This window comes from Cryptomeria japonica, chromosome 3 (assembly GCF_030272615.1).
Source record: "Cryptomeria japonica chromosome 3, Sugi_1.0, whole genome shotgun sequence".
NCBI lineage: Eukaryota > Viridiplantae > Streptophyta > Pinopsida > Cupressales > Cupressaceae > Cryptomeria > Cryptomeria japonica.
Genome location: NC_081407.1, coordinates 119,437,695 through 119,581,873, shown reverse-complemented (window position 1 = coordinate 119,581,873; position 144,179 = coordinate 119,437,695). Strand labels below are relative to the sequence as shown.

Below are 144,179 nucleotides of genomic sequence, written 5' to 3'. Positions count from 1 at the left end.
GCACCTCTGACTTCAAATGATTGTAGAATGCACCAACATCAAAAATAGGTGATGAAACCCACAAATCTAGAAATTAGACGAAACCAGCTTTCCAATAATATCTCATTTGCAAAAAAACGATATCATATGCCCAAGTTATGGCCAAAAGAAAAAAAAAACCCTCTTTTAGGGCACAAAGAGGGTCACAAGGGCCATGCAAGCTGTTTGTACCGCTAACATCAGCATGATTCCATGCTGACGTCAACACTGATGCAATGTATTTTTGCTGCAAAGGGTTGACTTCTTTTTTTTAAATTAAATTTATTTTTTTAACAACATGCACCAACTTGATTTTTTTTTATTTTTTTAAACAAAAAAAATTAAAAACCCAGCAATCAAAATTAATTTTTTTACCATCTAGTTGATTTTTTTTTTTGAAAATATTTCTGACGCATGTGTAGGTACGGTCGTACGGATTTTTGTGTCTTTAAAAATGTGCCAATAAAAAATCATGTCCCAGATGCCCCTGTCATCGAAAATAGACAAATTATATATCAAAATTAATGGAATCGACCTCCAGAAGCCAACCGTGAGGTCCTTTTGGACCCAAATTGATCCAAAAAATAAGTGTCTCCTAGATCACAAAAAAAAGCTAGATTTTCAAACCCTCATAGATCTGGTTGTTAGGGTTTCAAGCAGATCCGAAGCAAATATGAACTACCAATTATATGCAGATTTAAATACAAAAGATAAAGAAATAAAACAAGACACAGATAACACAAAGATTTAACGTGGTTCACCCAGAATGGGTTACGTCCACCATACACAGTCATCCAATCTTTCTTATTATCCAACAAAAACAGTACATCAACCTTACCATGCCTTAAGCATCCCAGCCGCTTATAACATGCATTTTTAGGGCAACAAACAAAGTCAGCCTTTTTAGGGTTTTATTACAATGTCGGTTTTCATCAACGAAAAAATGGCAAAAAAAAAAATTCTCGGGGGTTGCCGCCCCCAAACCCCTGCCCAAGACCCAGCCTGCCCCCGGACCCCGGCGAGGATACATGCTGAGTGTACAGTACTTTGCTGATCAGTCGCCACATTTCAATAATCTCCCACTTAGAGACTGATCAGGCTCCACATCGAACAATCTCCCACTTGGAGACTGATCAGGCTCCACATCGAACAATCTCCCACTTGGAGACTGATACTACACGACACCACTGTACATGCAACATCCGCTGGACAAAACACTAGGACTTGACTGGTATAAATTCCACAATTATCAATCAAGAAGACCAACTGAAACTGATGAAGAAATCAGCTTCTCCTGTGGAACTGCCTTTGTGAACATATCGGCAGGATTCTCACTTGTGTGAATCTTCTCAAGCAGTAACTGACCCTCCTCCAAAACAATCCAGATAAAGTGGTACTTGAGCTGAATGTGCTTTGTCCTTGAATGAAAAGCAGAGTTCTTTGCAAGATGAATGGCACTCTAGCTATCAGTATACAATGGGCGATCCTCCTGTGTCTGACCCAATTCCTCCTGAAAATATTATAACCAAATCATCTCCTTGCTGGCTTCTGTAGCAGCAACATACTCAGCTTCAGTGGTTGAAAGTGCAACAACCTTTTGCAGCCTAGAAACCCAACTGACTGCAATTCCCCCTATAGTAAAAACATACCCTGTAGTACTCCTCCGTGAATCAATATCACCCGCCAGATTAGAGTCAACAAATCCACTTAGAGTAGCATTAGATCCTTTGAAACATAATGCCTTCGTAGTAGTTCCTTTCAAATACCGAAGAATCCATTTCACAGCATTCCAATGTTTCATACCCGGATTACTCATAAACCTACTCACAACTCCCACTGCATGTGGAATATCTGGCCTTGTGCATACCATTGCATACATCAAACTGCCAACAGCTGATGAATATGGGATGTTAGACATTTTATTAACCTCTTCCTGTGCCTTTGGGCACCTCTCCTTAGTCAATTTGAAATGACTAGCCAAAAGTGTACTAACTGCTTTTGCATCCTGCATGTTAAATCTTTTCAACACCTTCTTTATATACTCACTTTGGGACAAATTCAAGGTTCTATTTTTCCTGTCCCGTGTAATCCTCATATCGAGAATTTGCTTAGCTGCACCCAAATCGTTCATAGCAAATGACCTGGCTAATTTTTGTTTAAGATCATTTATATGTTCCATGTTAGACCCAGCAACAAGCATGTAATCAATATAAAGCAACAGGATAATATAGCTGCTATTATCAAATCTCTTAAAACATACACAATGATCAGAATGACATCTATGATAACCGTGTTCAGCCATGAAACTATCAAATTTTAAATACCATTGTCGGGGTGCTTGCTTTAGGCCATAAAAACTTTTCTTCAACCTGCACACCAAGTTCTCCTTACCTTTGACCTCATATCCTTGTGGTTGCAACATGTAAATTTCCTCCTCCAAATCTCCATGGAGAAAAGTTATTTTGACATCTAATTGTTCAAGATGTAAATCATCTGCAGCCACAAGACTAAGTACAGTTCTAATTGAAGTCATTTTTACAACTGGAGAAAATATTTCATCATAATCTATACCCTTTTTCAGTGCAAAACCTTTTACCACAAGTCTGGCCTTATATCTTTTCTAACCTCCTTCCTCCTCCTTCAGCCGATAAACCCATTTTTTAGGCAAGGCTCTTTTTTCTGCAAGTAAAGAGACTAAGTCACAAGTCTTATTTTTCATCAAGAAGTCCATCTCCTCTTTCATGCCTAGCTGCCACTGTTGTTTGGCATCCACCTGCATTGCTTATTCATATTCTTCTGGTTCACCAGAATCCGTTAATAAAATAGAATACAAAGAAGGAGAAAATCTTTTAGGGGGTCTACTTGTCCTCGTAGAACGCCTAACACTTGCAGGAGTTTGTGGGACAATCTATTGTTGCTGAGCATCAGGTACCTATGGCATTTCATTTTCAGGAATCTCATCCAACACCACATATTCTTGTTTGTCCTGTTCATGCTTCTTTTCCTGCATTTGTTTTTTATACATAACCTTCTCATTGAATATAACATCTCTACTTCTAATTATTTTCTTATTTTCAAAATCCCATAACCGATAGCCATATTCATCTATCCCATATCCAATGAAGGTACATTTTTGAGATTTAGCATCAAGCTTGGTTCTGTTTTCTTTATCAACATGGACAAAAGCTTCGCAACCAAAAGTTTTTAGAAAATAATAATTTACTTTTTTACCAGTTCATGCCTCCTTTGGTATACCACCATCCAAAGGGGTTGAAAGTCCTCTATTTATCAAATAGACAACAGTATGTACAACATCTGCCCAAAAATGTAAGGGCAATCCAGCATGCAATCTCATGCTCCTTGCACGTTCCATGATGGTCCTATTCATTCTCTCTAACACACCATTTTCCTGTGGAGTTCCTAGATCTGTCTTCTTCTTTTGAATCCCATTTAAAGAATAGTAATCTTCAAATGCTTTTCTGCAATACTCACCTCCATTATCCGATCTGAGACACTTCAACTTTTTTCTTGTCTCATTCTCAACCAAAGCTTTCCATTTCTTAAAAGTTTCAAAAACATCTGATTTTTGTTTTAGGAAATATACCCATGTTTTTCTGGTTGAATCATCAATAAAAATAACATAATAACAAGAGCCACCAAGAGATGATACCTGAGCCGGTCCCCATACACCCGAATGTACAAGCTCTAACTTCTCACTCTTCTTCTCTTTCCCAACCTTGAGAAATCTGACTCTTTTTTGTTTACCATAAACACAGTTTTCACAAAACTCTAACTCAATCTTCTTTAGTCCTAACAATAGATTTTTGGAGTGAAGGATTTTCATCCTTTTCTCACTCATGTGCCCAAGCCTATGGTGCCACATTATCGAATCTGTTCTTGCAACATTTATTGTTGTTGTCCCTACAGTAACTTTATCTGTAGCAGCTAAGGTAGAGTAAGTGTTACCAGTACACAGATATAATGTGCCTACCTTTGCACCTTTAGCTACTACTAATGATCCTTTAGTGACCTTCCACATACTATCTGAGAAGGTAACTATGCAACCTTCACTACCTAGTTGCCTTGCAGAAATTAAATTTCTTCTTAAATTAGGAACATGTCTTACCTCCTATAGAAACCAGTCATTACCATTCCGCAACTTGATCTTATCTTTCCTTTTCCAACAATTTGACAAGGCTCATCATCACCCAAATATACCTGTCCAAAATCACCTTGAACATAATCTAGAAAATATTTTCTATGGGGTGTAGCATGAAATGAAGCCCCAGAATCTATTACCCAAGAATCATTAACATTATCCAAACATAAGATTAAAGCATCTTGTAAAGTATTACTTGCAATACTAGCTTCCTTACTGTCATTTTCATTTTTGTCTCCTTCTTTGTTTTTCCAAGACCAACAGTCTTTCTTTAGATGACCAGGCTTTCCGCAGTACCAGCAATCTTTCTTTCCTCTAGATTGAGAGTGTCCTTTCTTTGACTTCCCTCGTGACTTCTCATTCCAAGGGCCTTTTCCTCTTTCCTTTGATCTTCCTCTATTCTCCACATTCAAAACACTACCCGATGATGTTGGAGTCTCACTTGTGCTTTTCCTTCGCATTTCCTCGCTTAGGATAACACCAACAATATCATCAAATACCAAAGCATTTTTACCAAAGACAGAGTTACTTACAGCCATAACCAAGCTATTCTAGCTTTTTGGCAAAGAACATAAAATCAAGAGAGCCCTAACCTCTTCTGCAAAGGTAATTTTTACCGAAGACAATTGACTGGTAATTGTATTAAATTCATTTAAGTGCTCCGCTACAGATCCTCCCTTACTCATTTTCAAATTAAACAAACGCTTCATAAGAAATACCTTATTCGAAGTCGAGGGTTTCTCATACAACTTAGCCAATGTTGCCATCAAATCTACAGTCATTTTTGCTTCTGTTATATTGAATGCTACAGACGATGCAAGGCACAATCGAATGGATCCTAGTGCCTTTCTATCTAAAATGTCCCACTCTTCATCTGATATTTTGGTCGGTTTCTTTGCCTTTCCTTCCAATGGCCGCCACAAATCCTTTTGATACAGGTAATCCCCCATCTGCATTTTCCATAACTGATAATTCTGGCCGTTAAACTTTTCGACCTTGAATTTGGAATCCTCCATTGCTCCCACTCAAATCTGAAAGTCCTGCCAATTTACAGAAAACCTCGCTCTAATACCAATTATTAGGGTTTCAAGCAGATCCGAAGCAAATATGAACTAACAATTATATGCAGATTTAAATACAAAAGATAAAGAAATAAAACAAGACACAGATAACACAGAGATTTAACGTGGTTCACCCATAATGGGTTACGTCCACCATACACAGTCGTCCAATCTTTCTTATTATCCAGCAAAAATAGTACGTCAACCTTACCATGCCTTAAGCATCCCAACCGCTTATAACATGCGTTTTTAGGGCAACAAACAAAGTCGGCCTTTTTAGGGTTTTATTACAATGTCGGTTTTCATCAACGAAAAAACGGCAAAAAAAAAATTTCTCGGGGGCTGCCGCCCCCGAACCCCTACCCAAGGCCCAGCCCGACCCCGGACCCCGGCGAGGATACGTGCTGAGTGTACAATACTTTGCCGATCAGTTGCCACATTTCAATACTGGCCCCGTGAATAAAAAATTGACAAAAAGGTCAATCTTGACTATTTGACATGTACTGGATTCAATGGTGAGGTCCAAATCAACCCAAATTGCACAGAAGACCTTATTTAGTTAAAATCTCCCAATCTGAAGAATAAGAAAAGCTCAGGTTTGAAGTTCTAATACCATGTTAAAGTTATGAAATACAACCTCACAGAACACAGTGAACAACTGTATGCAAATAACCTGTCACAACAATGGAAGATTTACAAAACACAAATATTGCTTTGAAAACCTAGAGAAAAAGAATGCAATAATAATAATTAGCTAATGAATTACAAAAGGGATTAATACTTATAAAAGGAGATCAAACCTAAAAAAGGAAAACCCTAAAAGAAATTAATAATTAATAATAAATTAATTATTAATATTCCTAAGTTTATCTTCCTAAATTTAGCTTAAGTGAAATAGAGAAAAGGTGACTTAATTATTAAATCAATATGATTTAATTAATTAAGTAAACTAATACCTTTACTCTAACAAATTATAATATTTAATATATAAGTAAAAAAAAAAATCAAATTAAAATAAAATAGGTTGTGACATACTTTCCCCCTAAAAACATATATCATCCCAATGCATCCATCAAAAGCTTATCATCATAACATAACTCATACCAGGCATGCAAGTACTTTCATCAAAATGCATTCCAACTTGCATTTGCAAACACCCATGATAACGCAAGCACACCTACTCATTTATGCAAACATGATATTCATCAATAAATCACTTCAATGGAAATTTCTAGGTGAGTGTATGAATTCCATTACTACCATTCAATTACATAAAGCTAGGCTACCTCTCTTGGATAATGTTCTCTTCCTTTTGATGTATCGTCCCATCTATCACACTCATAAGAACAACACCAAAATATTAGTCCATGTTAGCACCATAATCAAAATCAAAATCAAAGATTCCTCAAAACATTTTTCCTTGTTCAAATAAATACTTAGCTCAATGCTTAAGAAAGAAAAATAATTTTTGCATATTTCCATAGTTTCATGTTTACATTAATGCACACATACATGTGCTTACCATACCTTGGTAGTTTGATTAGTTGGCCAGGTTGTTAGGTATTTCTCACCAACATTCCTAACATGTCCTTATACATACTCGCACTAATTTTAGCTCATTCAAAGATATTAATACCTCATGAAAAGATCATTTTAATGTTCAATGTTTCAAGACAAGATAATCATTTAAGAATTATAAATTCTCAATAGCATTAACTTTAAGCTAGATCATAACTTGATCATTGTATGAGGGAAAATGTGTGTATTAACCTAAAGGATAAAAACATAAATTAATTAACCAAACAAGTACAAGACATCATACACCTCAAGATTACAATGAAATTCAAATGAATTAGCAAATGCAAACCAAAATCCCGCTTAGATTTGATAGTTCCTTGATTGGATTTGTTCTCATGACGTCGATTCGGATGCTTGATTGTGTTCCATGATTTGATGAAGATGATAATGCAAACAATAATAGATTTGATGGATATGATAAAAGATAATTTCGACAAGGTGACGATATGGATATGAAAAGGTGGATGAAATTGGGCATTACGACGGTATGATTAAAAAAAGGTGGATCGGAGAGGGATTTGGTCTAAAAATGGAGGGATTAAATAGGCAAGATGAGGAAAGGAAAGGGAGGTGAAGAGGAGACACTTGTCCTTTAAAAAGAGACAAGTGTCTCAACTAGGAGAGAGAGGGATGACATGTGTCCAAAAGGACACATGTCCATTTTGGGCAAAGCCACCCAAAAATGCAGGGAGAGACATGTGTCCCAAACGACACGTGTCTATTTTGGGCAAGGTCACCCAAAATAGGATATAAGCCTCAAAATGGGGAAAATTGGTTAGAATGTGCACACATGTGTAGGAGGTTAGAAGGGATGGGATAAGGTTGGTTAGGATAGGATGACTAGGATAGGATAGGGTTGGAAGGATAGAGTTGGTTAGGATAGGATTGGGGGGAGGCTTGGAAGAAAGTGGTTAAAATGTAGGAGCCATGTGCTCAAATAGGATTTGAGTCTAATTAATTAATTAAATTAATTAATCCATGGGGGCTTTGGGAAAAGGGTCATTTAATTAATGAAAGGTAATTAATCAAATGATTTGGCAAAAAGGGGATTAATTAACTAGGTTAATTAATTAGGAGGAAATGGGTTGGGGAATCAATTAATTAGGAGGAGAGGAATAGGGAATTAATTAATTAGAAGAAAAGGATTTAAATTTGATAGAATTAATTAACCAAATTTAGGTGTCTACATTTTGCCCGTCTTCGCGGTGGCGCTAAAATAGCGTCGGTGTGAAGAAAAATAAAACACTTGAGAGCGAGGAAGTGAAAAATGTCTCAGACCCGACGAAGGAATGGTGAGGGATGCCCCATCGAGAGGGTGCATGGGGGAAAAGGAATCGGGCGGCGTCTCGAAAGAAGTGTTGCCCCAGTGGACATGATAGAAGGCAAGAAGCAGAACGAGAAGGGGAGAAAAAAGAAAATGGGTAAGTGCACCAAGATGGTGAACAAAAAGGGGGTATAAGTGGCCACATTTTTTTGAAAATAGGTAAACCTGAACTTCAAGGAGATATTTGAAGGTCATGCACTCAAAACTAGGAGTTGAGAAAAGAATAAGAATTGTAGTACTCTGAATCTAGTTTCTAAACTACCTAATCTTTTTAAAATTGGATAAGATTAAGATGGTCAAACCTTTCACACACGAAAACTGTTCTTGATTTTTTCAGAAAAACATAACATAGTTGTTTTCGTGCGCTGCACAAAATATATAGTTAGATTTAGTATTTTGCAAAACCTTTTGATAGGATGATAGGTAAGAGTGAGATCTAGAAGTTGTGTATTTTTTTGTAATTTTCCATTGAGTAGTTTTTTATGATTTTTTGAAGTGATCGCATCCAAAAAATTTGGTACCTATTCGTGTGTTGGGCATAACTTGCATCAAAATAATAAAAAATGCAAACTTTTTTTTTTTTAAATGTAAAGAATCCAGTGTAGAGCAATAATATGTAATTTATTTTGAATTTGGTCAAGTATATCAAAATTTATTAAAAAAATGGTAGACATATGTTTGTGATGACTGTCAAGGCACTGATAAAGGAAATTAAAGTTTACTATGCTAATGTTGTCCAAAAACAGAAAAAATTATATGGTTAGAAAACTGAGAAGATGTGTGAGATTATGGTGGTAATTTTAGAGATACTCACTTGATCATTTGTAAACCTGATGACGACGAAGTCGAGAAATAATGTTGGATGATGAAAAAAAGTGTAAAGGGACAAAAATGGGGGGAAAATGGGCTTGCAAGCCTTAGGCTCATTTTCCAACCCTCTTACCAAGCCAAAAACCGTGTCGGTTTTGAAAAACAAAAAGTACTATTCTCAATTCTAAATAACCTGTACGGGTTATGTAGAACTAAAACCATTATTTTGTGTTTCACAAAACCCGTACGGGTTATGAAGACATAATAATGTATGCTTGTAAACTTGGCATTTACTACACATATGTATAGACATACATATATAAAATGTGTTTATGTAATGTATATATGCATATCTATAGTTATATATACATATATTTATATAGATATATGTATATATGTTTGTATACATGCATGTATCTCTTCTTTTCCCCTCTCTCTCGTCTTCCTTCCCCCATCACCGTCTCTGTCTATTCTAAGCCCTAATTAACACATTACATATATCATTAGATGGATGAAAACATGGTTCATGATGTAGTTAAAGCATATAAAAAGTCTAATAAAAGTAGTAGTAATTAAGTAAAATGGTGACAATTATAGGACTCATCAATAGTCATTAATTATCATTGACTACAAGAGATCTTAAGTTGGAAATAAGTGATCTTATGTACTCAAGTTTCAAGATGATGTTGTAATTTTGCAGAGATAATGATCTTATTATAAATATGTCAATAAAAATTAATTTTGTTTTGTGAAATTGATCATTTGGTTCCAATGGGATTAATAGTAATATATGACGATGAATTCCAATCTTAAAGCTAGAATAAGTATAAAGTTCATCTCTAAAGTTGGAGTATCAATAATTAAGCTAAATGGTGAAAATCATAACTAAGCATTGAATGACTACCATCATAGGTAATTCAAGATTGCTAAAGGATGTATTTAGTCATTTATTGCAGAGCCAATGGATATAAAACAATGATACTTTTAATTTAATGAGTGAAATTTTTCACATTATTCCTATAGATGGATCATTATGTATGCACAGTTGACCTTATACCTATAGTGATCATGTGGGCTTACATGCTTGGAGGAATGTAATGCCCTAATTTTCAACATATATCCTTCACATCAATTATCAAGGTACTAATCTATAGATACATTGCAATATTTGATCTTTTTAATCCTTATAAATAATCTTAAGATTATTTATTCTTTTCAACAAAAATATATAAGTTTTATGTTCTTAAATACCTTGATGGTGAAATGGTTACAAGTACAAATAAAGTAAACAAAAATGGAGAAATACTCACCATAACCTATAACTCGTGACTTATGTCACTTATTGTAACTTAGGTTAGAAAATGAGCTTTATTTGCAGAAAAATAATGAAAATCCCAACCAAATAAGGTTTATTGTTTTTAGGAGTTCTTCACATAGTGTGTTGGTTAAGTGTTGTTGTTGTTGTTGTTGTTGTGACCATTAAAGTTCAAACCCTCATTAAGCCATTATGCAGATTGCAGGCTTGTGCCTTCGATGATCTAATGTGCTCATGGATTTGAGCCTCAACATTGTTATATGGGGATGAGGTCCCCTATTTGTAACCTCGCTGGTTTCTAGCTCCGAGTGAAAAATATTTCATGTGGTACTGAAGAACGTGTCCTACCAACATCACCGATCATGTTAAATTCTTTATCCAAAATTTTAAAAAAAGTTTATTATTTTGAAAAGTTTTATATTTCAAAAAGTTAGTTACGAGAGTTGTTATCAAGTTAGTTACGAGGTGGTTAGACAAGAAGCTTATTAATAAAAAGCTATTTGTAGTGTAAATGAGACTTTTACAAAGGGAAAAATATAAAAAAATTACAGAGAGAGACTTTTTTTATGACTTCTGGCTTTACAGGTTATACAAGAAGGGTTTCTATTGTAAGATTTCATAAAGATAATATAGGATAATTTTGGCTTTTATGTTCTAAATATATTTTTGAGTTGTTAGTTGGTTTTACATATGTTAAATTGGCATTCCCTTTATGTATTAGAAGATATCATCTATTATCTATTTAAATGCTTATTAATCCATGCAATTAATTTAATGAACCCCAAGCAGGCTTTAGTATCTTGGTTTGAATATGTTGGAGTTACTCATCTCTAAGTATGTTGAGTTTTGTTGCCCTTTTTTCTTTGTCATTGAATATCAAAATATACATTAAGGTGAAACCCCATTTCATTTTTATCAGTTTTGAAGTTTTATTTGGTATTTGTATGTCTATCACGTTTATATTATTTAGCTTTCTTTAGTTTTCTCTTCCCTCCTTTATGTACTTTTAGGTTAAAAGCACACAAAAACCTCAAAAGACCCCATCATACAAGGGAGTCGTCCCTCTCAAATGCAAAAGAAAATAATTATTCCATAGTGATTTTTTTAATTATTGAGACATTTCTCACTTCCAATTGGGTGAGTAACTTTAAGTTTTGCAATGACAAATTTGTTTGCCAACAAAGTTAAATGTATTTTTTGGACACAATTTTATCATAACTTTTATAGATGAAATCAAAATTTCAAATTTTAATAGATTTTGGAGAGTATTTGTAGTGTAGTACATAGTAAATTGTGTAGATTTTTTATTTCTTGCGCAAAATGTATTTTCTATTTGGGTGACTTTTATCTGGTAAACAACATGCTCATTCACAGGGACTGAGTCCACTAAATCAATGGGTGTTGTTTATAAGTAAACAAAGTTACATGGCCATGATTTTGAGTGTGAATGTGTAAGCATTTGGATGAGTCGAGAGGTGAAACCTTGAGGGAGTACATGCTTTTATGGGATATTTATGATAGTGTAATGGGTGAAAAATTAGGGTTTCACCCTTTAATGTAGTAAAACCACTAATTTTTGCTTAGGGACCATTACATTAGGGAAAGATGGAATTTGATAAATCTAGCCTTGATAGATTTAGATTCTCATCAGATTCCCATTTTTCTAGATTGAACTCTTATTTCCTTTTAAATTGAATTGAATTAATTAAAGATGTTGAAATTAGGGTAAATGTGTGAAAATTGAAGCAATTATGCATGAATAGTGAGCTACAGTTGTCAAATGGAGCCACAAACCTAGATCTAAGCAGTAGATGAAGGTTTGGATCTATTCCTAGAAATTCAACCTAGATTATCAAGATCGTGGTGGTGGTCGCCATGGTCCTCTGAAATTTTTACTGTCCAAAAGGGAAACTGTTCGTCTCTACGAATCATGTCAATCCTCCAAAATGCAACTTTGTACATGTTCCTGCATACAATAGAAAGGGGGGAATGGTTGGGAATAGGGGTTTGCCTTAGGTCAGAACACAATTTTGGAATTAACCATGAAATAGAACTAAAATGTAAATGAAGTATTGTAATGAAAATGCTTCCCTTTTGAGGGAAAAGCTGAAAATATCTATAGCACTAATGATATACCTTTTTTAATGAAGTTTTATTTATCTTCACAAGGAATTAGGGTTTCGTGTAGATAGTCTTCATAAAACATAGAACATGAATGTCATCTCCAATGCTTGAATTTTGACTTCACTTCTACTCCAATGCTTGATAGAAGATGGATTGATTACTCACTTGAATGTAGATCTCAATTTTGCTTGATGATGAATTCAAATTATGAATGTGCTTGATCAAAATGAGAGGGGTAGACCTCCTTTTATACATGCTAGTCGAAAAACAAATTAATTTTCTAACACTATCCGACATGGGATCTAGGTTTTCACTAAAATAATGTTACCGTTATGAGGCCCCAAAATGGGACTTATTTGGGAAGACCATGGTGCCCAACGCCATGGTCTTGAACATCAAGATCCCAAGATCTTGGTGAGAAAAGTACGGATAATGAAAATTTGAGCATGATACATGGTGTGAGAAAAATTAGGGCTTCAATCAGGCCTTAGGGGATGAATTTCAAAGTGAGGGCTCAAGTGAGGACAAAATTGTAAAGGAGTACAATTTAGGATGCTACAGATGGTATATTGATTTTTAGATTGGTGCTTGTTGGTTTACATTTATAAGTTTTTTAGAGTTGGACATTGACAATGACAAGTATATCGGTTGTCTCGTAGTTTAAGGACATGGATTAACATGTGTGGAGACTTGAAAATTTGGTATTATGAGAGTTGAGTATAGGTACAATGATGATGATGATGATGATTATTTTGTCATGGATATATAAATACATTTGAGCATTGACACGTCATAATCACGTATGTGGTTGGTTGGTGGTGGTGTGGTTCAATGTTAGAAGATTGTTCTTATCTCTTGGATGCTTATTTGGCTCCTTGAATATGGATATTCCTTTACGAAATTGTTTAGAAAATTATATATCTATGGCTGATTTGGTGTTTGAATCTTGTTTTCTACACGATTGTCTTGTTTTATATCTTAGTTTGTAGGTTTATAATATGATGATGAGTTTGCATGTTTCATTATTTACATCTATAAGTTATGAAGGTTATGGATTATCTACCCAATTTATTATAGTAAGATGACTTTAATGTGGAATTTTTATATCCACTACATTGATTTAGTGTCAATGCATAATTTTTTAGTTGGCCTTGATTGTAGTCATTTGTGCATTAATATGTTTGTATTCATGTGAGATGATGGATTATTAGAGTAAATAGATAGTTGTTTGTTGGCACTTGTAGCATGTTTATCATGATGTCATGGATAGCTTGGATACATTATTTTGTGTGGGATTTTGGTGGTGATGGGTTAATTTCTTGGCTTGGAGATATGGTTCTACTTTGATATTAACTTGATATTGTAAGTGTGTGTTGTGGAATATTTTGATCTTCATATTAGGAGATTGTTGACATGGTGGCATGTGTAGCTTAATATCATACTTCAATGGGAGTTTTTGGTCATGATGCATATTCATCATTGATTATGGATGACATTCTTCAATGTTTTTTGATATCATGGAGGAGCTATTAGACCCTCTCCCTATAGTTTGAGTTCTTTCACATTTGCAGATTCACTATTAGGATATGATTACCTTATGTGATTAAAGATGTTGATAATTGGTTTAGAGTGTTTTTGGTTTTGTATCTTGGTTTACTCTTGTTATCCTCAATTTATAAAAATTGGGGTAACCCTACAAATTTTTGCTCATCTTTTGTTCTCGATGCTTTGTGTGCATTTTATGAGACTTTTTGTCATCGTAAGAGCATTTGTTTTTCCTTGTGTTTTTGTTTACCATTCAATGTTGTGTATGGCAGGGTCGTAGTCCCGTTGTCTACCCCAACAATAAGAATAATAACTCTAATTGAAGTCTCAACCCGAAGTTTGGACATTCATCTGGTAAAGTTAATATTTTCATGGCTAGTGCTCATTTGATTGTCAACCCAGGGACGTAATACTTGAAATGGTTCTGCACTATATATGCACTAAGTTCCTTCAATAGCTATTCTGCATTACTACAGCAACTAACATTATGTAAAAAAGGAAGGCAAGAATGGAAATTATGGAAAGGCTACAGGGAAAAATTCTACATAATATTCATAAAAGCAATGCTAGAAAGATCTAATATGGATAACAGAAATTACTCTATTCTGGCTTGACTGCAGGAACAGTTAGTGGATTTGTTTCCAGTGGCTGTAGGAACAGTCTAAGAAAGAACTTCTACTATGACTAAAGAAAGAAAACTAATTTTAACGAACACACATAGGATCACTCACCAAGTGGGTCCCCTTGGATGAGTGATACCAAGCTTCCAGAAAACTACTTTTAACAGATTAGAAAACATAATTTTATTCATTGCTTCCTGAAAGTGATTACATATTTTGAAAAGAAACTCAAGAATGATTATCAAATATCCTTTGCTCTATTTTTTTCTATTTTGTCTAACCTCTAAGAAAAATAAGAGCTTATTCTTAAAGATAAGATCAAATACAATAGACAACACAAATCACGCCCAGAAGAAGAGGCGGATGATTGACCGATAAATAAGGTAACTAGAGCTTGGTTGCAGGAAATATGGATCTAAACCGAACCACTATCTTTGCATGTCGTGGCGGTGTTTGCAAATTCAATGCCCACTGAAGTTAGACATTGGTAGTGTTGCTTGATTGCTCCGCCTATGTCATACCTTGCGCTTGCTCAGCTCCTCTTCAATTATCTCTTACGCAATCTTTCCTTCATTAGGCGCGATAGGAGAATATCCACCGTGACATCATTTATTACCTGCACTACAACAAAAACAACATACAAGGACATACATACGCATTTTATTTAATTAACACATCTATTAATTCACATATGATATTACCCTAAATAATCTGCATGGCAACAAGAACAAATCACATGGCTGCATGAATAAATGGCATGGCTGTAGGAATAAACCGACAAAGTTCAAACATGATTTCATAAGTTTAGGTTTAACACATGGAATGCATATAGTCAATTTACAATACATCATTACTACTATGCAAACCAAAAGATGTAAAAAACTTAAGATATCTGATGATAAAAACATGACAAAGTCTCAACTTATCACCTGCCACACACCACATTGTGGTGTGTGATGGGTCAATGATCCCAAAACACACCATTCTTATTTTCCTTGCTATGTTCATACCCAATGGTCCAACACTGTGGTGTGTACCGGGTCAATGACCCCGACCATCACATTTTTCCATGACTGTTCGCTTTATCTACCCACTGTGGTGTTGGGCGGAGCCATCAACCCGCCCCACAACACATCATGGTGTGTGGCGAGTTGGTGACCTCAACCACCACCACCTCCATTTTATATATAATGCGATACTAAGACGTGGTGTTGGTTGGAGTCGTAGGCTCGCCATACACCAGACGGTGGTGTGTGGTGGGTCAGTGACCTCGACCACCACCACCAATTATTCCTTCCTTTCCTTGAAATCCGAACTTGATGGTTGGCAAGTTTAGAAACCTGCCATACACCGAACATCGATTATTCTTCTTTTGTTTTGAGGTGTTTGGTGGGTTTAGAAACCTGCCCTCCATCTATGTTATTTTATTTTAATTCCTAGAGGTGCTTGGTGGGTTTGTAAACCCATCCAACACCTATTTTTGCAATTTCTTTTTTTTTAAGTGTAATTCAAGTTTATAAACCTGAATTATACCTATGTTTTTCTTAAGTGCAATTCAAGTTTATAAACTAAAATTAAACCTTGATCCGCACTTTTTAATGGTGATTTTTTTTAAGCTTATAAAATTGAAATTCATTTATTTCACATGTGTAAATTTACTCAAGAAATATCAAGTTATCAAAGAGGGTTTTGGAAACCCTAATGACATCAAATTCAGTGCATACATGATCCTACTCAGTTCAAATGGTCAATATGGTTGATGATTGTTCTTCACAAATGTGGATGATTTTTGTATGCTACAATGTCATCCTTGTGCAAATGTCAGAATTGTCTCCAAGGAAAAAACAATGAAGTTTAAGAAGCAAGACTCCTATCTGCTCTTCCTCTAGCGACATTAGACATTGCAAACTCCATATTGGAGTTGAGGAAAAATCAACTCTACAGCTCCCAAAGATCACCTACATGCAAACCTGTCACAGAAGGAGAGAAGCAAAAAAGCTACGGAGGCCAGAATTCAAAGATCGAGAAAAGAGGAGTCATATTGATTGTGTAACAATAATGCAATTCAATAATTACAGTTGTTATTGTAATACAAAAAGAGAATCCTTATAAGAGGATACTCAATACCCTAAAGGTGAAAACCCTAAAGAATTATAAGATTCCTAAGTTTAGCTTAAGCATAGAGTATAATGGAATAATAATTAATTTAAATAATTATTAGCTAATAAAAGATTACTCTAACACTCTAGATGACTTTGAAATATAGGCTACCTGGCAACAATACGAATATTTTATAAAGAAGGATGATCATAATAAAGATGTGTCTTTGCACCCTTAGTCATTTTTATGCATCTCTAGTGCAATGGAATTTTATAATTTCAATCGACACTTCATTTTGTAATAAGCTACCTTAGGTGTCATTCTATGTATGCATTAGTACACATGTAGGACTGCATGTGTCCTAAGTCAAATAGGACTCTATCTTTGACTCGGTCACAAATTAGTTGTAACTTTCCTAGTTTCATGTTGCACCTCTCCTCTATATATATGAGGATGCTCATTGTAATAAAGATCTTTGAGGATCTTTTATCCATCTTTTAGGCAATGCAACAAAACTATGCTAGTTTGGGAAGCACTCTAAAACTTTGTTTTTAGATGTAAATCAAATTGCAATCAATAAAAGAGACAAGTTCCTTTCAATCTTTGTGTTGAAACAAGTTGTAATGTGACGACATTATTTGGAGTTGATTGTGAGTATTGTGGTGTTATTTGAAAGAGATTTAAACCCAATCTTGTAATCTTTGAGCTACTTATTGTGTTTATAATTAATGATATATTGTCAAACTTGAGCTTGTAGTCTTTTAGCTACTTATCACGTTTGAAGCTAAATTTTCATGCTCAAGAAAAGAGATAACTTGTAGTCTTTGTCCTGCTTTTACCTTCTACGTTTGTGCATTTAAGGTGAAGTTTTTGCTAAAGTCTCTAAGCTACACATATTTTATCTTTGTTCTTGAAGCTTTATAGGAAGTCATGGAAAGTCTTTGAGCTTTCATGAGCTTCTTGGTTAATTTGAAAGTAGAATTGTAAGACAGAGTCATCTATTTGTAAACATTGATAGGATAGTGATAAAAAAAAGACTATGAGCTTTATTATTACTTTCTCATCCCAAAGTTATTTTTAGAAAAAGGGAGCAATGGGAGGCTTTGTAATCTTATGGACACATTACTTCTAAGTTACTGTAGATTTTATATTATAGCAAATAAGAAGTGTTTTTGGCCTTAGGAAAGAAAATCCATTCTAAATAGAGAATTGGGTTAATACTTACTCTAAGAAAAGAGAGTAAAGTAATTGTATTATCTTGGATTATTGTAAAGTTAGCATATAGGATATAGTTTGCAGTTTAAAGGGGGAGCCTTCCCTTATAAGTAGGAAGGATCATATCTTTCCTTCTGATAGATATTGTCTCATGTACTGTGGTGCAACCCACATTTTGTAAGCTCTCTTAAGTTGACAAAATTTTCACCCAACAGTTTTTGGTGACTCTGTTGGGGAGACAATACACATCCAAAGGCCTCATGCTTTTGGTTGAAGTATACCAGTATCCTATTCGTTGTGATTTATTTTCTTGATTTTTTTCAAGTTTTCACAAAGGACATGTGAAATGGTTGCCCAAGGTCCTTAGGGGAATGCTTGTGGTCCATTGAATCTGACTTCACCTCTCCATGCTCTTCATGATGGCTCATAGAAGAACTTTTCCAAGTTCTACGAGGATGGCATACAACATCCAGATGAACATCTTGCTACTTTTTACATTGCATGTGGTGTTCTTGGAGTTTAACATGAAGATATTTTAGTGAGGTTATTCATTGAGACATTCTGAGGTGTTGTTGTTGACTGGTTCTACCATCTTGCACCACAAACCATCACTGATTGGAAAATACTTAGGACAAAGTTTGAAGAGAAGTTCAAGCCTATAGAAGATGCTCATGCATTGTTAGCATAGTTGACTCAAGTGAAAAAAGAACCACATGAACCCATGCGAGAGTTTGTGGCTAAGTTTAACAATGTGTGTAACAAGATTTCAATGGTGGCCTAACCCACCGTTGAAAACTTGAAGTGCTTCTTCATCAACGCTTAGTTGCCTAAGGTGAGTTTCTTGTTGAGAAGGGTAGTTCCAAGAGACCTTGTAGCTGCACAAGCCTTAGCAATTGAGACCAAAGATGATCTTATCTTTGTAAGTAAGATAAAGATAGAGCTAAATGGGTCCAAAGAAAACTCTTCTATGGAATCATTTTATACCAAGAGAACAGATCCCATGGTGTAGAGGTTGGCTAATGAAGTGATAGCCCTTAAGAAGTAGTTATCACAAGGTACTTATTTTATCTCTTACATAGATATCCCAATGACTTATATAAGTATTGCTTCTGATCATGATGAAAGGAATCAAAACAAGATTCCTTCACCACCAGAAAAGCTTGTACTCGAGGCACCACCAATAAATATGGTAGTAGAGAACTCTAAATTTGAACAAAGTGATCTTGCTAATCTCTTCCAAGAGGAGGAAGTAGACATAGCTAGTGACTCTCATGTCTATTCAATGCATTATCAAGAGCTATTGAGAAAGATATCATGGAGAATAAATCTTCGGGTGATGAAAGCCACTTAGCCAAAGTATCAGTAAAGGAGGATAACCATGTCATGAGATGTGAAAAGATGGACATGCATGAAGGTACTATTCAAAGTAAACAAAATGAGAAGAATGTATATATATTTCAAGGTCACAAACTTGAACATATTATGCATGAGATAACTACTAGAGAACTTTATGAAGATCTTTTCACAAGCATAATAGAGGATTTTTGCTTAAGTCTTGATGGCAATTCTCCCAAATCTTAAGTTCGTGAACAACGTGATGAAGCAAGCTATGCAACCATGTTCTCACCCAACTCGCATGAGGAAACTCATTCTACTCAACATGAGGTTGTGGTTGAAGTAGCAACCAGTAAAGGTGGAACCAACAAGAAGAGGTTAGAATTTTTCATATCAAGGGGATGTCCTATCAGACATCTAGCTTGGTTGGAAGCTAACAAGACATCATAGGTTGCACTAATTCTTAAACATAAAGATATAGTTGACAGTGAGGCCGAAGATGCATTTCCAGTTGATCAAGAGCAGTCTTGGTTCATTGATTCACTTTGGAGTAGCAGTACACATGATCAACTCGAGTAAATAGGTCAATTTGTTCATTTCTTCCAAGAAGCAGTGCATCATCTCATGGTACTACCATTCATGCTTCATCTACACTTGGCAGTCTATGATCATGTCAAGCATGACACATTATTGAAAAAGGCAACTACTTTGGAGTACCAATTAATGGTTTCATTTGGAGAAATTCTTGTTGTTAGTGAGTCTAGGATAGGTTAGTTTCCCTTTCCAAGAAGTGCAGTTGCACAAAGTTGAGTCGTGTTTGTTTTAGTCGGTTGTGTTATCCTTTTTGTTTTTAGTATCTTTTGTTGCTTGACTTTGTAGCCCAGTGGATATATAAAGGCACTTAGAGTTATGGATTCTACCCCTTTCGCTCATTTTAAATTATCAAAGGAAGTTCCCCAGTTAGAGCCAATATTATCCTCAATTTGGAAAAATTGGGGTAACCCTAATTTTTTTTGCTCATCTTGTGTTCTCGATGCTCTATGCATGTTTTATGAGACTTTTTATCATCGTAAGCAGATTTGTTTTTCCTTGCATTTTTGTTTACCATTCAATTTTATGTGTTTGGCAGGGCCATAGGCCTTCCACACACCACATTATGGTGTGTGACATGTCAATGACCTCGAAACACACCATTCTTATTTTCTTTTCTATGTTCATACCCAATGGTGTTGGGCGGGTCTATCGGCCTGCCCCATACCATACTGTGTTGTGTGGTGGGTTGGCGACCTTGATCATCACCTTTTTCCATGACTATTTGCTTTATTCACCCATTGTGGTGTTGGGTGGAGCCATCGGCTTTCCCCACACCACACTATAGTGTGTGGCGGGTCGGCGACCCTGACCACCACCACCTCCATTTTATATATGTTGTGGTACCAAGATGTGGTGTTGGGCTGGTCTATAGGTCTGCCATACACCACATAGTGGTGTGTGGCATGTTGGCGACCCCAACCACCACCACCGATTATTCCTTCCTTTCCTTGCAAGTCGAGCTTGGTGGTTGGTGGGTTTACAAACCTATTGTACACCAAACATGGTGTTTTGCAGGTTTGTAACCTTGCCAACCACCGATTGATCTTCCTTTGCTTTGAGGTTTCTGACAGTTTTACAAACCCACCCTCCATCGAGGTTGTTTTATTTTAACTCTCAGAGGTGATTAGTGGGTTTGTAACCCCGCCTAACACCTATTTTTGCAATTTCATTTATTTAAAGTGTAATTTAGGTTTATAAACCCAAATTACACCTTGATCCACACTTTTTAATAGGTGAATTTTTTTTAATCTTGTAAACTTGAATTTCATTTATTTCACACACGTAAATTGTGATTTTATATCCAATTTATTCAAGAAATATCACGTTATCAAAGAAGGTTTTGGAAACCCTAATGACACCAAATTCAGTGCATGTGTGATCCTACTCAATTCAAATGGTCAAGATGGTTGGTGATTGTTCTTCACAAATGTGGATGATTTCCCTATGCTATAGTGTCATACTTGTGCAAATGTCAGAATCATCTCCAGAGAAAAAACAATGAAGTTCAAGAAGCAAGACTCCTATCTACTCTTCCTCTAGTGGCGTCAGACATTGCAAACACCAAATGAATTTGAAATATTGGCTACCTAGCAATAATACAAAGATTTTCTGAAGAAGGATGATCATAATAAAGATATGTCTCTAGACATAGTCCTTTTTATGCATCTCTAGTGCAGTGGCATTTTGTAATTTCAATTAAAACTTCAAGTGTCATTTTGTAATAATCTATACACACCTTAGGTGTCATTTTATGTGTGCACTAGTACACATGTAGGATTGCACATGTCCCAAGTCAAATAGGACTCTATCTTTGACTTAGTCATAAATTAGTTGTAACTTTCCTGGTTTCATGTTGCACCTATTCTCTCTATATATGAGGATGCTCGTTGTAATGAATATCTTTGAGGATCTTTTATCCATCTTTTAATGCCAGATTGGGAAGCACTCTAAAACTTTGTTTTTAGATGTAAATCAATTTGCAATCAATAAAAGAGACAAGTTGCTTTCAATCTTTGTGTTGAAACAAGTTATAATGTGACAACATTATTCAAAGTTGATTATGGGTATTGTGGTGTTATTTGAAAGAGATTTAAACCAATCTTGTTGTCTTTAAGTTGCTTATTGTGTTTATAATTAATGATATATTGTCAAACTTGATTTTGTAGTCTTTGAGCTACTTATCACGTTTGAAGCTAATGTTTCATGGCCAAGCAAAGAGATAACTCGTTGTCTTTGTGTTGCTTTTACCTTCTATGTTTGTGTATTTAAGGTGGAGTGTATATTGAAGTTTTTGAGCTACACATATTTTATCTTTGTTCTTGAAGCTTTATAGGAAGTCATGGATAGTCTTTGAGCTTTCATGAGCTTCTTTATTAATTTGAAAGTAGAATTTTAAGACAAAGTCATCTATTTGTAAAGGTTGATAGGATAGTGATAAAAAGAAGACTTTGAGCTTTATTATTACTTTCTCGTCCCAAAGTTATTTTTAGAAAAAGGGAGCAATGGGAGGCTTTGTACTCTTACATGGACACTTTGCTTCTAAGTTAGTATATATTTTATATTACTACAAATAAGAAGTGTTTTTGGCCTTAGGAAAGAAAATCCATTCTAAATAAAGAATTGGGTTAATACTTACTTTGAGAAAAGAGAGTAATGTAATTGTATTATCCTAGATTATTGTAAAGTTAGCATATAGGATACAGTTTGCAATACAAAGGGGGAGCCTTCCCTTGTAAGTAGGTGGGACCATATCTTGCCTTCTAAGAGATATTGTCTCATGTACTATGGTGAAACCCCATTTTGTAAGCTCTCTCGAGTTGACAAAATTTTCACCCAACAACTCTATATATCAATTTGAGCATTGGCATGATATAGGGTCTCTTAACACCAGGATTTGTGCTTTGGTTCATGTGATCTTTTAGGAGGAGATGCTAGATCATGATTTCTTGTGGTTGAGTTTCCAATTCAACTATTGGAGCTTTGATAGTGATCTTGTTGGCTCTATTTGTATTGATTACATGATCATATGCCTGGGAGCTTCATGATAGTGCATTGTTGCATTTGGAGCTTAGTAAGAATTGTTTGGTTTAAGGTACTCATGGATACTTGGAGACTTGGGTGAGGTTGGAGTTATCTTATAATTAGAGACATTTTTTGATATAGGTTGAGGTTTCAATATGAAAACTGAGGAGCCTTCACGTAGATATGGATGTGAGTTCATAGTGGACTTGAGAGGAGATTCTTAGAGAGTTGTGAACAATTGGTTATATTAGAGGAGGATTCATATTCAACACTCTTAGTCGACTCAACAAGTTATCTTCTAATAGGTATTGCTCATCCTATTTTTAGATGCATTTATCTTCTCAGAGATATAAATCAAGTTAGATATAGATAATTATATGCAAAGGTTTTATTTTGAGGGATGTGTAGCATGCTTGTATCTTTGTGCATATGACTTATATTATGATGTCATTTATGAGGATCATAAGAGATGGTTTATTTTGCTAATTTCCTAGTTTGAGAATGAATACTGCAAGTTTGATTTCCTTATTTAGAGAGGCTCATATCCATGTTGGCATTGATTGTGGTAGAAATACACCCTGTCTATCACTCTCCACCAACATAACCCAACTCCCAAGCTAGCTCTAATTAACCAATTCGACTAAACATGGGTGATGCAACAATTGACAACCAAGACAACAAAACAACTACCTTTCACTTTCCTATTATGGACATTATAGGACAATGTTGCAATACGGATGTAAGGTAAATTAATATTACAAAAAGAAACTATACTATACTAGTTCATCTAATTGGAGGAAGGTTGATTTTACCATGGAGTAGAACTAGGATAGGAAGTATCATAAGATAAGGGGTCTTTGGGATTACCTTGTCTCTAGTTCCATGTATTAGATTGGGCTAAGTAGAAAATGAGCCATCTTCATCCTCTAAAGGCTTGTAGTCGGGTTTATCCTCTTGCATTTATAGTCTCTTTTCTCGTGGCAATTGTTCGCCTCCTATAACAGTTCAATAACTAAGCCCTTAAAGATATGACTCAAAGATTACACGTCTTCACTAAGAAGCTATCAAAATCATTATGAACGTTCATTTAACTTATCAATCCAGGGATGTGAACTTGAAATGGGTCATCACAATATGTGCACTAAGACTCTATTATGACCATCATAGCTTGAGCAAAGAACAATCCTGGAATTAAAATACTACAAATAATCAATAAAGGAAACTGAACTTAAGTTGATAACTAATCTGACCATGTGAATCTTAAATTAACACAAGGTATGGGAATCAAATTCCAGACAAACAGGCAGGAAGCTACTCTGCTCGCTTTGGCTGCAGGAACATGCACATTGCAGAGTTTTATGGTTGCAGGAATAGTCCACTGCTGGAACGATACTAATTACTGAATGAAAAAGAACTACTAAACTAACAAAACAGAATAAAGAACTACTAAACTAACTGAATAGAGTTCTCACCAAGTGCCCCCCTCGAGTGAGACTTCCAAGATTAACACATGTACTTGAAACTCATAATATCATCTTATTCATCAAAACATAAATACACAAAATATGACAACATGTTCTTAAACTGTATTCCAAAGATTGAAAAGTAAACTTACAACATCAAAGATCAATCCTTCTCAAGAGATCATCTGAGCATTATTTATAGAAAGAAAAAATACCAACTAAACCTAACTAACTGGTCGACTAGCTCCACAACATAAGGAGGGTGCCATTTACTGAAAGCATGAAAAGAGGAAAGGAAAGATCATGCATGCGCTTAGCCAAGTCAAATAGGACTTCCTCAACAGAGATATAGTGCAACATGCCCCTAAATCGACTCAGTGACTATACACAATCAATAAAGAAGGTATTTGTAGCATTAAGTAGAGAAATATCCACTACGTTGATCACTTCTTGACCTCTTCAAGAACCAGCCAGTTGGTAAGAGTCCTGCTTCTTGTTGCAAGCTTTATCATAACACCACTTTCTTGGTACAGATCTGCAAAACACGTTAGTACATACAAACAATCACATTTCCCAAATCATATGAAAAACAACATTCTTTTCAACACATGCACATTTAATAGATAATTACATAGCATATGCATTAATATTATGAATTGTTTCAAGGTCAAACTTAATCCCAAAAGATGACAGTTTCTCAGGGAATAACACAGTAAATAGTGTCATCACTATATCAAAATCTAAAGTATCATCATGGACATATAATAAATCCTTAGAAAATAGGACCATAAACTTGTCTCATTAGCAATAATGACGATATTGTTCAGTCGGTGCAACCTCTTCGTCTTCTTGCTTCTCCTAGCATGTAGAGTATCTAATTGAGTAGCCATATGATTTATGATATCTTTCTTCATATCCTTCAATAGGTTTCTAATCTCCATTTGTGACCCTTGTAGTCGTATATGAGGTGAGTGCCCTTAAGCCATGGGTCTTCATCATTGTAGATTTGAAGTATTTTTTGCAAACTTTGCAGAGAACTTCCTAAGGGATTTGAGGAATTTCCACTCCTCCCATCAATTCCAATGCATCAAGGAAATCTTCATTGACTCCTCTCGAGAGGATCAAATCAAGAGAGTGATCTTCCAACCTATCATGTATAGATTTCTACATTTTGAACAAGAAACACTCTACATGATCCTTCAATGACTCATCTTCCTTTTGACTCATTCTAAAAATGCCATCTCCTCTCATATCTTCTTCTTTGTATTAGTCCTTTTACTTTTTGAAAAGTTTCCCTTTTATTATAGCCTAATTAGCTACAACATCTCTTCCTAAGCCTATATCAAGGAACGACTTCTTTCTTTAAGTCTAGAAAATTTAGATTATAAAAGCTAATAATATCATAAAATTACTAGAAAGAAGAGATTTTGGTGTCAATATTTATGAACCAAGGGAAAATCTACAAGAGGATTAGAAGGTTAGTTCAAATCCAAATAAACATAAAACATTCAAATAAAAACATGAAAATAACCTTATACCTTGCAATGAGAGCTCACTTGTTCATCCGATAGAGCCTTTCATGAAGCCAAATATGCACCTCTCCTTAGCTTGTTTGGGTTGACTCTTTGCTTGATTGTGGATTGCTCTCCACACACAACAAGATTAGTGGATTTGGATTGGATTTGAATGATGATGGATATGGATTAGATGAGAGAATATTTAGCTTACATGAGGTAAGATTTAGGCATTATGAGAGTATGATAGAGGATTTTCATTCTCAAATGGACAGTATGAGAATACGATGGAAGTGGATGATTTGTGAGGAGATGAGACTCCAATTTATAGATTGGAGGAGGCCAAAAGGGAGGGCCAAGATTGATTTTGAGATGGAGGGCTAGGATTGAAAGAAAGAGTGGGAGAGGATTGAGAAGACAAGGCATGGGATCCAAGAGATATGCCATAAAGGCATTTCTTGTCTCCAACCTCTCAAGGTACATGGGGAAGAGCTCCCAAGTACATTGGGAAGAGAAAATGAATTTAAAACTCCTCGGGGGAAGGGAGAAGGAATTAAAAATTTCAAAATAAGAGGATGCATGGGGAGGTTCAAAGAATTTGAATTTCCTTGAAAGGATCAAAGTTGACCCACCCCTAATCAAAGGGACTAGGGATGTACAAATGATTAGGGGGATTTATTAGGTGGCTTAATGAGGGATTAGAGTTCACGTGGGAAAGTTATAAGGACGTGACACGAGGAGAGAGAATGAGTGGATGGATTTAAAATTGAGGAATAATAATAAGCATGCTTCTAGAAGAATTAATTAGGCTAGATTAGGATTAGAAAGGGTGATTTGTAGGAATCACATGACTTAAGTTAATTAATTAGAATTAATTAACTAAGAGTAATTTAGAAGAATTAATGATTGAGATGACTTTAGTAGAATGGGGGAATAATTAATTTATTCATGAATTAACTATTGGACTATAGTGATAAAATTAATTAAATTTGATTTAATTAACTTTAAGAAGAAAGGGGCTCACACAATTAAATTAAATAATTACGTGGAGAGGCTTAAATTAATTAAATATTAATTTAATTAATTTTAGGTGTCTACAACTTCATATTTAGGATATTTTATTTCATAGGGTAAAGGGAGGGTATTGTGTATTGTGAAATTCCAAGGGTAGCTATTTACGACACTATAATCATTATTCATCTAATTCCTTTTATTGTCTAAATTGACTTAATCATCCTTCTTAACATTTTACCTTGTCTCCTATCCCATTTTCAAATATTAAATAAATATACCTATTTATTTAATTAATTTTTTCTTTGATTTTTCATTATTGGGCTAAAATTAAGTAAATCAGTCAGCCCCCACTTACATACACTAGTATTGGTTGAATTCTATCAAGTCTTACACATCCTCACATGTGTATATAGGCATGGCCTTTGTATATGAAGCATGGGTCCTTTGTACATGTGATATGGACCTTGGTACCATTTCACATGGGACAAAGGGCTTGCCCATCCCCTAGGGTACTTCAAAGTACCTGTTTTCCATCTTATCCCTCCACTTTCTTCGAGGAGATCCTTCATCATAGAATCCTTTTTAATCTTTTTGCCTTCCTCCATTCAGTAACCAAGTGAGGGCACTTGTCCCTCTCTCATCCCTCGAAGGATCTCAACCAATTTGAGTTCTTAATATCTACTTTTAATCATAGACATCCAATCGAATAACAAAAAATACATAAATTTCATGCTATTCTAAGCCATCATGAATATTTTATGAAATACAATGTTATGTTGTAAGTTGGAGCACCCACATAACACCATATTAAGCACAACCACCATAGACTTGGTGTAACAAAGGTTGGCGTAGGTACATTTTTTAATGAATTTTTTCAATTCTTTATAGACATTATGCTTATTTTGACTGTTGCATGCATTGTCTGTATGATGGTTTAGTATAGTTTTGACTTGTTCTTGATGCTCCAATTTTCATGCACAAAGTTATCACCACTAGCGAATTAATATCATATCCTAACCATGTGAGATCAAGCTCTTAGAGCCACATTCGGGGCACATGCTACTTTAAAGTCTTGTATACCTACATGAGTTTTCTAGGATGGCGAGGGTCACATCACCATCCTCTATTTCCCCATGTTGGGTAACATCATTGTTCCAGTGAGAGGAAAAGTTAGCCATTTAATAAAAATCCATAAATCCCACATCAATGAAGGTACAAAAATAAAGCATAAACAAGGAAATAAGGTAAGAAAATGCAAACCATCCTTCATATGCTTGAAACGATCCCCTCCATTGTTCTTCTTGCTTATCTAATCAATTGATATGTGACTCTGAAACTCCAAATTGCAAATGTGTTGAAAGCAAGGGTGAGAAGATTCGAATATTTGAAGTTAATTTGATAGCACATAGTTACTCAAAATGTGGATGTCAATGACTAAGAAATAGGCTCAATTTATAGGCAAGTTCATGAGAATATGAAATTCGAATGAAAAATGTGAAAGAGGTAAATTCATTCAAAAAGGGAATGATTAATGATAAAACATGACACATTTATATGTCAAATTTATGACAAAATGCCATGCAAAGTGTTATGACAAATTGTTATGTCAAGAAATATGACAAGTTGCTATGCAATGAATTATGACAAATTGCTATGTCAATTTATGACAAAATGAGTGAATTGTGGAGGGAAATTACCATTCGAAAATGAGGAAAGTGGAAGGCTAGAAAAGAGGATGGGAAGCTAAAAAAGAGGAGAGAAGCTAAAAAAGAGGAGGAGAAGTGGGAGAGGGAGAAATGAGGTGGAATTAATAATTAAAAATTATTAATTTCACTCATAACTCAAATTAAACAATTAATATATAAAAATATTAATTATTCAAAAAGGGACATGTTAACAAAGGAGTTGATTTTTTTCAATTAATCAACCTGGGGAAATGATTTGAATAATTTAAGATACCAACCCTAATGACGAACTAGTTCCCAATAATGATGATTGATTGGCTAATAATTGATAAAAATTAATGACAATTGACTAAGGTTGACAACAAAATAGGACAAAGGATCGAAAAAGACCCAAGATTAATTATTTTGATAAGACACTGATAAGTTTGATAAGATCGATTGACAATGACTTGATAAAGGATCGATAAGATCGATTGATAAAGCGCGATGAAAGACCGATAAAGTATCATAGAGGACTGATTGAAATTGATTGATAATGAGGTTGATAATTAATGATTGATTAATTATCAACAAAGATGGAATTAAGTCTAATTGTCAAGATGAGACCAATTCGAATGATTTGAAAATGATAAAATGTCAATCATAATGATTTACTTGACCCACTGCGAATGAAGAAGACTGATTAGGGTTGGATTTGAAATAAACTGAAACCAAAAGAATGACACAACATCAATATATGATGAAGATCAAATACAACATAGAAGACATGTTAAAAGTTAAGGTTTTGCGACACAAACAAAAACCAATTTTTAGTTTCTACAGTTCCTTAAAACCATCTCCAACCCATGAGCTTACCATGATTACAATCTAACATAATTTTCTCACTCACAACACACTATATTTATTTATGACTATTACCTTACATGGTTTATAGACTTATATACATCTCATTTACATTTCATGTACTATTTCCCCCTCTTCTATAATTCATTATATGTTATAGTTGCAATGAATTATAGAAGCATATTCTATTGCTAACATTCTCACATTGAGTTTTATAGATAATCATGAGTACCCGAAGGGACTCATATCTACCATGTGATATGTGTTATGCTCCATGTGCCCTATCATCAACTAACCACTAAGCAAGCTAGATCACCACCACTTCCAATATATGTGAAATCTCTCCTCTCCTTCTTATGATTGTTAACAACAAGTGGTTTGTATTGGTTCCTACTTATGTTACATAAGCTAGTCACATCATATTTTTGCTTCATTTTGTAGGTTTCCATGGAGAGTGCATGAGAAAGGACAAACTTACATGATGACATATTGAAAAGTAACAATCCCTCTTTTGTATTCTTTTATGTTTGAATATTTACTTTACATGCATGTTTATTAGTGCTACACACTTTGAGATGCATGATCATTCTAGGATTGCCATGCACTGTAAAGTAGGGGCAAAATGTAATGGTGAAATTTACATACCCATGAAATTTTCCATTTAGTTTTGTGGTTGATTGGAGGACGGCGCCTTAATATATTTACATCTAATTTTTTTTTTATAATTTTGTGTAAAGTTGGGTTCCTTCCCTATATTATTTAGCTATCCATTCATACACATTCTTATATACTTATCCCCACCTTATCCACATAGACACACATTTCAATATCACTTATGTATGAACTTATTCTCATGTATTTGCTATCCTCTTGATTTTGTGCCTTAAATTATGTTTTGTAGTCCTTGTCATAGGCTCAAACTCATGATTACACATTTGAGGCTCTCAAATTAATTTGGCTAATTCTTGCCCCTTCATTTCTTGCCAAGGGTAAGCTAAGCATAAATTTGAGCATTATTGCTATACCCTTGTACTTTTATTTAAAAGGCATTTAATGCATTCATTATTAGATCGCTCCTAATTTGATATTCATCCACATATCATTCACATTACAATAATTCAATTCGTGTAATAAAACAAAATCTAAATCTACAAAAAGCATCTTATGAGCACATGCATATGTAAAATATATTGTTTTTGATTGTTTACACACATATTTGTGGGATGATTGAGGATAACTTGTCACCTAGAGACAATATACCAACTCTTCTAATGTATTCTTCTTATCATTAGTCTTTAAATACCATAAAAGGTATAAGAAGCATAGTGAAACTAGTTGAAATAGAAAAAAGAGTTATATAGATTATTTTTGTAGGTATAAGACATTTTTTGCAATAGTAGATTTGACTCTCATCTACATACTAAATCTTTTGCATTGCAATTGAAATATTTTGATTCCAAAATGAGTTATTAAATATTTTGATTTCAAAATGAGTTATTAACTATCATGATCCATTTTTTATAAAGATATACCACAATATCTAAAATCTTCAACAAAGATAAATCATTTTTCAATCATAAAATTAAATACTATTATTTACTATATTTATTAGTCATATTTAACATCTACCAACTTAAAATATATCAACACATTAATATCACCATTCCTAATTAATTTTAATTATATAAACATTATTAGATCTACCAAGAAATTATATAGAAAAAATTGATTCAAAAAACATTACAAATTCAATGTATTTGGACATAAAAAAGCACCTTCTTTAATATTATGGGCGTTCACTAGAATGCCTGAAATAGGGCAATGTATAGTTTTATTGGCGTCCACTAGAGGAGCTCAAATAGGGCAATATAATGTTTATATTCCTTGGCCGTTAACTAAAATGACTCAAAATATGGCAATGTAAGGTGTAGATCCATTCAACAGCCATGGGAACGTCCTGTACGGCTGTTAGATGATCCTCTTTGGGGAATTCTCAATTTTTCTATTTCATCGTAAAATACCAAATTTGTTTAAATCTTTCCACATGCCTATTACGAAGTTTTCTCTCTCACCCTTGAATTTTTCACATTAATGTATCCGCAAAAATTCAAAATAACATTATTTTATAGCCTGTTTCAAGGCTGAATCCCTCGCGCGGAGCCAATCATTCACTCTTGTATTTTCTCTTGTCCGGGTTTAGCTTACGAGGTCGCATTAAATTCGTTCGGCGCCTGAAAGTCCAACAATAAATGGTGAGTGTGGAGAGCTTTCTGTTCTTGTCCTTGTTAACAGTTTTTATTGTAGTTCGGTGTAGTAGGTAGGCTGTAGAAGTTAATATGAATGTTAATTGATTCTTGCTGATTATGAAAAGACCAGAAACATTATGCATGCAAAATAAAATGTTTTTTTATTGTAGATTTGGGTGCCCACTGTTCGAATTGTTTTAGGAGTGGGTACCAATAGTTTCAATGAGAGGGCAAATCTTTCAAATTATATATTTCAGATTGGGTACGTGAAATTTCTGTGAAAGGATAAATGCGTTTATGGTTCGGGGCTGAGACTACAGGTATGAGGGCTTTTGTGGTGCGTTTTAGTTTTTTTTCCTGCTAAAAGGGTCAAGAGTTGAAGTGGGTGTAAACTAGTCCTGTGGTGTGTTGGGAGAGAAATATGTTGTGTTTGAACATTTTATTAATTGAACTTCAGAATATTATTTTGAGGATTTTAATGTGTGTGCCACTTGGTTTTCCTGCATAACTAAACTTAACGTAGTTCATTATGTAGCATAAGAGTTATAAAATGCATTTATTTTTATTTTTCTTCAAGAAAGTGCCAAGAGCTGAATTGAGTGTAGTTTATTCTGTAGCGTGGGATTACTTGCGCTGTATTTGAAGCATAGCATCCTATCATTCTACTAGTTTCTCTTTAATATAGAGTGTTGAGTTTACTTTTGGTCATTTGTTTTCCTGAACAAAGGGCAAATACCTCAGCGCAGTATGAATTGTAGTATAGGAGTGCCTGTGCCGAAATTGAAGCAAGATGCGCTTTGTTTGAATAGGGTATAGTTTCTCTGCAAAATGTATTTTTGATTTTTCTTATGATATGATTTTTTTTTAAAATGCCCAAGAACAGAATTGGGCGCTGTTTAATCTGTAGGATTGGATTGTTCCTGCTTTATTTGATGCAAGATATGGTAATAGGGAATATGGAGAATTCTTCTTGTGTTTTTATATTGTAGTGCTGCAAAGTGGGCAAAGATCTGATTTTGGCGCAGTCTAAACCATAGCTCAGGATTGACCATTTTGAATTTGAATCAAGATGTGCTATGTGTGAATATGCTATTAATCCTCATCAATATAAATTTTAGAGTTTTCTTATGCTCTTTTCTCTTGTAAAATGGTTCAAGAGCAGAATCGGGTGCAGTCCTATCTGTGGCATGGGATTGTATATTAACCATGATGCACTATGCCTGAACATGGTGTTAGATCTTTAGCTCCTCTTCAATGGAAACATGCCAATACAGCTCTTCTCCTATTTCGATTTTACTACTTCCCAAGAGCAGTACTGTCCAACAGGCTTCCCTTGCATTCAGGAACTTTGGAAGCAGCAGTTCTGTTAGGACCCACTTATCTGTAAACAGAAGACAGTGCTTCAGGCTTTTTTGCCAGCCTCAAATTGCTCTATTCTTAAAATTCAAATTGAGAGTGGACAACCGGCTCCACTTTTCTCCATTACTTGGTGGTCCTGGTACAACTTGTGCATTGGAGAGGAGGAGATTATACAGAGAGACTGCCAACAGGCAGTTTTCCTGCAATGCTGTTGGTGCAGACGCAGAACAATGCAAGGAGGAAGATTCTCAAGAGGTATGGCCTTCATTTTCAGTCGTTTATTCTTCAATGTTTATCTGTTTTGGTCTAATTATGGTACAATTAGCACAAACACCTTGCTGTGTTTTACTTTATCAATGCAACTTGTCAACATATACAGTGTGTAATGTCATTCATAAACCTTGGAACTATCTGTAAAATGTTGGGTATAATGGTTTTTGTTACATTTTAGAATAATTTGATATTAAGGATCCTGTTGTGATGTTGTTCTGCTGGAATTTCAAGTCCTTTAGGCAGAATAACTGAGTGACTCTAAAAAGCTGTTGCCCGTTTAACAAAGGGACTTTTCAGGCCGATTGGCATGCTAGAATAAATCTGAGTACTAGCATAGAATCTAGATCCTTGTAAACCTGGGTATATTTTTTTTTTTTGCCAATAATGGGTTTTTGTAAACCTGGGTATATGTATTTTTGCGATGGATACCTGGGTACTTGTTTTTAATCTACAATAATAACCTTTATTTGTCCCTTTGGGCTCTTCATGGACTATCCTTACCCTGTTCTTTGGCATTCTGTGTGGTTAGTGGGCTGATTTTTCCTATAAGGTTTTTTGTGTGCTTATTGGACCAGTCACACAACTAGGTGTTTAGGCTACACATGCTTTCTTTCATCCAGATCAAGCCAATGGTTCCATGATAGAATCACTCGATCCTCATTACTTTCGCACTTAGAAATGCCATGGTGTCAAAATTAGAATACAGGATTTATTGAAATTAATATTGTCTTGTGTCATCGTTGTGTATTATTGGATTTTCCTTCTCCATGTACTTGCTTTTTGTATGGATATTGATCCATGTACACAGTTTATTGATCATCTCTCCCCTGAAAGAGAAAATTATGGTAACTTGATTGCTTTAAAACTCTAGATATATGATCAAATTACAATTGTTTTTTGCTATTATCAATTCATTTAACAAAACATTATGGAAGAACAAGAGATTTATACACAATATCTACATAATGGATGAGACACAAGGTTCAACTCATGAAAACCTTTTGGGAAAAAGATTCAATAGCAAAAGAGAGCCAACAATTGTATTTTTTTTGAATACAGAATCTGAATACAATACGGTCATCTTCTTTTGTCACCTTTCTCAATCTGCAGACATCAAGTATACAACCTTTATATGAAACGAACTATTTTCATAAGGTCCCTAGCATTAAGAACTCAAAACAAAGCTCTAATACCATGTGAAAAGAAGCTAAGCAGTTCCTATATTAATCTCATGAGAGAAGCAATGCAAAAATGCTAAAGATCTAAAGTTACACAGTGGATAAAAACCACACGACACAAGATATATTTTGGGAATCCCTTTTAGGAAAATCGAAAAAGTGAGCCTTCAAAGCACACTTAATGTATTATTCAATAACAAATATACTTACAATACATTCGCAGGGTAGTAGTGCTTTGTGTAGGGTTCAAGGAGGAGATCTACAACTAAGTGGCTTCATGAAGTCAATCCATTCATAACATGTCTCTTACACATGCTCTCCACCATATGAACAAACTGACAACATCCCAGCCATACATCTATGACCATACTGCAATGTTATAGCCATGAGCATCAAGTGGGTATTTGGTGGAAATTTGACAGCATTATCCTACACGTGTTCCCTCTCTATCAAACCACCTGCATACATCTTATGTAAAGGCAAGTCCAAAATCGGAAACCAAGGATGGTTTCCAATACCACGTGTTTAAGCAAATTTGCTTTCCAAGTCAACACCAAATCTTGATCAATTCCACTTTTTCAGCTAGATGATCTCATGCATTGACCAAAGAGCTTTCCTAGGTTTCTATTCCGCATCTAACTCCCTCTTTTCATGCTCTTTTCCGAAAGCAACATTTTCACACCTTGCAAGTGTCAAAGTTGTATTAATGATTTCCATCACACTAATTGCTACTTACAACTTTTTAAGTACAAATTACAGTTTTCGTACATTTTTACATCTGACCGTACATTTTTACATGTGACGACCAATGCCACATCAAGTGGGATGGCCATTTCTATGTGGGCACATAATCAATACAAATTACAATAATTCTGAACATTAGAAAATTGTAAGGTGGATGACACATATTCCCAACATTCTCTTGTTGGAGTTGATAGTGAACCCCACAACTCCTAGAAATCACTTGCAACCAAAACACCTATCACTTGAAGAGAGAAAAAGCCATGATCGTGTGTATTGCAACTTTGAGAAGTGAATGGATTCAAAGAAGCAATTGCATGTGCATTGAATTGAATAACTTGGATTGAATCTAGATTTATTACAAAAATGAATAATGAATGTTGATAAAAGCAAAACCCTAGATGAAACTAGGTGAGGATTAAGATAGATCATGACAAGTGTCCTTATCTTATGTAATGAGACAACATGACCTCTAATTAGCCCAATCTAATAATAGAGAAAGCATGTTTAAGTTTAGCCTAAGTGCATAAAGTAAAAAAGGACCTAAGTAATTAATTTATAATCAATTAACTACTAGATCATTGACCTATTTAATCCAACACCCCCACTTAAAATTAACTTAGGGAGAAGCTAAAAACCTAATGATGGATGGGATGATGGATGTTTCTTGACTTACAAGGCTTGATGAGGTACCCATGTACAAATTAATGAATCTCTTATAACCAAAGAAAAGGGGAAAAACACACGGGAAAAAACTCCTCTCCAAAAGAGTGAAAATGAAAAAGATGCACTAGTGGAAAAAGGATAGGATTCGATATGACCCCCAAGGATTACTTCTACCACGTAAGTACAATAGATGTCCCCCCTCCCCCCAATAAAGAAGTAGCTCTTGTTCCAATGATGAAACCCTGAAGAGGGAACATGATCCATTGCTTGTAAACAACATTTCTCCCCTTAGGAAGAATCTAATCCACTAGTGATTAAAGAAGCCATTCCCATAAGCTGGATGAATAGGAATCCAAATCCAAATGATGTGTGCCTTTGAAATTTGCTCAAATATACACATGTCGAAATGAGATGATGTCAAACCAAGAACCTATGAAGATTGATGTAGAACAAGTTGGAAAGATGAAGATGATGGTGGTCTAACAATGATGATGTGGCTGTCTGTTGTGACCATTTCACACATCGCCCCATCGCAAATGGGGACCCCCTCTTTTTGCTCGCCTTTTGCTTCGTTTTTTAGGATTTTGTTAGTCAGTTAGTTGTCTGGATTTAGGGTCAAGCCTTAGGGTTTTTATTTTTGTCTTTTCAGGCCAAAATCCAGTCGTTTTTGAGAGCTTTTGAGCTTCCTTTTCTAGGATGCAAATTTTGAATGCAATGAATTCGCCAGAATGGTCTAATGTTCAATTGGAATGTTGATGCAGAGCTTAAATTTGTCTAAGTGTTGAGAGTGAAGTGTGAATTTTTGTCCGATTGAATATTTTGACTAAATTTTGACTTTTTTGATTTTTGGTCCTGGGCATTAGAAATGATTTGTTTTTGCCTTGTGAAGTGTTAAAATGTGAAAAATCATGTTATTTTGGCCTGTAGGAGCAAAATCGCTCCTATCCCTCAGTGAAGGACGGGAGCTCATTTTCAAATATCTCACTATTCCTGTAGAGTCAAGACGAATTTCAAATTGGAAGTGATGGAGAACGGCGAGATCTTTCCATTGAATATAAATTGAAGATTTTCATGAGCACCGAAACGCCTCTAGGAGAAAAATCGCTCCTGTCCCTCAGTGAAGGACCGGAGCTACAAATCAAATTTTGCCTTGTCCTTGCAAGATTTCGTTGACTTGATGATTTGAAGAGGTCCAAAGGAAGATGCTTTACCAAATGAATATAATTTGAAGTGCTATCACAAAGGAGAATGGTCCAGAATGCAAAGTTCGCTCCTGTCCCTCTCCAAGGGACCAGGGCGAAGTACCTTATAGCTCCTGTCCCTCTCCCAAGGACCAGAACGATGTCCTTCATTGGGCAAAATCCAGGCAAAAATCAAGACAAGTTTACGTCCAAAGGCAAGGAAGAGCGTGAGATGAACTCATTGAATACAAATTGAAGATTTTTAAACGTCCACAAGGGTCCCAAAATGCCCAGTTCGCTCCTGTCCCTCAGGAAGGGACCAGAGCGATTTTTGTTATAATTGATTTTCTTGCCAAGTTGCAAACGATATCAAGGCATGGATGAATGGAGTGGAGCATGACGAATCCGTTGAATATAAATTTGGAACCTGACAAAATGAAATGAAGGCCACAAGAGATGGATCGCTCCTGTCCCTCTCCAAGGGACCAGGGCGATACAATGGTTATATTGCCTTTTACTTAAGTTTGAAATCGATCTAAGTCAAGACGAAGGGTGGCAAGAACATCTTAAGGCATCTTCATCGAGCACAAGCACTTAAAGGTCATCACAATGAAGAAATTTGCACCCTAAGACCTAGTTCGCTCCTGTCCCTCAGGAAGGGACCAGGGCGATGTTGGATATATTGGCCATTTCATGCAAGATTTACGTAAGATCAAGGGTTTGCAAGGTCTTAGAGGGTCCATGGTGCCTTTTGAAGGTGATACACAAAGATTTTGAATGTAAAATGATCATCAAATTAAACATAGGGATCATATCGCTCCTGTCCCTCTCCAAGGGACCAGGGCGATTTGCTTTGGACTCTTCGTTTTGTTTCGAGTTCATGCCAAGTCGAATACTCCACAAGATCATACAAGGTTCGAGACATCGTTTGAAGATCACATGCAAGAAGTCTTGAACGTCCAAACATCGTCAAACATGCTAAAAAGCTCACATCGCTCCTGTCCTTTGGACAAGGACCAAGGCGATCCCATCAAAAGCACTCATAATCCTTCACAGTCAAGGCAAGGCGAGGATGAACAAGGTAAAGGACGGCGTTTGGAAGACATCACAACGAAGATTGAAGTTTAAAGTTGCCAAGATTAAGGAGAAAGACATGGATCGCTCCTGTCCCTCTCCAAGGGACAAGGGCGATGATCCCTCTAAATGTCCAAACACCATATGCAAACAAATGGAACGAGCATAGAAGGAACGAACAAAGATGTTATTCGCTCTACAATGAAGGATCGAAGATCAAAAATGCGAGGTCTACGTGAAAACATGGAGATCGCTCCTGTCCTTTGGACAAGGACCAGGGCGATGAACACCCAAAGGCACTTATGCGCACATGCAAGGCAATCAAATTCGAAGGACCCATCAAAATGATCGATATTGAACGTGGAAGGGAAGGAGATGAACGTTGAAAACATGACAAAATCATGGATCGCTCCTGTCCCTCTCCAAGGGACCAGGGTGATGAGGTACGTCCCTTTCGTTTTCATAATTTTGGCGCCAAATAAACATTTCAAATTTCCCTTAAATGCTAAGTTCGATAAAATTGAAAATCCTATTTAAATTAGCATTTAATATGGCGTTGATCATTTATTAATTATTTTGCCTTTATTAAAAAATCAAAATTTATAAATTAAAACGAAAGGCATTTAATTAATCATTAATTAATTAATAAAAAATCGAATTGGAGCGCTCATATATGGAGGTCGGCCTTGTTATTTAATTAAAAAATCATTTAAAAATCGTTTGAAATTGTTATATTTTACCAAGTCGGCCTTAGTAAATGGAGAGATGCAAGCGCTATATATAGGGGGGTGAAAACTATTATTTTCACATCATTATTTTATCCTTCTACATGCGAATTGAGGAAAGCGAAGATAGTGCGAAGTGTGTTTGAAGAGGTGCGAATTCCATCCAAGGTGGCGTAAGCAATCAAAGGTGGTGCGATACTTAAAGACCATTTGAGCGAATTTGCTAAGAGTTGAAGACCACGTTAAAGGTGAATTTGAAGATCACATTGAAGACAAAGGTGGCGAAATTAATATCTTGAGGAGATAACGTTGAAGATCATCTATACCTCAATTTTGCCTAGGCGATCTTTTGTCTTTTTGCATTCTAGAGCTAGCTCTCTATTGAGGTATGGCAATTTGATTTCATTGTTTTATTTGTTCTTCGCCATATTTTAAGTTTTGAAATTTTGAATTTTGAATTTCAGTAAGCTCAGTCGTTTTTAGGAAATGATAACTCTAAAGTCTTATCATGAGGTTTCCTAAAAACTTTATCTCTCTAATCAACGTTATTCATTGCAAAATATGGTTCTCATAATGAAATGGTGTGTAGGTATGGCGACCCCGAAGGCGGGAGCATCCACCAGCCGCTCGGCTCTCATGAAAGAAGATCAGAAGACCGAAGAAGTGGAGACCAAGATCGTGTCGAAGTGGAGCAACATTGGAGATACAAACTTGGGGAACTTTAGCACGAAGAAGTTTCGAGAGGTCCCTTACATTGGCAAGCCATCACCTGTCGCCTGGAGAATAATAGAGAGTGGCATCATCAAGGCGGCCGGTTTTTCTCCAGCTATTCAGTGCCACGAGTTGATGATCGAGTGTGCCCGTCACTACAATCCACAGTCCAGGACAATTGTGTCCAATGAGGGAAACACTTTAGCGTACCTTTTAGAGGAAGCTATAAGTGAAGCTTTCCATCTTCCAGAGCACAGGGACATGATATATAAGAGCATTGAAGGAGCCAGATCAGTGTACGATGATGATCCAGATGCTTGCCTAAGCATAATCAACAAGAACTGGCTACTCAAGAGTCGTCCCCGTCTAAGCAAGGTACCGAACACACCGCACCGGATTGATTTCCAGAAGGAGTACAGAGATTTGATTACTATGCTCAACAGAGTTACAGGAGCACCTCATGCCTTCTATTTTGAGAAGTGGATGTTTTACTTCATCCAGGTGATTGTTCAAGGAAAGGGTACAATACATTGGGCTAGGATAATTAGCCATTGCTTAGACGTACAGTTGAGGAGACTCAGGGCTACTAAGTCCTTCCACATGAGTTCATACGTCATCTATGCTTTGATCAGGAGTGTTGAGTACGCAGGACTACCTCATAGAGGAGTGATTGGAAGAGGACCCGGTGAGGTCAGAGCTTGTGAATCCTATGCCTACTTGCATCATCCGCCAGGGAAAAACTACAAGTTAGTCAATGATACCTTCACGATGAACATCACGAGGACGTTGCAAGGAGGGATTCACAATAGATTATCTCAGGACGCCCAGGAATTCATCAAGAGGTACGGTGCTTGGTTCATTCAGTTTCCCAAGTTTACTTACATTAGAGTGCATGGATGTCCTTTACCACCATACATGTTGCCGAGATATCCGACAGACAGAATTGTGTTACTTGAAGTAACAAGGCAGTTGGCAGCATATGTGAAGGCATTCAGACACAGACATCAGAATGGAGTCCAAGTACCTATTATTTTGGGTAATTCAGTTGAGGTATGTCCTAATGTCTTAGCCATGGATGACGCAGAGAAGGAGTTAGCCTTGTATTCTTTTTCATCTTTTGCTTGGAGAGAGAGTTTTGATCCACATGGACATTTAGAGGAGACGGTCGGTAGAAGATTTAGACATGAGCATCAAATTGAAGATTTTATGATGAACCTCCTAGATGATCTTGAAGTGAAACGAAAGATACATTCTAGATTGCCTTTGGATTTCATCAGGAAATGCAGGATTTACAGAGTGGCCGACCAAGCTCAGGACAATGGTAGGCATATCCAGTCTTCCTATGATAGAGAAAGCAAAACAATAAGGTTGGATTGGAATGAGCCCGAGGTCGTGGATTTAGATGCTTTGATGGCACCAGTTTTGTCTTGTACTCGCAGATGGGTAGACGTTCAGCATCAGAAGTTGAGAGAACAAGGCATAGCTATGTCTTTTACTTTGGAAGAGAAACCAGCCGAAGGTGGAGCTAGTGTGAGTGAAGGCAATCCTAATCCTAGAAATTTAGGTGAAGGTAACCTTCGATGTGCCAGTGAAGGCAATCTCCATCCGAGAGGTTCGAAGAGAAAGGAAAGGTCAGAAAAGAAAGAGTCTTTCAAGAAAAAGCAAGGTGCCAACAAAGATCAAACACCAGGTACTTCTTCTAGACCAGAGAACAGAACAACTCAAGTGGAAGAGTCCATGGAGTCTATGGTACAGAATGACAGGCAGGAGGAAGGACAGGCACAACATGTTTCATCAGATGGATCTCTCCAAGACTATGATTTAGATGAAGATAATGAAATGACATCTCCTCCCAGAGAAGAAGAAATAGTACATAAAGAAATTCAAGTTCAAGAAACAAGATCGAATATTCCAGATTGGTTGAAGGAAAGATTAACCAAGGTGATCGTAGTAGAGGACGAGGACAGTGCAATTGATTTAGAGAGCCTTGTTGGACGTTCACATGTGATAACAGAGAAGAAGAAGGCTACAAAGATGTCCAAGATGATTCGAGATGAGACTGGATCCAGAAAACTGCAGATAGCTACACCGGTAGCAGACAAATATGAGGGTGAGATCCTAGCAGAGGATTATGATATACAGACTATTGAGTTAGGACCATCCACAGCAGAGCAGACAATGGATGATGCTACCGACACATTTGAGGCATTGAAGGACAAGCTTAGAGAAGAAGTGGAAAATAATAGAAAGCTTGAGAGAGAGGTCGGTGCATGGAGAACATATTTCAGTCACATCAATGAACCTTTGGGACGTCAGGATCCAGTTAGATCACCAGTGCAAGCATTGCCACTTCAATCGATCAATGAAGCAGAAAGGTTCAGGAACCTGGTCCAGCGTACATGTAGTTGGATGGATAGATCTCATACAGTGGCCATAGAGTTTGTTACAAGGATGACGAAGATCATTCATCAGGCTATCCAAGTTCTTGAGATAATCCACAGATTGATGGTAACAGTAGCTGCATTTGCCCATACCAAGGACGTTATCATTCCTGTCTTGAAAGTTATAAGACATACATCCAGAAGAATTTTAGCGCAGGAGAGGATCTTGGAGGGTGATTCTCACAGTTTATTTCAGTGGTCAACCTTACTCCATATAAAGAGTGTTCTCTTCGAGGACATCAGTGTTAGATGTGGCCAACTTGAGGAAGTGATCAATCCGATCCAGGACAGAGTATTTGAGGTACTTCGTACCATTCTTGGTAGAGGGATCGAGGTCGAGACAGATGTGGATATGCAAGAATTTGAGGATAGAATCAAGATCATCTTTCGCAAGGACGCAGATGTTACAGATGAGCAGTATGATCAGATGTTTGCCACCATGCTCCTGATTGATAGAACGAAGGAACTTGAACCTACTTGGGACGCAGCTTTTCTAGATGCATTCGATCAGGTCATCCACTTAGAAGAGAGTATCAAGAATCTTCCCGAGATTCCAATCACAGAAATCGAAGGAATCGTGACAAAATTCATTGCATATGCTAAGAAAGAAAATTGGAAAGGGAATAAGATTCTAGATGAAAGGTTGTTACAGATGACATGACATCTTATTTCTCATTGGTTGATACCTCCTAGGTTTTTGTGCCGAATTTAATATTTGGCTATGTATTTAATATTGTTCAGTAAAAAGGAGGTCATTTGTAACAAACCCTAATTAGGGTTTAGGTGTCATAATCTTGTCCGTTGATTTACTTTCAATCTGGACCTTTCATTGTAACTGGGGATGCTATTTATACCCCCATTTTTCATTTCAATAAGAAGGAGAGTAATAGTTAATAGTGTAATAGTCAATAGTTGATGTAAGAGAGATTAGAGTTAGAAGCAATTTTATTTTGTAGCAAGATTGAGTCTTGAAGAGAGAAATCCAAGCAATTGTTGTACATGATGACTTGGAAATCAATAAAATATTGAAGTTATGGTGTTTTGTTGCAAATTTCTTGAGTTATCTTCATGGTTGTTTGATATACTTGAATCGTGCTCAATCGAAGTAGATTGTTAATTTGAAGGACTAAGTGTGAGATTTGATATTTGGTAGGATTCGTAGTCCAAACCACTAGCTTCTTGCTGATTGTAGGAAAGCCTTGCGTGGTCGACTGGAGAAAACTTTGAATCCTTTAATCTTCAACCATTATTGTGTCTTGGATATGTACCTTCGTAGTAGTGTCCTTGATCTTTGATGCATTGAATACCATTATATTACCTTAGAAGATCGCACTAATTTCAATTGAGTTGTTATCTTATGGCAAAATTGAAGTTGGTTGAATCTTACCAAGTCTCGTCCATACTAAGTCATTCATAGGGTTAGGCTAGATTAGACCTCTTTTAAACCCTATCCTTTTGCTTTTTTTTTGAAAGTTTCTTTTTAGTTTAGTAAAATCTTCGAGCTTTAGAATGCGTAAGACCCCTTGGAGGAAACAGCAAATCACATCATACCACTAAAAAGCTTGTCCACACGTAGAGACCCTACTAAAAGAACCTTGGAGTCTACCTAACTGATCCTTTTTGCAGATCTTCAGCAGTTAGAGACTATTTTCTCAAGAGAGGATAAGATGCCTCTTGGTATTTTATTCTGTGTATGATTGTGTATAAAATACACGTCAACACTGTCATGAAAGAGGAGATGAATGTCTTCAAAATAATTCTCCAAATCTACAATTTGAGACTCCACAAACAAGGATGATATGTTTGGAAGATAAGAATCCCAAGTAGCGATGTTTGGAAGATGGTGGATGTCTTGCTACAATGAATCGATAGAGACCACAAATGTGGCAATACCAAGTTGATTAAGACCAACAAAAGATGGAGATTGGGTGTCGATATGAAGAGTAGGAAAGGGATACAACCCTTTGAAGCATGAAAACATGCAAGATGTGTGATATACTCAAGCTCCTCTAAAGTATCATCATCAAAGGGTATGCAATTTGCAACATCAAGGGGAATGAGACAATTTATAGTATGATTTTTTGGGAATGGAAAGATACGAGGGTCTCCAATTGATCTCTTAAATTTGTGTCCAAAATGTGTGGGGACAATCAATGTCCAATACAACACACAGTGTCGTGATCAACACTAGACCAAATCACTCCTACAACATGATCGTTGATAATACCTTAAGTTGATCTACTCCTTGGTGTGTTTGGTTTAGATATGACCACTTGAGATGTGTCATGATGCTGTTTCATCAAGACTTATAATTATCCTTTTCTAGGATGATCATAGAAGGATGAACAAAAACACCCATGATATCTCCTCAAATGAATATATTAGAGACCAATGACCTCAATGTGTGTAAGCATATCAAATGAATTCATCTCATGCAAATAGATCCTCTAGGTCCTTGTTGATGTGTTTTTTATAACTACGTTGAACACAGAATAAAGTTACCAACGGTCACCTTACTCTCTCTTGATCAAAGTGCGATTGCATGCCGAGATTACAGGAAGTTCAAACACTCGACTCCAAGGTTCCTTTATGCTACAAACGTGACTCAGTTGGCTGATGTGATTGCTAGTAATCCAAGGGGCCTTACGTTTGGATCGTTCTTTCACTTCTTTGTTGTGACTGGAATTCCATCAAATATATTGATTTTGTGATGCTTTTGCTTCGAACGAATTAAAATGAATTGAAAATCAAGGGGAAAGGGTTTAGAAGGATCTAAATATACTCCTAGGGCAGTGATATCAATGGATAGTGCTTTGGTGGACAAATTCCAAATAAACCAAGCTCTGCTTCGCCAAGATTAACTACAACTCCGCAAGAACTGATGCAATCTTTTGAGGATGTTGAAGGATTTTCACATTGAGAAAGTGCATTTGAATACCCAACATAGCGCAATCCAAACGACTATTCATAATCGAACTTAGCATAAATTTGGGGGTTCAGGCTAACTTTGCACTGCATCTTATAATCAATAAGATGCAAATAGTATGAACCATTGAAATTCATCAAACACCATTACATTCTTCATTGGAATCGAAGTAATTTATCTAACAACTAAGAAAATAAAATTCTACTCTAAGTGAGGAAGGTGAAACCATGCAAGTTTTGAAAAATAACTTAAGTGGAGACCATTAGAGAACAATGTTTCACTGCTATTATCTCAAAAACTTATTGCAACAATTTCATACAAGTCTCCCTCTCTTTACAAATTAGTCACCCCTTTATATAGGCTTCCAGCCTTGAGGACATGCAAAACCCTAATTAGGGTTTTCCCTAAAAGATTCCCCAAACATGATGCAACAAGGTGGGAACCAACAATTAATAACCCATCATGCCCTTATACAATTAATTCAAAAATACCCAAAATAGCATCCATTTGTGCATTAAATACACCATCTTTACCAAATTCGTCCACATGCACTGAATGTTCTAAATGTGAAATTGCCATGTTGTCATAAGTGTCCACCTTTCTCGCATGCAATGACAACATGCAAAAGATGCTCCATCACCCCACCATGCATTGACTCAGCCGCTCCTTGGTCAAACATTCCAACAATGAATGTGCCACCATGAAACCATAAATGCACCGTCATCTATTGGATGTGACGACCGCATGCAAAAAGAATCTGTCATAAATGTGGCAGCTACATGCAAAAGAATCCGTTAGTTCAATGTGCGTTGACCTGGCTGCCACTTGGTGGGAAACCCTTGGAGAGAGAGAATCCCTGGAGGGAGAAAACTTCAGGATAGAGAAACTGACTCGGGAAGAATTCTTGAAGTTTCTTCAGCTTTCCACACTTTGGAAGAAATTTTCAACAATTTTCACTATCTCCTATATTTTAGGGATTTTCCACAAAATTGGGGTTTTAGTCGAGGAGAGATAAAATCCTCCTACGAATCCAAACCTGTAAAATTTTTGAATTTTGCATGAGATTTGGTGCCTAAAAATGGACTTTTAAATTTTTTTCTTGAGGGGAATTTCTTGTTCTTCAATCTTTCCCTTTCTTGACCCTAATTTTCTCTTTTGCCTTGGAGAGTTCCATCCTTGGGCGTGGAATCCACTGGATGATGGAATTACATCATTTTCCATGTCTTAATCAGTTTGGAGCTGGATACCTTCCTTGGGCATTGAATCCACTTGAGGGAGGAATTTTAACTTGGTTGCATTTTCCATGACCCTATTGATTTTGGCGCTTCACCTTGAGTTTGGGCGCTATTCTTCATTGAAGGAGGAATTCTTGATTTCTATGATTATCCATGGACCACTAGTTTTGGTGCCCAATCTCTTCTCCTAAGCGCAATTTTACATGTGTGAAGGAATTTTGACTTTTGAGGATTTTCTGTGGAGATGTGACTTTAGTGCCCACTTGACTACCTTGGGCGGATTTTTCACTGAGTCATGGAATTTTGATTTTCATTGACTTTCCATGACAATGGAGTTTTAGTGCCTACTCCTTTCTAGGGTGGAATTTTGACTAAGGCAAGAAATTCTCCACTCTTTATGTTTTCCATGTTGACCTCCATATGGTGCCTTGGCCATGTGTTGGGTGCTATTTCCTTTAGGAGTGGGATTTCACTATCCTGCCATCTTCCATGTCCTCATGGATTTGGCGCTCCCTCCTCATGCTTGGGCGCAAATTTGCCTAAGTCATGGAATTTCACTTCTTGCTCATTTTCCAGGACCCCTTGGATTTGGCACTTGGATTCATTATTGGGCGCAATATTGACTTGGAGATGGAGTTTAGACTTAGCTGCATTTTCCATGGGTTCCTCTTTTGGGTGCCCATGCACAGACTAGGGTGCATTTTTGCATGTGCCAAGGAGTTTCACAAACTTTGATTTCTCCACGAGTTGCTTTTTTTTGGCGCCCTTCCATCTCCATGATCGCTAAATTTATGTTGGCAAGGAATTCACAAGGATTTCATTTATCCATGACACAAGCCTTTTAATGCCCCTACTCTTTGTGTGGGCACTGTTTTGCTTTGGGGAGGGATTTCTTCATTTTTCATGAATTCCATGATGATCCCATTTTAGTGCTCACCGGACTGACTTGGGCGTGGTGTTCATTGAGTGATGGATTTTCGCAATTTCAACTTTGATGAAGGAATTTCCAGACTTAATCAATTTGGTCATTTCCAAATTTGGATGACATGTGGATTTTGAAGTGGTTTTCCAGACGTTGGTGATTTTCAAGCTTTCCATTCCCGGAATGAATGTCCATACTTAGCCATTTTTGGGTCAATTTAGCTTGCTTTTCTAGTTCTTTGAATTTAGAAATGATCGTGCATGTTTGGTCTTCAGTGTCTGCCTGCAAGGACTTGCCACAAATAATCTTTCCAAAAATAGAAACTTTTTCTAAATGTCAGTGTTAGAGCAAAACATGAAGCAAGGACACTTTCTATAAATAGAAACTTACTAAAAATAGTAAGTTTGATTTTCAGTGAAATGAAGACATCCCGAGAGGTAGTGAAATCCCTAAAAAATAGAAACTTTCTAAAAATCGAAAGTTGGTCAGAATTTGCTCAAATTTCACATGCCGGATCCTTAGAGGGTCTTGACTCCATTACAATTTTCAGTTTTCAAAAACCCTAAAAGGAAACCCCTAAAATCTAGTACTGAAGGAAAAAACCCTAAAACTGACAAAACGAGCCCTAGACTTAGCCAAAATTGCTCAAATGAAAAGCAGGCTTGATCAAACTAACCCCACTCAGTTGCAAACTCAGAGAGAACGATGAAATTGCCACAAGAAGACCCACAAACGAAAACCCAAAAGATCGAGAGGGCCTAAAAAGTAGGGGGGTCCTCTTTTGCAATGGGGCGATGTGTGAAAATGTTACAAGAGTGCCAAGATGCCCAAGTAATTTATTAGAATGTGAAATCACAAAAACTAAATAAAATATATGTGGTGGAGATTTGGAAAAGTGCAAGGATAGATTTGAAGAGCTCTAAAATACCTTCCCAATGCCGCAAGAATTGCGAAAATCTGAGATTTAGGTAAAAAGGTGTGAGCTTGGAAGCCAAAATTGATGGTTTGATTTCAACAAGCAATAATTTGTACGATCAACAAAATCTTATGATGAGACCTATACCACGAGAAAATGCTTAGGATCAACTTTTTGGTGATAGCTCATTTGCTTGATTTCAACAACATACATCCAAGTTCTGCCAAAAAGAAAAAAAGCAACTCCTTTATGGCAAATGAGGGTTAGGAGGGGGCAACTTATGACCCAAAAGCTAACATCGTGTTGACGTCAGTAGACAAAATATACTCACTTGGGCCTAAATATTCTTTTGTAGTCATTGAGAAAAAAACAAGCTGTAGGAAAATTTCAGATTGGTTGGAATATTCAACTTGGAACTGAAATATACTCTCTCATGTTGAAATATTCTTTTGAGATTTTTGTCGTCGTAGAGTTGTTGGAATATGTAAAAATTATTCGCTTTTGTTTAGTTGTCATCAATAGGAAAAGTTGTCAAATGGTGTGGAAATTGTTGCTAGGTGGTAAATATTGACAATAGGCTTGGAACTTGCTTCCGGTGAGATAGAAGATATTGTTGACGATAGAAAAGTAGTAGCTAGTGAAGAAAAATAAGGTTGGGTAATTGATGTGACTATTGCCTCCATACAAATGCATAGGCTAGGGTACTACAAGCGAAATACCTTGCTCCAATGAAAATCTTCGTTTTTTGATTGATTTTTAATTTCTTGAAAAAATTGAAATAAAAAAACTAATTTTTTTCTGAAAAAACTCTTGTACCAGCACAACATAGGTTGATGCATGGGCCTGCTTGTGTCACCTAGTGATTATACAACTATACATATTTCATGTTGAGATTTGTGCAACCCCTAATTTTTTATGCCTTTTTTTACTGCTCGGGTTTGAGCAATTTGATAGGCGTTTTGAGGGTTTTTGGCCATTATGGATCCAATAGTGATGCCTGTTTTGGTTTAGGATGAGCTGATTTTTTCCTCAAATCTAGATCTCTCAAAATTTGAACAGGACGTCACAGATTTGGTGCTTGGATACTATGTTGGAGTTGATAGTGAACCTCATAGCTCTTTAAAATCACATGCAACCAAAATACCTATCACATTAAGATAGAAAAAGCCATGATTGTGTGCCATGCAACCTTGAGAAGGGAATGGATCCAAAAAAGTAATTGTATGTGCATTGAATTAAATAAGGATTTATTACAAAAATGAAAATTGAATGCTTATAAAAGCAAAATCCTAGATGAAACCGTAGGTTAGGATTAAGATAGATCATGACTAGCGTCCTCATCTTTTGTAGCGAGATAACATGACTTATAATTAGCTCTATCTTATAATAGAGAAATCACTCCTAATTTTAGCTTAAGTGAATAAAGTAAAAAGGGAACCTAAGTAATTATTAATTACTAGGTGATTGACCTATTTACCCCAACTTCTCCCCCTTGTTGCATACCTTGCAAGAGTGAAAAAGGAAACAAACAAAGGTGAATCAACTGCCAAAGGATGTTGCCATGCTGCAACTCCATTGTGCTTTCATTCTTCATCAAAGCCTTTGCAATAGCCTAAAAGGTGTTTGCCAATTTGACGAAAACCTCCTCATCCTTCATCATGTCAACACATGAAAGACAAGATCCCCAGCCAAGTTGATGACACACTATCGTACAAAAACACCTCTATATCCTACTTCAATCTGATTTTCAAACAAAAACACCAAAGCTAGGTACTCCAAACTAGGCCCCACTAATTCCTAAATACTCTACCTTTACAATTGATCAACAACTTCAACCAATCATCCACACATCCAACTAACATGCATTCCTTAAAATGGCATAATTGATTGAATTAACAAGGAGAGGAAAACTCCTTAAACAAGCAATTACAAACGATGTCAATAAAACGGTAACAATTGAGAACAAAAACAATAAAGGAAAGTTACTAAAACTAACTAAAGTACATAAATGATCATTATATGCTAAATATTAACTATATTACTTTAATACCCTCCCTTAATGGTCATTCCACTAACTACACCAAGTTGCCCCATAAATTTTACAAATTTGTCTGGGCTTAGAGACTTGGCTAGAATGTCTGTTGTTTGATCTTGAGTTGGAACATACTACAACATCATAGATCCTGTTGGTGCTCAAATCAACAGATTGGAAAAGTTCTAAGGTAATGCCAACTCCTATCTTCAAACTCTCCAATTGATTTGGCCAACTAATAGAGTGAACCAATTAGGTTGCTGACTCCCTCACTTTAGGCTCTGCAGAACCTAGGCGTGTGTACCTATTCACCAACTAGTTCTCCAAATTGGTGCTTTTTATAGCAGATTACACACTGTATCTTCTACTTCTGATGTATTTCTCAAAGTAGCATATGTCTTTGGAATAAACTATTTTATTATTCTGATTATTTTATCTTCTCCTAATTCTTCTTGCTCTAACTTGAATACTTCATATTCCTACCCTTTACTTCTATCTCCTACTTGCATGAAACTGAAATTGAAAAGTACAAGTAATGATTGAATGGAAATTTATATGATAGACCAGTGCCTTCTTCTCTTTTGGGCAATAGAGTCATTCACTTGCAAACCCTACGTATAACTCTAAAAGACAATTTTTAAATCCTCCCTTGGATGGATCTGTCAGCTACCCAACCTCCAATGCTATATAACTATATGATATTCTTCATAGTTAGTTTAATTGAATTTAACTTTCCTTTTGAAAGACCAATTAAACAAGACACAGCAGGCAAAACAATTCTCAGATGTATCTCGATGATCCAACTATGCAACATCACATAATTTCTTCACACAAAGGTTTAGAGCAGCAATTATCAACCATAGATAATAATAACAGAGAACTGATTTGAAAATGAAAGAATCCACAACACATTTGCAAAAGATAACTGGCTTTGTATTGCTTGAAAATATGTATTACATCTTGTCTGTATTGTAAAATCTCTATATTCCTAATTCTAATTCTCCCCCTATATCTACATTTTTAACCACTTATATATGTGGTTGAATGGGCACCATACCCCTTTTGGGGTGAAAAGTCACCATTTTACATTAAAATTAACAAAACCCTTTGAAATAAATATGTAAACTAGTTAGTCAATAACCTTTCTTTAAGCTATCTTTCGGGTTTTCTTTTGGTCGGCAACCTTAAACTTCAGTTACGAATTTGAAAATCTGTGTGGTGGTAGGAAACATCCACTTCTAAAATGGGTCTTCATCAGATTTGATCTTTGCATATGTTTTCATTCCCAGTCAACATCTTCTTTCATGCCTGTCGAAATAACAGGCTTTTCAGCCTTCTTACGGTCTTCTGTATAGTCTACAACCAAAAACACAATGTACAGACCTAAAATTTTTACAGGAGCTTGGAAACTTGATTTTCTGAAATGGGTATTTCTTATATTTTTATGTTTCATTCATTTTAATTCTCTGTTCATATCATCTTTTCTATAGATAAAAAACACTAATCTTTCATGGGGTCCATTAGCCTTGGTCCAGAAGTAAGGAGCTCTTACAATTTCCTAAATTTAGCTACATCAGGATGCAAAGATTCTCATTCTAGTCATACAAGTTGCCAAGATATCCCTCAGACAAACTTGTGTTACTGGAGCTCATGAGACAGTTAACTGCCTATGATCAGTTGCAGAAGAAGAAGAAGAAGCAATCAATTGAATTTCCAGTTGTCCTGGGTGACTTCATGGAAATATGCCCAGGCTTGGAAGCCGTTGAAAGTGCTGCAGGGGAATTGGCATTCTATCGTCTACCGTTTTATACATCCAGGGCCCAATATGATCCTTACTGCCAAATTAGAAAAGTCGTCAGCATCAAATTCATACACAGGTTTCACTTAGAAGATTATTGGGTAGATGCCGAGGACGACCTTGAAGTCCGGAAGAGAATGCATTCTAGATTGCCCCTCGACACCATCAGGATAAGCGAAATTTATCAGGTGCCAGATCAGGTGAAGGAAGATGTAGATTTGATACAACCTGAATTCGAGAAAGTAAAGGATCAGCCTATTCAGTTGCCAGATTTGTTAGAGCCCGAGATGGATGATTTGAGTATCTTAGCTAGATCGGTGTTGAAATTCACCAAGCACTGGATTGATAGGCAGATAAGGAAGTTGGCAGAGGGGAATGTTCATCTAACATATCAGCTAATGGGAAGTTAGATTCCTACAATGAGGCAACCAAGGGCTCTTCACAGGTTTAGGCAGGAAGAGAAGCTCAGATGGATAAAGAAAAGAATGCCCAAAAGAGACCAAGGACAGTATAGAAGAAGGATGTCCAACAGGAATTCCCCCAAGAGGTTCAATAGGAAGTCCAGCCAAGAGAACCTCAACAAAAGAAAGCAAGGACGGAAAGGGAGCATTCACCAGTTAGTTCCTCGAGTGTACGGGAAGTAGAGATGTTTACATATACCATGGGTCCACTTCCAGAGAGCGTTCCGACACCAAATATACTCAGCATCAACGCTTCACAAGGACACCATTGACCAAGAAGTCAAAGGCAAGAAAGCCCCCCTCACCAGGAAGATGCTCGCCAAGATAGCTTCGTCCTTGGTGAAATGGAGGAAGAGTCTCAGAAATAGGAGCACATCAAGGATCATAGTCACTCCATCCCCGTTCCAGATTGGTTGGTGGGAAGGTTGACAAGGGAATCAGAAAAGGAAACCGATCCTGCTTAGGAGTTGGAAGAATTGTTGAAGAGGATGGATCAGCTAGCGGAAGGAAAGGCTCCCTGAATTTTTCCAAGGTTGCCAGGGAAGAATCTGGATCCCGGACCTTGCACATTGCTGAGCCTGCAGTGGATAAAGATAGAAGTGAAATCAGGTAGAAGGATTATGTCATCAGACAGATTGATCTTGGCCATGCTTTCACAGGTCAAGTAATGGGAGACTTTGAAGAATCTTCCTTAGCCATGAAGGAGAAATTGCTAAAATCAAAGGTGCAATGTAAGCGGCTGAGAGAAGAAAACAGAGTCCTGTGCGAATACGTCAAGAGTTTCAAAAGACCCCTTAGGGAGGCGGGTCCTTCATTCACTCCTCCTTCCTCCCTTCCCAAGGAAGTGGTTGATGATGCAGAACTTATTAGAGCAATGGCACAAAATTCCCTGGAATGGATAGAGGACGTTTATACTGAAGCAGGGAAATTCATTGAGGATCTAGCTCAACCTCATTCAAAGTACGTGGCCTCCTGAGCAGATTAGAGACAATAGAAGGATTATGGGAGAATGTGCACATTTACCAAGACTTAACCATTTCGTGACTCAAGGCTCTGACAAAGGTTCCAAGGCAAATTCTGGTGGACGGGAAAGTGATTCAAGAGAATGAAGCTTGTGACTTTCCACGATGGTTCTATGCCATCTGCTTAGGAAAGAACACCTTTGACAAATTTAGCATTGACTCCTTCACTTTGAAAGAGTCCAATCAGAGGGGTGCAAGAAGAAATCATTAGTGCAATTGAAGCATTGTTTGTAAGGAAACTCAGTGACGGTGGAATAACGGTGAACTCCTTGAAATCCCAGTTACACAATTTCTTCTTCGTAGGTTCATTCCCTAATGAACATTTTGCAAATGTTTCTTCATTTTCCGGTACAATGAAGAAGACACAGGAAATAATGAGGGAGTGGGAGAGCTTCTTTTCCAAGAGTGAGGAAGAAATTGCCTTGATGGAGTTCGACATCGAAAATGTGCCAAGTGTCTCCATCAGAGAGCTGGAAGCCGTTGTCAGCAGATTCATTGCCTACGCCATAAATGAGCGTGATAATGGTCATCCATTCTTGGACGAGAATCTTTTGATTGAATAGTTACGACGTATTTACTGCTGAGGGTATTTTGACTAAGTATGGGTCCAGTCAATGCATGTCGCCGTCAAATAAGGAATCTTCTTACATGTAGCCTCCTCATTATGGTTTTTTGACAGATTCTGTGTGCATGTCGCCGTCGCCGGGAGAATGATGGGCATTTATGCCTTGCATGAAGGTGTTCGCTATATTCTGAGCATAATTAACATCATGGGGCACATTTAATGTGCTAGTGGGGTGCTATTTTAGGCTCTTTGGATTAATTATATATGGGCATAATGGGTTATTAATTGCCGATTCCCACCTTGTTGCACCTTGAGTGGGAATCTTCTGGGGTGAACCATAATTAGGGTTTGCATGGCTTGAGGCCTATATAAAGGGGTGACCCCCCTCATTTGTAAAGGGAGGAGAGATTATTGTCTACGATTGTTGCATCAGGATTGTGAAGTAGCCAACTTAATGCATTGTTCAATTTTGATGGTGTATTCTTGTTCTTCTTTGACAATCTGCATGGTCTTGCTCTCTTCAATTAGATTAGATTTGCTTATATGTTGTTATAAGAGTTGGATTTGATAGGAGTGCTTGTTGCAGAATCCGAGCTCATACTTTTGGTGTGCAACTGATTGTTGTACAACGTGCAAAGTTAGCCTGAGCCTTTTTGATGTGTATATGCTTAACTTCGATCATCAGTAGAGATTGTTCGATCCGATGGTCCATATTGATGATCTGAAAAACCTCTATGCACCCTTTGAAGATTGCACCGCCTTCGTGTAGTTGTGCTCTGCTGGCGAAACAAAGCGTGGTTTGATTTTGCATGAGTGATCCCGTCTCTTGTTCTTAGGGTTAGATTAGCTTTAGCATAGTTCTCTCTACCCCCATTCTCATTTACTTTCCGCATAGTTCGAAAAATCCAAAAGATCTAAAACTAGAAGCTTTCATTGCAAATCATTCTTCTAGGAATCCATGAGCTTGCATGAGTTTTCTCCAATTGAACACACATAAGGCCCCTTGGGTTAACAGCAAACCCATCAAACAATTGAGTCATGTCCACGCACTGAAGGAGCCTTGGAATTAGCCGTTTGAACTTTAAGCAATCTTAGCATACGGACTAATCTTGATCAAGAGAGGATAAGGTGACCGTTGGTGACTTTAATCTGTGCTAGACACGGTCATAAAAAACACGTCAACAAGTCTCAACACTCCTTCCCCTTAATGTTGGCAGAAATGGGCTAGAGTAAAAATAATTGTTATTTAATTCCAAGCTTTTACAACTACCCTTGTAGCTGCTTAAAGAATCTGTTATTCCACACAAAATAATATTAACAAATATCTACACCAATTGGACAAAATCAGACAAGAAAGTAACCTGAGTTTATGGCGTTGACAAATACTGATTAGAATATCAAAATACATGTGCAACGTGTCAAGAGAAACCCCAATGCGGTTTCTTAATTTTTTGTAATGTCCTTTTTTGGGATATACTTGATTTTGTCCAAAAATAACAATTTCAACAAATGCAATTCATCTACAAATAGAATTTCTATAATATAATTACATAATTATAGTGCCAATTTAGAGAAAATCCTAGTTTAGGTCTTATAAACAATATTATAAACAATATTAATTAACACCAAAGCATTTATATCAAGAATCTATGTATACAAATAAATCTCTGTTAAAGTCAAGTATCCTAAAACATTTATATCTGTTTCATATCTTATTTTCCATAGTCAACCATCTCAGGAATCTGATGGAAAAGCTTGATAGGACGCTGGGAGACTCTCTTCCTCAACCAAGCCCAAGGGCACGAAATGAGCCTCCAAGTCATTCGGCCCCTTGGCCCACAAGTACGGCAGGACCTTCAGTCCATCCATCTCGGGGTAGCATGCTTGATGAGGGAAAACTGGTACTGATGCATCTTCTTATATAACATTTTATATTGATTCCAAACATGATTGCTGATGTAAATTAGGTAATTAATTACTTATCCTATATTTCTTGATGGATTGGCAATTTAATCACATAAGAGGACTCAAAATCTTCCTATTGGATTTATGTTGAATTAAATAAACAAGTGCAATTATACTTGCATACCAAATTGCTGTTCTTAATTTCTAGCTCAGGTTTAATTTAACTCAATCTTATTTTTGTATTTTATGTCTCAAATTCCATGCTGCTCTTTACAAATGAATTGATCTTTTTTTATATCCCTTATGGAGTGGTTACTCACAACCTTATAACTATCCCTCATGGTGGATTGGTTAGTCATAGTCTTATTAACATCCCACTCCTTTACAAGGGATATAGCTCCTTTCAACCCGTTGATGTGTTTTTCATGCACATGCGAACACATAATAAAATATTTTAAGTATCTTATCCTCTCTTGAACAAAGTTATTCAAATGTTGAAGATTTGCCTAAGGATCAATCGAAATAACTCCAAGGTTCTGGTATGTAGGGTCTCTACGTGTGGATAAGCTCTTGTGGTATGATGTGATTATGCTGGAATCACAAGGGGACTTACGTTTGTATGCCTGAATGCTTGATTTGTTGGAACTCAAGTCCTATCCACTCACCTGGGAGAATAAAGAAATAGCAAAAGGTGTAGGGTTTAGAGAATCTAATCTAAGACCTAGAATGTAAGAAGGTAGATGAACGACTAGGTGGAGTCCTACTGGGTTGGGTCTCACCATCAGGCTAAACAATCCGACACCAACTCAGTGCAATCTTCTAAGGGATGCTTCTAATATGTTCAAATTGTTGCACCATCAGACATTGATCACCATTCAAGTTAATGCATGAACAATAGACGCATAACAATTCGAGATTAAGCTCATTCAATGCCAGTTGACCACGCAGGGCACACTTACAATCAGTAAGGGGCTAGTGGTATGGACTAGGCAGATTACACACAAGTGCATTCAACAATCTTTCTTCATTCAATCTAATTATCTACCATCTAATATGAAGATTCAACAAGAAACCATGCACATTGCAAAGGGACAACATATTTAATTAAAATTAAATCTTTTACAATTAAGGCAACAATTTCTTGCCTTCTCCTCCTACTCTACTCTAACTTCTATTCTATTGACTATTAACTTATTGACTATTGGCTGTTCTAACCACTATTAACTAACTATTAACCCTTACAAATGAAGAGCCTGAGCTTTATATAGAAAGCTCTTTACATTTCAATGGCTTAGATTGATTTACAATCAATGGCCAGGATTACAAGATAGAAACCCTAATTAGGGTTTGTTACAACAAACTCTCTCAGCCAATGAGAAAATTACATTCAAAACATGAGAACAAATAGGAAACAAGGGTAGGTACATCGGAGTTTGTGCCTTCATGTATAAGCGTGGTTCACCGAATCTGGGCACGCTGATGTGGACCCTTTTGATTGGAGGAATAGTGACTGGGATGCCACCTTGTTTGGCATTTGCTTGGTCAAGGAATGTTGTATCTCTTGATATTCAATATGATGATGATGAGAAGCTAACTTTGATTAGCTCTTTTGAAACTATCTACTTCTTCAATCATGTTCAACGTACTCTTGCGATGTCCTTGGTCGATCCTCCTTGATGTAATAGTGTACCTCTCCTCGACTCTCTTGTGTTTGATGAAGCCTCCTCTTGATTTTGCATAATGGTGATAGGAAGTCATGGTCAAGTCACTCCTTCTCCTCTGATGTCTTGTGATTTCTCCATGTGATAGAATGAGGTCCTTGAGAATATCTTGCTCTATTGCTTGTAATTGTTGATCATTCGAAGTCCTTTCACCCTAGCAGCACCTTGGGTCTCCTTGCATGCATTTAAGGTGTCCTTAATGATGATGATGTTTGAAGAGGTCATCCTTGTCCTTGCCTAATCTCCTTCCAACTTGGCCTTGTAGATCTGCAAAACAAACAAACGATGGTGTCAAGCACGTATGATATATTCATCCTAATATGGTATTTCTCACTTCAAACATCGACAAGAAGGCACTAGGATCAATTTCGCTCTAGACCCTTTGGAAGGTACATGAGCGAATTTAGGAGTTGTCTCAAGTTTTCTCAAAGCATTCTCAAATTTATAGTTCTTAGGATTGTTTGAACACTAGAATCACCTTTAGGAAGACCTTCAACACAATTTCATTAGCTAAACCCTCTCTCCCAAGGAATTTCACTCTTGTACCTTCAAGATCAAGTCTTTTGCCTTAAAAAATGCTTAAAAATAGGTTTCGCTCAAGGGCTTAGGCAAGGCACAAGACCTCCTAGGAATTTCGCTCCTGTACCTTTGGAAGGGTCAGGAGCGAAATTCTTCTTAAGCTCAATTCACTTCTCATTTCTCATGACCTTGTCCTAGACTTGACTTTTCCAACCTTCCTCTTATCATGATCATGTTGATTGGCCTTCAAATCTGCTCGAAATGGGATTCACTCAATATTCTAAATGAAGAATGAAGTCTCCTCAAGAATTTCGCTTTGATACCATTGGAAGGTACATGACCCTCTAAGAAAATTCGCTTTGGACCCTTTGAGAGGGTCAGGAGCGAATTTGGCAATTTTGCACAAATTCTTCACACTTTGTGACCACGACTCACTCAAATGCATGTCTAAAGATGCCTCTAAGTTCAATCAACCCCAATCAATTCTTTGGATCCTAGGCCTGATGTAAATTGGGAGCAAAAGGAGGTTTCAAGAGAATTCACTCCTGACCTTTTGGAAGGGTCAGGAGCGAATTTGGCTTTAGGGCTCAAATTCCTCACATTTCCTTGCTCGACTTACCCCAAAGGCATGGATAGATCAATCTTAAGGTGTAGGAGCAAGGTTTTTTGATCTAAGTTAGGTCCAAGAGAGGAGATCTAAGGAAATTCGCTCCTGTCTCTTTGGAAGGGTCGGGAGTGAATTTGGCAATCTTGGTCAAATTCCTAACTCTTTCAAGGTCCAAGGGCATTCAACTAGGTCTCAGTTCACTTTAAGTCATTAATCCTCCCTCAATCACGCCATAGGAACAAAGAGTTCGACCCAAACAAGGAGCAAATAGGTGTTTTAAGAAAATTTGCTCCTGTACCTTTGGAAGGGTCAGGAGCGAATTTGGTGTTTTTGCCCAAATTCTCAATTTCTACATGTTCCAAGTGCATTTAACTTCTTCAAATATGCCATGGGAACAAGGTTCATGATCCAAACTGGGGGCAAGAGAAGAGTCTAAGGAAATTCGCTCCTGTCCCTTTGGAAGGGTCAGGGGCAAATTTGAGGTTCTAGCTCAAATTCTTGACTTCTCTCCAAATTTCCAAGTCTAAGTGTGTCTCAATTCGCTTTCAAAAGTGAATTCAAGTTGATCTTCCTCAAACCCAATCAAGACTCAACCCTAGAAATGAGTCCCAGGCCTAACCAAGGGGAGGCTTTCAAAAAAGGAAATTCAAATTCACCCCTCCTGTGCTACTCATTTTACTCACTTTAGCCCAAAGAGACCATCTAATCCCAAAGAGCTCTTCAAAAACTCTCCAATGCAAAGATCAATAACCAAGACCTAAAAGGCTAAACTAAGAAAACTAACCTAGAAAGCAAAAAAGCAGGGGTCCCCATTTGCAATGGGGCGATGTGTGAACACATCACAACACAACCCAAGCGCTGCTTCGTGTAAAGCAAATTGCATGCCAAATAGTTAATTTTGTTTAGTTCTAAATACATGTTTTGGGACATTGCTGCTTATTAACTTTTAATCAACATTTTAATGAAGTGCTGCCGTTTGTATTCCCTTCACACAAGATCAAAGGCAACAACTTGGAGGTTACAATGCTCTGATTTTTGAGAGTACTGTCCTCATGGCAGGGGCATGACATTTTTCATTATTTTGTTTCTTTCAATCAAATAAATGAAAATCTTGTTTTTTAATCATTTGCTAAATTCATGATTGTGTTAGAATGCTTAGTTGTTGCTAAGGAAGTCCCAATACCTAATTGGTGTTATAAGAGATCTTGACAAGATTCTTTCTTTTATTTTTGCAAGTAAATTTCTTTATAATTACAAAGACCTATTGTCTTGTTTTTGGTAACGTGATGGATGCGACTATTTTGTTTTTGATGGCATATATGGAAAAGAGTTGATAGTGATATGCAATGACCTGTTAATGCAACATTTTAAACAGTTTTTGTTATGTAGGATGCTCAAGGGAATGGTCAAATCAAAGTGGACACAGAGGCAGAGAATGCACAGAACCATGAACTGGAAAGGCAAAATCAAAGTAGACAATTGCAAAAGCGGATTATTTTTGGATTGGCCATTGGTGTCAGTGTGGGTGCCTTTGTATTAGCTGGGGGCTGGATTTTTACAGTGGGATTGGCTTTGGCAATTCTGGTCGGCACTCGAGAGTATTTTGAATTAGTTAGAAGCCATGGTATAGCTGCTGGTATGACACCACCACCTAGATATGTATCTAGAGTTTGCTCTGCAATTTGTGCAGTCATGCCTTTGATGACAATGTATGCCCTGTGCCCTCTTCTTAATAGCTGAATAATTTACATTAGTATATGTTATTATTTTATGTCATCCATTTGAGATTCATAGAAATTCCAATCAGTTTGGACATGCTTAGAAACAAATTAAGGATATATTTGTGCATCGGGAGCTTAGCATTTTTAGCTACAAGAGCAACGTGTAATATGCAGCAAATTTTATGCAGATAGTCCCCCCAGGAGCTAGTTGGCCATCAACATTGGAGCAGTCCATATAAATAGGAGTTGTTCCTAGTGTCAACGATTAGAATTGGCTTCTAATGTTCATTTCTGCTTGGCACTGACTATTCATAAATAGAAAGGGAGAAGGGAAATTAAAATAACTGATAACTGTGAACTAACATGTTAGCCACATTAGCAGCTTCTATATTATTGGAGTTCTTTTCCCAGGAATGTGGAAATGAGTTTCTATGTTTATGTAGCTATAAGAGCATCAGAAAAAAATAGTTTATCCTATCCAACCATATTCTGTTTTTTTTGGAAACGGTGATCACTTTTTTGATACAGAAGCTCTGAACCTCTAGATTTTTCATATTGATTGTTTCCTCTTTTTAGCCCGAGGAAGATAGATTCAAGTTTCAACCATTATACAATCTTACCATTTTTTACTGTTAGTCGGTTCACACTGTAAATGAGTGCTTCCTTCATTTTTTCTACAACCTGGGTGAGAGGGTACCTGTGTGGTTTGAACTAGTGACCTCTCACACATTGTGCCAGTATGTTATCTTGGCATTCCTGGCTGGAAACCTTGACTGTACAAGTCGTACCATAGAATTTTTATTTTGAGTAAATGTAACATTTGTTAAGCTACTGAACTGTCATAATATCAGATGGCAGGAAACAAAAATCCAAGTTTATTATCTTGAATTTGTTCTTTGCATTCATTAGTTAATTGACTATTATAGATAATCATCATTCTTGCATAAATGAATGTGGATATCTGAGTGTTAATGTATATATTATAAATGTCAGGTACTTTGGAGGCCGCATGGGAGTCGCCGTCACATCATCTGCTTTCTTTCTAGCTATTGTTCTCTTTCTGCAGCGAGAAAGTCCTCGGTTTGCACAGCTTAGCAGTATAATATTTGGTTTATTTTACTGCGGATATCTTCCATCTTTCTGGGTCAAACTCCGATGTGGTCTGGCAGTTCCTGCATTGAATACAAGTTTGTTTTCTCTTTCTTTTTCTGATAACATGTTTTTGTTTTGCCTTTTTTAAGAAAAGCAATGGATAACCTCTGAGAAATAAAAGAACAAAAGAAATCAAGTATCTCAGGAGAAGTAAAATAGAAGCTCCCAGAATTATTTTGAACATTGGTTTAGTTTTTTTACGACTCTAACAAATGAATTCTAACATAATCTGCTACATCAAAATAAATTCTTTTCATTGATTTTCAACTCTTATATTCAACATAGGGAATCAAAGAAAATAGATTTTGATGGAATTTACAAGGATACATTTGCTTCTCTCTTAAATGTGTAGATTTTTAATATATGATTGCTTTCAGTACTTGTTTTCATCATTTGACATTTTAGCAGAAAAGTTTTAATGTGTCAAAAGGAGTGTTGACATGCATTTTTGTGAAGGGTTAAATCTGCTTGTAAAAGGAAAGTATGTGTTATATAACATAATAAACGGTAAATTAAAGATCCATTTGTGAGTTATCCAAAGTCTGAATATTATTATATTTAAGTGTCTGGAATAATGACAAAATGATCATTAGTATTTGTGTAATGGCCCCAACTTATAAGCTGTTAATTCCCAAGAGCAACATCTATGTTAATAACTTAATACCTTCAAAGTATATTAATTAAGCATAATTAACTAATTCTTACAATTTATGATGCCATTAACCAGCCTAAACCCAAACCAATCTGACCCTATTCCCAGAAGAGGGCTTGGCTACCTAGGGCGCTTTACACCCCCTCCTTTATCTCACCCAGATTACTGGGACTCAGTCCATTCACCCTTGGGGCCTGCAGCCCAGATTTCAGGTGGAGTCCTTTCACCCTTGGGGCTTCTATTGAAGTGGTTTTACTCTGCCCTTCCCTAGCAGCACCCATCTCCCTTGGGGAATGGAAAATACAGAACTGATTATGGTTTAGGACGGTTTTAAAACATTCCGTTTATGTTCAGGAATTATTAATTATTTATTTAGTCCTTAATTATCTGTTATTTGAATTGTCAATATATATATACTACCTATTGCTTCAATTATCAACATTACCATTGCCTAAACACTAAGCATTAATCTATCTATAAACTGTAAAGGCAGACAGATCTGACATGTGTCAGATCTGGTCTGCCACTTTATATGAAATTAAGTATGACTATCCTACACATTGCAGTCTATATTAATATTACCATTAACATTACTACTAAATTCTGCATAAGAATACTACTAGGCTGCATATATTAAGCAGATCCTCATGCATACCACCAAGAACGAGGATGTCACTGCTTGTAACTTAGTAACAGTTATAATCTGAACAATCCTCCCTTTTCCTCTTCCTATGATTGGAGTGCCCGATTTACACATATAATATTCAATTGCTTGAGAAAGAGATCGCTGCAGACTTGTAATATTCAATTGCTTTGTCGTGGAGTGATTATTCTTCCCATCGATGCCCCTTTCCAAATGAATCACTTTTTCCTTTAATACCTCATCGTGTGCCATTATGAATGAAGGTGTTGATTCTAAGGAGGGAGGACTTCTCACCAAAGGCGATGTCCCTTGATTAATCCTCCTTAACAACTAATTGCACATCGCCGCTTCTTTTGTCATTAATCTCCTTGGTTGATGATGATTAATGCCTGATAGAATATATTCACCTCTTTTAGAGATAGTGAGATCACAACCTTAATAACAATATCATTGCTTCCTTTAATTCTCGGGTCTATACCAGCGATAACATCCACGCTATAATCTGTGTTTCTCCTTATAGCTTGTGCCCAGCTATAGGTACATAATGATGACTGCGATTTAATATTGGATTCCTATATGTCTAACGATCAACAGGATAGCTTTAGACGCCCAATTATAGGTCACTCTCCCAACATGGCATTCGTACCTAAGAAGATCGGGCATCATGATAAGTCTAAAGCCCATGTTTATCTTCGAATTGTTTATATCAACCTTCAATTATTTTATGATACTGATCTGTTATCACAGATAATGACAGGATGCTTGCAAGTCTTTATCCTTTGATGGATAACATATCTATTTGGTCTATTGTAAAGTCTTATAGAATAAGACTATTCTAATTTGCAACTAAAAGTACTATGTACAATATACTTATTTCCCAACTCTTAACTATTTATTATTGCCATAAATGCTATCAAGATTGCTTATTGTTGTTAACTTCTGGGTTAGAGATGGGGACATCACAAATTATACAAAACCATGGAGGGTTTTGCACGATTTTCTCTTGAAAAATTGTGGTTTCATTGTTTTTTGCACAAATTTTTCACACAAAATTGTGGGTTCTTTCTCTGTTGGAGGGTTTTTTGATTTCTTCCACAAAAAATATGAAGGGTGTTGCTGTTTTTTTTTTTTTTTCCAAAAAAGAATCATGATGGGTTTTTTGCACGAGTTTTGAGAAGCTGATTTTGGTGTCTTTGGATAAAGGGAGGGATAACTTTGTTACCCCACATCGTGTTGGAAGGATTGTGGTAATCTTGGTCATATCTAGAAGTTCTGCAGAACCAGGGAGGGTCTTTGCAGGTTCATGTCATAGAGCATTCTGAGGAGAAGGGGGCAGCCTTCTTTGCATTCATGGCCAAATGACCTGCAAATTATGTCAAGTATTTTGTAGGGTAGTTAGTAGAATGACCATTAAGGGAGGTTCTTAGTCATTGGCCTATACTTAGTCATTTGGATCTATACTTGTCTCTTTTCTTGTCCTTCCTCTTGCTATTCTCTTTTGATCTCCCATAAATAGCTAGGGCCTCATTGGTTGATAGGAAAGTTTTTCTTTCCATCTTTGAAAGTAATAATGCAACAATCTCATTTATTTTGAGTTTAGAGGTAGTATTCTTGATTGCCATCACCAAGTGATCTCACGAATCAAGTATAACACATGATAGAGTCATGCAGTGATCCTATCCATCCATCCTCACTCAAACAGAGTGCAACTCGGTAACAATCATGTTAAAAGCATTGGAGTACTTTACCATAAATCACCATTTTCCATCTTGAATGCATAGAACTTCTTTCTTAGGAAAAGACTAAAAGTTTATTTACCAAGGATTAGCTTGGTAAATCTCACCCAACTTCTTTTATAGAGTTGTAGCTGTTGCTTCTTCATTTACATTCAACAACACAGAGTTTGCCAAACAAAGCCCAATGAAGCCCTTAGTTTTTCTACCCTTTTTGTTTTATTGTTCTCATGACATAGTAGCATAGTTGAATCTAGAGATTACAACCCATAGCATATCCTCCATCTTGAGCTTCCAAAACTCAAAGTTTGTGCTCACAAACTTCTCCATTTCTATTCTTGCTATATCTTTGCAATGAGATCTCATGCACAAGCTTCCACTCAATCCAAGGTTAGTACAAAAAACCTTGCCCCTAACACCTAGAATTTGAGGTGACCAAGCTTTGATATCAAGTGAAAGGAAACAAGAGTCTAGAAATGCTTCCGAATTATGCAAATAGATTAAATTTTTGTAGTTTCAAGGAAACATATATAACACAATTATACTATAATATAGGTATATGTGGGAAAAACCCATTTGGGAGAAAAACTGCACACATCAAAGTACAAATTGATTGTATTTTTAGCAATAAAATGTTACAATACAACCATGGGGGTATGCCTTTAAAAGAGTATCGCCAACAAGAGGTTTGGAACAAGTTTGGCATCATAACAGTACCTATTGATGAGTACAAACTTATAGTGAGAGAGGGGAGGGGGTGAATCAAATATGAGGTAATCTTTTCCTTTTTCAAATTAATAGCCACAATAATATCAATCACACAACATCAACTTTAAGAACACAAGAACAAAAGATTTATGTGGAAACTCTTTCGAGAGAAAACCATGGCATAAAGATTTGCTTGTATAAAATTCTTCTATAAAATTTGTAGGCTAACCTACTAGAGACACCAAACCCTGCTTATCTTTTTAGGCACCAACCCACTGGAGACACAAATCCCCACTACTAGGCACCAATTTAGCCAGAGACACCAATCTCTTCTATTAAGAGGCACCAACCTCTAAAACAACAAAGTCTGAATTTTCTTGAAATTAAATCTCCTTTTAAATCTGCCTTAAATCTGCTATATATAACCTTCAAAGTTTTTCTATAAATCTGTCTAAATCACCTTCAAGATCTGCTATAAATCTGCCTTAAATCACCTTCAAGATCTGCTATAAATCTGCTCTTAAGTCTACTTTAGACCTGCTCCTAAGTCTGCTTTAGATAGGAAAGATATTCTTTAATTGCTTGCATCTTACTCCACCAACTTACCTTCTTTTATACCCCATCAAATACCTCTTCACCCAAGAGAGGTGACTCTCACAAAGAGGCTGGTCAAACCTGAAATATGAATATTTTATGTTAATTCCCCCAAAATGGGGCGATCACCATGAGGGGTCAGCCCCTTGAAATAACTATAAATTTATCTATGTTTGAATTAATTAAAACTCCTATGTGGGTGCCAAAATGAGTCAGCCATTGTGAATAAAATAATTAATTTAATTCTGTCACCTTCTTTTGCTTAAGGTAGTCGGCCATGATTAAGTTCTTTTTTTGATGACAGTTAGTGGAATTTGGCCATCAATTTGTTTCAGCAACATAATGTATTAGCAACAATCTGATTTCTCTGTTGACATCAGTGACAATAATCCAACAGCTACAAAACTCACCATATAGCCTCCATTTCAGGCACCCAATAAATAGGAGAAGCAATATATGAAACCATTTATAGACTCCAAAAAATGCATGCTTGAATTTCCAATTTCATTACACCAAATCTATCCCGCTTATTTGCTTTTAATACTAATCAACCTTGATCATTCTTATGATTTTATTTAAATAAGTCCTGAAGATTTAATTAATCAATCTAATATTTCATCAAATGTTAATTGAATAAATTACCTATATTTATCCAATTAATTTAACTCATTCAACCTTTTCTACTAATGTTCACTACATTTATTTAATTAAGTCAATGAATTCCTCAACATTTTCCCATAAATTAAATAAATACATCTATTTAATATCTCTAAAATCTCCCTTATCATTAGTTGAATAAACAAACAAATCTTTTAATCGAAGATGGCAAAAGGATGAGGGTTTAGGAAGCTACTCCTAATCTTAAGCTAATCCTATGAACTTTGGAGATGAAATTGCAAAAGTGGAATCAAAAACCAATTCTTGCTTTGCCAATTTCAACAACTACACAAGAACGGTGCAATCTTTTAAGGAAGTCAAAAGCTTTTCATGTCACTCATATTCACCTACATCTTGAACAATGAATAAAGTGATGGAAGTTAAGTTTCTGTTTCTGGTTTAGGGTAACTTTGCACGATAACTGAAAATCATCCAATTATCAAAAGTACATTGGGGTGCTTTGGAGTGGGGTTTTTCTCTTGAAGGTGTCTTCCCCATGTACACCTATGTTTTTGTGTGTTTCTTCTTTTTGTAATTAAAAGATTGAACAAGACCCATATAAAATTGTTAGTGTAGGAAGTGTTTTTGTGTACCTTACTTCCTTGTGTGTAGTTGTGAACTCAAAGAGTTTATGAAAGAAGAGGAAGGGAGCACAAGTGTTTTATGATCAATAATCCTTGAATATTCACAATGCTCTCACAAATGAAGCTAACAACTTGAAGATCGAAAATTCAAAACACACCCTTTTTGATGCCAAATATGATGATTTTCTACAAAGTCTACAATTGGCCCCAAAGGCACCTTGGGAAAGTTGGATACAATTGTGTGCTTCATATGTTTGGATTGTTTAGTAGTATTTTTCAATTGTTAAGTTCACAAAATAACAGATTGAGGCATCATATATTCAACTCTTCTTTTTCTTCAGCTGAAATCAGGGGACACTGTCGTTACTAAGTGTACATTCTTTTGCCTGATTTCTTTATTTCTTTATTTTCTTTTGTATATTCACAATGTTCTCACAAATGAAGCTAATGACTTAAAGATTGAAAATTCAACACACACCCCTCTTGATGCCAAATATGATGATTTTCTACAAAGTCTAAATTTGGCCCCAAAGGCACCTTGGGAAAGTTGGATACAATTGTGTGCTTCATATGTTTTGATTCTCTCCAAACAATATGCCATTGAGATCATAGCTCACACACTCTTATCAGTATGTTCTAAACTTGGAAACAGGGTGGCTATGTTCTTTAAGAAAACAATTTGGATTGTTGAGTAGTATTTTTCAGTTAAGTTTGCAAAATAACAGATTGAGGCATCATATATTCAACTCTTCTATTTCTTCAAGCTAAAATCAGGGGACACTTTCATTACTAAGTGCACATTCTTTTGCCTGATTTTTTTGATTTATTTTTTATTAACACACACACACACATAAATACAAACACCCTGCTGCCCCCCAAAAAATAACTCCTTGGATTGTTGTCCCGGAAAAGATTACACCATCCCCTTCTGCCCCCATCCCAGAAATGCCGTGGAAAGTAGTTTTGAATGTACCCATGCGCCAATACACAAATTAGAACTTAGTGTATGCTGTTGCACAGCTTATCAGTGTCAGGTTGCAGTGGGATGTAAGAACTACAATCCCAATTCTATGGTTAGACATGTAGTTGCATTAAAAAGGCTGTGATGTTTGCTCAGTGCTGCCTTCAGGGTATTATCATGGTGAATTTGTCTTATTTAGATTATTGATTCTTGGTTTCTTATAATTTTTTTTATTTGAGTCTCTTTTGCTTTCCATCATTCTGAGTGTCATGTCCAGGGGAAGTTTTTTTCGATCCCCTTTTCTGGAATTGAATCCTCTGCAGCAATAACTTTCATGTTATGGATTCTTGAGAATTGCTGTCGAATGGAATGAACTCATATGGTAAAAGCAATTGGGCTTTCAAATTAGAGCCTCAAATTTTAAAGCCCGAGAGACATGATAAAGTGTTGAAATTGGTAAATACTGCATCCAACTTGATAGGTGCAATTTACCCCAATGCACAAGCTTAGGTGACTTTGGTGGAAGAGATACCCCTCAATCAAGGCATTTGTGCCAAAGTTTGCCACAAAAGGGGAATTTGTGTGACAAAAAAAGAAGGAAAAAACAAAAATATGGAGCTAATTGCTCATTACCTTTAGGAAAACCCTATGCCATTGAAGCTTGAGGATTGTTTTCTTGGATGGTTTGGATGAAGTACAAACACTGTTTTGCATTGCTAGATTTCAATTTCTAGTTAGGATTAGTGATCAAAAGTTAGTCTATCAATGAGTCTTGGTAGACTAACGAGATGGCTAGAGGACATTTATGATGGTGTTTTCCTTAGGATCCAGGCACCATTTTAGAGTATTTTTGGATTGAGCCAGTCCTTGATTATGTTACCTTTAGGATGCTAGCTTGAAACTTAATTAAACATCATCTAAAAGTGACAAATCCTAGAGAGAGTGAGGTGCTTCCTTGCCAGATATCCATGAGGAGAGAGAAAAGAGCAAATTAAAACGAGTATTAAAGTTGATGCATAGAATTTCATAATTTCCCCTTTGGATCACTTAAAACACATTTATAATATTAGATTGTCACTCTTCCTAAGTACCTATTCCCTATAAGTCACAAGGTTCGGCGGATTTGATGGATCAAATTCGAAATTTGTCGAATTTTTAAAAATCCAAAAAATTTCGTTTAAGTTTGTCGTATAATTTGTACGGTAAATGGGATAGGAATTTTTTTATAAAAACTGTATTGGAAAAATGCGAGCTCCATTTCTTCGCATTCGAGATAAAAACCAACCAAAGTCTTCAGTGTAAAAAGTGCGAGCTCTATTTCTTCGAATCCTTCGAGCTCCATTCAGAGTAAAGATCGCGACTATTCAGCGATGGGTTTTTTGAGTTTCTGCGGACACAAATGTTTTCTATTGCTTTGCATAAAACTTTGCACCCACTTGAGCTCCATTCAGAGTAAAGATCACGACTATTTAGCGATGGTTTTTTTGAGTTTTTGCAAACACAAATGTTTTCTATTGCTTTGCATAAAACGCTGCACCCACTCGTGCTCCGTTCAGAGTAAAGATCGCGACTGTTTAGCGATGGGTTTTTTGAGTTTTTGCGAACGCAGATTTTTTCTATTGCTTTGCATAAAATGCTTCACCCACTCGGACCTTCGGCAGCAACAAATGCTCCTTGACGCACCTCACGCACTCATGACAACGAATATTAATCGTATTTTTTTAACCTAATGTGTTTTTTATTTATTATTTATTTATGTATGATGTAATCAATTATTTTTTTCACATTGAAATACTATTTGTTAATACTTTTTAAATTATTTAATGAATAAGTGGTATCCTACTCAAGTTATTAAAATATAATTTATTCAAATAAGTTATTAAAATTAATTTATTAAAATTAATTTATTCATTAAATTATTTAATGAATAAGTGGTATCCTACTCAAGTTATTAAAATATAATATTACATAATTGACCATTAATTACTAATAAATAATATTATTCTAATAGGCTAAGTCACAAGGTTCAAGTTCGAGTTTGTGTTTGACAACAATAAAATTAGGATGAAGTTCAGCAAGGGTAAAAAATTCGAAAAAAAAATTGACATTAAATTCATTTAATAGAAATTTAAAAATATTGTATAGTTATTATTATTATATATTTGAAACTCTGTACTTGATTATGCCTTTATTTCAGTTTTGCGCTTTTTCAGATTTCTCATTTTTTTGTGCCTTGGGAAGCGTGCACAATGGCGTTATTAACCAATTTAATGTTGGAAGGCATTCCAAGATTCAGCGACAAGAATTATAACACCTGAAAGCAGCGCATGTTGGCAATCTTCAAATATCGCTGCCTTGATGATCTTGTTTTGGGAAGAGTCTCGTCCTACCACAGCCGGAGCAGATCAAGACAAGTTTGATGGCTGAAATCGAGAAGCTATCATGCTTCTCAAGCTCTCTGTCACAAATGACCAATTACGTTAGATATCTTATGGCAAGTAAGCATCAAAAATTTGGAAGCATCTAAAGGAATTGCATTGGACATCCGACAAAAGTCGAGCGTTCTTCCTGAAGAACCAGTTGTTCTCCATTTTGATGGATGAATGTGTGTCCTTACAGGAGCATCTCACGAAGATTAAGGACATTCGAGATCAGCTCGAAGCTAGTGGTCAAAAAATGGAGGAAGAGGATATGGTAATAATAATTTTGAAAAGTCTACCTAAATCCTCTAGGCACTTTATTGAGACTCTCAACATTATGTCTACGAATGTTGATCTGAAATTTTCAGAGTTGTGCACCAAACTTCTGCAGTAGGATCGTTGGAAACAATAGTGTGGTAGCAGTGCCACTTCGTCATCCTCAGAACAAGCCTTTGCAGCTAAATCCTTTCACAAGGATAAAGGCAAATCTTAGTCCTGTCAGTCATCTTAGCAAAAGGGCTCCAGTCAGTCTTCGGATGGTTTGAAGAAGAAGAAGGTTCAGTGCAACTGTTGTCATAAATATGGCCATATGATCAAGGATTGTTCAATCGGATATCTTCCGAACAACGGAAGCAGGGGGGGTCTCAGCCTAAAGCCAATGTTGCTGAGCACATAGAGCAGAAAGAGTCTGCTTTTTACGCCTTCATGGCTAAAAGACTTGTAGACCATTTGAAGTCTTTTGCTTGGTATATAGATTCTGGTGCTTCTCGGCATTTCACTCACATGTGTGATTGGTTTATAGAATTCTCTTGCTATATTGATTTAGTCATATTTGGAGGAGGTGAAGAGTATACTGTTGTCGGAAAGGGCAACATTCATATACAATCTGGTGGGAGGAATCTTATATTCCTCAATGTATACTATGCTCCTGGCATGGAACTGAACCTTCTCTTTGTGAGTTAGATTATGCGGCATTCTCCTCAACTTGATGTGATATTCAATGCTCACAAGTGTTCAATTGTTGATCGTGCGTCACACACTATTGTAGCTGTTGGCATTGAGGATCATGGTCTTTACAGGCTTGTAGATACGGGTGATTCTCTTGAGCATGCTTTCGTAGCTAAATCCTCTATCACTAGTCTATGGCATCAACGATATGGTCAACTGAACATTCACTACCTTGCTCAGCTTGTTTGGGGAGATTTAGTACACGACCTACCTGAAATTCAAATTCAGAATCAATGAGTTTGTGAAGTTTGTCAGGTTGAGAGCATAGGACACTGTTCAAGGATGGTGATTCATGGCGTACCTCTAGGGTACTATAGTTGGTCCACGCTGATGTATGTGGTCCAATGAATACACCTTCTGTTATTGGGTGTAGGTATTTCTTACTTTTTGTTGATGATTTTAGTCGTAAAATGTGGGTGTACTTTCTTAAACAGAAATCAGATGTGTTTCATGTATTTTAGAAATTGAAAGCATTAGTAGAAAAAGAGTCTGGTTGTTCTATTATTACTCTTAGGTCTGATAATGGGGGGGAATTTTGTTCTATTGCTTTCTCCTCTTTCTATGATACACATGGCATAAAACGTCAGTTAACCACACCATACACCCCTCAACATAATAGTGTTGTAGAATGTTGCAACTGCACCATTACAGAATTAGCTAGGTCAATGTTGGAACATAGGAATGTTCCTAAGAAGTATTGGGCAAAAGCAGTATCCACTGCAGTCTATCTTCGTAATAGGTCTCCCACTCATGTTGTTAAGGGGAAGATTCTTGAGGAATCTTGGACTGGTCGTAAACCCAGGATCAGTCATTTGAAAGTTTTTGGCTCTTTAGCATATGTATGGATTCTAGATGAAAAGCGTTCCAAGTTGGATTCCAAGAGTCAGAAGCTTATGTTTATAGGGTACAATGACAACCTGTTGATGTGTTTTTCATGTACATGCGAACACAGAATAAAATACCAAGTTATCTTATCCTCTTGTGAACAAAGTTTCCCCAACTGCTGAAGATTTCGCCGAAGGATCAATTGAGGCAACTCCAAGGTTCTTATATGTAGGGTCTCTACGTGTGGATAAGCTCTTGTGGTATGATGTGATTTTGCTGGGATCACAAGGGGACTTACATTTGATGACCTGATTGTCTGATTTACTTTGGATATCACTGGAACGTGGGTCTTTACTGATCCTTGATTTTTGAAAAAAGGAAAAGGATAAGGGTTGGAGAAGGATCTAATTTTGACACTAAGAATGTAGGAGCAATGGATGACCTTTGATGAAACTCTAACTAAGTCTTGCTTTGACATGCTAGGATCATCTCCACAAGGTTAGTGGGATTTTCTAAGGATAGCTTTATGATGTTCAGATCACTGGTACAAGCATAGACATCGTTAGGTTGATGCATATCAATGAAGAAGCGATAATTGAAGTTAAGCTTAAGTTGAATGATTCTAGTTGACTATGCAAGGCAAGTTTGCAATCAACAAACCACTAGTAGTATGTATATACAAATTTCACCATTGATCATACAAATTTCTTCCATTCATCTAATAACATGAAATTAAATTTGAGAAGTATAAAGACCATGCAAATTGTAGAATCGACACATAGAATTCACCATTTCTTCAATGAAGTTTACATGTCTTTTGCAACAATGTCTTGGCAACAATCTTTGCCTTCTCTTTCTACTCTACTCTAAAATGCTATCTACTATCAAGCTACTAATTATTGACTATCTCTCTCTTGCTAACTCCTAACTATTCTCTGACTATTAACCCTTACAAATGAGGAGTCAGGGCTTTATATAGATAGCCCTTTACAAACTGATGGCTTTGATTGACTTAGAATCAATGGCTAGGATTAAAGGATAGAAACCCTAATTAGGGTTTGTTATAACAAACTTCCTTAGCCAATGAGAAAATTACATTCCAGAAGTGAGGACCAATAGGAAGCAGGGGTAGGTACACCGAAGTTTGTGCCGTCCCCGATGAGTCAGGTACATTGAATCTGGACATGCTGAGGTGGACCAATCTGACTGGAGGAGTAGTGACTGGGATGCCACCTTGTCTTGTGTTTGTGCCTTGGTTGATCCTCTTCTATCTTTGATGCGATGAATGATGTACCTTCTTGACTCCCATGTGCTTGATGAAGCCTCCTCACTGTCAAGTTTTCTTTCTCTGGTAGCTCACCTTGCCTTGAAGTTTGGTAAGGTCATTCTTCTCTGTCATCATGTGGTTTCTTTATGTGGTAGAATGAGATCTTGAGGCTAGCTTGCAACTCCTTGAACACTTGAAGTCTTCCAACGCTTTTAGAAGCACCTTGAGTCCTCCTTTATGCATTTGCAACGTCCTTGATGGTGATGGGCTTAGAATAGGTCGTCCTTGTCCTGGCTTGATTTTCTTCCAGCTGCAAAACAAACCAAAAGGTGATTAAGGACACATGATAAATTCATTATAGCATTTCCTACCTTAAATCATGAACAAGAATACATTAAAATAAAGTTCGCTCAAGATCCTCCCCAAGGACAGGCCCTATAAGAATTTCGCTCTGGACCCTTTGGAAGGGTCGGGAGCGAAATTTGCATTCTTGGCTTAAATCACATTCTTTTAGCCTTGCAATTCACTTTGACCTTTGAATCGCTTTCTCCTGAAGACATCATTGATTTGACCCCCAAAAGACCAAAAAAGAGGATTTCGCTTTGGACCTTGGCCAAGGATACGGACCTATAAGGAATTTTGCTCTGGACCCTTTGGAAGGGTCAGGAATGAAATTTGCATTCTTGGCTCAAATTCTTCACATTTTGTGACCACAACTTGCTCAAATGCATGCCTAAGGATGTTTCTAATCTCAATCAATACTAGGCTTGATGCAAAATTGGGAGCAAAATAGAGGTTTTAAGAATTTCGCTCTGGACCCTTTGGAAGGGTCAAGAGCGAAATTCACATTCTAGGACAAAATCCATCATTTCCTTACTCCAAATTGCCTCCCAAGACAAGCACATGCTAGCCTTCTCTCCACCAAGGCCTAGGAATCCATCTCTTAATCTTAGTCATGGGCAAACTAGGTGATTTTGGGAATTTCGCTATGGACCCTTTGGAAGGGTCAGGAGTGAAATTCTTGATTTGCTTGTTTTCCTTCACCTAGATCTGTCCTTCTCACTTTCTATACCTGGACTCTCATCTTTGGATCTTTCCCCTATGAAGACAACACTTTGTTTGACCTCAAAATGGCATGAAAGGAGAATTTCGCTAAAAACCATGGCTAGGGACAAGACCTATTTAGGATTTCGCTCTGGACCCTTTGGAAGGGTCAGGAGTGAAATTCATGCTCTAGCTCAAAATGTTCATTTTTGGTGGTCACAAGCTATTCAAAGGTATGCCTAGGGGTATCTCCAAGCTCATTTCACCTTGATCAAGGTTTGTCTTGACACAAAATTGGAAGAAACAATAGGTTTTAGGAATTTTGCTCTGGACCCTTTGGAAGGGTCAGGAGCGAAATTCATGTCTTGAGCTCATTTCTTCATTTTTTCAACTCGAATCCACCTCAAAAGGCAAGGACACATCACTCCACTCCCATCCACGCCATAAAAACCAAGGATTTGACCTTCTCCAAGGGAAAAATAGGTGTTCTTCAAGAATTTCGCTCTGGACCCTTTGGAAGGGTCAAGAGCGAAATTCATGTTTTAGGCTCAATTCCTTCACATTTGGTGATCACAAGCAACTCAAAGCCATGCTTAAGGACATCTTCAATCTTGATCCACACTTGGCTTGACACAAAATTGAGAGAAAAAGGTAGATTTTTGGAATTTCGCTATGGACCCTTTGGAAGGGTTAGGATTGAAAATCTAGTTTTAGGCTAAAATCCTTCACTTCTTTACATTCCATCACTTCAAAAGGCAAAGACATGTTAATCTTCTTCCAAATATGCCCAAGGAGCTAAAGTATCGGCCTAAACAAGGGAGAAAATGAGGTTTATGGAGAATTTTGCTCTGGACCCTTTTGAAGGGTCAGGAGCGAAATTCACAATCTTGGACAAAATCCTCACTTTTCAATGCTTTCATTCACTTCCTAAGGCAAGAACATGTCCATTTACCCCCACTATGTCCAAGGAACAAGGTTTTTAGTCTAAGCAAGGAAGAAAATAGTGTTTATGGAGAATTTCGCTCTGGACCCTTTGGAAGGGTCAGGAGCGAAATTCTCAATCTTGGTTGGTTTCACACTTCTTTCATCCAATCCACCCTCAAACTTGATCAAATTCATCTCTCCTTATCACCATCAAGTCTATTTGCCACCTATTTAGCTCAAAATCTTCACTTTTCAATGCCTAAAGCAAAATAGAGGGTCAAATGAGGATTTCGCTGTGGACCCTTTGGAAGGGTTAGGAGCGGAATTCTCATTCTAGGTTGATTTTCACCATTTCATCACCTTAAACCTCCTTCAAAGGCAAATATGCATCAAGGTCACTTCAAACCATGCCTTAGAAATCCAAAACTTGGCCATAACAAGGAAGAAAATGAGTTTTATGTGAATTTCGCTTTGGACCCTTTGGAAGGGTCAGGAGCAAAATTTTCCTTTTGAGCTAATTTCTCACTTCCTTTCTCCTTCTCATGCTTTGGACATAACTTCTCAAGCCTCCTTCAATCATCATCAAGCTCAAATTGGCATTTACTGCAAGATTTTGTGAAGAAATAGGGTCTACAAGAATTTCGCTTTAGACCCTTTGGAAGGGTCAGGAGCCTGAGCAAAATTCACCTTAGGCTATCATCCTGACTCCATTTTTCACATTTCTTCACTCAAACAAGTGTTTTGCCTTCACTCAAGTCTGGGAATGGGTTAGCTCATAGTTTTGGTCAAAGTGGAGTGTCTTATAGAGGAATTCACTCTAGACCCTTTGGAAGGGTCAGGAGTGAAATTCCTGATTAGCTCAAGTTTCTTGACCTATTCTGCTCATCTCACCAAGTCTGGCCTTGTCCAAGGCGTTCCCAGATCATCTTCACATCGAATCATGCCTAGGGCTTCATCATTCGCCTATTGGATCAATCTTAAACCCTCATAGATGATACTGACTCAGAAAACTTCACTGACTTCTTCGAACTCAGACCAGACACAAAAGCAAAACTTGACCTAAGGAAGGCCTTAAAGAAACCCTGACCTGGAGCATCTACTGACTCATCCTGGCTCAAGCAGAGCCTGCTATCTTAGTGATTCCCTTGGCGACACTCAAAATGCAAAGGCTAACAGACAAGACCCTAAAAGACCTAGAAAACAAACCCTAGAAAACAAAAGGTAGGGGTCCCCATTCGCAATGGGGCGATGTGTGAATATGTCACAACACAACCACAAGGCTTACCGATTGATTAATGTAGACATTGATCGTCTTATCTTTAGTTGTGATGTTGTCTTTGATGAAGAATGAGGACCATTTCAGCTTTCCTCGTCTGAGCAGAATTCTGAGGATCAACCTTTGAAGGCTTTTGATTTGGGTGTCTGTCTTCCATTTGGTTCACTTGATGGGAGGGATGATGCAGATTCTGAATTTATTGATGCACTACCTGAATTTCCGTTGGATGATGCAAATCTTCCACTCGTTTCAGATCCTGTTCCTCCTCTAGTTCCACCTCCAGTCGCTGTTATTCCTCTTGCATCAGGTGTTGGTTCTTCTACTCTTCGGCCTAAATGGTGGGCTAAGACCATCAGTGATCTTCATCCTGATGAGCTCATTGAGGGTAGATCTTCTAGAAATAAGAGCAAACAATAGTCTATAGTCAATTTTGCTCTCATGGCCAACATTCATAGTATTTATGAGCCTCAAACATATGCAGAGGCAAAAGGGATCGCAGAGTGGGAACACGCAATGGACGCAAAATACCAGAGCCTTTGAAAAACAACACTTGGGTTCTCTTTGATCTTCCTCCAGGGAAGAAGCCCATTAGCTGCAAATGGGTGTATAACGTCAAGTATCATGCAAATGGTACCTTAGATAAATACAAGGCCAAATTGGTTGCTCGAGGATTCACACAGTGGGAGGGCATTGATTTTGAGGAGACTTTTGCTCCTACTGCTAAGATGAGTACCATTCGTCTTCTTCTTGCTATTACAACTCAGTTCGGATGGAAAGTCCATCAGATGGATGTTAAGAGTGCTTTCCTCAACGGTGAGTTGCCGGAAGAAGTCTACATGACGCAACCTCCTGGTTTCAAGGTTACTGACTAAGAACATCAAGTATGTAGACTGATGAAAGCACTCCATGGACTCAAACAGTCTCCTCGAGCATGGTACATAAAGATTGATCAGTTTTGGTTGCTCATGGTTTTCAACTTAGTCCTTTTGACCCAAATCTGTACATCAAACACTCTGGTGATGATGTTCTCTTTCTTGTTGCCTATGTGGATGACTTAATCATTATTGGCTGTTCAACACATTTGATTGCAGAAATGAAACAAGACCTGTGTAAGGCTTTTGACATGACAGATTTGGGGCTTCTCCATTATTGTTTAGGTGTTGAGGTTTGGCAGACTGATGGTAGCATTTTTATTTCTCAGTCTAAGTGAGCCAGGATCTTGCTTGACAAGGTTCGAATGCAAGATTGTAAACTTGCTTCCACTCATATGGAGACAGGACTGAAGTTGTTAGCCAAGTCTGGTTCTACTCTTGTAGATGATACAACATTCAGGCAACTAGTGGGTAGTCTCATCTATCTCACTTCCACTAGACTTGATCTCAGTTTTGTAGTGAGCTACATTTCATGCTTCATGACAGCCCCCAAGGATGATCATTGGGAAGTAGCGAAGCGTGTGCTGCGTTATGTGAAGGGCACTTCTGATTATGGACTTCTTTACATTCGGAGTCACGATCCTAAACTCAGTGGTTTCACAGATTCAGATTGGCCAAGTTTGGTTGATGATAGGAAATCAACATCTGGGTATGTGTTCAGTTTGGGATCTGTTGTAGTCACATGGACTAGTAAAAAGCAGCAGGCAGTGGCTCTCTCCTTGACAAAATTAGAGTATCGAGGAGCAGTTAAGGCAGCTTGTGAGACAGTTTGGCTTCATTGAATGCTTGCGGATATGCAAATATCTCAAGTAGGTCTGACTCCCTTGTTCTGTGATAATCAGGTGGTTCTCAAACTTGCCAAGAATCCGGTCTTCCATGAAAGAACCAAGCATGTGGAAACTCATTGTCATTTTATTCAGAAGCTTGTTGAAGACGGTTCAGTTCAATTGCAGTATGTTCCAACTGCGGATTAGACTGCAGACATTCTCATCAAGTCTCTCAGCACAGATAAGTTTGCTAAATTAAGGGGGCAGCTTGGTGTTGTTGACAGATTGACCGTTAAGGGAGGGTATTAGAATAATATTATTTATTATTAATTAATGGTCAATTATGTAATATTTTGTAAATAATTAGTTTGATTTAGTTTGTTTCTATTTACGATTGTTTCTTTTTAGAAACATCATTGTTGTAATTCTTTATAATGGTCTATTGATCATTCTATAAATACAATTCATATTTTTACCAATTACTTGTCAGTAATAGCCTATTCCTAGTGAGAGAGTGAAAGGGGAAGCGAGAGATAAAAGGTTGATTTAAGGGAAAAAAGCATATAACATAAAGGGAGCACTCCTAAGTGGAAGAATTGCTATGAAGAAAAAGTAATCATTAATTACTATATTCATAAAACCTTTTTGAGGTGTTAGGGTTTCAGCCCTAATTAGGGCGTAGCTTTGGAGATCTACTAAAAGGCAAACTTGGAGGCAAAATTTTATGTTGGATTATTTCTCTTTCTTGTCTCCTAAGAGGAGCGTGGCTGAACCCTAGGGGTTAGAGCTGCTTGTGGAGACGAAAACCTCCATAGGTAAACACACTTGCAGTTGTGAAAGACCAACCAAGGGTGTGCAAGGGGGATTCTACTTCAGGAATCCCAGTTGGATTACATAGAAATCAGTTTGGAAGATTAGTTGCTGGTTGAGTCTGAAAGAGCTGCTTGCTTGAGAGGCTGACCCATATTTCAGCTTGTTTGGAGTGTAGGTGAGCACTTTCCTTGCATCTCTCGAATTGGGATATCAAGTTGCATCATGACCAGCAGATTCAAGTTAGTTTATAACAGTTTTGGACAGTATTTTTGCTGCTGTTGCTGAGTGAGGTGTTTGCTAGTGCGGCCACCCCCTTTCTTGGCTTGTTTGAAGCTAAGGAGAGGCACTACTAAGCATTTTCAGTACTGGGATAACAAGCCTTACTCACATCAGCCGATTGGTTGAAGACTACATCAATTTTGGTAGGGTTTGGAGCATTTATGACATATTTGCTGAGGGAGAAGCTTGTGTGCTAGGCCGAACCCTCTTGGGTTGGTTTTTAACAAAGAACATCACTTATTCCAGATTTTGAGTGGTTTATGCAAGCCAAATCCATCATCAACAGTTTAGGACAGATTGCATCAGTTGGAAGCAGAGTTCTTGGAAAGCTTAAAGTTGAAATTCTGAGTAAGAGAGGCCTTACCTTCTTTGAGCTGTTCTGGAACTGAATTAGACCCTTGGAGGTTGTCTATATAGGGAATAAGTGAAAGCACCATCAAGGAATCAGACCTAGCTGCTGGGTTATCTTGGAAAGCAACTGAACTAGTTTAGATCTGTTGCAAATTAGATTTTCTGAGAGACTTGGTTGGCTGACAGCTTACAAATCAGACTTGGGAAAGCCCTTTCTAATTCATCTAACTTCAAGTTTCATAGGATATCGAATCGGGTATGCCTAAATAGACTTGCAAAGTCATTTGAAGTGTAAGCTACATGGATATTGTAAAATTCAGTCTTTGAATTAAATCTTGAAAGTACTTTCATAGTTACAAATGTCATTATTCTCTTCAGTACTAGATGTATGGAATATTTGTATGAGTTCATATTTGTTTCTTCAAAAACATTGCAAACTCTTAAAAACACATCGTCTGCAATTCTGTCTAGTTCTGAAAGACCACCTTCAAAAAGAAATATAGTATTTTTAATCTAAAAACAAACAAGGAGGTTGTTCAGTGGCAGTTACAGTGCTCCGCTTGGGGTGGGACATTACAACCTACGACATATTAGTGAGAAATTAACTGTGGTATTGTTGGGTTTCTTCTATATTCACTGTTTGCCAGATTTTATTAGTCACTTGGGCATTTGTGTAAATTAAAATTTCTTTTTCCTCTGCTGTAGAACTTGATTTACTTACTAGAGTTTGATGAAAGCATGCAGTCTGATGTTAGCTTCCATGATTACTATATATACACATGGCTTTTATATATATATATATATATATATAGATAGATAGATAGATAGATAGATAAATAATTTCATTAGCGACTATCAAACATCCAACAATCATTTAGCTTTGGCACAGACATAATAAGTATTTGTAACAGAGTGAATTGTTGAAGTGTAAATTGCTTTCAATTACATAGGAGTTGTAATGTGCTTAGGATTGTTTTCTGAATTTGTAAAAAGACAGAAAAATAATGCTCTGAACTTTCTCATGTTGTCTTGCAGAAATAGGAGCATTATGGCCTGTGCTGCTTGGTGGTCAGGCACAATGGACTGTGGGTCTTGTGGCAACTTTGATGTCTATTAGCAGCATCATTGCAGCAGACACAGGAGCATTCCTTGGAGGAAAGGTAATCTGAACTCTGAAGATGGTTGTTGCATTTTTTTTGGGAAATGGGAAAATTAGTATTACATAATATTGGGCTTGACATCCAAAATCAATACATAGCGAGTCAACATTGATGTACTGGAGAGGATTTTGTACTAGAAACCCATAACAGAACATGTATTAGTTACAAAGACACAAAACAAGGCAGGGTAAATGCTCCACAAATGTCCAGGACAGTACAAAGTTAAAAATGGGAAATAGGATTGCTTGGCAAATGTATTTTCCCAGATATACATATTATTTAGGAATCCCAGCATAGAATGTTCATGAACACAATAAAACATGATTAATGTCTTGCTGAGGTAAAACCTTGTCCGTGGCAATTGTGAGAGGAGACCAGCAAATTTGTGATGCAGACTGTCCAATTGATCCTATAGCCTTTCCATTTGACTCTAATCTCAGGCTTAGCGCTGTGGCAGTGATCCTTACCAATAAAGCTTCTTTAGTATCAATGAAACCAGAGTCTTCTCAAAAGCATAAATAACTTAAACATCTAAAACTTGAGGATCACAACAGAAGGATGACCATCATCTTGAACTAAATTCTCTTTTCTGCTAAGCCTGTCAGTATTATTTAGTATTTATGAACTAAATTGTCAAGTAAAGCCCTCATTCTTGAGGGTTAATGTTGGGTGGATAATTATTACCATCGTTTTAATTCTCAGACTTGAAAAAAACCTGGGCAGCCAAAATCTTGTCTTGGACTTGGGTGAGAACTTAGTATATTAAATTATTTTTAAGTTTCCAAATCAGAATTGGGTTTGGGTACATGTATGTGGGTATGGCATAATCTTTTGGGGGAACTGGGTAAATTTTGGGTATGTCCATACAAAAAATGTATAAAACTCACAAATATATACATATTTAGCTAAGTTGCAGGGTTCACTGGTCTGAGGGCTTGTTACTGGACGGTTTGGGTCCTGGTTCTATATGCATGCAAGTCCGGCCAAGGTTTGTGCCCTGGCGAGCCGGTTCGTCCTGGGCAAACCCGGGGGAACTAGGGCGAACCTGGATGCCTGGGCGCCAAAAAAAATTTAACCACATACAATCACCAATTTTTTTTTTGCAAAGTTGACTGCAGACATTTTGAAGAAAACAAATGCTGACATGAAAAACTGAAATTTGTAATGAGGAATGACAATATTAGTAATTTGAAATTTGATAAATTAAAATAACCATGTGGATGGGTATCTTGGCTGTAGCAAAAGGACACAAATTGCTAAGCAGAACTTTAAAATTTTGGAACCAAGCAGAAATTTCAGAATTTTGAAGGGCTTGAATGTTTGGCAGTGTGTTGGACATACATAGGGACTATATCAAAGGTTGAGCAATCTGAAATTTACAAACATGCAGAAAATTCAGAAATTCAAAGGGCTTGAACGTTTGGTAGTGTGGTGGACATACATAAGGGACTATATCAAAGGCTGAACAATTTGAAATGTACAAAAAGCACAATATTTCACATATGGGAAGGTCAAAGCAATTGTTCAATATACGAGAGCTAAGTTACTGGTTCGGGTTCGGGGATGCGAACCTAGTTCGTGGGTTTAGGCAATTTTTTTTTTGCCTTTTGGGTTCGTGGGTTTGGGCAAAATTGTTTTTGCCTTTTGGGTTAGTGGGTTTGGGCAAATTTTTTTTTGCCTTTTGGGTTCATGGGTTGGGTTCGTGTGTATACACACACACACATATTATATGCAAACATTTAAAGAAATATACAAAATTATAAATCCAATACATTTAATAGTATGCTACTTCATCTTTGATCAATGCCAAATACCAATTGATTGTTCAGAATTTAAATAATATCATATTATGTCATATGCCATATAATATATATCAATGTATCATAGATTCATATATGTCTAGGCTCATGATTCAAATAAAAATCATTACAATTACAAAATTGACAGTCAACAATAATAATTCTCTTCTATCTTGATCAATCATCATGAAGATCTAGATCAACATCATCATCATTTGCTCTAAGTTCAAATTTAAAATCATTTGAACCCAAACCAGTGCCACTCCTACTCCCACTAGGTGCATCAGCTGTAGGTATCTCATCATCATCATCCAAAGTGACTCTAACCGGATCATCAACAGTTGGATCCAGGTTGTGGTACACTTAGGGGTTACATCCCAATGCTTCATTGACCCTTCCTTGTATTGTTGTTCCTTATGTGTTAGAAGATGCAAATTGGAATGAATATAAACAAAGTCTTCTGCTCTTTTTGAAGCCAATCGGTTACGCTCCATTGAGTAAATAAAGGAGTATATACTCCAATTCCATTCAGCATTGGAAGAACTTGCAATATGTTGAAATTGGAGAGAAAACCAACAAAACTTAAAATTAAAAAAATGCAAAATAAATTAAAGAATCTTAAATGCTAAACTCTTCAATACAAATGTTAAAATTTAGAAGTAAAAAAACTTACTTGTTATAGTATCTTGATTGCAAGAGGTTGGAGGAACATATAATCTTGACCATGGAGGTACCACCATGTACTACCATCCATTTTGGATTGGTCATTAATGGCAAAAGGACTATGATTTCTTCCTAAGATAAACAAACCAAACTCTTTCCTAACACTTTCCACAACTTAAGGATCCGTGAAGAGTCTAGCAAATGCTCACTTGTACCTAGTAGCAACTTCAGAATCTCTATATGGTTTAGTTCTCCTTGGTAGAGAAAGTATTTCATTGCTATAGTACAGGGGAGATAAAGCATGTGCAAGGAGGTGCAATGGCATGGTCATCTTGTTCCATCGATGAAGAATGATTTGTTCCACCCTTTTGAAAAATACTTCTTCAGGGTCATTCTCTCTTTTTGCTATTATGACTTTGATTTTTTCAATCATGGTGTCCATGCCATCATAGAATTCCCCAAAACATGCCGCATCTTTGAGCTGCCCCTCACAATCAATTGCTTTCAAAAAATTTCCCCTTTGGGGGACACTGCAATAACATATATCAATGGACGGTTTTTGCAATCCTTCCATCCATTAGAAACATAGAAATGCTCGATTCAACCCAAGAATCTCTAATCGGTTTCAATGATGTCCACAAAATTCTTCTCTCTTGCCAATAAGGTGGTGGGCACCTTTTCATGCCCAAGACTCGTGAAACTAGAAGGTGCATTATTGATTGCCGTCACCATCTCCCACCAATATGGTAATCTTACTAAGTTGAAAGGAAGACTGTTGTCATAGAGGCAATGTGAATTTTTTGCTCTACAATATTTCTTGCTTCCATTTTGAATGCTTTGGCCAATGGGCCTCTTTTGCGGGAAAGAAAGGGATTTTCTACTTGAATTTCATCTTGCATAGCGGGTGTCTCCAAGAAAGGATGATCGAGGGCCTTTTCTAGTAGTATATGATCTTAAGGTAAAGTCATTGGTGTTTTGCTTGCAAATGAATTAGCTCTTAATTTTTCTTTTGCTATAGCTTGATCAACATCTTCTTGTTCTCTAATGAATCTTGCTATTTGTGTCGTAGACAACCCTTTCTCATTTGGCCGTACACACATTTGAATCCCTTTCCCAGTAGGGCCACAAATTGACGTCTCACTCAATAATACGAGCACATGTAATTGGTTTTACAAAAATTACAATTCCATTCATATCCTGTGCACCTCCTGGAAGTTGTGGAAGCGTTCTAGTATAATTCCATAAAGGAGATCCTATATCAACTTTAAATTTTTGGTTTTTGAGTCTTGTAACCCCCACCCACTGAACTCGAACTTGTTGCCATTTTGTTTTTTTGCTATTATAAGAAATTAAATATTTTTAAATTAGAAGAAAATTAAAAAAATATGCAAGATTACACAACGTAAAAGCTAATGGAAGTATGAAAAAACATTATAAAAAATAGTAGAACTTGTTTGTTTTTTTCTAAAAATATTTAAAAAAAAAACTTGAAAAAATTCTTCAAAAACTTAAAAAAATTTGTTAAAAGTTCAAAGAATAGAGATAAATGCTTACCTTAGGTGCTTGAATCTCCTTTGTGCAAGCTCTCCACCTTCGTCAAGCACTCCATGAATAATCTCCCTCGAAAATAATCACCTGCCCTTCAAAATATGCCAAAATGAAACCAAGAGACAATAGATGAACAAATGAAATAGTTTTAGGTTTAAAATGTATTTAGCAAGGGGTGGATTAGGGTTTTTCAGCTGGAAAGGGCAATTTTTTTTTAATGTTTGAAAGTCACTTTTTGTGACTTAACCCAGCTAGTGCACCTAGGTTCGCTCGGGTTTGCACTTGGGTTCGCCTGGGTGCGCCTCTTTCTTTGCTTCCCTCGCGAAATTAGTGATCTCCTTCTAGGTAAACATAGGCTCCACATCCTTGCCAGTCCAATCCAAATATGAATTAATGTCATCCAAGCCAATAACATCATGGGGTTTTCTTCTCCTCAACCTTTTTGTTGCAAGGATGAAGGTTGTATAATATAAAACTGAGGTCATTGATGCAATTTGGGGTCAATTTGTTGTGCTTCTTCATGTGAGTGGCCTAAAATATGTTCCCATTGTGCTCACACCTAGAAGTACCACATGATTGGCGCAATGTGTGGATGGCTAGGTTTTGAATTTTTTTGTTTGTGCACTATAATCTTTCCATCATGGATTTGCAAATAGATCATTTATAACTCTAAGTAAACTAGAATTGCATTTTTTTAGCAAGTCTACCATCTATGAAACAATGATTGAACTTTTGAAGAACTCTATATTTTTAACTTGGTTATTGCATCATTCTCAGTCAAGGTTACCCTTGTAAACACGCAACCTGTCAAGAATTGTGTTTGTAAGGGTTTCATTAAGTGTTGTCCTCTCTATGTGCATGGTGGGGTCATTTGTGACCTCCTCTTTGGTCTTAAAGGAATTGGAGAAGAAAAACTTGGAATTTAAGAAATAAGCTGTTACATGTATGTGTTGGTGGAGCGGCTTGTTCCACCTCTAGTCAATTGTGGACCGAATGGGTTCATATTTTTTGTTAATTTTTTCATAGTAATAGTAGATTGCCTACTTGACACTATTCATGACCTTATATAGAAAATCCATTGGGTTTTCCTCCCCCATCTACCAAGCATAAAACCTTGACGAAAGGTTTTATAACCTAAAACAAAATAGTATGGATTTTAAAAATTAAGATTAATGTAAATTTGAATAAAAACAACAAATAAAAAGTAATTGTGAATAAGAACAATTAAAAATTAATAAGTTTTACAAACCTATTAAATATTGGAACCTATCATTTTGTAATATCACAAATGCAAATGTTTAAAGTTGTATTGTGGATCTTGTCAATGCTGTTTGCAACACATCATCAAAAGTGGTCTTCATGACCCTTTTCTCTGACCACCTTTGAATATGGAGAATCTAAACACCCAATGCTCATAGATATTTGCTCAAGAGATATTCATGAGGCTACAATGCTTTGCAGTGTGATGAAGTAGGTGGCAAATAGTGTGACTTTTGATTGCTCAAAATCCTTTTCAGTGTGCTTTCTCATCAAGTTAAGCACCCAAGGGTAGTATGTTCGGTAATGTTTTTTGCCTTTTTAGCCATGTTTTCATCTATCCTAGTTTGCCTATGTTCTCAAGTAGAATATCAATGCAGTGTGCAACACAAGGACTCCAAAAAATGGTAGGCCTCTTTTCAAGAAGTCTTCTTGTTGCTATGTGCGTTGCTGCATTGGTAGTCAAAACATAGACAACCTCTTCCAACATATCGTGCGAAGTAGCTTAACTTTTTTCACTATGTGGGAGGCATCAAGTGGTTTTCAAGACACCATTGGCCCACCTATTAGGCAAACCACTGCAACTCTTGTTATGTGAAATTCTCTTTTGATCTCCTCCTATCACAACAATATTTTTCATGGCTTCCTACAATAAGCCCCTCCCCTCCCTTTGCTTGGCAAATCTTGTTGACGAGGAACTTTGAACCCTTTCATGGCAACAATCAAGGAATTGACTAATGACTCCCAATATTGGCTCATTGCAACTTGAAATCACATGTTATGATATTGAAAATTTGTGATAGCCATCCTTGTCTCATGATGACTCTCTTTACTCCAAACAATACCTTTAAGTGAATGTTGCACACCAAAAGTATTACTTAGAACTAAAGGGTCTTATGAATGTAACTTGCTAATGCTCTTTGTAGTTGATGAAATCCACATTCATTGCTAATTCTCTTTCATTAGATTGAGCAAAATATAGCACACGTTGTCTCATTGCTTAAGATGAGGACACTTGTCTTAGGCTAATTTAATCCTCACCCAAGGTTTAGATCTAGGGTTTCATTATCCTTTTCATAAGGTTTTATCCTTCATCGTAATCATTCATTTAGGTTTATGTATCAATACAATTCTCAAGTTGTTGAGCAAATCTATTTTGCTTGATATCCATTTGTGAATTGTATTTTTCTTGCAAGTGGTTGTTGGGATCTATGGGGTTCAATCATTGACTCCAACATGGTATCGGAGCTCTAGATTTGCAAGTCGTGTTCAAATTTAAAGGGATCCAATCTTGAGCAAATTTTTGATGCACTTTGGGCCCAAATATACCTTGCCATTGCATCTAGAGCGGCCAAAAACCCAAGGATCGATTGTTGCTTTGCAAAAATTTGAGCATGGAAAATCTAGATGATTTTTTCAAGGGCGTAATCTTCAAAGCTTTTTGTTTGGATCTGAATGCCGTTTTGTGCTTTAAAGGTATGACAACCCTTAATGCACAAGTTTCCAAAAAAAATGGCATAAAAATAAAAAAATGATGATTATTTTGCATGCATAGGAGTTGACATCATCTCCGACGCTAATTTTCCCAATTGGAGTAGTTTGATGGATATTCGTTCGTTGACTGACATTTGTTGGTGTTGCTCATGGCCCACCCGACGACCATTGTCACCACTGCCGCATTCCACTAGACCATTATGTCTTTTAGCCCCCAATGCTTGTGGTTGGTCATATCGGCAACTAGGACTTAGCCTCGGATTGCCCAACACCCAAACCGTAAATCCCTTGGTTTGTTATAGGACCACGAGCTTGCCCATAGGTTGATTTTTAGGGCATAGTGGAGAAGTTTTTGCGAAATTGGGTATAACTTGTGCGTATGATCTCCGTATTTCTTTTTTTTTGATCGAGGTCATCCACAAATTACTTTGTGCTACTCAATTTGGGAGCACGAGCCTTTCGGTTGGACCTCTTTGGCTAAGAGCCAAGAACTAAGGGGTATCCATTCCGCCAAATTTGCCCGGGGCACGATCTTCGTATTTTACAAACCTTATCGTTGGAAAGTTGGTTTGGAGCCTGACCCAAACTTTGCTTGAAAAGAATTCTACAACTTTTTGAAGTCAAATCTTGTTGCATGTGCTTTTGGGGCCATACCTTGCAAATTCGAACTTCATTTTTTGTGATTCTTGTGGCAGCAAAAAAATGATTCAATCCTCTACATAAGTATCAAGCCTATTTTTTTCATTAGATCTCAAGTTTGTTTTTTGGTTCTTTTCTTGGAAAATGTGCAAAAAGGGTCATTTTTTTTTGGCCAAAGGGGAATATTATTGCATTGTGAGATTCTATACTTCTATATCACTTCATTTCTGTACCTTTTTATCAAATCATCATGGATTCCACACACATAACTCTCCTCATTCCATTCAACTATTTTGTTTGGAAAAAACAAATGGAGATACATTTGAAGAAATAAGGATTCTACAAAGTGACCATGGGTACAAAACTTGAGTCTACATGAGCTACAAAGAAGAGAAAGTGGTTTAACAAGTTCAATGAGGCTTGCCGGACATTATGCATGTCTCTATTCTTTTGATCCTCTCTTTCATGTTGAATCTTGGACTAGTCCCAATCAGATCTGGATTTGATTGGAGGCCTTGTTTGGGAACTGTTGTGACATATTCACAGATCGCCCCATTGCAAATGGGTACCCCTCCTTTTTTGCTTCCTAGGGTTAGTATTCCTGGCTTAGTCTTTTTGGTTTGTACTATTGATCTTTGCATTGGAGAGTTTCTAGAGAGCTCATTAGGATAGGATGGTCTGCTTAGGCTCAAGTGGGTCAGTAGGTGGTCCAGGTCAGGGTCTCCGTTGAAGGCCTCCCTTTGGTTAAGCCTGGGTCTTGTTTCTAGGGTGGAGTCTTGATTGAGTTTGAGGAAGTTTTTGTATCATGCTAGGAGTCTTGCCTTTTGAGACCTATGCCATTTAGTCAAGGATGCCTTGGACATTAAGTTGAGCAAACTTTTGATAACGAACAATGATGAATTTGGGTGAGAACCTCAATTCTTCAAAAGAAAGCTTCCTCCCCCCCAAACTGGATGAAATACTCTATCTCAGGGCCTTGTTTGATGCAATATCCTTTTACCTATCCCTTAGAGAAGCATATCAATGAGACTTGAACGCAAAGGCTTGAAGACAATGGAGAATCTGAGCTAGAACACCAAGTTCGCTCCTGTCCCTCTCAAGGGTACATGAGCGAAATCTTCCTTAGTTCTCTCTGCCCTCCTATTTTGGACAAAACCTTCACTTTAAAGCATGGATTGGGAGGACATAAGCTTGAATTCACCCTTGGAGATGCCTTTGACAAACTTAGACTTGGAAATTTGGAAAAAAAAAAGTCAAGAATTTGAGCATTATTGCAAAATTCGCTCCCGACCCTTCCAAAGGGTCCAGAGCGAATTTCCTTAGACTCTTCTCTTGCTCCCAGTTTAGATCACAAAGCCTTGTTCCCATGGCATGAGTGAGAGAGGAAACGATGTGTGCATGCCTTTGAAGTGAGTTGCAACCAAGTGAGATGAGGAAAATGAGAGGAATTTGAGCCCTAAAGCTAAATTCGCCCCTGACCCTTCTAGAGGTACATGAGCGAATTCCTTAAAATCCTCTTTTATGCCTAAGTTTAAACCACAAACCTTGCTTTCTAGTTATGATTGAGGAGAGGATGATCTATCTAGTCCTTGAGAATGAATTGAAATCTAGCCGAATGCACTTGGATCTTGGAAAATTTGGAATTTGAGCTTAAAGAAGAATTTCGCTCCTGACCCTTCCAAAAGGTCCAGAGCGAATTCTCCTAAGAACCTCTCTTGGTCCTAACTTGGACTATAACCCTTGCTTCCAGGTCTCAATTGAAAGAAGAATGATCTATCCATGCCTTATAAATAAACTGAAGCAAACTTGAATACCAAATAGATAGAAATTTGAAACAAGAAAGCAAATTTCACTCCTGACCCTTCCAAAGGGTCCAGAGTGAAATTACTAGGAGGTCTTGTACCTTGCCTAAACCCTTGAGCGAAACCTATTCCTAAGCATTTTTGAAAGCAAAAGACTTGTTTTTGATGAGAAAAGGATGAGAAATGAATTTCTATGAAGGAAAATTGAGCTTGAAAGCCAATTTCGCTCTTGACCCTCTCAAAGGGTCCAGAGCGAATTTCATCTAAGCTCCTGACCATCTCAAAGGGTCCAGAGCGAAATCCATCAAGGGACCTCCTATCTCACTCAAACAATTGAATGAATCCCATTTCAAGCAGATTTGAGGGCGAATTGACTTGATTGTGATAGAAGAAGGGTGGAAAAGACAAGTCAAAGGCAAGTTGAGTATGAATAGAGTCTAAAGGAAGAATTTCACTCCTGACCCTCTCAAAGGGTCCAGAGTGAAATCCTTAGAAGGACTCCCTATTTCACCTAATGCACTACTAAGATAGAGGCGTGTTGACATAATCATGATAAGTGGAGGGTTGGAAAAGTTAAGTTTAAGACAAAGTAATGACGAATGGAAGATGAATGGCATCAAAGGAAGAATTTCGCTCCTAACCCTTCCAAAGTGTCCAGAGCGAAAATTCCATTTTAGGGCCTGTCCTTGGAAAGGGTCTAGAGCGAAAATTCCATTTTAGGGCCTGTCCTTGGAAAGGGTCTAGAGCGAAAATTCCATTTTAGGGTATGTCCTTGGAAAGGGTCCAGAGCGAAAATTCCATTTTAGGTCCTGTCCTTCTAGAGGGTCCAGAGCGAATTTCATTATAGGTCCTATCCTTCCAAAGCGAAATTGATCCTAGTGCTTTCTTATTGATGGTTTGAAGTGAGAAATACCATGTTAGGATGAGTATATCATATGTGCTTGACACTATCTTTATTTGTTTTGCAGATCAACAAAATCAAGTTGGAGGAAGATTAGGCCAAGACAAGGAGAACCTCTTCAAGTTTTATCATCATTAAGGACACCTTAAATGTAGGGAAGAAGACTAAAAATGTTAAAGACTTCAAGTATTCAAGGAATTGCAAACAATGGAGCTAACCATCCTCAAAGACCTCATTATATCACATGGAGAAATCACAGGATGGCAGAGAAGAAAGATCTTATAAACACTTCAAGGCGAGGTGAGCTACCAGATAAGGAATGACTTGACTGTGAAGAAGCCTCATCAAACACAAGAGAGTCAAGGAGAGGCACATCATTCATCAAGTGCATCAAGGACGAAGGAAGATCGACCAAGGTCATCATAGAGCAACTACCAGACAAGGTGGCATCCTAATCACTATTCCTCCAATCAAAAGTCTCCACCTTAGCATGTCCAGATTCAGTGAACCAGGCTTATTCACGAAGGCACAAACTTCGATGTACCTACCCCTGTTTCCTATTGGTTCTCATGCATGAATGTAATTTTCTCATTGGCTAAAGGAGTTTGTTGTAACAAACCCTAATTAGGGTTTTCATCTTGTAATCCTAGCCATTGATTGTAAATCAATCAGAGCCATTGAAATGTAAAGAGCTCTCTATATAAAGCTCTGGCTCTTCATTTGTAAAAGAGAATAGTTAGTCAATAGTCGATAGGAGAATAGTCAGTTGATAAGTATAGAATAGCAAATAGAATAGAAATTAGAGTAGAGTAGGAAGATGTTGATGTGTTTTTTATGCACATAACAATACAGAATAAATTACCAAAGTAATTTACCCTCTCTTGAACAAAATCACCTCAGATGCTAAGAATGAGATCAACTAAAATGATTACAAGGTTTCTACATGTCAGGTCTTGACGAGTGGGTAAGTTCAGTGGTTGATGTGAATTGCTGTGTTTCACTTTGGGGACTTACGCAAATGTTTGGATTATCATGAATGATGCGGAATGGGTGTGCTGACAACTCAAGATTTATCAATATGGCTCTGGATTTACTTCTTACTAAAAAAGGGGGAAAAAGAATAGGGTTCAGGAAATCTATTCTAATCCTAGGAATGTAGGAAATGATGAATGGATCTAGTGGAATCAAACCAGGCAAGGTCTCACAATCAGGTATTGACACAAGCTTAGTGCAATCATCTAAGGTATACTTAATGATTTTGAGACTATTACCATCAAATGTAGACACCATCCAAGTTGATGCTTGTCAACAGATGCATAATAGTTGAAGTTATGCTTACTCAAACTCCAGTTGACCACACAAGGCACACTTACCAACGGCAAGAGGCTAGTGGTATGGATTAAGGATTCCACACAAATAAATTCAACAAATCTTCCACTCAATCTAACATACATGAAAATAAATTCTAATCTAAATTCTAATCTAACTTGGAGGAATTGAGAACCATGAATGCAAATACAACATTTGAAGAGCGAAATCACCAACAATTGAACAATGATTAGGATTCAAATAGCTGTAGCATATACCAACAATTCTACAAAAACTCTCTCTTACAAATGAGAGACAAACGGGCATATATAGAGTCTCTTACAAAATGGATGGCCAAGATTGATCCAAGATCAACGGCCAAGATCATGCCAACAAAACCCTAGAATTGCCCTAATTAGGGTTACATCAAAAATGGCGCCACCAACATATGGCCCAATGAAAAGATACCTAGTCATCATATAGGGAATCTTCTAGAAGATTCTTTCCTCCATCTCTCTCTCTCCTAGCATACTCCAAGAATCTAGCCAATACTGAATCTAACTCCTCCATGGAAATGCTAGGCAAGGTATCCTGCTGTAAATCAATCACATCCAATGAATCCGAGCAAGCATTCAAAGTGTTCTCCCATTCAGGCATGAGCTTCTGCGAATTATGAACATGAATCAACAAAGAGACCAAGTCATCAATCTGACTCTTCTGCAAAGAGTCCAACTGGCAAAAATACATAAATTTCATCTTGTCTCTTAATTCGGCTAAGTGTAAACCACTAGCATCACTAACATCAACACCCAATAATTCCTCAATTGAGGCAAGGATCTTCATCTGAATGTCCTGAATTAATCCTTCCATCTCCATACAACTCGATTGGGCGTTCTCATAAGCTGATTTCTTCAAGGCTAGTGCACAATACCAGCCATGGAAATTATATGTGTCTCCACTGTGCACAATGTTCTCGCTGACCAAGGTGGAATTAGGAACCTTCAATGCCAGGAGGCGTGGAATAGTCTTGTCTTGGATAGGCCGGAATTCTTCCCAAACTCCCTCCAAATACTGGATTCTGAATGCAAGCGTTGTCGTCTTATCATATGCTTGAACAAACTGAGTAAGGAAATCATCTGCCTGCTTTCTTGTGCTTTCAATCCACTTTTCCACCTCTGAGTGTGTACCTCTCACTACCTCGTAGTGTGAATGTATTCCATGGTTAACTGCAATAGGGGAAATAAGGGTGGGATCTCCACACCTTGTCCCTGCAATATACTCTCTGAGTCTAACCTTGCATTGATTGCTTGGAGGTTGTCACCAATCTCTTGAAATTCCTGCCCTGCGGATGGACGACCAAGGGCAACTGAAGTGATCTGGAAATCCATGGGAGTAGCAGTGTCCCCTGTCACGCCGGCTCTAGGAACAACAATCTGCGCAATCCGCATTCCTGTCTCATCGCTGGTTATGTGCGACAAAATCTCTGCTCTCTTGGGCTCCCTCTTCTTAGCACTCCTAGCTAGGTAGTCATCAATATCATCAATAGGTTGTACCTCTATCATTTGTTTACTTTTTTCCATGCTTCTCCTCAGCCATTCAGGAATAGCGGCCATTTCCATACCATCATCAAGACATACTTCTCGATTAAGTCCTTTCAATGCCGAGATAACATCCTCATTATCATCAGGATTATCCTTAGTCCAATCATATACTTCATTTCCCAAGCTAACTTCCAAAAGCACAGTAGGGGATTCCGGTTGATCATTATTCTTATCAGGAGGTGCAGATGTCGCTGTGGCATGGAACTCCTGAATATTCTCTGGTAGTATCACTGTGTTGGAACACTGTTGAGTCTCCTTATTCTGTTCTGTTACTTCAATCACTTCGATTGATGAGACACTGGGAGGGGGTGAAGGAATGATAAGTGGAGTGATAGTCTTATGTTTCTTCTTCACCTCCTCAATCTTCTTCCCTCTGGCCTTGACTTCTCCAGGCATGTTCTTCCTTCTCTTGGGAGCTTGACTCTCTTCGTCTGCATGAATCCTGACATCACTGACAGTCCTCTGATCATCCTCGGAAGTAGACTCTTCCGGCTTCATCCTTTCATAAGTGAAGGGAACACCCATGTCAACTAATTTATTCATTTGCATATCTACCCATGTGTGGGAGAAATTCAAGACCTCTACCAATACATTCAGGTCAATCTCTTCTGACTCTGACCAATTTGGCAATAGGATCACCTTCTTCATTTCATTCTCATACTGTGGATGTGTATGATCTCTATCATCTAATACTTAATCAGGGATGAGGAAAAGTCCACACTTCCTCATGAAATCCACTGACATTCTGGACCACATTCTTCTCTTTACTGCTTGTTCGTCCATTAAGTTAGCCCAATAATCCTCTATGTCAACCTTATGAGTGAACTTCTCTCCCATGATCCTTCCGACCTTCTTGTCTGGATCGAATCTTTCTCTTTTCTTGTATGTTGCAAATCTGTAGAATGCAATCTCCTCACCTGTAGTGCTGGCGGCTATGGCGGATTGGCAGACCTCTGACGTCTTCCCAACTGAAATAGGGTTCGTCATTCCTGTCTTGTGCTTCTCTCTCTGGATAACATCGAACTCTAGAAGCTGTCTCACCACTTCCAACGATATCATTCTGTCGGTAGGATACCTAGGAAGTTTGTAGGGTTCAGATTGAAACCCATGAATCTGGAGGTATGTGAAAGTGTGGAACTATATATGCCACGATCCATATTTCTCTATTAACTCTGTTGCCTCCTTGGACAATCTTCTATGGATTCCGCCCTGCAACATCCATGTGATGTACATAGTGAATGCATCATTCACTCTCTTGTAGTCTTCAATTCTATGCATGCTCAGTTGGAGGTAGCATTCATAACTCTTAAATTGTCCTTGCCCATTCCCGACTTCACCTTTGCATATTAATCTTCTGTATGAAACAAATCGTGCAAGCAGGTACACCAGGTAAGAAGTCATGGCGAATGACTTGGACCGCTCTACATTCCTCAGCTGGAAATCCAGATTGTTGCTTATGATCTTGGACCAATTCACCAGTGTTCCTCTAAGACAATCCTGGATGAAGTAGAACATCCATCCATGAAATATTGCTCCCTGCGGCATTCCCATCACTCTATTGAGTAGAAATATCAAATCACTATTTCCTCCTTAAAATCTACGCACATAAGTGTCTTGGGAGCCTTGGATTGATGATTCCTAGGTTCAATCATCCACTCTTTATTAATTAAACTCTTGCATACACCCATCTTCTGTGTATTTGTCTGCATAATCCTCCTTGGTCACATCCTTCATGTCTGTTCTGTGTGGAATTCCGAACACGTCAGCAATGGCATCTTCAGCAAGGTAGGCGATGACAACGCCCTTGGGACTCTTAATCATTCTTGTGAGCGGATCATAACATCGTGCACACTCCAGGATCAACTCACTGCATTGTATGGATTGTGGAAACCCAGCGGCATGGAAAATGCCACTCTTCATAATATTCGCATATGCTGGAGAAGGAACCTGATCTCTGACTCCGAACATCCGACGCTGCATCTGGTCGAAGTCCAGGAAATGCATTTTGGTATCAGTGATCTCCTTCCATCTGGATGAAATCTTAAACTTTGGATAAAATCCAGTCTCCAGCATCTTTAGCAACTCTTTCCTTTCCTTGTATCCTGACTTTGACATCGCACCGGATTGATGATGACTTAGGAAAGGTGTGAAAGGTTGTGTTTTCACACAATGAATGTCTGAAGACACCTTCCGCAGTCAACAATGGAGGTCAAAATTCTGAAGATAACTAGCACCTTGCAAAGTGGTTTAAATCCCTGAAAATGATGAAAAATTGCTAAGGAAACAGCCCCAAGCAAATTCGCCAAAATTGGTTAGGTGGCTGGAAATGAAAATTTCTGAGGACAAGCGCCTAACAATGGAGTTTCAGACCTCAGATCTGAAGCGAATCAGCAGGCTTGAAGTGATGGCAGCCACCAAACATGCATGAAAATCATCAAAATATGGCACCAAAACACCTCCCAAGCAAAATCGAAATTTTCCCAAGTCTAGCGCCAAAAATGGAAATCTCAAAATTTGACGTCAATGGCAGCAATCTGCAGCAATGAACGTCTGAACAGCAAGCACAATTGGTGGAGGAAAAATCGCCCAAGTCTTCAATCATGAATTTGCCAACTTTCACCAAAAAATGCTGAATTTGGAAAAAATCGCCAAACTTAGCAAAACTGAAAATCTGAAACTGGTCTTTAATGGCAGCCAAGAAGAATAGATCAACAAGCTGGAAAAAATGGAAGAAAATAAATCCTCAATCCCACATTTCACAAAAACACCTTGCTAAAAAATTCGGCCAACTTGGAGAAAAAATCACTTTCATGGAGACGCCTGGAAGAAATAATAATAAAATAATGCTAAAGTTCCTCTCATATACTTGCTTTCACCTCCAACTTTCACCACACAAGCAATGTGGGATAAAAAAACACTTGTATAAATACTTGCTTGGTGAAACCCTAACTCGCTTCTAGAATGTTCAAACATTTAATAATTATTGCAAGTTATTAAATTTGCTTTTAAATTTTAAATAATCATTTAATAATTATTTAAAAGCAATCAAAATGGGGCTTTTTATTAAATATTGCAATTTAAATCCAAAATAAAGCCTCCAGGGGAAAATCGCTATCAGTTGGGCTTTTTATTTAACATAGGGGAAATTTGACCCATGCTTGGATAAAAATCCATGCTCAATTTCATCAAAATGCACATAAAAACCCTCCCAGGGGAAATTCGATATGAGTTTGGACAAAAATCCAGACAAAAATTCACTTAGCTTGGAAAAATATCTCCCTGGTGGAAATTCGACCTTAGTCTGGATGAAAATCCAGACTCAAAACTCTTCATGATGTTCCTAGTGGAAAATCGATCCCTGTCTGGATAAAAATCCGGACAAAAATCCTTACCAAAATGCTCAGGGGAAAATCAACCTCTGTCTGGATAAAAATCTAGACAAAAATCCTTACTTAGTTGTCACAAAAATCCTGGTGGAAAATCGACCCAGGCATGGAATTATCCTTGCACTCCAGTCGGCACTCCCAGGGGAAATTCGATGGCAGTCTGGATAAATCCTGACACTTAGCCAAATTTTAGCACTTCCAGGGGAAATTCGACCCAGGTGTGGATAAACAGTGGGGAAAATTAGTAGCCAGTATGGATTTCAGGGGAAACCCATGTGTAGTGTGGATTTTGAGTGGGGGAATGGGTTGGGTAGTTTGGAATGTGAGGGGAAAATTACCTCTAGCATGGATTTTGACCCTTTAACCCTTGGAATATGAATTTCCCTTAGGATTTTATTATTTTAACCACTCAAAATCACTCAGCGACTTTAAATTTGACTGGACTTATACTAATTTTCCAAAAATGAGCGAAACACTAGGAAAATATTGGAATAAAGTGCGAAACCAACTTAAATATTACCTTAGGAGCGAGAAAACAACTCCAAAAGGTCTGTGAATACCTTGGCACTTTAAATCACTTGATGCGCATGTTTAAAAACGCGTTAACGTTCAATAGTTCTAACACTTAGCAAAACTTAGGATCATTAAAAATATCATCTTTTGCAACTTGATCCTAACACTTCAAAAACCCTAGACGGCACTAGGCATGATCAAAACTCCGAGACTTGGGCACGGGAAACGCAAAATTGCCCACTAAGCAGCCAAAACCCTAACCTAACAACGTAGAAAGTTGGCAAAGAGGGGGTCCCCGTTAGCAATGGGGCGATGTGTAAAAAGGTCACAACAGAAGAGAAGGCAAGAAATTGTTGCCTTGATTGTAAATGAACTCCATTTTCATTGAAGTTATGGTGAGGTGTGTTGTTTCTTTGCAATATGCATGGTTTCTTGTTGAATCTTCGTTTTAGATGGTAAATGGTTAGATTGAATGAAGGAAGTTGCTGAATGCACTCGCGTGGAATCAGCGTAGTCCAAACCACTAGCCTCTTACTGATTGTAAGTGCGCCCTGTGTGGTCAACTGGCATTAAATGAGCTTAACTTCAAATTGTTATGTGTCTATTGTTCATGCATTAACTTGAATGGTGATCAATGTCTGATGGTAATGATTCGAACATATTTGAAGTGTCCCTTAGAAGATTGCATTGAGTTGGTGTCAGATTGTTCTAGTTGATGGTGAGACCTAGCCCAGTAGGACTCCACCTAGTTGTTCATCCATCTTCTTACATTCTAGGTCTTAGAGTAGACTTTTTGAGCCCTTTACCTTTTGCTATATCTTTATTCTCCCCAGTGAGTAGATAGGACTTGAATTCCAGCAAATCAAGCTTTCAGGCATACAAACGTAAGTCCCCTTTTGAATCCAACATAATCACATCAAACCAAATTGAGCTTATCCACACGTATAGACCCTACATTTAAGAACCTTGGAGTTATTTCGATTGATCCTTAGGCAAATCTTCAACATTCGAATAACTTTGTTCAAGAGAGGATAAGATACTTATGGTATTTTATTCTGTGTTCGCATGTGCATAAAAAACACATCAACAGGAACCAAGATATCTAGAGAGGATTTTAGTTGGGCAATGAGCTTATTGGCTTGAATCCTACGGATTTTGATAGCATCTTGGATTTCCTCACCAAACTCAAGTCCCTCAAATTGTAGTTGCAATAGTGTGGTAGTAAAAAAGATGACTCTTAGTTGATTCTTTCCATCCTTGCTAAGCTTGGTCTTGACCATTCAGTTTTTGTGTTTACCTTTTATGCCACTAGAGATGGACTTGGTATCAGAAACACTATACCTTCACTTGATAATTTTGCTTCATCTCTTACTAGGGAGCAAACAAAGTTGGTATAGATGGGTAAATTGAAGTCTTCCAAATCATAGGCTCTTATTGCATCAAAGGGCACCAGATTAAAAATGCTTCAAATGGAAAAGGAAAGAAACTATAGCATTAGGATTCCAAGACTAACGAGCAAGCTAAGGAATCACATTTACGGGATATGTCAATTTCTTCTTGTTATAAGAGGGACTCATCTAAGAAGGATCAAACAAAGTGTGCGTATTGCAAAAGGTCAGGACATGATGAGCATCAATGCTATGCAAAGTAGATTGATGATCTGAAGCACCTTCTACAAAAGAGTCGTATTCAGTTGCCTTCATCTAGTTCATCCTTTTCTTCCACTTTTAGACGTTTCCAGTCTAGGTCGGCTACTATAGAATGTGGAGAAGACAAAATGAAAGGCTATGCTCTCTTTGCATCCACCCATCTTCAAACCAACCAATGGCTTCTTGGTTCAAGAGCTTCTCATCAGATGGCTTCTTCTCTATGTATGTTCTTTTCTTATGAGCCTTGCATATTACCACATATACTAATGGGGACCGATGGTACATTTCATGATGTCATTGGTAGAGGATCCACAGATGATGATGGTACATTTCATTATGTAATTTGTGTCCCTTCATTATTTTCCAATCTCCTTTCCATTTACCAAATTACATACAATGGAGCAAGCAAGACAATAGAGTTCAGACCTGATTTAGTTTTTCTCAGAGACCTACATAGTAGAGAGATTATTGCAGTTGGGACAGTTGATCATGCCTCTTGATTGTATGCATTCTCTCATTTTGCTCTAGATGAGCTCAATTCCATTGACTGGTTCACACTCTCATGCATCTACTGTGGATCAAATATCTGAGGAGAAGTTTGGTCACTTGAAGCTATGTGGGATGATAGTTCCCTTCCAGTTTTAGCTTTGTGTGATGACTTCTTGCCAGACATTGTAGGGTTATTTGTTGAGCCACGCATTGCTGACATTGAGGACATGCTTGAGGATATTTATTTAGCAATGTCCCCATTTTAAGGTTCTTTTGTAGTGCAGCTGGTGTTGGCTTTTTGTGTGTGTTAGCAGGATCAGAGGAGGACCTATCAACATGTCCCTGGACTTGCTACTATTGTGGCTATTTGATGACACAATCTCTACCTATAAAGTTGGAAGCTCTAGCAAATATAAAAAAAGTCAAGATTTTAACGCTAAACATTGTAACCCCCAACATTCTAGGAGTGCTAAACACAACTAAAATGAAAGAAATAACAACGAACCCTTAATAAAACAACCAAAAGATTATTTACTTTTCAAATCTGGTCAATAAATCTGTTGAATCGTTTATGGATTGCGTGAAACTAGTCCAAAACAACTGAAATTTGATGTAATCAGAGTCCAAGGGGCAGAGCACAAGAGTGAAAGTCAAGAAAGGTAGAAAAGATGAACATTTTTTGTGTTTTAACAGCTCACTTCTATTAGCTGCCAGTTGGCAAATTTTTGCATCAGACCTGTTAGTAAGTGGTTTTTTGAGCGAGTTGTTTGTTAGAGGTCCTTTGCTCGTGAGTTGGCAATTAACTCGCCATGTTTTTAAACTATCATGAGAGCTTATTGATACAAATAAGATTGTTGTCAAGCAGAGAATAAGACAGGGTTTCTATATTATATTTTATTGTTGGGGGCATTTTATCAACAGATAGATTAATATTGATGCACCTGTGTATGTCCAAAAAAAATAAATGGGCTGATTGTCCATAGATATCACAGACTAAATGGCTAGCTGAAAACACTACTGTAGTAGTTGAACATATCTGTTCTGATTCTATCAATACTCCATACAGCTGATATCATAATATAACTTTGACATCAATACTGAAAACTCATGATATTTTGAATCCCCAAGGGTCAATATTACTGTATTTTGTTGTTCTTCTAAGTCCCAATCATGTGAGATCTTCAAGGATTGGACTAATTTGGATGGTCCATCATTTGTTTGATACCAAAGATCCTCAAACCATTTAAAAATAAAACTGCCCATGTTATTAATTGTACGTATACTGTTGTCATTATCGAGAGCTGTTGCTAAAAGTATATAAATGAAGTATTTTTTGGGGTAACACCATTTGGTGTATTTGTGTTATTTTCATTTCATCTTTCATTTTTAGCATCCTGGCTAGTAGTTGCATGAATTTGCTACTCCAACAGGCAACACTGTAAATTTTTGATCTGTGGAAAGGAAAACAACATATTTCTGGAAATTTTTAATATATGACATCTGTTAGTGTTATCCATGTCTAAGGGTTTTAGGCATTGATACAATGCCTCACAAGATGCTTGTAATGAGAGTTATTGTTAACAATTTTCCAGGGTTCGATAAGTGGTAAAAGTTCTTTCTTGGAAAATTCTTAGTTTTATATATGACAGGAATTTGTCTCAAATTTGTCCTGGCACCAGAAATGTTTGGTATCCTTATCTGAGGAGCATTTAGCCTGTATTGATGTTTGAAGACGATAAATCTGTAAATATAAGCTAGGTAGAGTAATAGATCACTTATGTCTATTGTCAAAAAAGAAGCACTACCTTCTAGGTGGTCTAGCTGTGTTGATAATGAGGTTTCTACATGTGAAGATTTTTGTGTTCAGCTAGTGACTTAAGATGATTGAGAATTTTCTCAAAAAGCAAGCTCTTTTATGGTCTTTGTTTGTATATGTACCAAAGCCTTGTGATCTCACCTATCAGAGCATCTGCTTTCCTTGTGACTTAAGACTTATATGATTGGCCAAGGATTAAGTTGTGGCTTATATGGTCTTTGCAGAGACAATCAAAATTCTATGTTCTTTCTATGTGTGTTTCTAGGATCTACAACAGAATGACTGCAGTATTGAGCTTCTTTTGATATTTCTATAGAGTTAATTCTTTGGTAAATCTTTTGGGCAGATTAGGGTATGTTTCTTTTTTGGCTAAACTTGGCCAACCATGCGAAGTACACATTCGAGTGTGGAATTTGGCAAATTTTAAAGAAATACAAGCCCTTATGATAAGAAGTTGTCTTATTCTGCTGTTTTGTTGAATAAATATAAAGGAGGCTGATGGTTCCAGAAGAGGATACTATGACTACAAAATTCCAACTTCGTAGATGTTCAAGCCTAAGTGTTCAATTACTAAGGGAATATCTCTTCTTGTCCTTGTGATAATAATGAGGTTGTAGCAACAGATTGAGACGCAGCACCTACAGGTGAGAAGGGAATTTAGAGAATCCTTCACCATCTGCATGTTCTCATTGAGTCTAAGGACATGGTGATGTTAGCTATGGTGCATGCATGCAGCAATCAAGTTAGAGTGAAAGTCTTTGTTTGATTATGTTTGTTTTTGAAAAACTCCTATCCACTTTCAGGTTACATAGCATTTGACAGAAAATGATCTCTTAAATAAGAAATCTTCATTTCATTCAATTGAGGAAAGAATTCATTCTAATTGATTGGTCTTGATGGTTTGACGGTTTCTTGTATTTCAGACTTTTGGTCGAACTCCTCTTACTAGTGTGAGCCCAAAGAAGACTTGGGAAGGTGCATTTGCAGGCTTCGGTACTTCTCTTGCAGTCACGATTGTACTTTTTAAAATCTTGAGTTGGCCTACATCATTCTTAAGGTAATTCCTTTTTTTTTTTTTCAATTCTTACACTGCATATCTCCAGCATAGAGCTTGAATTTGAAGGAATCTTGCATACATATGCTCATTAGGATACATAGTTATGTTGCATTCCATGTTCTTGTATAGAAGGAATTGCTTCTAATTACTTACTGAATGGTTCAATAGATTAGTGAAGGTCATTAAAAAGAAATTAAAAAGACTGATTAAATATTTCTGTGATTTATCATGCAATAATGAACCTAAGAATGTGTGGATTTCTCACATTTTGTATTGAAAGGAAGCAAAGATTTGGAGAAACTTCCTACACTAATCTTAGAGGAGAGATGAACAAAAAGTACAATTTAAAATAATTTGTAGGAAATAAACAAAACCATAAATGCTGTAACACAATGACTTATCATGGCAAAACTTGTTTGGGAAAAAATGTAGCCTCCAAACTCTAAACCAATGTATTAATTAACAATAATATTGGTAATGATACAATTCGGGCAAGGAGCCTACAAAATGGACAACACCAACACTTAGATCTAGAAAAAGTTGAAAAATAATTGAATGATAATTGGATAAATTAATTACGAATATACGACCGTATATAAAGGAATTTCAAGATGGTGTCCTAAAAAGAATGAATTGTTAATCTAAAGCTTCAACATGAAGCTAAAACACTTAAAACGCTAAATAAACACTAAAAAGCAAACTTTGCGTTCTTTTAAAGGAAGCAATAGATGCACTTAAAAGACTAAACGAATTAAAAGGCTAAATAAGTCGACAACTAAGATGACGAACTAAAAAGCTAAATGACTAACTAAATGACCACTAATAGAACCACTAAAAAGGTAACTAACTAAAATAATTAATTATTCTAATACCCTCCCTTAATGGTCATTATATCAACTAAGTACTCGACAGAAGACACTGTAGGTCTTATGATCACAAACACAAGAACACTCTGCTGTTGCGGAGACCCTCCTAGGATCTGCAAAGTGTTAATGACCAAGAATAGCTGATTCCATCCGACTAATGTAACCCTCACACGCGAATTAGAGAACTGTCATGTGAATTACGGAGCCTAAAACCATGATTGAGGAAAAATCGACAAACCCTCCAAAGAGCAATAAACACGATTTTGATAAAAAATGCAAAAACTTTTGCAAAAGAGTATTGAACACTGTTTGCTCCAGCAACTCCAAAACAAACTGCAAGATACCATGGTTGCAGATGTTGATCCCGAAAACTCCAGGTGCGACCCAAACTTGACTACAACAAAAAGCATGTTGTTTTGGTGGGAAAAATTGTCAAACCTTGAAACAAGAACCCTCCAAAAGAGAAATCACGATTTTTGAGGAGGAAATAAAAAAACCAAGAAATCTGAGGTTACAAATCATCGTTTTTGTGGAAAAAGTGGTAAAACCTAGATAACCAAAATCCCACGCAAACTGTGCGAATTACAGATAATTTTGAAGGAAAAAATATAAACCCCGCGAACAATTTTTGAGGAAAAAATCGTGAAAACCCACAAACAATTTTTAAGGAAAAAATCATGAAAACCCTTGAGGAAAAAATCAAGCAAAACCCTCCCATGATTTTTTGTGGATAAAAATAATTAGAAAACTCAACGTACAATTTTTCAAGAAAAAGTCGCGAAAACCTTTAGACCTGTAGGATGAGAGGCCTTGCCTAGAACAATTTGATCAAGGCAACAATATTCAAATATCGTCATCATGTGCTGTTTCCAGGTGTTGTAGTTGCAGCCGTTGAACTTTTGATTGTGTTCTAACATGATGTTGGTCAAAGATGCCATCTCGGAAACTGAGGTTGAACGAGGTGAACCTAGTGAAGACACAAAAAATGAGACGGAAGAATCTGATTAAAATCTAGATTAGAAACATCTACACATAATTTGAAACCCTGAAACGGAATTTAAGGCACATCCCAATGCACAAATTGTTGAAAAAACTCATAAATTTTCCTACAAACCCTCGATGGGAGAAAAAGAATCAGCAAAAAGAGGCACAAAACCCAAGGCACAAATTTTGGAAAACCTAGAAGATTTTTTGACAAACCCAAAAAACCAATTTTTTTGCAAATCCTTGATCGCAGAGAAAAATCAGCAAACTGGCACAAATTTCGATATTAAGAACTACAGATAATAACATGTGAATTTTTTTGAAGAAAAATAAAAAAACTGCACAAAGAAATCAGATGTTTTTTATTAAAAAAACGTAAAAAAATTAGCGCTTAACCCTAGGTCGCTGCGGCAGTGGAGAAACGAAAAACCCTAGTTGCCAAAAAACAATATTCCCATCATGCACGAGCCGGATGTTGAAGAAAATATAGACGGAAAAGCCGTCCTTGACACATAGCCAAAAAAACTCCCGACGTGAAAAACGTCGCTGCACACTTGCAGGAAATCAGTAGTGGAATAAAAATGCTGCCGTTAGAAAAAAATTTGCAAGATTTGTAGTCTTGACCCAATAAATAGCTTTGTTGAATGCAAGAAAGTGCCAAAACATCTCGATGAAAATCACGTCACTATGGAGAAAAATGCGTGCTGATGAGGTTGCAGTCGGGTAAAGCACAGACACCGCGATGATTCCGCCTAAAAATCATGCTTGTCATTGTGCACAGACACAAAATCCAACGCAAGATAAAAACAAAAATTGCAGAAATCCTACAAATGAGCGCCACAGGAGGCCAAGAACGCAGTTAACAAGCAAACAAAGACTTTCACTCTAACTTGATTTTTAGCATACACTACTGTTGTGACCATTTCACACATCGCCCCATTAGAATGGGGACCCCCTCTTCTTCTTAGGGTTTTTCTTTCCCTTAGTTAGGTTTTCTCTTTGCTTGCTAGGTTTGGAGTGAGTGAGTGGTCGCTTGGGCTGGGTAGATTAGGGTTTCTTCCGAGAGCTTGTCTTAGGGTTTCTTTCAAGCTGAGACTGGCTTGGTTTTGGGAGGTCATTAGTTGTCTGCCTCGAACCCTAGGTTTGCCTTAGTGGGGCTTTTCCTTTCAGGGGAATGAAGATGGATAGATTGAGTGAAAGAGATGGTAGGTCTCAGGTCAGGGTAGGTCTGGAATGATGGTTTTCTTGTCAGTCTTGTTTTCCTCCAGGTCCAAGTCGACTAAGCGGAGTCAGTGGTCAGGGAGAGATGGAAGTGGCAATTTCAAAAGTGGATGAGCAAATGCACTAGATGATGATTGAAGGAGTTTTGAAAGGATATCCAAGGTTTGAAGTATCAAAATAATGGAAGTTAGCCTGGAAGAGAAAATTTCGCTCCTGACCCTTCCAAAGGGTCCAGAGCGAAATCCTCACCTGACCCCCAATTTTGGCCTAAGGTATGCAGAATGAAGTTTTTTGAGTGAAGTGGACGGCAAGTAGACATGATGGTACTATGGAGAGATGAAGTTGATCAAGTCTGGATTGAGAAGGAGTGGAATTGAGTGTGAAATCAACCTAAAATAGGGATTTCGCTCCTGACCCTTCCAAAGGGTCCAGAGCGAAATTCATTTTTCTCCACTTTGCTCTTGATGTGGTCAAGTTTTTAGACTTCTGGGGCATAGATGAAAGAGTTTGATGCATGTTTGCCTTAGGGAGGAGGCTTTAAACCTTGGGAGAATGAAAATCAACCTAAAAGAAAGAATTTCGCTCCTGACCCTTCCAAAGGGTCCAGAGTGAAATCTTCCCTTTTGCCTTCCTTTGACCTTAAAACCTAGTTTGACCTTGCCTGGACCCAGTTGGATGGAGGTTTGTCTTGATTGCGATGAAAGGAAGTTGAATTGACGAAGTTTGTATCAGAATGAGTTGAAAGGAAGATGAAAATCAACCTGGGAAGTGATTTTCGCTCCTGACCCTTCCAAAGGGTCCAGAGCAAAAATCCTTGGAGACCTCAATTTCTTCCTTGTCTAAGCCAAGTTCTTAGTTTCTAAGGCATGTTTGGAGGTGTTTTTGAATGTTCTAGCCTTTGGAAGTGAGTAAAGGTGGAAAAAATGAAGGATTCTAGCCTAAAGGGTGAATTTCGTTCCTGACCCTTCCAAAGGGTCCAGAGCGAAATTCTTGAAAACTCTCATTTCTCCCTTAGCCAAAGTCAAGATCTTGGTGGAGATGCAAGAGGAAGGATATATGTTTGCCTCCCAAAGAGGATTGGAGTTGGAAAAGTCAAGAATCAAGCTCAAAACATGATTTTCGCTCCTGACCCTTCCAAAGAGTCCAGAGCGAAAATCCTTGTAGCTCTTATTTTCTTCCTTGTTTTGGCTAGGCGTTGGCATGCTGGAGGATGAATTGGTGTGTTCTTGCCTTGAGAGGGAGTTAGACGTTTTGAAAGATGAAGATTTTAGCCCAAATCATGATTTTCGCTCCCGACCCTTCCAAAGGGTCCAGAGCGAAATTCATTATAAACCTCATTTGCTACCTTGTTTGGGCTTGAAACCTTGTTCCTTAGGTGGAAGATGATCTATGTTTGCCTCCAAGAGAAGATTGAAGTTGGAAAAGTGAGCAATCAAACCCAAATCATGATTTTCGCTCCTGACCCTTCCAAAGGGTCCAGAGTGAAAATCTTCATAGGACTCATTTCCTCCCTAGTTTGGACAAATTTTGATGTCCAAGGCATGTTGAAAGGGAGAATGGACATGTTGCCTTTGGAAATGTTTGAAAGCGTTGAAAAGTGAGGATTTTGACCAAGAACGGAAATTTCGCTCCTGACCCTTCCAAAGGGTCCAGAGCGAAATTCCTTGCAAACCTAGTTTTTTGACCTTGCTTAGGCTTAAAACCTTGTTCCTTGGATGAGAAATGGTGAAATGTATCTTGTAAGGAAGAATGAGATTGAAAAGATGAAGGATCAAGTCAAAAAAGTGAAATTCGCTCCTGACCCTTCCAAAGGGTCCAGGGTGAAATTGTGCAAAACCAATCTTTTCCCTTAATTTTATGCCAAGTCTAGTGTGGATCAAGATTAAAGAAGTCCTTAGGAATGATTTCAAATTGCTAATGATTATCAAATTTGAAGGAATTGAGCCAAATAGTGAATTTGGCTCCTGACCCTTCCAAAGGGTCCAGAGCGAAATTCCTAAAATCACTTATTTTCCTAGCAAAATCAAGTCAAACTTGTGTTTTTATAGTTTGGATGAATGAGGAGAATTGTTTTCTTTCTTTTTGAGGTTGATTCAAGATGAAATGATGGAGGAAGAAGTGACCCTTCCAAAGGGTCCAGAGCGAAAACCCTAAAAACCACCTTTTTCTCCGAAATTTGGGTTAAGTTAGGCCTAGACAAGGGTGAGAGAAGCCATTTGGAATGCCTTGGAAATATTTTTGACCATTAAAATTGCAAATCTTGAGCTAAGACTTGAATTTCGCTCCTGACCCTCCCAAAGGGTCTAGAGCGAAATTCTGGATAGGTCCTGTCCCTGGCTAGGTTTTTGAGCAAATTTTCCTTTTTTGGCCTTGTGAAGATCAAACAAATGTTGCCAAGTTGAGAAGTGGATTCAATATGAGGGAGTCTAGATGAGTTGAAGTGAAGAAATTGAAATTGAGTATGAATAAGCAAGCAAAAAGTGAATTTCGCTCCTGACCCTTCCAAAGGGTCCAGAGCGAAATTCTTCAAAATCACTATTTCCCCTTTGTGTCAAGACAAGATTTTGATCCCTAAGGCATGAAAAGATTGGAGTGAGGTTATTTAAGCCTTGCAAGATAAATTGAAAGTGAAGGAGATGGAAAATTAAGCCTAAAGGGTGAATTTCGCTTCTGACCCTTCCAAGGGGTCCAGAGCGAAATTCACAAAAAGTCATGTTTTCCTCCAAGATAACGTTGAGCCAAGCCAGTGATCAAGGTGAATGGGCCTTGGAGACTGCCTTAGAGAAGGTTGTCAATCAAACAAAGGTGAAGTTTTGACCTAAAGAAGGAATTTCGCTCTTGACCCTTCCAAAGGGTCCAGAGCAAAATTCCCATTATCACCTAATTTGCCCATGTGAGAAGCTAAAAGGGTGGATCCCTAGACTTTGTTGAACTAAAACAAGCATATGCTCACCTTCCCGAGGATTTTGGAGTGAAAAAATGGGGTAATTGAGGCCTAATCAAGAAAATTGCTCCTGACCCTTCCAAAGGGTCCAGGGCGAAATCCTTGAGGATACCTATTATTCACCTTGTTTGGACTAAGTCAAAGGCAAGTTGCAAAATTATGATGATAAGAACATGAAGTGATGACAAATCAAGGTTGTGAGGATGTTGACTAATGGAGTGAATAAACCTAGGTGAGAGGTTCAAGCAAGCTTTGAGAGGTTCAAGCAAGCTTCCTTGGAATAGTTTAAGCCTTCCTCATACTTTGAGCATTCTAGTGCCTATGGAGGATGTGTCTTCATCAAACCTTGATCAAACTTTAGCATCCACTAGGCTTACCTATATCCTCCCATTAAGTTGCTAATTAAACCTCACTTATGAAAATAAGACAAATTTGCAAGAGCTAAGGCACTAATAAAATTGATTAATTAAATTTTTAAGCCTTAAAGTAAAAAAATCGACCTTTAGGCTTTGAAATTATCCTAAAAATCAAAAAATCCCCACTTTAGCGCTCAAAGCATTTTATTTTTGTTTTTAATCAAGTCGGCCAGCTTGTAGAGGTTTTTTTATTATATTTATTTACCTATTTGCCAAGTCGGCCTAATGGCAAAATGAGGTGAGCGCCCTAATAAAGGAAAGGTTTGTTTTGATTTAAAAAAAAAATCATTCATTCATTTTCTCTTATGCGAATTTGAGGAGCAGATTTAGGTGTGCGAAATTGAGCAGATTGAAGGCAAATTTCCAGATCTTGAAGGCTAGTTGAAGGCCAAGTCCTTGCTGGGAGCTGATTGAAGGTTGAAGCCATCATCAAGAAAGACCTGAAATTCAAATCGAACACCTTTGTCCAGCAGATCTCCATTTTTCCTTTATTCATTTTTCAAGGTTGATAGCTAAAAATCAAAAGGAAGGTATGTACAATCAGATTTTGAAAGCATGTTGAAGATTTGATTTAATTTGCCATATCAATCCTTTGTAAGGTTAAATCTTTTACAATCTGATTTAGTTCATGGATAACATCAATTTAAAAATTCATAATTCTAAGGATTTATCACATTATTTTCAAATTATAATCTTGGAAGGTCTCAAATCTCCTATCTTAAGATATCATGCTCAAACCTAACTTAGGCATTTCTTGTAGGTATCAAATGACGACCCCCAAAGCTAGTGGATCCACTACCCGACAGGCTATCATCAAGGAGGATCAGAAGAACGATGAATTGGAAACTAGGATCGTGTCCAAGTGGAGCAATATTGGAGACACCAATCTAGGAAACTTCAATGTGAAGAAGTTTCGGGAAGCGCCCTACATCGGCAAGCCGTCACCTATTGCCAAGAGGATAATTGAGAGTGGCATCATCAAGGCCGCAGGTTTCCCTCCTGCAGTCAAGTGTCACGAGTTGATGATTGAATGTGCCCGTCACTATGATTCACATTCGAGGACGATCGTAGCCAAGGATGGAACTATCTTAGCCTACCTTCCAGAGGAAGCTATAAGCGAAGCTTTTCATTTCCCAGAGTAGAGAGACATGATCTACAAGAGCTTGGAAGGAGCTAGGTCTATCTACGAAGATGACCTTGATACATGTTTGAACTTCATCAACAAGAATTGGTTACTCAAGAGTAGACCTCGCTTGAACAAGATTCCCAATACGTCGCACATAATTGATTTCCAAGAAGAATTCAAGGACTTGATAACCATGCTCAATCGGGTCACTGGTGCCTCTCAAGCTTTCTTCTTCGACAAGTGGATGTTCTTCTTCATGCAAGTGATCGTCCAAGGAAAGGGAATGCTCAATTGGGCTAGGATCATTAGCAACAACCTAGACGTGTAGTTGAGGAGGCTAGCCCCTACCAAGTCATTTCACATGAGTTCATATTTTATATATTCCTTAGTCAGAAGTTTTGAGTACGCAGGGCTACCACACAAAGGAGTTGTTGGAAGAGGACCCGGAGAAATAAGAGTTTGTGATTCTTATGTTCAACTACATCATCCGCCAAGGAATGATTACAAGCTAATCAATGACACCTTCATGATGCATATCACCAAGACATTGCAAGGAGGGATTCACAATCGATTGTCTCTGGAAGCGCAGGAGCTCGTGAAGAAGCATGGTGCATGGTTCATTCAGTTTCCCAAATTCACGTACATCAGAGTTCATGGATGTCCTTCACCTCCCTACATGTTGCCGAGATATCCTACAGACAGAATAATACTACTTGAAGTGACTAGACAGTTGGCAACTTATGCTAAAGCATCAAGGCATAAGCATGGAAATGGTATCCCTGTACCCATTCTACTAGGGAATTCAATTGAAGTGTGTCCTAATTCTCAAGTCGCGAAGGATGCAGAGAAGGAGTTGTCTTTATATTTATTCGCATCTTTTGCTTCAAGGGAGAATTTCGACCCTCATGGTCACATGGAAGAGACAATTGGAAAGAAGTACAAGCATGAGTTTGAAGTAGAGGACTTCTGGATGAATATTCAGGATGATGTAGAGGTCAAAAGAAAGATGCATTCCAAATTACCCTTGGATCTCATAAGGAAATGTAAGGTTTACAGAGTACCCGATCAAGCCCAGGACAGTGGTAGATATCTCCAATCGTCCTATGAGAAGGAGGATAAAGAAGTGAAGATCGATTGGAATGAGCCAGAGGTTTTGGACCTAAGAGCTTTGATGGCTCCCGTTTTATCTTGCACTCACAGATGGGTGGACATACAACATCAAAAGTTGAAAGAGCAGAATGTATCCATGGCATTCACCTTGGAAACAAGAACAAAAGAAGGAGAAGCAAGTGTGAGTGAGAATACTTCTCATTCCAAGGGATCAAAGAGAAAAGAAGGACCTGAGAAGAGAGAGCCTTCCAAGAAGAAGCAAAAGGTGAATCTTGATCGTCCACCGAGTACATCTTCTAGGCATGGAAAAGAAGCAAGTCAAGGAGAAGATCAAAGGCAGATAGTGTATGAAATTGATGAGTCTATGGAATCCATGGTGCAGAATGATAAACAAGGTAAATGATAGACACCTCAGCATTGATCGAGTCAATCTCTCTAGGTTGGTGCTAATGAACAAGAAGAAGAAAAGAATGATGATGAAGCAACATCTCCTTTCAGGGAAGATAGACCTCTGCCTAAAGAAATACAAGTGAGGGAAAGGAAGTCTTCCATTCCACATTGGCTAAAAGAAAGGCCGACAAGGGTAGTTGTGGTCGAAGAGGAAGAACAAGTGTTCGACTTGGAAAGTCTCATAGGAAGTTCTCATGAAGAGATTGAAAAGAGGAAGGCCACAAAGATGTCAAAGGCAATTAGAGATGAAGCAGGATCCAGAAAGGTACAGATAGCTACACTAGTGGTAGACAAGTACGAGGATGAGATTCTAGCAGAGGAATATGATCTAGAGACATTTGATCTTGGTCCACTTACCTCCGAGCAGGCTATGGAAGAAGCAACTGATTCAGTGAGAGCATTTAATGACAAACTCAAATAAGAAATGGAAAAGAATAAGAAGCTAGAAAGAGAGGTCAGTGCGTGGAGGAATTATTTTAGCCATCTTAATCAACCTTTGAAATGACAGGATCCAACAATATCTCCTTTGCATGCACTTCCTCTTGAATCAATAAATGAGGCAAAAAGGGTAAAGATCTTGGTCCAACTCATGAGTTCTTGGATTGATGAATCTTACAAGGTAGCCATTGAATTTGCAACAAGAATGATGAAGACAATCCATCGAGCTATCCAGGTCCTTGAGATCATCCATAATCTAATGATAACTGTGGATGCATTCACTCGCACTAGAGATGTTGTTATCTCAGTCTTGCAAGTGATAAGAAGGACGCCAAGACAGATTCTAGCACAAGAAAAGATAATGGATGGAGAAGCCCATAGCCTTCTGCAGTGGTCAACTTTGCTCCAGATGAAGGAAGTTCTTTTCGAAGACATCAACACCAGATGTAGCCGAGTTGAAGGCACCATCCACCCAATTCAAGACAAGATGTTTGAGGTATTGTGTACGATCCGTGACAGAAGGATTGAGATCGAGACAGATGTAGACGTCCAAGAGTTGGAAGACAGGATCAAGATCATCTTTTGCAAAGAAGAGAACATTGTCATAGAAAGGCAGCGAGATCAGATGATTGCTACTATGTTCCTAATTGAGAAGACAAAAGAGCTAGAGCCTGGGTGGGAGATGACTCTTCTCACTGCTTTTGATCAAGTCCTCCACTTGGAAGAACGAATGAAGAATCTTCCTGAGATTCCCATTGTTGAGATTGAGAAGATTACGTCCAGATTCATTGAATATGCTAGAAAAGAGTATAGGAAAGGGAACAAAGTTCTAGATGAAAAGTTGTTATAAAATGATGTGGCAACTTAATTCCTATTGGGCTACGTCTCCTCGTTATTTGTGCCAATTCCTATTGGCTATGGATTGATAATGTTTATCTAAATGGGGACTTTTTTGTAACAAACCCTAATTAGGGTTTAGGTGTCAAAATCCTAGCCATTGATCTTCTTTTGAGCCAGGTCGTTCATTGTATTTGAGAGTACTATATAAGCCCTCACTCATTTTATTTCAAGGAGTTAGAGAGTTAGAGAGAGATTTAGAATTTATAAGTTTAATATTGTCAGCAGCAAAAAAATAAGTAGTAAAGAGAGAAAGTTGAACAATTGTTGTTTTATTTGGCTATGAGATCAATAAAATATTGAAGTTATGGTGTTTTATTGCAATCCTTGTGGCTATTTTCATGGTTGTTTATCTTGAATCACTCTTAGTAGAGATAGCATTTAAGTTTTAAGTTTGAAGGACGAATGTTGTGCTTGATCTTTGATAAGACTCATATTCCAAACCATTAGCTCGTTACTAATTGTAAGAATGCCCTGTGTGGTCAACTGGAAACATTGAGATTGTTTAAGAAGTTCAATCATTGTTGGAGGCATTGATATGTATCTTACTAATAGTATCTATCCCCTTGGTGATTTGAAAATCATTGAATCCCCTTAGAAGATTGCACCAATTCCAGTGAAGTTGTAATCTTTTGGCAATACTGAAATTGGTAGAGTTTTATCAAGACCAATCATCACTGAGTCATTCTTAGGATTAGTTTAATCTCACCTCCTTAAAACCTTTATCTTTTGATCTTTTTTTGAAACATCAATTAGTATTACGAGAATCCCGTTTCCTCATTTGAAAAGTAGTTGCACGAACAAGATTTCCCTGAAAATATGTAAGGCCCCTTGAAAAACAGTAAACACAACGACCACTGGTGCTTATCCACGAGTAGAGATCCTACATAACAGAACCTTGAAGTTTCTCTGATTGATCCTTTTTGCGATATCTTCGGCATCCGGAAAATTTACTCAAGAGAGGATAAGATACCTCAGGGTATTTTATTCTGTGTTTGGTCGTGTACAAAAGACACATCAACAACTACCCAAGTAGCTATCCCACTAAAGTCGCTTGTTCGCACATATAGACCTTGGAATCAATAGTAATTTTTCAGGAGAGGATAGAATATCTTTGGGTATCTTATTCTAATGTTTGGTAGATGATAAAACGTAAACCAACAGGTCTACCATTAGAAAGACCATGTAGGACTACCTTCTTCCCATTAGACTGGAATGCTAACTCCATAGTCCGATAACTTTGTTCATATTTGTCAAGTGAGTACAATCATTGCACTCCTAAGACCAACTCTGTATCTCTCATATTGATAATACATAAATCATCTTTCATCTTATACTCTCCCATAGTCAACTCCAATTGTGGAATCTTTTTATTACAAGGAAGAATTGCCCCACTTGCAAGTGTAACATTAAACCCTTCAAAGCCTTCTGCCTTCAATTCCAATTTAGTAACTAGTCCTTCATCAATGTAATTGTGATTGAGTCATGCCCTTGAGTAACCATACCATGATACCACCTTTTGTGAGCTATTACTTAAAGATGCAAGGTAGCAAATTCGATAGCCTTTTCTTCAAACATTGAATTTAATGAGAAATATGTGTCTAATTTCTACAACCAAGCCCTTGCTGAGGAGCTACTGGATCCATCAAAAGTTGGAATGGTGATTTCCAAATGGTTCCAAATGTCCTTCCTCTCTTCATATCTTCTCCTATGCTCACTTCTTGTTTTCATATCATAGAACTCTGTGAAACTTGAAAGTCATATCTATGCGTATGGCAGCACTTAAGGTATAATATTCGTCATGAAGTCTTCTCATTTCATCCTCCTGTTCAGTGGCTCTTCCTCTCTGCTTGCTGCTTCTTTGTCCAGAAATCTGGCCCTTGCTGAGGCCTTCTCACCACCAGAGCTGCTCCCTTCAGCTCCATTCTGTATAGGTTTCCCAACACTCAAATGTTGGTTCAAACCCCTTAGAAGTATCTCTCATGTTGGTTTGGAATTCTTTGGACTCCTTGATGTATTCCTAAGCTTTGTCATCTTCTTTGTCACCAATGGCAGCCTCCTTCTCATGTTGCTGATACCTCTGATCTCTGTCACTCATGAATCACACAGGTAAGCAGGATGCCAAACTTTGATACCATTGTAAAGAACTTGAATTCTATATGATTCTAATCCTTATTTCTGTATGCTCAGAGATGAAAAATAATTCAAAGTAAACTGTTGCAGAGATGAAAATACAGAAACCATAGAAGTTTAACAGTGATTACAAATCTCATTGACAAAGGATCATTAAACCCAGATAATACTGAATTTCAATTTTAAAATTCATCCACAAGCCCACTGCTGTATGGTAGACTTTACATTAATTAGCTATTCATTCACCTACAGCAATGATGAGAACAAATAACATTTCTACAGTATGCACACCTGGACTTTGCTAGTTATGATATCGAATATCTCCAATTGTGGCAATCTAATTTGTGAACTTAATGTTGGAATGGTTCAGAGTGCTCTGATAACCAGTGACCTTACTTATTTGCCCAACCCACAATAAGCATTCCTGAGTATGATCAGGGATTGGTGGATAAGGTGCCTTGAAGTGGGCACCATATATTACCTTTCACATTAACTTGGTGCGATCAGTTTCAGGTATGAAATATTTTCTGGTGTGATTAGTTTCCTGTTTCAGATTGCTTGCGCAATTTCTTGGAGGGTGCGACTGCTAGTGATTTTCAGTGGCGGTTCTTAACATCTGGCTGGCTCATGCTCCATTCAAATTGTGACTCGTCTGTAGTCGAGCGACCCTTTCCTTTCGAGATCCTCGTTCCAGTAAGTCTTTGAGGTTTTCATTTCAGAAGACCAATGCATGCACAAGGCAAAATGCTCAACTGGTCAAGATATCTCCCATTGAATACCACCGACACATATATAGGCGATAGCCCAAAATGAAAATATTAACAACAGGTTGGCCGGAAAATAAATAATAATTCTGGGAGATGTCAGCATTCGAAAGGCTAAAGATTAAATACTTAATATCCTTATTAAAATAGTTAATATTATAAATAAATAATAATTCTGGGAGATGTCAGCATTCAAAAGGCTAAAGATTAAATACTTAATATCCTTATTAAAATAGTTGTTATTATTATTTAATATTTTTAATATTAGTATTTATTAAATAGTGTTTTTAAAACACTTTATTTACTGTTACAAAACACCAGAGATTACTGAAATTATTCAGGGACATCACAATACTAGCACCCAGATAGAACACTAGCATGTCATGTCCCCATCTTTTTGATGCAATTCCCACATTGCATTTGTTGAATAAAGACACTTAAAAATTTCTAAGTGTCCAAAGTTAATAAGGGAAAAAATAACTTTTATAAAGTTACTTTATAAGCCTAAGTTTCTTTTTTTAATAAAGGCTTATGTTTTAATAAAGTGGCCCCTTTAATGTCAACACCACCCCTTTGCTCAAATTACTTAAATGACATGGCATGGTGGGACCCTTGTCTTACTTTAATAGCCTTTAAGCCTTTCAGCTACGTAGACCCAAAAGATGCCAAGGAATATGCTTTTTTAGTTGGATATTCCATTTAGGGTTACACCACTCCTTAGAAAAGGTTATTAGACTTTTTGGAGGAGGGAATTGGCATTATGTTATTATTTTATTTTCTGATTTTCTCAGCTCTGCATTAGCAGCAGAAATTGCAGGTGTTTGGAGGACGTAAACCCTCAAATCTGCATTGGTAGTGGAGGTGTACCCACTAATTTGCCCACGTGGGACAAGGATGTGCCTTGTCTAGACCCAATGGGGGTCAATTTAGCAACAAAACCCGCCCAGCAATCACCATTAGGTATGATATATCAGTTCTGAGGAGTTTGTCTTGAAATTGCAGCAAGTGTGGGTTTCAAAATTGCAGCCGTACCATTCCAAGCAGTGCCGTACCATTGTAGAAGGCTGTGCATCAATTTAAAATTAAATGGAAGGTTCTAACTCCATTTCTTGTGCTTGATCTCATTGTTGGGATTAGAAAGGGTAGTGTGGAAGAAATCACAATCAACTGACTAGATTTGTGATCAGGGTGAGCAAAACAGTGGGAAAAGAAGGTCAAAATTGTATAATTTTGCTTGGGAAAGTTTGGATTTCCAGCTTGTAATTGGGTTCTTGCCCAATTTGTTATTGGTAATTCATCTTATGGCAGAATAAGTAGATTGGATCCATTGATCTGCTCCTACACCTTCTTAGCTTGTATCCATTTTGGGGATAGCAAACCAACCTCAAACCCTAGCACTGGATCCTTGGTATGTTTTCTGCTTGTACATGTGAATGTTATTTCACTTCTCGATGATTGTAATCTGCTGTCATATAAAAAATCAGAAGCTGATCTCTTGATTACATTTCATTTTTATGTTGTTTCTTGTCATATGTTGCAAACCCCATCACCAAAAAACAACACAAAAGAAACAAACTCTTCTGCATCTTCTATGTAGTCTCTAAGAACACCAAAAAGGCTCCAAAATATAATTTATTAAATTAAAATTCAAACTGGACAGCAAAAGACCTATTTAGGGATCTTTCAGTGGTATCAGAGCTGATGATCCTGCCAGCCTTGGGGTCATCAGAATAATTCTATGCAGCGGGGCAGATTTGACACCTACAGATATTACACACGCAGGAGACCTAGAGTGGATTTAAATTTTGTCACAGAACCACCCTTTGAGACTAATATGGGTGATATACCTGAAGGACAGAGTAGCCCACCCAGACAGGAGAGACAGATTCCACTCAATCCTGATGAGATTATGAGGAGGTTGGTTGAAGCACAACCAAGAATTGTTGAAGCAATCAACAGGTTACAGGGCACACTTGACATAATGGATTTGGGAAATTACAGGGGAAGTCACGGGAGTCCTAGTAGGATAGTATCAGCTGCAGGAAGTAGGGGCAGCAATAGAATTCCATCTTCCCTGAGTAATGCATCCATCTCACCACGGAGGGACAGGACCCATACTAGGACAGCAGATAGGCCTATGCTCCCACGGTTCACCCCTAGAGATGTACCACCGTTGGCTGAGCCTCATAATGGAATCACCTTTCAGGACACTGTCATGGCAGCTAGTGATGAGTGGGCACTTTTACCGCAGCATGTTAGGGATGCCTTTCCCTTACATCAGTACTGTATGCAACGTAGGGATGCTAATTGAGGTCAGAATGATAGGTGGCCCAGACAACAGTGGAATAATGATCTGAAGAGAGTTACTGGTAAGCTCTCTATGTCCACATTTGATGGTGTTGGTTCTACCAGTGCACGAGCTTGGGTCCACAAATTGGACATCTATTTATCCCTAAAGCCCATGACTAAGGATGAGGCTATACAGTTTGTTGTTTTACACCTAGAGGGAGTTGCGTATGGCTGGTGGCACCATGGTTTGGTTACGCAAAACCATACCCTTATTCACTCATATACTAAGTTCATCGAGAGATTGATTGCCAGGTTTGACAGGAAGGATATAGAACTGTATTACAGGGACTTAGCTCTACTTAGGCAGTCAGGACATGTGGAAACTTATATTAATGAGTTTCAGCGGATAGTGGTGATGGTTCCTGAGATGCCTGATAGGAGAGTGGTTATGTTGTTTATTAAGGGTCTACATGAGAGAGTCAGGGGACTGGTTAAGGCTTTAAGGCCTGCGACATTACAGGAGGCCATTCAGCTTACCTTAGATCTTGACACTACTTCTCCCCCATCCACTTTCCAGCAAAACAAAAACTTCACCAAGAACTCTAAACCTTTCCAAAAAACTACTCAGTTTCAGCAAGGCAATACTTCTGCCCCAAAATTTGATCTGGAGCCTAGGAATGAGTTAAGAAGGAAGAAACTATGTTTTACTTGCAAGGAGCCTTGGGAACCTAGTCACCGATGCAGTGGAAAGGGAAAGGTCCATCTTATTGAGGTCCATTCAGATGGTGATGAGGACCATGTTGCTGATTCAGATCTAGATAATGAGTATGATGATCAGAAGACACCTTAGATTGAGTTAGATGTTCAGGAGGGTACTGATATGGCTGATGTTGTTGTTGCTACGCTTTCAGGATACCCTAAGTTTGATGCTTTCAGACTTAAGGGTACTATTTAGGGGTAGCGTGTTATGTGTCTAGTTGATACTGGTGCTACAAACAACTTCATCAGTGAAGAGTTGATTGACAGGTATGGTATACCCCAAAGGAGTTTTTTGGTTTTGGAGTGAAGGTAGCGGATGGAGCTATCTTAGGTTGCACTAAGAGAGTGCCACAGTTGCGGATACAGATGAAGAGGACTGCACCCTGATTGATGACTTCCATGTCTTACGGTTGGAGGACTATGATGTAGTTCTGGGTACACAGTGGCTGCAGGGTATTGGCAGGTACATTATTGATCATCGTAGATGCAGCTTGAGTTCATGAAGGGTGGTAAGAAGACCATTCTGAGGGTATGTTCGGATGGAGGTCCGAAGATGGTTTCTTCTCATAGAATGGAAACTATTTTCAAACACCAGGATATTATTTGGGCTACTCAATGCTTTGTATCATCTAGGAAGTCACTAGTGAAGGATGAGAGGACTTTTCACATTGATATTCAGACTATCTTAGATGAGTATGGAGTGGTGTTTGGAGACATTCCATCTGGTGTACCCCCTGATAGAGGTTTTGAGCATGTCATCGAGCTTGAGGATGCTAAACCAGTTATGACCACACCTTATAGACATCCCAAGGCTTATAAGGATGAGATTGAGAAGACCATCAGGGAACTTTTGGATATGGGGTTTATTAGACCCAGTTCTAGTCCATTTGCTTCTTTAGTTGTTCTTGTGAAGAAGAAAGATGGCACTCTGAGAATGTGCATTGACTACCGTGCATTGAACAAGAAGACCATTAAAAACAGATACCCCATTCCCCGTATTACAGAGCTGTTAGATGAGTTACATGGGGCAGTGTACTTCTCAAAGATAGATCTTCGTTCAGGGTACCATCAGATTAAGGTGAGAGAGTCAGACATTCAGAAGATTGCTTTCAGATGCCACTATGGTCATTACGAGTTCTTGGTGATGCCATTCGGCCTCACTAATGCTCCTGCCACTTTTCAGTCTTGTATGAACAATCTGTTCAACAAGCAGCTATGTAAGTTTGTTTTGGTGTTCTTTGATGACATCTTGATTTACAACAGATCTTGGGAAGAACACTTGTTACATCTTGAGGAGGTCTTGAGTATCATGGAATCACAGTCACTGTATACCAAATTGTCAAAGTGTGATTTTGGGTTATCTGAAATCTTATATTTGGGTCATGTGATTGGTGTAGATAGGGTTAAGGTGCATCAAGAGAAGATACAGGCCATTGTTGATTGGCCACCACCCAAGAACATATCTGAGTTACGTGGTTTCCTTGGTCTGTGTGCATACTACAGGAGATTTTCAAAGGTTATTCACAACTTGCAACACCATTGATAGATCTTACAAGGAAAGGGGCTTTTGGTTGGTCTCTGGAAGCACAGGTGGTATTTGACAGGCTTAAGCAGGTGATGAGCTCTTGTCTCGTTTTAGCATTACCTGATTTCACTCAGCTCTTTGTAGTGGAATGTGATGCTTCGGGTGAAGGTGTGGGAGCTATATTGATGCAAAATCATCACCCCATTGTTTATGATAGTAGGAAATTGAAACTCAATGAGAAACTTTATTCTACTTATGACAAGGAAATGCTTGCAATTATGCATGCATTGACTAAATTCAGACAATATCTAGTTGGCTGCAAATTTGTGGTGAGAACTGATCACAATAGTCTGAAATATTTCTTGGAGCAAAAGGATCTCAGTGAAAGGCAGCAAAAATGGGTTTCTAAGATCCAAGCGTATGATTTTGACATAGAATGGAAGAATAATTCTGCTGCTGATGCATTACCTAGGAAACTTTCATCTGCTGTCCTATGTTCCTTATGTGAAGTCTCAGCTGATTGGAAATCTCAGCTGTTGGTAGAGTATTCCAAGAATCAGTTTGCATGTGAGGTCATGAATGGAATTATTCAGGATGAGAGATATTCGGTTGTTGATGATATCATTTACTATAAAGGAAGGATTTATTTAGTACCTAAATCCACACTTAAAAATCAGATTATGCATGCATTTCATGATTCTCCAACAATAGGACATCAGGGATATGGAAAAACTTAGAGACAAATCAGGGAGAAATTCTCATGCAAGGGTCTTAAGAGTGATATTCTGTAGCATGTGCGTGAGTGTCTTACTCGCCAACAAAATAAAATTGAAAACACATACCCTGCTGGTCTGCTGCAAGCACTTCCCATCCCAGATCAAAAGTGGACTGGAATATCTATGGATTTCACTACTAGACTTCCCAAGGTCCAAGGGAAAGATTGCATTTATGTTGTGGTGGACAGATTGACTAAATATGCCCATTTCTTTCCCATAGCATCAGATTACATAGCATCACAGGTTGCTGATTTGTTTTTCAGAGAGATCTTCTAATTACATGGTCTTCCAAAGACCATTGTGAGTGACCGTGACAGTAGGTTCATGAGTGCCTTTTGGCAAGAGTTGTTCAAACTCGCTGGTACGAAATTGACTCCCAATACTAGTTACCACCCTCAGATGGATGGCCAGACAGAGATTGTCAACAAATGGATAGAGGGGTATCTACGTAAATATGTTTTCGGACAGCAACGTGCATGGGTTTGTTGTTTGTATTTGGGGGAGTTCTGCTATAATACTACATACCACATGTCCATTGAGATGACTCCATTTCATGCACTGTATGGTTATGATGCCATGACGTTCACTGACTTAGCTTTAGCGCTGATAATAGAGTGCCTTTGGCTCGGGATTGGTTATAGGAGAATTAGGATATATTAAAATCTCTCAAGAACAATATTCAGCAAGCTTAGAATCAGCAGAAGCTGTATGCTGATAGGCATCAGGTTGAGAGATCTTTTGAGATTGGGGATATGGTCTTTTTACGTCTTCAACCTTATAGGCAAAGCTCGGTTAAGGTTAAGGGAGCTGAGAAGCTAAAGCCCAAGTTTTATGGGCCTTATAGAGTGCTGAGGAGAATGGGTGAGGTAGCATATGAGATAGAGCTTCCTCCTGAGAGTAAGATTCACAATGTCTTTCATGTATCATGCCTCAAAAAGGCAATTGGTTAGGGTATTGTAGCATCTCCAGTACTGCCACCGTTGGATGATGAAGGCAAATTGGTTATGATTCCTTTTGAGATTCTGGAACAACGAGAGAGGCATTTGAGGAATAGGGTGATCAAGGAATATTTGGTTAGTTGGAAAGATCTACCCATTGAGGATGCTACGTGGGGAGGAGAAGAGATTCTTAAGCATCCTGCCCTATCTTTGCTTGTGGGCAAGCAAATCCGGGAAGGGGAGACTACCATGTCCCCATCTTTTTGATGCAATTCCCATATTGCATTTGTTGAATAAAGACACTTAAAAATTTCTAAGTGTCAAAAGTTAATAAGGGAAAAATTAACTTTTATAAAGTTACTTTATAAGCCTAAGTTTCTTTTTTTAATAAAGGCTTATGTTTTAATAAAGTGGCCCCTTTAATGTCAACGCCACCCCTTTGCTCAAATCACTTAAATGACATGGCATGGTGGGACCCTTGTCTTACTTTAAAAGCCTTTCAGCTACGTAGACCCAAAAGATGCCAAGGAAGATGCTTTTTTAGTTGGATATTCCATTTAGGGTTACACCACTCCTTGGAAAAGGTTATTAGACTTTTTGGAGGAGGGAATTGGCATTCTGTTATTATTTTATTTTCTGATTTTCTCAGCTTTGCATTAGCAGCAGAAATTGCAGGTGTTTGGAGGACGTAAACCCTCAAATCTGCATTGGTAGTGGAGGTGTACCCACTAATTTGCCCACGTGGGACAAGGATGTGCCTTGTCTAGACCCAATGGGGGTCAATTTAGCAACAAAACCCGTCCAACAATCACCATTAGGTATGATATATCAGTTCTGAGCAGTTTGTCTTGAAATTGTAGCAAGTGTGGGTTTCATAATTGCAGCCGTACCATTCCAGGCAGTGCCGTGCCATTCTAGAAGGCTGTGCATCAACTTAAAATTAAATGGAGGGTTGTAACTCTGTTTCTTGTGCTTGATCTCATTGTTGGGATTAGAAAGGGTAGTGTGGAGGAAATCACAGTCAAGTGACAAGATTTGTGATCAGGGTGAGCAAAACAGTAGGAAAAGAAGGTCAAAATTGTATAATTTTGCCTGGCAAAGGTTGGAATTCCACCTGTTAATTGAGTTTTTGCCCAATTTGTTATTGGTAATTCATCTTATGGCAAAATAAGTAGATTGGATCTATTGATCTGCTCCTACACCATCCTTCTCAGCTTGTATCCATTTTGTGGATAGCAAACCAGCCTCAAACCCTAGCACTGGATCCTTGGTATGTTTTTTGCTTGTACATGTGAATGTTATTTCACTTCTAGATGATTGTAATCTGCTGTCATATAAAAAATCAGAAGCTGATCTCTTGATTACATTTCATTTTTATGTTGTTTCTTGTCATATGTTGCAAACCCCATCACCAAAAAACAACACAAAAGAAACAAACTCTTCTGCATCTTCTATGTAGTCTCTAAGAACACCAAAAAGGCTCCAAAATATAGTTTATTAAATTAAAATTTAAACAGGGCAACAAAAGACCTATTTAGGGATCTTTCATAGCACTCGGGTGTTGAATTCCCAGTCTGGTGCTGTAGTCTTGATAAGATGTTGTAGTCTGGATGGAGCATTGGTGTCTGGACCAGTGAGAAAACTCAATCAAGGGTAGGGTCCCATGGACATGCCGAATGCTCTAGAACAACCCAAGAGGATCTTGATGAAAATTGAACTCCTAAACAACGAAAACAATGCAAGGTCAAATGGAGAATTCTATCTCCTAGGCACACAACAACATTGAAATGTGAAGGATAAGGTAGGGAGATGTATCAGGACCTTCCCGACAATCCTACATGTTGCCCTAAGAGGTAAGAAGATACGACGCTTCACAACTTTTGCAAGAGTTAACATGAGGCCCCAAAATGGCCAGAAATGACCCAACACTTTATGAACAAGCATCTAGAGATAAGATGAATGCACAACAAGCTTGCAACACTGTCCAAGACTTACCAAGATTCCTCACATTCATTTTAAACCAAAGGAAATGTTCTTACATTCATTTTACCTTAACCACATTTAAGCATGAAAGTACACCATGATGCAATCATGCTTGGCTCCAACACCAAGTCACATATCAATTCTAGTTTCACTATTATCTACCATTTCGATTTACAATCTATCTGAAAGATAGGTCCAAGAAGGAATATTCCAATTACAACATAATGGGACTCAAATGTCCTTGAATTACACAATTTGCACTTGAACAAAAAGTAACTAAAGTGCATAAGAAAAATTGTGAAGAGCGTGGTCCAATGTTTAATCACGATCTTTGATCCTTCGGTCCCCAACACCGGTTTCCACATCACCCAACTACATGAAACCTAGCTTGCCGGTTCGGGTTTGAAGAACCGGTACGCCGATATGACAAAATTTTGAAAAGGGGTTTGGGTTCGTTAGTACAAAAACATGTAATTTTTTTATTTATTATATATATATATATATATTTTAATATTTGTGCGGCCTATAAAGCATGAATTAAGATTAGCATGTCACATAGCATCATATAAACAACAAAACAAACGTAAACTTGTAATCATAGCATCATGATCATACCATAATAGCATCATATAAATAACAAAACAAACATAAACTTGTAATCATAGCATCATGATCATACCATAATAGCATCATATACATCAAGTTTAATATCAAAATGACAAAATATTCAAGTATCTCTATCTCAATAGTAGGTTTCAATTGGGTATATCTCATATCTTGCCCTGTAGCTCGCGCTCAGAAACTGGGCGCCTTGTTTTGTAGAACAATTGCTCAGATTTTCTCTTGCTCTAGCCAAACATGTTCTGCAATCTTGTATTGATATATCTCTACAACACTGAACTAAACCATATAATGTTCCACTAGCATTATATTTGGCTGTTCCAGCAGCGAAACACTTATTTGCAGGGATGTAAGCTTTCGCTGCTGATTGTGTTCTCGAAAGAATCTCTACTTTTAGTAATATCCATCGTGTTCACCAAGAGAATTTTTTTGGTATCTAGTCTTGAAATGAAATTAGAACTGTGATAGTGCATGAAACAGTCATCCAACCATATTTTCCTATCTATGTCGTTGGTGCAAAGGTCGTGAAGGGTTTTATTTGCTTCCACTGCACATTTTGAGCATCTATCTGCTGATATAGTTCTAGTGCACTGGACTAGAAAGTAGACCTTACTAGGAGATTGGCCATGGGAAGAAGTGTTAAACCCTGAATTTTTAGGTGCATTAAGATAAAAATCGTTCATAACTAGGTTTAAGTTTGTGGAATAGGTGCTGCCATTGGTGAAAGTTGAGGAATTATCGTATGTGTGCCATGCGTATATACACATGACTGATGGAAATTATTGTACAAACAGCAAAAAGAGGACAAACCACCTAGGTGGAATTGAAAAAAAAGTTAAATTTGGCATAAATAAATCACTTTTTGGGCCGCCTAGACGCCCGGGTTCGCTTTGGGTTCTTTGTGGTTCTCTTTGATTCGACCTGGGTTCGCTCGGGTTCGACCCAGGACAAACCACCTTTGGGTTTCAAGAACCCTGGTCGAACCCAATCGAACCAAGCCCAGAAGCACGAGCCGGTTTGAACTAGAATCCGAACCAGGTGGGTCCAAAGGAGAACCCAGTAACTTAGCATGAAACGAGAAAGGTCCACTCCCCCATGCTAGGAGATGGCACAAGGCCTAATCACACACACGAAACACATGGGGAGAGGGTAGGCACTCACATATGACATGAAGAATACATGACATCCAAGTATGCAATCAAAAATCATTACCGCAACATGAGATAAGGTACCATTCTAACATCCAATTGAACCAACTTTGAGGGAGAGAATAGATAGAGCCATCGCAATGGCCTCAAGCCCACCAAGCAGATTACTATAATACCTCTCACAAGAGATGACGTAAGCTACCAAATAGACAATGCTAGGTCACTCAATGGCCACATAAGAGGTGAGACACCAAACTTCTTAGGAGTAGTTCACAAACAAGAGACCAACTCATGAATGCATCACATTTCCAAAAGTTGAACATAGCATAGGAAACAATGCACAGTCGGAGTTGCCAAGAATTTTACATCATTCCAATGGATTTAATTCAATATTTTATGAAGTACACCATTATTCCCACATCCTAAAACATCATATTTTATTATAGACATTCAAATTTCTCAATTTTCAAAAGGACTAAAAACCAAAAAACCACCAAGTCCATTAAAAGACCTTGAAAATTTACGAAAAATTAAATTTCCAAATTTTGAAAAACAAAAGATACCCTTTGGTTCCAAAAGTGCCCAACACCCATTCTAAGCTATAAAATTCAATTTCTATTCGATATTCGGAAAATTGGGCATTGTAATGGTGTTTGGGGAAATATTCTCAATTTTTTGAGAGAACAAATAATACATAACTGAAATTCATGAAACGAAATGCATTGAGAGCAATGATAACTTTAAGAAACCCTCCCTCAAAAAAAGATATAAAATCTTGGCAAATTTTTATTTATTTTGGATAAAAATAATAATTTTTATTGGCGAATCGTTCATTTTTTAAAAGAAAAATATTAATTTTATTGGCGAACTTTTTTACATCAATTTATTTTGGTAGAAAATCTTGGCGAATCTTAGAAAATAATACAAGTATGTATTAATTACTATTTCAAATAATTTCATTTAAAAAATAACTTATAGAAAAGTAGAGGCTTAAGGTGGAAATCATTAATAGGTTTAAAGGACCATAAACACTACTTTATTTAGTCACTGCCATTAATTTAAATTAATCCAATAGAATTCTTTGTATTTTGCTAGATAAAATGTACTTAAAATTTGTAATACTCATGGGGCCCAAAATTATTTTTATACCATTGATTTCCATTGAGGTCGACAGTTGAAAAGCAACTCAACCCCCATGAGCATTACCACTAGTAGCTAAAATCTACCTCATGGAATGCAATGATGGTCATTAGATTATATTTTGAATCAATGGTGGCAATGAAAGATGGATGATAAAACCCTAGTGTAACTAATAATTATGATGCATTATTGGCGAATTAATTTAATATTTTATAATAAATTATAAAATTTTGGCAAATCTAATCCAATAATGTATCGAATATTTTGGCAAATCTTTGAGTTAAAAAATTTAATAAAATAAACTCTGGCGATTTAAATAAGACTAAATTTTTTTTGTAAAAATGTGGCGATTTAGGTCACCTTAAAACTTGAACTATTAGCCAAATTTTTATTTCCAAATTTAAAAAAATAGCCAATTGGAGAATATTAGCCACTAAAAAAATCACTGATTGAGAGGTTAACCTTCACCTAATTCTATTCCAACCTTTCAAATTGAAAAACAATAAACAAACAAGGAGAATTTAGAAATCTACCTCAAATTTTGACAAAAACTGATATGAAGAAATCTTCAAAGACATCTCATGGATACATGAATCCACGCACAAGTGTGTTCCATATAAGCACAATATGAAATTATTATAGGTTGCCGGGTTCGGCTCCCTAGACCCTTGGTACTGGTCCAGTCCGGTCTTGGTTCGGGGTTTTGGTTCGGGGTTTTGGTCGGGGGTTCTAGTCTGGTCCGCCTGTGATCTAGACAAGGTCCATGATTCAGAGGCCTGGTTCGGACCAGGTCGAACCCAACATGACCCAGGTCGAACTCAGGGGTCTGACAACCCAAAAATGGTTTTTTTTTTTGAATTCCACCACAAAAAATTAAAATATAACCCTAAAAGTGAGTTTTAAAACATTAACTTGGCTCATTTCACACAAGCAACATGATTACAAGCAAGGGGAAACGAAGATGTGGGATATAGAGCTAGAAATTTGGGTGCTTTCACTTCTTAGCTTGTTGCATTTGATGACTCGGATAGCGAGCAAACTTAAGGTGCAAGTGCAAGTGTAAGTGGCATTGGCATTGGCATTGATTCATCTAATGTCAATGTCAATGATGTGGAGGAGGAGAATGAGGATGATGAATTAGAGAATCCATTTGATGATCAAACTTTAAATTGTTGAAAGTTGAAACAATGATACTTGAATAATTTATCATTTTAATATTAAACTTGATGTATATGATGCTGTTATGGTATGATCATGATGCTATGATTACAAGTTTATGTTGGTTTTGTTGTTTATATGATGCTATGTGACATGCTAATCTTAATTCATGCTTAGAGGTTGTATATACATATATATATATATATATATATATATATATATATATATATATATATATATATATATATAATTTACATGTTTTTGTACTAACAAACCCAAACCCCTTTAAAATTTTTTGCTGTACCGGCGTACCGGTTCTTCGAACCCGAACCCAAACCGGCAACCTAGTTTAATACATGCAATTAAATTAATTCTAAATAGGTATTCATGACTCTAGGTCTTTTTGGAAATAAAATGACTTAACTTTATTGACCCTCATTTCACCCAAACTCAACGATTCATTTAAATCCATTAAAGCATATTTTCATATCTAATTTACGGAAACCAAAATTTAAACAACATATTAAATCACACATTCATTGGGCATTCACATAGGGCACATTTTCCAGAATCGTACCAATGGCGGTATGTGGGTCAACATAGGTGAAATAACTAGGAACTTGCACTCCAATCGAGTACAACGGGTAAGGTGAAATAATTAACGGCCAATGTGACATCTCCTTATATAGCCACTGTCAGGGTATAACTCAGACCTGTGGAGCTAGGTGGAGAGATGCCCTGTACTTGTACCACTCAATGCACATGTCAAGCGTACTTGCTCTACATCATCATATCCATAATTTCTTTAATTCAAATGATACAAATCATAATACCATTTAATTATAGCATAAATATTAATGCACATGCTCATGAACTGAAACATAATAATAACTCGGGAAAGCCTGCATCACACACGTAGCTCAAGAAACATCTTCACAATGAAATACATCCAACAATAGCATCAAAATTTGATTATTTTGCAACACAACATATACATAATGCAACATTCAAAATAACATCTCATGATAGGAATAGGTAGGTATTACACTACCAATTCATAAGAATTAATAACACAATAAAATCATTCACCATAGTGCAATTATGTTTCTTGGGAAAATCCTTTATAAAAAAAAAACTGGCCTCCAAGCTCTAAATCAATGTATTGATTAGCAACAATAATGGTACTGGTAACAATACCATCTAGACAAGGACCCTTGACAGAAAATAACACCAACACTTAGATCTGGGGTAATACTTACAATTTAATAATACCCACAAAGTACATTATATAAACTCATCCCAAACACTCAATAAATAGAGAAACAACCGAAGAGGAATAATAAAACCATGCGCTCATACCACTCATAAGTGGCATCTAATTACCAAGATAAGTCTAATAAGAATCTACCATAACATGTCTCCAAATGAGGGTGCTCTAATTCGTCTTATTCAAACTCTTCAAAGATGCTTTATGACAGTCATAATGACACGTCACAGGTTGATGAATGTCCTGGTTAACATGTGTAACTCTCCTTTACAACACTCATTTATGTGTCATAAATGCTCTTACATTCCTGATGTATAAGGCATAACTTTTGGAAGCAATAAGTTTTGATCCAAGAACTTGATTGAACCCCTTTTTTTTTTAATGAAGATCTTGGAGAGCTACATGTCACTGAAACTTGCTTTAGTTGGTTAAAACCAGTTTTTGTAATTTTTCGGGGCAAAAAACAGCCTCTGTAACCAAAAATTGCATTTGAATATTGTTAATGCATGATAGCTTTGGTAAGATAAATGATTGAATGAGAGATAAATGAAGTCTCTCATTCAATCATTTATCCTATGGATAATTATGATGAAAAACTTCAAGCTATTAATCCTTCATTTGATAACCATTCTTCATTTGTATATGATCAATCTACTTAGTTCGATTTAAATGCTTAACTATCGATAATCATCCTATAGCATAGAATCCCGATTTAATATCGGTTACATTATTTGTGCTCACTGATTATTAGATCGGACTAACTAATGCAATCCAATTTATATCGGTTAACATATTTAATAGTAAACAAATGATTATCGGATCAACCAAACAATGATTAGTATCGGGTGTCAATACAAGCTTGCACCGATTGATATCGGGTTATGTATGCACCGATTAATATCTGGTGGCAAGGTAAATACGCATCGATTGGTATCGGGCCGTGAAGTTAAGCATACACTGATTGGTATCGATTGTTAAGATAAACATACACCGATGGGTATCAGTTGTTAAACATACATCGTTTGTTATTACTGCGATTAGCAAAGGGGCACGATCAAGTAATGTCTTGATCGGTCATGTCTAAAAGACATGACTGGTCAAGGCATTGCTTGATCGTACCCAGCTTGCATATATATATCAAATGGCATTTGTGAGAAAGGACATCGAAATCAATAAATGCTCCTCTCACCTACCATACAAAATAAGATAGTCAGATTTATAATATAAATAGATAATACATAGAAAAAGATAATATCAACTAGAATATAATTTGCATATTGAATGGAAAATTGAACATCATTTACATGGTATCAAAGCCAAGTTAAATCGAACCTGAGGCTGTTCAATTTGTGGAAAATTCAAAACAAGCATATATTCAACATCACAATTCTTCTAATGGCTAGCATTATCAGATTTGAAGATAGACTTGGAGGAGGTGATGACTTCTTAGCATGGAAGTTCAGAATTCAGATGATTCTAAAAGAAAGTAAAGTCGAATCATTTGTAAAAACTGAAACTGCAGAACCCGAGATTGAACCTGACAAAACAACTTGGAGAGAGGGAAATGAAAAGGCCATCAAAATTATAGTAGATGGGGTGAGAAATGATCTTATGCCCATCATAAGGAAACATGAAACAACCTACAACATGTTCAAAGCACTTGAAGATGCATTTGAGATATCTAATGCTAGTAGAACCTTGACTTTAAAAAGAGAAATAAATCACATAGTCATGATAAAAAAAGAATCAATCAATGCCTACTTCATGCGAATATCAGCCCTAAAAGGATGAACCGACAACTCTTGGATATGAGATCCAAAGCAAAGAATTAACACTCATTGCTCTAGATGGGTTGCCTAGCATATGGGAAACATTCGTCCAAGGCATCAGTGCGAGGGATGAATTTCCAAAATTCGATAGGCTAAACGCTGACTGTCTCCAAGAGGAATCAAGGCAAAATAAGAAAAGGATCAAGCAAAAGAATATAGATGAAGATCTCCAAGTTCTAAATACAAACTCAAACAAGAAAAGCAAGCAGAAGCAATTTAGAAAGAGAAAAGGTCGTCACGGCAAGAACACCTTCAAGAAGGACCTTTCACAGATTCAATGTTACAAATGTGACAAATTTGGGCACTATGTTGCCAAATGTCCAGAAAGAGCCAAGCAACAAGCCACATTTGCCAAAATAGGAAAATCTAAAAGGGAAGAAGACCCTGAGAAGTATGTACTCTATTCAACACTCACAAACCAAGCATCAAACAAAGTTAACTCCTGGGTGATCGACAGTGGCTCATCCAGACACATTATAGGATTCAGAGAACTGCTAGACTCCATGAAAGAGGAGAATGATGAGAATGTTAGGATTCCCACAGATACTGAGAGGGGGGGGGGGTGAATCAGTATCTAATTGGTGAATTGAATTTCTTAACTTAAAACATGTAGAACATATTATAATAGGGTACCGGTATGCAAGAAATAATGCAATAAACAAAATTAAAAACAACCACATGAAAAACACACCATAACACAAGGATTTAACGAGGAAACCTGGTGTGGGAAAAACCTCGGTGGGATTTGTGACCCACAATATTCACTTACTGGCCAATAAGAGAATATTACTGCTACAAGAGGGGCCTGCACATGTAGGAAGGCCAATTGCCTAGAGCTCACTGCTCAAATACAAAATGGAAAGTCTCACTGACTTACAAAAATGGATTATACAAATCTAGTGTCTTGTACTGCTTCAAAATAGCATCTGCAATGCCAGATCCAGTACCGGTTTTTGCTCTGCTTCTTACATAAACCCTTAACCTATAATTCGCATAATAGGTCTGCCTTATTTCGCCTAATTATATTCCTCTTTCTTCATTACAAATGTTCCACAATGATCTCTATTATATAAGAGTCATTTTACAACTTGCCAAGCCGGCTTACAATGATTTTTACAAATAATAAACAAAATATAATATAACAAAAATCCTGTCGGCCTCTGTGTCGGTAAGCTTCCTTTCTCTGTCGGTGCTGGTGGTTTGAGTGCCGGTGTAGAGTCTGATCTTGCTAGTGCCGGTGTAATGCCTTGCCAGTGCCATAGGATTGTAAGGTTGCCATAAATGACAAAACCTTCAATCACCTACAATGTTTCATTGGAGTGTGCATATGCCAACAGAGAAAGTAACTATCGGAGATGACTCCACACATCCAGTCAGAGGAGTTGGAACCTGCACCATCAAACTAAAGTCAGGTGTATCATTACAACTTAAAGGAGTACTATATGTCCCAGGCATCAAGAGAAACCTAGTCTCAATGTCAGCATTGGAGGACAATGGATATAGATTGACCTCCATGGACAACAGAGTGTTGGGTTGGCCAAAGAATTCATCCATCAAGAAAGCTAAAACTATTGGTCAAAGACAAGGCTACTTGTATGAGCTATGCACAAAGCTCAACCTAGCCCTAATCCATGAAACTACAGATGTTAATGAAGTTTGGCATAGAAGACCAAGTCACCTGAATTTTTAGAGCTTTATCATCAAATGGGAAACCTTGTCACAAGCCTACCTAAGTTAAAGCAATATCATTCAAGGGCATGCAAGGGATGTGCACTAGGTAAAAATGCTAAAGGTATTTTTCAAAATAGTACTAGGAAAACAAGCGAAGTTCTAGAGTTAGTTCATTCTAATATATCTGGACCTATGTCTATACCTTCTTTAGGGGGATGTTTGTGTTATGTAATATTTGTTGACAACTACTCTAGGAAAACTTGGATCTACTATCTGAAATGTAAAGAATCAGAAGAGATCCTTAATAGGTTTAAGGAATTTAAATCACTAACAAAAAACTACTTAGGAAATAAAATCAAAACCTTAAGAACTGACAATGGGGGGGAGTACACCTCAGATTTGTTTAAAGGCTTTTGTAAAAATGCTGGGATTAAGAGAGAGCTTACTATAACCTTCAATAAAATGGAGTAGCTGAGTGGAAAAATTGAACAATTGTAGAAGCTGCCAAAGCCATGATTCTTGATCAGAATCTAAATACCAACCTTTTGGCAGAAGCAACAAGCACTGCTGTATATATACAAAATAGATGTCCTCACTCCCATCTTGAAGCCAAAACCCTTGAGGAAGTCTTCACTAAAACAAAGCCTACCTTAGAATATTTGGGTGTCCTATCTATACTCATGTACCTAAGGAGAAGAGATTAAAATTAGAGTCTTTTGAAAAAAAGAAAAAGAAAAAGGGGGGGAATACTTGTAGGATATAGTGAAACCTCTAAGACCTACAAAATCTATATACCTGGTCAGAGGAATATTGAACTAAGTAGGGATGTAATCTTTGAAGAAGACTTAGCCTTCAAAAGAGCCCAAAGCTCAATAGAACCCGAGGTCTATATCTCCACCCCTATAATAGAGGAAGACTATGCTCCTGAGCTTCAGAGGGAGAGTCTTGAGGAAAATGTAGGTGAAACTCAAAACCCACTTAGAGAGAACCTCAAGAAAAGACCACTATGGGCCACCAAAACTGTAGAAGAAGCTCAAAAGTATGTTGCTCCTTCAGGAACCTTCAGAAGAAGTATACCTAGAGCAACCTGAAGGGTTTGAGATTCATGATATAGAGTCTCATGTGTGTAGACTCTAGAAAGCTCTCTATGGGCTTAAACAGGCTCCCAAGGCCTGGTATGAAAGAATTGATATTTATCTCTCAAATCTAGGCTTCTCCAAGAATGATGCAGATCCTAACCTCTACTATAAGCAAAACAAAGGTGATATGCTAATATTGATTTTATATGTTGATAATTTGTTAATAACAGGGAAAGATCACCTCATAGTTCAGTGTAAGAAAGACCTTACTAAACAATTTGATATGAAGGACTTGGGACTCCTTCATCACTTCCTAGGTTTGGAAGTATGGCAGAACTCTGATGGCATCATGCTAAACCAGGATAAATATACCTTGGACATTTTGAAGAGATTTGGAATACTAAACTGTAGACCCATGACCTCTCCAAATGAAAACAAACCTTCATAAACTTAAGGAAGCAGCAGTAGAATCACAACCCTCAGATCCTACTCTATATAAGCAAATGATTGGGTCCCTGATGTATCTTGTAAATACGAGACCAAATATCTGTTATGCAGTTAATGCCTTGAGTCAGTATATGTGTGAGCCTAAGGAGATCCACTTGATTGCAGTAAAACACATTATGAGATACTTACAAGGTACCCCAAAACTTGGTCTCAAATATGAGAAAGTTGATATAAACCTACATGGATTTATAGATTCAGATTGGGTTGGAAGTGTGACTGACAGAAAAAGCACTTCAGGGTGTTGTTTCAGTCTAGGTTCAGCTATGATATCTTGGATCAGCAGGAAGCAGTCTTCTGTAGCTCAAAGCTCCACTGAGGCCGAATACATTGCAGCTTCTATAGCTGCCCGAGAAGCAGTATAGCTTAGGAAGCTGCTTGTGGGGTTGTTTGGAGAGCCTATGAAACCCACTGTTATACATTGTGACAATCAGAGTTGCATAAAACTTTCAGTAAATCCAGTGTTCGATGACAGATCCAAGCATATTGAGATTCCATACCACTATGTGTGAGATATGGTAGACAAGAATGTGATCCAATTAGAATATGTTTGTACAGGAGATCAAATTGTGGATATTCTAACCAAACCTCTTTCCAGAGTGAAGTTGATCACTTCAGAAAAGGTTTAGGTATGATAGAAAGGTAATTTGCTTTGTAAATCTGTATTTGCATATCAATAAGATTTTCAATGTGTAAACTTCTTTGTCATGATAGGACATTTTGGATTTTATCCCCTGGGTTCATATCTAAGAGGTGATGATCTGTCAAGATAATGAACAATTGTATGAAGACATTATAAGGTGACGATCTTATGATGTCCAAACTAGTTATCATGTTGGATCTCTGGTGTGTCATAGATGTGCCATGATTGTGTTGTGGTAAAACATTTGTATAAGGTGTTAGTGCACATATCACAACTTGGATAAGATGAGAACTTAATCTTTCTCATATGATTATCCTTAAGTATTGCGTGTTTAGGCAATACTGATATCACATGCCTAGGTGATATCCTGGCATCACAAGATTGACGTGATGGACATTTGTATCACGTGTTTAGGTGATACTTCATATCATGTGATAGGTGATATGATTTTCTAGAGAGTCAAATTGTGTAAAGAATGCTAACTATCATTTGAATTGTGATGCTTGCTATACTATTTGCATTTATCTTACCTAGTTAAGAGGGAGTGTTAATGCATGATAGCTTCAGTAAGATAAATGATTGAATGAGAGATAAATGAAGTCTTCCATTCAATCATTTATCCTATCGATAATTATGATGAAAAACTTCAAGCTATTAATTTTTCATTTGATAACCATTCTTCATTTGTATATGATCAATCTACTTAGTTCGATTTAAATGCTTAACTATCGATAATCATCCTATAGCATAGAATCCCGATTTAATATCGGTTACATTATTTGTGTTCACCGATTATTAAATCGGACTAACCAATGCAATCCAATTTATATCGGTGAACATATTTAATAGTAAGCAAATGATTATCGGATCAACCAAACACCGATTAGTATCGGGTGTCAATATAAGCTTGCACCAATTGATATCGGGCTATGTATGCACCAATTAATATCGGGTGGCAAGGTAAATACGCACTGATTGGTATCGGGCTGTGAAGTTAAGCATACACCGATTGGTATCGGTTGTTAAGATAAACATACATCGATGGGTATCAGTTGTTAAACATACACCATTTGTTATTACTGCGATTAGCAAAGGGGCACGATCAAGTAATGTCTTGATCGGTCATGTCTACATGACCGGTCAAGGCATTGCTTGATCGTACCCAGCTTGCATATATATATCAAATGGCATTTGTGAGAAAGGACATCGAAATCAATAAATGCTCCTCTCACCTGCCATACAAAAGAAGATTGTCAGATTTATAATATAAATAGATAATACATAGAACAAGATAATATCAACTAGAATATAACTTGCATATTGAATGGAAAATTGAACATCATTTACAAATATCATGATGCAAGGTAAGACACCTTTTTTAACATGGATAGAAGAAACATGGGTGCTAAATGATCTGCAGGTTCCTCGACTTTTATTCTTATGAAACTATGCAAAATGTTTTTCAATTGTAATGAAAAACTGGTGTTCTTGTGATGAAAAAATGATAAGGATCCTCTGATATGCAATTAAGCATGTATGCTAGTATTAGAGTTATTGATGTCATGGACATGAGATAATTTGAAGTGCTACCTTCTCAGTTTGAGTTTTTTTTTTTGTGGATGGTGTCGTGTCCTTGACTGCATGTTTAGGGCATTACAGTACGTGTCCATTCAATCCGATAATTGTGATCACTTGTCAGACTTACACTATGTGAAGGTTTATCTCCGGAGGAAGCTTTCTGTTTTTATTCCATCCAAACAACAGGGCATCTACCCGAACAAGAAAAAAAACTGATGACGGGCAGGAGATTCATTTATTGCAAGAACTTTTCTAAACCTTTTGGATACAGAAGTTTGTATAGGATGTAGCTAATGAAGTAGGATTTCCTTTTGGGCATGGAGATGGTATTTGTGAGAGATCGTGGAAATTGACTTGTTATAAGATTTTGGGATGCTTCTAAGTTTTTTGTATTTCTTGATGTTAAAATTAGTGACAAGTATTTCTTGGCTATCCAATGTTCAGAAAAGTTTCTGTGATGTTTGTCACACGGTATAATATTGTTCTATTGAAGAACTGTAATTCAGGACTAGAGATTTACCTTGTATTGATTTCATTATGGGACCCCTTACCCTGTTACTGTTCTAAATGTTTGTATACCTGTTTGAATCAGTGCATTTGCATTTGCATTGCTGAATTTCATGGGATCCATTTTTGGGGACCTTATTGAGTCAATGATCAAGCGCGATGCAGGGGTGAAGGACTCTGGACGCCTCATTCCTGGACATGGTGAGTTTTTACTAAATTACTTGCATTAACTTAATTCTATCTGATATCACTTATAATCTGGGTTCCCTTCTAGAGACAAGTTTGTGTGTTGTGTCCATTAATAATGTTTCATACAGCAAGAGTTTGATGGTTGTATCAAGGGGTTTGAACTTACATACTGCTCGGCGAAGGAAAAGGGCCAGTGATCTTTTGGTGCACTTTCAATCTATTTAATATTTTTAATTAGGGATTGTCACACATCTAAGGAGAGAAGTCTTTGACTTGTATATATGTACAAGAAAGTTCCGAAACATATGCATTTAGAGCCTAGAGGGGTGCCAAAACATAGTTTATCATACCATGAGAAACATTGCTGGTTTGCAAGATGGTATTCTCAATAACGGGAATGCAGTCAATGTTTTAATATTCTTTTTCAGGTGTATCTGTAGTGAAGTATTTTTTAACTTTTCACTTGCTTATTACCTACAACATATCACATACCATGAGGATATATCCCTGGGGATTGGTTACTGTTGCACTGTGCAATATTGCAGTACTGTTTAATTCGTTTGAATTTTTCATTTCACATTCTAAAAGTATAATCTCTTATGTCTTCTGTTGATGTGCTTAGGTGGCTTGCTAGACCGAGTTGATAGCTACCTGTTCACAGGTGCACTGGTTTACTCATTTGTAAAAATTGGCTTGCCGCTGTATGGAGTTTGAAATTATTGTACACTTGGCAAGATATGGAAATGAAATCCAATAGACAAATGAAACTGTACCTATGATCAGTCTGTATTATGTTCTATGGATGCATTGAATTTGGGCTGAAATTTACAGTCGTTCCTCAGCATGTTCACCAAGAATCTATTATCCTTTCAAGCACAGAATTTGCACTAGAGCTTATATTTCTTGTGTAGATAGATTAATAACAACACGGTTTCATTTTGTAGCTTAATCAGCAAGAGAAGATATATGCATGAAATAATATTCATCCCCTTTCAATGCATAATTGAGGAAATATGTACCAGCTGCACCATACAAAAATCTACCTTTCTGGTGGGATAAATGTAACATACTGTGTTTCTAATGAAATTGACGTAATAAATCACAATAATTTATGAGTGGCCACCTTCTTGAGATAAAGACTCGAATTGTCCCCCTTTCAATGCACTAGAGGTTTCATTGCATCTTTGCTGTGTATCTCACCAATACTTTTTTTAATACGCTGATTGGTTTTATTGTTTATTGTCTTATGATTTTTTTCTGCCAAGAGACCATATACAAGTCAATCTACAAATTTTGGAAACAAATGCATTTATCTTTACTTTCTGGTCTGAAATTGTTTTATCCTATGAAGTGTGTTTTGAGTTGGTGCATGTTGTGCTTCTGGAGCCTTGATTCAGCAAAAAAGCTTGTGATAGAAGTAGTACTTTGTGGCCATAGTTACAACGTTCAAAAAGTTAGTTATGTTTAAGAAAGAGAAAGTTTCCCATAAGTTAGTAGATGTAAATCCTTTTGGGAAATTTTTGAGGAAAAGGTCAGGTAATATTATGCGAAAAGTGTACCTTGTTTTGACATGTGAAGTTTCATTAATTGTGAGAGGATTTTTGGAGAGGATGGTCAATATAGCTGGAGTGAAATATTCAATTAATATGCCACTTTGTTTGGGATAAGCTTTCTAACGTTTAGAAACTTCAAACTGGAAATAATCACTAGATAGCAGATACCTAAAGAGTACAGAGCATCTCTAAATGACACTAATATCAGAGATGAAAGTAATGCTTAAGAGTAATGTTAAAGAAAACCTACTATATTTGAAGTTTACGTATCTTTGATCAATGTTAACTATGGAACTAACATTGATTTGATAAATTTTTCCGCATCTCCATAATGTTACATATTTAAAGTGGGCAAATTATCGAAAGACTAATACATTTTTATAAAAATTAGGGTGAATTTCATTTTACAATGAATCGAAAGTGCAAACAATACTCTTCGTAGATTGGGAAAATTGGCTCACTTCTGAGTATTATTAGTCTTATTACCCAATGTGAGTTAACAAAGTTATAGTGTATGTGGTGCCTTACAGAGAAACATTTGTGTCTTCATGAATGAATTTATCAGTAAAAACAGTCTTGGCCTTTGGTGGGGCCTACCTTCATCTTTGAGGACATAAGAGAATGTTAAGTAGGTGGCAACCATTTTCTCTGATGGTCGATAGGCGGAGACCATCCTCTATAATGTTCAGTAATTGGTGACCAGTTAGATGGTTGCTTGGCCTGCAGTGGAGAAGGGTAAGACCCTCTCTGGTGGCTCTTGAGAGTGTCACTAAGAAGAATTGAATGACCACGTCACTGCCCCTAGTCCTGAGATTATTGCAAGGGGTATTTCCCTGGTGATCAAGGAGAGTTTTAAGTTCAGTTTCTGTCTCCTGTTGCTCAGAAGGTGTTGCACTTCCAAGGCCATGTTGTTAGCCAAGAGTTCTCAGTTTCTGTCTCTTGATGTTCAGAAGGTTTGGCACTTCCAAGGCCATTTTGTTTGTCAAGAAGTTATAAATTCTTGTTGTTTAGAGCTTAGGATTCTCAGCTGCGAGAAATCGTCGAGGAGGGAGAGGACACTATTCTCACTGGTTGGGAATCTGTGGATAATGTGAAGGACCAGCTTGATGGAGACTGGGTAACTTTAATGATTGGGAACCCCCTCCCAGTGCTGGTTGTATAGGTTTAACTGATCTACTTTGTTTATGACTTTTATGAACTTTGATTTTATAATGTTGTAGACGACTATTTTCTTTTCAGGGATCATATCTAATGTTCTGGTTGGTTACTTTTGGGGGCTATATGATACGTTGTTTCTTGGTTTGTTCTGGTTGTTTACTTTTGGGGGCTATATGATACGTTGTTTCTTGGTTTGCCTTTGGAGTGTGATGCCATTTCATGTGCATTTTCTAAAGATGGTTTGTATATGTATTTTCTTGGATGAATGTATATGAATCGTTCCTTGGTTTGTCTTTGAAGTGTGATGCAATTTCACATGCATTTTATAAAGAATTTATATATATTTCCTTGGAACAATATATATGTTTCTATTTCATCAAAGATAAATTACTTATTACTTGGGTTCTTCCCAATTCAAATGTTACTAATTTTTTTTGGATTCTTCCAAATTTATGGTGTTTATGTTTTCTTATCTTCAATGCTTAGCGTAATCTAATGTTAGTTGTTTGCATTGAGAAACAATTAATGACATTGTTTTGTTTAGGAAAATGTTCTTGTCTTGATCATCTCTTATTCAAATGACATGGAGATTTGAGAATGTATTTTTAAGTTTTTCAATTAAATGCAAGCAAAAAAAATGATATTCCGTGGGTCTATAGGATACAATCTTTCTTATGGAAATACAACTAGGTATGCAATAGAATGAAAGTTATAAAGTTTTGTATAAAGTATTTAATATGAAGTGTGAAATAATTTGTGAGAGGGTTCTTGATAGGATGGTTAACTATTGTTGGAGTTAGGAGTTAAATAATGTCATTTTGTTAGAAATAAGCTTGTAATTATTAAATACTTCGAATTGGCACTAATCAAAAGAGAATGGAATCCCAAAGGCACATAAATCTGGGGGCTTTCTTACTTTATTTTTTTATCATAATTTTTAAAATTTTTTTTTTGTCATTTATGTAAAATTTGTCAATTATTAAAGTGAAACATTTTTTTAATAAAAATAGGGGCAAATTGGAAGGTGGAAGTGAAAAACAGTGAATAAGTGGGTGTTGTGGCTGTGAAGAAGCTTGTTAACTAAGTACAAGGAAGGAGCATGATATTTCTAGGGGTTTATTGATATCTACAACTTGACCTACCAAGATTTACAAATCAACAATTAAAAAAACATTAAGTTAGGTTTACATTCAATTGAAGGAGATTCCATTCTTTCTATTGAGAAAGAGGCTTAGTGAGCGGTGGGAGATATATTTTTGTTTTCAAAAATGCTATAATCCTCTTCCATATTTACAAGAATTTTAGTAAAAACATTCTCTATTACAGGTGAGCAACTCTTTTGTTCCTCCCTTCGTTCGCATTCTTATTACTAAGGCCTCTTTTTTCTCTTAAATATTTATGTTTAGGGTAGGCCAATGAGCTTGCTTTTCTATTTATTAAATTAATATTTTTATTTATTCAATTAGTTAGTCTTTTCTACTATTAAATAAATAATTTTTTTTTGGATATTTAATAATTCATTAAATTTATTATTTTTAATCTAAATAAATATTTATTTAGATCCGTCGCTCTTAAATCAAATGCTATTTTATTTATACAATTTATCTAGCCCTTTACTTTATTAATTAAATAAATACTTTTATTTATTGAATTAATTCACTTACTTTTTTTCTCTTTTTAATATGAGCCCTCCAAGTTGTTCATACACAGTATAATGTGAAGTCATAGGCATGTGACAATTGCCAATTGTCTCTTCATTCACTTTGTGCTTTCTTCAAAGTCAATCCACTTTTTAATCACATTCGTCCATTTCAAAATTAACTTTTTAATCCTATTCACTCTTATCTTTTACCTTTCACCTCTCAATCTCCTCCCTTCATCTTTACCCAACCTTCAGTTTTATTGATTCTCTTTCATCCATGAGATCTTTGATCATTCATAATCCCACCTCTTAATCTATACCTTCCATTTCCAGGATGGTCTAAAAAAGAGGCTTCCTTCTCTCATAGCACATCACATATAGCTTGAGAATACCTACCTTGCCAAAATATAGCTACTGCATGCATCATCACAAGCAAAGCCATACATCATCACAACCACCTTTCTTCTTCCTTGAGCTCTTGTGCAAATGAAACATAAATATAAGAGCAATACTATCAAATACAAGATCATGAAAGATAAGAGAACAATGGAGACAAGCCTCGTGCATGTGAGGGTATATTTGTGTTAATTTCATGTTATTTACATTGCATTTGTAGTTTCTCTATTGATTGTTTGTTGAATGCATTTGTAAATATAGGGTTTGTGGTTGGATCTCATTAGGGTATACAAATAGGTAAATTCAGCATACATGTTTTGACATGATCGGTGGTCCTCTTGTCCCTTCATACTAATCATTTTCTTTGAGTTGTGAATCATTTTTGAAAGTTGCTTGTTGGATTTGCGATGATTTTGTGTTTTGATGTTTTTGCAAGGTTCTGTTGTATTTGTGTTGCCTCTCAACATTTTTGCTAACTAGATTTGCATTTTTGTTTTTACATTTAGGGTTTTATTTTTTTGTTTTCTGTGTAACTCTTTGTTTTTGCATTTTTGTTTGTTCTTTCTATGTTTTTGGTAGGGTTTCAATGCGTTTTTAGTAGTGTTTTGATGCATTTTTGCAAGGTTTAGAGTTGTAGTTTTTAGATTCTTTTGACGTTCTTGGTTGCACCCTTTGACGTTTTTGTCTGGGTATTGTAGCATTTTTTACAGGGTGAAGCTATGTTTTTGTTTGGTTTGCGAAATCTCAATTTTCGGCATCTTACTTTTTGTTGCATTTTTCTCTAGTATTGTTGTGTTTTTGCCAAAATTTCGTTGGATTTTTTGTTTGTCATGCCTATGTTTTTCTAGGTTTCAATTTGCAGATTTACAAATTCTTCTTGCATATTTGTGGGCTTCCTTTAGCATTTCTATCAGCTTTGAGTTGCATTTTTGTCAAGTTCCACTACATTTCGAATTTTTGATTCTGCATTTTCATATCTTGCAATTTCAATTTTAGAACCCTAAAAGGAAAAATAATCAATTAGTAGTCTTGATTTTATAGTTCTTTCCTTTCAGTAATTGTGTGTTTGCATAGTTTAGATCAAATTTCCTTTCTTAAGGTTAATTTACGATTGCCTATCATGTTTGGTGCACTTGCAAAAGAGAGGTCCAAGATAATACGGGAGACACATTATGGTCGCATTGTAGGATATTTTGGCATTAGCAAAAATCTTGATACACTTTAGAGGTATTTCTACTAGCCCAAGATGTAGCATGGTGTCAATTCTTATATTTAGTCATGTGTAGCATGTGCCATTGTAAAACCTTCAAATTGAAAAATGGGGATTATATATGCCTCTTCCTACTTCAAGTAGACCTTGGCAATTTATCTCCATGAACTTTGTTCGGTTTACCCATTACCAAATGCGATCATGCCCACATTTATGTTGTGGTTGATAGGTTTTCAAAAATGGCCATTATAGTAAGCTTGCAAGAAAGGGATCTTTGCAAAAGACACTGCCAGGCTATTTTTTCACACCATC

The 144,179-nt window shown here is 37.1% G+C and overlaps 1 protein-coding gene across 6 annotated transcripts; it reads left to right on the top strand.

Moving 5' to 3' along the window:
* The first annotated feature begins 31,204 nt into the window (after nt 1-31,204).
* LOC131064921 (phosphatidate cytidylyltransferase 4, chloroplastic) lies at nt 31,205-139,030 on the top strand. 6 transcript variants are annotated; one of them, XM_057999255.2, is made up of 9 exons: nt 31,205-31,590; nt 31,842-31,904; nt 32,747-33,198; nt 59,952-60,271; nt 61,277-61,470; nt 80,909-81,033; nt 102,822-102,955; nt 137,805-137,920; nt 138,531-139,030. In XM_057999255.2, exons 3-9 carry the CDS (start codon nt 32,839-32,841, stop codon nt 138,620-138,622), a joined length of 1,341 nt encoding a protein of 446 aa, XP_057855238.2. In that variant the 5' UTR covers nt 31,205-31,590; nt 31,842-31,904; nt 32,747-32,838; the 3' UTR covers nt 138,623-139,030. The 6 variants fall into 6 exon arrangements, with proteins under 6 accessions (XP_057855238.2, XP_057855239.2, XP_057855233.2 ...); XM_057999256.2 differs by having other exon boundaries at nt 32,742-33,198; XM_057999250.2 differs by having other exon boundaries at nt 31,755-31,904.
* The last annotated feature ends 5,149 nt before the right edge of the window (nt 139,031-144,179 follow it).

What these genes read in the sequence shown, in the direction of transcription:
- LOC131064921 (XM_057999253.2), top strand. Translation starts at nt 32,839, where the DNA reads ATGGAAACATGCCAATACAGCTCTTCTCCTATTTCGATTTTACTACTT. An exon ending in AGTTCCTGCATTGAATACAA is followed by an intron (nt 61,471 to 80,908) that starts GTTTGTTTTCTC and finishes GTTGTCTTGCAG; the next exon opens with AAATAGGAGCATTATGGCCT. An exon ending in GAGCATTCCTTGGAGGAAAG is followed by an intron (nt 81,034 to 102,821) that starts GTAATCTGAACT and finishes CTTGTATTTCAG; the next exon opens with ACTTTTGGTCGAACTCCTCT.